Source organism: Bidens hawaiensis, unplaced genomic scaffold, assembly GCF_021521415.1.
Source record: "Bidens hawaiensis isolate Kalapana, Puna unplaced genomic scaffold, B.hawaiensis_p1.1 tig00027297_1, whole genome shotgun sequence".
Classification (NCBI taxonomy): domain Eukaryota; kingdom Viridiplantae; phylum Streptophyta; class Magnoliopsida; order Asterales; family Asteraceae; genus Bidens; species Bidens hawaiensis.
This window is the reverse complement of record NW_027494405.1, coordinates 120,348-264,526: the sequence shown is the minus strand read 5'-3', so window position 1 is coordinate 264,526 and position 144,179 is coordinate 120,348. Positions and strand designations below refer to the sequence as shown.

At 37.7% G+C, this 144,179-nt stretch overlaps 3 protein-coding genes and 2 pseudogenes across 3 annotated transcripts; 2 read left to right on the top strand and 3 right to left on the bottom strand.

The window, feature by feature from the left end:
* Positions 1-29,885: 29,885 nt before the first annotated feature.
* LOC143575101 (dihydrodipicolinate reductase-like protein CRR1, chloroplastic) lies at positions 29,886-33,660 on the top strand. Its single transcript, XM_077059551.1, has 10 exons — positions 29,886-30,035; positions 30,164-30,286; positions 30,372-30,446; positions 30,971-31,036; positions 31,121-31,216; positions 31,310-31,426; positions 32,449-32,541; positions 32,631-32,732; positions 33,168-33,254; positions 33,368-33,660. The coding sequence occupies exons 1-10, from the start codon at positions 29,934-29,936 to the stop codon at positions 33,398-33,400; spliced, it is 894 nt and encodes a 297-aa protein (XP_076915666.1). The 5' UTR covers positions 29,886-29,933; the 3' UTR covers positions 33,401-33,660.
* A 12,174-nt stretch (positions 33,661-45,834) lies between these two features.
* On the top strand, positions 45,835-50,503 carry LOC143575099 (putative transcriptional regulator SLK2). Its single transcript, XM_077059549.1, has 9 exons — positions 45,835-47,033; positions 47,616-47,747; positions 47,831-47,879; positions 47,984-48,198; positions 48,293-48,361; positions 49,117-49,217; positions 49,337-49,430; positions 49,512-49,581; positions 49,671-50,503. Exons 1-9 carry the CDS (start codon positions 46,140-46,142, stop codon positions 50,417-50,419), a joined length of 2,373 nt encoding a protein of 790 aa, XP_076915664.1. The 5' UTR covers positions 45,835-46,139; the 3' UTR covers positions 50,420-50,503.
* A 1,072-nt stretch (positions 50,504-51,575) lies between these two features.
* Positions 51,576-95,195, bottom strand: LOC143575095 (F-box protein PP2-A13-like; annotated as a pseudogene).
* A 6,867-nt stretch (positions 95,196-102,062) lies between these two features.
* On the bottom strand, positions 102,063-105,863 carry LOC143575094 (IAA-amino acid hydrolase ILR1-like 3). The gene is made up of 4 exons (XM_077059547.1): positions 105,492-105,863; positions 105,273-105,398; positions 104,569-104,883; positions 102,063-102,600 (listed from the first exon to the last, which is right to left on the bottom strand). Exons 1-4 carry the CDS (start codon positions 105,861-105,863, stop codon positions 102,079-102,081), a joined length of 1,335 nt encoding a protein of 444 aa, XP_076915662.1. The 3' UTR covers positions 102,063-102,078.
* Positions 105,864-139,123: 33,260 nt separating this feature from the next.
* LOC143575093 (IAA-amino acid hydrolase ILR1-like 4) overlaps positions 139,124-144,179 on the bottom strand; it is a 13,450-nt pseudogene continuing 8,394 nt past the window's right edge.

Genomic DNA, 144,179 nt, shown 5'->3' with positions numbered 1-144,179 from the left:
AACGCCCAGCACAAGTCCATTCCTGACAATGTTGTTCATCTTCCGAAGATGAATGTGCCCCATTCTCCTATGCCACAACTCGGACTCTGATTCACTCGCTTTCGTCATAAGGCATGATTCTGCCGTGGCCATTTCAGTTGATCTCATATCCATAATATATGTATTTCTTTCACGTGGAGCCTTCATCACAATCCACTCGTCTAGTATCTGAAAACCAGGTTTCAACACGATCGCCTCATTCTTTGTAAAGTGAACGGTGTACTCCTTATCACAGATCTGCGACACACTCAGCAGATTGTGCTTCAATTCTTCTACAAAGTTAACCTTCTCCAAAGTCATCTTTCCGTTTGACACCGTTCCCATTCCAGTAATCTTGCCACCACTTTCACCGGCAAAGCTCACTCTCCCTCCTTGAACAGGTTTTAAATCGTGTAACAAGTATTTGTTACCCGTCATGTGCCGGGAACAGCCGCTATCTACAACCCAAAGATTGTTGGCAGCCCTGTTCAATTGTTCCTGCACAATAAAGCAAAAGATTAGAATTTAGGGATCCAAGACCAATTGGTCTTGGATCTATACATCCCAAACTTTGGCTTTCCAAAGTTAGTATCTCGGTAACTCCTGTAAGTCCCATTAGGATATCTCATTGAAGATTGATTGTGAGGCCTTCCAAACCGTTGTGAATTGAAAGAATTATAGCTTGTGGTTTGGTTATTAGCAGTGTAAAACTGAGATTTGTTTCTATGAAAAACTGAATTATTCACATTTTTGAATTTTAAGTGGTTTTCATTTTTAGCAGCATGATAATTACTATTAGGTTTATTCTCAGCTTTAGTAGGCCTTACACCTCTGAATCGCTGCTTCAGAGGGCAATTTGCAACAAGATGTCCTAATTTATTACATCTAAAACAACACCTATGCTCAACTTTTTTATCAACCGGTGTTTTAGATGTCGAGGCTATATTACTGCCCGTTCGTCTCACATATGGTGGGACGTACGGGTTTAGTGGAGTACTCTTTTTATTCATTTTATCTTTTTCTCCACTCTTGGGTAACACAACCTCCTCTTTTGCCTTACCAGACTCGGATGACTTATCCGAATCTGACGAGACTGGACTTTGATCAGAAATTTCAACACTTGAAACAGGCGAACTTGTTTCGCCTCTACTAACATTTGGTTCTTTAACAGTTACTTTAATCGGCATTGTCTGAGCAACCTCAAAGTCAACAGATTTCTGCACACTAGGGTTAAAAGTGTAATTGTGATTGTACGGTGGTGGAACCTCATGATAACCGATTCCTCCTCTCTTAGGAGAGGAACCTTGATCACTAACAAGGTGATCAAGAATAGCAGAAGAATTTCTGAACTGCTCCAGTTTTCGATTCAGTTCCACCACTTTCACCTGGTGGTCAGCAATCTGTTTTTCTCTCTCAGCAATTAGTTTGGTCTTTTCTTCCAAAACTTCATAACTTAAATCAATCACTTCAATTTTTTCAGCAAGTTTTGTTTTTAGACTTTTAACATCTTTTTCACAAGCTTTTATTTTAATTTTATAATTATTTTCTCTTGATTTAATAAAGTGATGATCTTCTTTTATGGTTTTAAATTCAGCATCCAACCTAACATACTGATCAGTTATGGTTGCTAGTTGCTCAGACAAGTTCTCACATTTTGAACAAGTTGGTTTAGAACATACCTCGGAGAGCTGGTCATTAACGTCTGCCATTAGAGCTTTTTCCTCTCCGGTAACCTTCTCACTTTCTTCTACCTTTGCCAAATTTGCCTGCTCAAAAGTCTCTTTAGAAAGCAGGTTCCAGTTGTATTCTCCATCTGCTCTAGACATCATGGCACTATAATCTTTTCTACCCTCACTTTGCTATGGAGACCTACCCTGACTTCGTTCCACACGCTCATTCCTGCATTCCTTCGCAAAGTGACCGTTTTGTTGACAATTGTAGCATCTCACCTTTGTCTTGTCAAATCCCGGCTTTCCACCGACAAACTTCCTACCGGTCTTATTCATAAACCTTTTCACCCTCCTCACAATCATGGCCATCTGCCATTGTAGATCCATTTCTTCCATATCGTCAGCATCAATCTGATTGTAATCTTCATCCAACATAGCTGGATCAACAATCTTCCCTTGGATGTAGTTCTCATAGGAAGCAATGAAAGAAGCATAGAGACCAAACTGCTCTTCAGCAGACTTGACACTCATAGGCATCTTGGAGTAGTTGTTGCTGGGAGAACTTGAAGAGCAACTACTCTTGCTTACCTGGGGTTGAGAACCACTCGATCCAGCTGCTACATAGCAAACATCCCCATTTGTGTTAACTGACACATGCCCCTCATGTGATGAGTTGGGGCCCGACTCTCCCTTTGTGTAGTAGGCAGCCGATTCAGTCTTCGATCCTGAGCTAGTGTTGACTATAGCTCCATACATACCTGGATCTTGAACCTGATCCATAGGTGTCTCTTTTCTGACCATGTTAAGCTCAAAGGTTCTGAGCTTGTTGACTGCCGTTTCAAGATCATATGTGGGAAAGTCCTTGTCTTCCCTCATCAGCACAGTGTACATCTCCCATTTTGGTGGGAGAGCATCTAGAAGCTTCTCAACTATTTCTTCTTCTCGGTAGGAAATGGAATAGTTGCTCAATTCAGTCATCAGATGGTAGTATCGAGTGATAATATCATCTAAAGATTCATTCTTCAAATACTTGAAGACTGAAAACTGGGTTTTGAGCAATTTTATTTTTGAAGCCCGGATTCCTACATTCCCTTCAAATCTGCTCTCAAGAGCTTCCCAAAGCTCTCTTGCTGATGTATACTTTCTGAACGTATGAAGGATCTCTTGTGGAAGAGCCATAGTAATAGCAGCATGAGCCTTGCTCTCAGCCTCATACATCTTTTTCTCTTCTTCTTCCATTTTACTATACTTCTTGATTTGGTCACGACCTTCATACTCCATAATTGGTGGAATATAACCATCCTGGATGCATACCCACATCTTCGCATCCTGGTATTTGACGTATTGTATGAACCGATCCTTCCATGCAACAAAATCGGTTCCCTTCAGCAATCTTGGGGCCTTGGTAGCTGACCCTGCTTCAACTTCCATCTTCACTAACTCAGAGATGTTGATCGACGACATCTTTTCCGAAAAGTAAGAGACCTGAAAAATTAAGAAATTTTTTTTTTTTTTTTTTTTTAAGTACCGAAGGCGAAGTTACGGATAACTTCGCTTGAAGTAGGCGAAGTTGTAGAGAACTTCGCTGAAGAACTTCGCTGACGAACACTGCTGATTAACTTCGCTGATTCTTAACTTCGCTTGAGGTAAGCGAACTTAAGAGGTAGGCGAAGTTGTAGAGAACTTCGCTTGAATTAGGCGAACTTGAGAGGGTAGGCGAAGTTGTGGATAACTTCGCTTAACCTTATATCTTCGCCGAAACCCTACGAACAGTGACGGCAACTTCGCCTGATGAACACGAAGTTTCTGCAGATCTGTAAATCGGATTTTAACGAGGTTTTTGACGGTGTAAAGGCTTGAACACGATGGTAGGAGGTAAGAAAGATCAATAACACAGAAAACACGTCCCGCGAATAGTCGAAACGGGACGATTTCTACACCCGCGTGAATATCCCGACCCACACAATCGAGCAAATGCTCTGATACCAATTGTAGGTTCCCTGGACGGATCACACGAGATATCGCGGTCTACTCAGGTGCGGAATCCCTGCGTAGATCGTTACGAGTGTAGAAAGCAAATCAAACAAACACGATACGATAAACGAACACGTTATATTGATAACCGAACACGTGATACGATATCACTAATACAGACTCTCGTCGACTCGATCGACTCAAATGACTTACTGATTAACTGAACTCACGAACAACTAACTCATTAACCTAAACCAATCCGTAACATCTAATATAAATACACAACAACTTCGCCTGATATGTTCAGGCGAAGTTGTCCATAACTTCGCTTGTTCAACAAGTTCGCCTAGGCGAACTTGTTAACAACTTCGCTTTACCCAAAAACATAAATAACATTACAGACTCGATTACAGACACTAGACTATGAACTACTGACATTCATGCACCAACAAAGTCTTCTCCGGTTTTCGGCCTCTGCCGTTTTAAAAATCAATAGTTATCTGCTTCTCGTAGTTCTCGACTCACAGTAGTTCTCGGCTTAATAGTGTTCTCGGCTAATTAGTGTTCTTGGTCAATAATTGGTCAACAGAGAGGGTTTTTGGTCAATTTTTGGTCAACAATTGAGTTTTTGGTTAATCTTTAGTCAACACTTGTGTTCTCGGTCAATCTTTATTCAATACCTGAGTTCTCGGTCAAGATTTGGTCAACACTTAGTTCTCCGTCAACGTATTCCATCATACTCTCAGCCCAGTCTACTGTGTTGGGCCCTTTGTATTGGACATGAAACTCTAATTGGACTTAATCTTACTTGGATTTAATTTAGAATGGCCCAGTTAACTAATGGTAGTAGTTCCATCAATTCGTCTCTTCACCAAGAACTTGATTCCATCATGGGCACTGCTACTCGCATACCCCGTTTGTTATCCCATGAAGGGTTCAGCGAGTGGAAATTTCGTTTTGAACATTATACTAAGATGAAAGACTCAAAAATCTGGAAAAGTATTGTAAGGGGACCTCAACGGATCACTTATCAAAGAGCTGGTTCTGATAAGGTTCTTGTGAAACCAGTCGTTCAATATGATGATGATGATTTTGCTAAAGTTGAAGAAGATGAGAAAGCCCTGTCTACTCTAACCATGGCACTCTCACCTGAGATTGCCCTTCAATTTAGAGAACTTTAATCTGCCAAAGAGCTATGGGCTGCACTGATAGAAGTTTATGAGGGAAATGAGGATATGAAAAGAAGTAGCCAAGATTTGTTGCGACAAAAGTTTAATATGTTCAATCATGTTCTGGGAGAGACATTGGAATCTCAACTTCAGAGGTTTATATCCCTTGTAACTGAAATGAGAACTGTTGGGATCTTTCTACAAACCTCAGAAATTAACAACAAGTTAGTAAACTCTCTGTCGAAAAATTGGGACATGAATGTTGCAGTTATCAAAAAGACCAAAGATCTTAACAGAATGAGCATGACTGAAATGATTGCCACCATTAAAGCCTGCGATATGGATGATAAACAACGGGCAATAAATCATGCTAGTTCTTATAGTTCTGCTGGGTATAACGTTGCTTCTAACAGTGCTCTCATGTCTCAAGATAGTTTTTCACTGTTCAGGCCCACTCAACAACCACCACAGGGAAACTTCCAGATGTTTTCATCCACCCTCGGTCAATCATCATCATCCAATTCACCTAATCCAGCTCCAGTATTTTTTACCAAATCTGGTCAGTCTACCAATGACTCTGGTAAAACCACTCCCAGTCTAAATTCCAGCCAGATTCCCACTATATCGAAAGAAACTCAAGAGAATATCGCTCTAATGGCGGGATTTATGAATTGTTATCATGCTTTTCTGGCCGGAGACCTGGTTCAACCGGTGGTTATTGTTGAACTAGATCAGATTCATCCTGATGATGTTGAAGAAATGGACATCCCGTGGCAAATTGTCATGGCAGTTTTTCGTGCGAAGAAGTTACTAAGAGGACGGGTGGAAATAATTAGAACATGCCTAGTAACCAAATTAATAAAGAGACCCTCAGATGCTACAATTGTCACGAGCCGGGTCATTTTGCTCGTAAATGCACTAATCCAGCTAAGGATGGAAATACAGAAAGGGCATTGGTTCCAGTTGGGAATGCTCGGGGTGAAGTTGGAGCCAGTTCTGGAAATAGTGAAGAGGTATGGTTGCTCAAACGTTCTCGTGGGAAGGTCAGATGGCTGCGCTTAACATTGGAAATCAAACTGCAAATTTCGCAATAGTTGAAGACTCTGTAGAGGAAAACACTGCCGAGGAAAAGGTCAAGGAGCTCTAGTTTGCATACATGGCGTTCACTTCTCCGGATTCATCTGAGGTACGTTTTCAACCATGTTCTTTAAATTGTTGTGAGAAAATAGAAATGTATAAACTCCATAATGACAGTTTAAGTAGAGATATGAAAAGAATAAAATCCAAAAATTTTAAACTCAAGAAAAAACGAAAAGGGTTTTGTAGATAAAATAGAAGCTCAAAACAAGGATATTAAAAAACTTAAGTCTGATCTTAGTATAAAAGGCCGTCATTATCTAGATGCTTAACAAGAAATCGCTGAGTTGACTGCTAAACTGGAAGCTTCTAAGTTAGAAATCTTAAATCTAACTAGCAAGTTTGAAAGTGCTGAACTTGATTTTAAAAAATTCGATGGTTCCAGTAAAGTAGTTGATTCAATGATTGAGAATCAATTATGGTGGAAAGAAAATGAAGGTCAGGGCGTAGGATATAGTCAGGTTCCCCCACCATTTAATCACAATTATGTTCCTACTCCTGTCACCAAAGAACATGAAGAAAAGATAAAGGGTATGAAGTATGGTAAACAAGACAAAGGTGATGGAACCAGCTCTGTTGATGCTGGTTCGTCTATTTTAAATATGAACGATTCTAATGTATCTACTTCATGTGCAGTAAGAATAATTGTGAAGGAATGGACTGATGAGGATGACGACCCGTGTTTTGATTTTGATATTAATGTTGTTTCTGATATTTCTTTAGAACTTCCTGTTTTGAATTCTGTTATTCCGACTGTTTGTGTGGGCTCTGTTTTAAAGAGCAAGGATTCTTGTGTGGTTGATTCGGTTGAGACTTTAAACTCTAATAATGTGGTTCCCAACAAAACCAAAATTTCAAAAACATCAGAAAAATATGTTGCACCAAAGTTTGTTAAGGAGGGATGCTCTAATGACAAACAAGGTGATAAGTTTAAAAAGGGGAATATGAATTCTCGCAAATCTAAGCAGACTGGTCCACACAACCAGTCCAGACAAGGAGCTGCACAGAATGAGTTTTTCATAAAACGTCAAACATGTTTTAACTTTGGCACTCCTGGTCATATTACCAGAAACTGTCCACATCGTCCGTACATTCCCTACTACGGATTTTATCAAAGGAATATGCCATATTTGCCTCGTAATGCGTACAGACAAGGATTCAGGCATTATCCAGCTAGCTCCTTTGACGATGATTGGAATCAAAACAAATCTGGCAAGTTTAGTCCTCATCAGACCAAACCTAACAGGTCCAAAAGAATGGTCAGAAAAGATGTCTCAAATTCAAATTCTAGTATAAATACTAAGACTAAGTCCAAACAGGAGAAAAGGGCGGATTCGTCTCCTCCCACGTCCAAATCACCGGAGGTTACGACAACCATTCGTACATATAACTCCAAGTCACACAGACATAGATGGTTGCCTAAATCTCTGGCAAAAGATTCAACAAAATCTATCTTTGATGATCAAAAGGATATGTCATGGCAATCTGTGACAACTATAGACAAATCAGGGTTACCCAGTGTGAATATGGACTGGGTACCAAAGACTAACTTATCCCGCGTTTCGTGCAGGGACAGCTATGGAGGAATATCATCAGACCTTGGTATGTTGATAGTGGTTGTTCCAAGTACATGACAGGAGACATTACCCAGTTACACAACATTCAAACATTTAATGGTGGGTACGTGTCTTTTGAGGGAGGAGAAAAAGGAAAGATCACTCAAAAGGGTACTGTAAGTAACGGTGTCTTAAAATTCGAGAATGTTAATTTTGTTCCATAATTGAAGCATAGTTTTTTAAGTGTGTCACAGATTTGTGACAAAGATTTTTCAACTCATTTCACTAAAAAGGAGTGCTTAATTCTGAAACCTGGTATTATCATACCAGAAGACTGGATTCTTGTCAGATCACAACGAAAAGATAATGCTTATGTGATTGACATGAACAAAAATGTTCCTGACGAAATAACTTGCATGGTTTCAAAAGTGTCAGAACATAATGCAATGCTTTGGCATCGTCGACTTGGTCATGCTAATACTAAAAACCTGAATCGTCTTGCTAAAAACAATCTAGTGCGTGGTTTACCAATCAAGGATTTTGTGACTATTGAAAAATGTGTGGCTTGCGCTTTGGGAAAACATCATCGAAAATCTCATAAGCCTAAGTTAATTAATACCATTTCGTCAGTTTTTCAGTTACTTCATATGGACCTCTTTGGGCCGGTTCATGTCTTAAGTTTGTCTCGTAGCTCTTATTAGCTTGTTATTACTGATGACTACTCACGTTTTACATGAGTATTTTTCTTGTCAAATAAGAGTAAAACTGCAGATCTGATCAAGAAGTTTATGGTGTTAATGGAAAATCAACTGAACCTAAAGCTAAAGGAATCTGTTGTGATAATGGAACGGAATTCAAGAATGCAGTTCTGAATCATTTTTGCACAGAAAAGGTGGTGCTTCTTCAGTACAGTGCTCCGCAGACGCCTCAACAAAATGGTGTCGCTGAAAGAAGAAACAGAACTCTAATCGAAGCAGCAAGAACGATGTTATGTGACTCTAAACTGCCACTGTTTTTCTGGGCTGAAGCCATTAATACGGCCTGTTATGTTCAGAACCGGGTGATAATCAACAAGTCAAAGGTGAAGACTCCGTATGAGATTGTTTATGGTCATCAACCCACTGTCGCACATTTCAGAGCTTTCGGGTGTCTGTGCACGTTGCTAAATCTAGAAACCACCCCAAAGTTTGGGGCCGCAACAGATGAGTGTTACTTCGTTGGATATGCGGGAAATACAGCTTACAGGGTTTACAACAAGTCCACCAAACAGATTATAGAGTCTTATGAGGTTCGTTCGCTGGAAGAAAATGAGATTGATGCTCGTGTTGGTCCCGATTGGTTATTCGATTACAATGAATTTTTCAAACCATTCAATGTATTCCCAGTTATCAACACAGAATCTCAAGATGGTCCCACAGTGGAAATTACAGAAGACAGTCCTCAGTCAATGTCTCACATTTCTCTGTTACTGGATGATGAGGTTACTGAGCTGACTAATGCTTCGACCAAAACCGATAATCAGCCTAAACAATCTTCAGAGGCCGACTGTTCACCAATCTCGTCTGAGAATACTACAAATGTTGAGGGGGAGAGTTCCGTTCGTCAGATATTCGGGAGCACACTGTTTCCCGACGCCATTCCAGATGAATACGTTGCAGGCACCTGGTACTCTCACAGTACAGTAACATCTGGCTAGAAAAATCCCCTTACTAATTCCGGGGAGAACGTAACAAATCTTCAACCTAACAATGATGTTTCTGATCATTCAGTTCCTTCAAGAATCCAAAAGAATCACCCGATTGAAAACATCATAGTTCCCATTGAAGCGGGTGTGTCCACTAGGAGTCAGACCGGACACACAAACAGTTGTATGTTTTCCTATTTCATATCTCAAATCGAACCATAGAATGTTGAGATGGCCCTTCAAGAACCTAGTTGGGTCGATGCTATGCATGAAGAACTGAATCAGTTTGATAAGTTGAAGGTATGGAGATTGGTTAAACTGCCGGAAGGAAAGAAAGCTCTTGATACAAGATGGGTTTTTAGAAACAAGCAAGATGACACTGGGGTTATTGTTCGTAATAAGGCACGACTGGTAGTTCGCGGGTTTCATCAGGTTGAAGGATTAGATTACACAGAAGTCTATGCCCCAGTAGCTAGACTTGAGGCAATTAGAATTTTTCTGGCATATGCATCGTATATGGGGTTCACGGTATATCAGATGGATGTTAAAACAACATTTTTGTATGGTGAGGTTAAAGAGGAGATTTATGTTGATCAGCCACATGGTTTTGTTGATTCCAAGAAATCAGATCACGTCTACAGACTATACAAGGCTTTGTACGGGTTACATAAAGCTCCCCGAGCGTGGTATGCTACGTTGACCAAGCATCTTCTTGATCATGGGTACAAGCGTGGAACCATCGATCAAACCTTGTTCCAGAAAACCGTTGGAAAAGATTTGATTCTCGTCAAGATTTATGTTGATGACATTATTTTTGGTTCCACCAATGCTGATTTGTGCAAAGAATTTGAAAGTGTTATGAAGAAAAGATTTGAGATGAGCTCGTTGGGTGAAATGACAACATTTCTGGGATTACAGGTTCGCCAAAGTCGGACAGGAATTTTGTTGCATCAAGGAAAGTATGTTGAAGATATGTTGGCTAAGTTTGAGCTTCAAGACTCCAAGAGTGCTAATACTCCAATGGCAGAAAGACCGTTATTGTCATCTGATCCTGAATGAAGTCCCGTAGATCAAACATACTATTGATCGATGATCGGGTCTCTGATGTATCTCACAGCTAGCCGTTCTGACATAATGTTTGCAGTCTGCCAATGTGCTCGCTTCCAGGCTAATCCTAAACTTTCTCATTTAATTGCTGTTAAACGTATTTTTAGATATCTGAAGGGAAAACTGAAGTTAGGTTTTTGGTATCCCAAACAATCAGAATTTGATCTTTATGCTTTTGCTGACAGAAATTATGGTGGAGATGGCATTGACAGGAAATCCACGTCAGCCGGTTGCCAGTTTCTCGGAGACCGCCTCATCTCATGGAAGTGTAAGAAACAACAAACAGTGTCCACCTCAACAGCCGAAGCAGAGTATGTTTCCGCATCCTCTTGCTGCTCTCAGGTTATCTGGATGCAAAACCGTTGCTGGATTACGGTTTGGAATTTCTTGACACTCCTATTTTCTGTGATAATGATGCGGCCATTGCCATTGTGAAAAACTCAGTCCAACATTCAAAAACCAAGCACATCGATATCAAAATTCATTTTATTCATGACTGTTTTGATCGGAAGTTGATTCATCTTGAACAAGTCCACACCGATAACAACGTGGCGGACTTATTACAAAACCGGTTGGAACAGCAAAATTTAATGTGCTTGTGAGTTTTCTTAAAATGCTTCGTTTCGAGGATTGAGTCTTTTTGGGGATAAATTTGTACAGTTTAGTTTATTTTTGCACAAATTTAGGGGGAGAAAAATCAAAAAGACAAAAATAGTGTGTGTGCTGTTTTTATATTAAAAAAAATTATATAATATAGAATTTTGAGTTTTTTTTCAAGATTCATTCTCGCTTAAAATTATGTCTGTTGCTCAAGTTTGAAGGACGTATACTTGTATATGGTTGGTTCGGTGTTCTACTTGTAGTTTCACAGGATAGCCATTTACCTAATGACTGAAAGCACCCGGGGCGATTATGATGTGTTTTAGTGTTTTGTTTTCTTTCACTTAAAATTATGTCGGTAACTCTGAGTTGGAAGGACATGTGTTTTCATGCATGTTTGGTCCGGTTAACCACTTGTGGTTATAATGGATAGCCATTTACCTGAAGTCTTAAAGTGACCGGGGTGACTGAATTCTTAACACGTATGTTTTACTTAACTCCCTGGGAAATGATGTTACTATTCAGTTAACAGCTTGTTAGAAGCATCAAAATATTTTAAAATGAAAATTGATCCAACCTTTGGAAATTGATAGATAAATTGTTTCTGTGTGCCTAACGGGTGAAGTTATTAAGCTTAAAAGGCTCTAGAACAGTCATTGATATTGTATGGTAGCTTTCCATGATGCGTAAAAGTTGAAGTGATATAAACTAAAATTGCTGAACTTAATGTGGAGAATCATTTTGAAGACAGGTGCATGTCTCCAGGTACATCTCTCCGAATGATAGGCAGAAAAGCAATTACCCAGTCATACACGAGCCCGTTAGTGTCTTGATCACCAAAAATATTGTGTTTTTATTTAAAAAACAATCAGCAAAAGTGTTATTCATGAGTTATTTACCTATTATTAAATTATTTTTCATAAAGGCTTAAAGGGACAAACTAGAACTACAGAGATAGGGGCACACAAGTAAGTCCTGTCATGTCTCGAATGAAAGGCTTGTCAGTTTACTGGCACTAAGTCCAACGTTCAACCTTAAAACTAAGCCTGCTTTGTATAAAATTCTTTTGATCAAGCACTAGAGGGTTGGAGTCAAATTAGGGTGATATGGGGAAAGTCAAATACGCTTTGAGAAGAGATAGGAGGCACCACAGGTCCATGAGTGATGTCCATCTAAGCTTTATGCTGAACTGAACCTTAATCATGTCACTGATGCAATGAAAATCATGCTAAGAATGTTATACCTGTTGTCAACCTGTTTCTTTATGTCATAATAACGCTGAACATAAATCCTTGTGACAGCCTAGTAAACGATATGATTCCATGTTCGGATCTTTTCATAAAAAGGGAGGCAGTTTTACTAAGAACTGAAATTTGATCTCGGCGTTAAAACTAAAGGGAGTTGTCTTACTTGTTGTGTGGATTTACCTTTCTTGTTTTATTTTATTTAATTTTATTTAATTTTATCAGTTTTTATTTTTTTGTTTTGCCTAATCTAATTTTTTTCTTTCTCTCGAAATTACTCTCCTCGAAACGTTTTTGTAAGTTAAGTTTTCCGAATTTTGGGCTTTGAAAGTTTTGGGTCATTTTAGTTGGGTCTTGACCCTTGTTAGGCTGTCTTTAACGTTTGGCATATTTTGAGCCCATCAAAGGCATTTCGGCTTGCCTGACTTTGGTATAAATATTTTTAAGGGTTTCCTTTCTCTTCACTTTTATTACTTTACCAATTACAAACCCTCTAATTATCTTTCCCGAGATCCTCTTTCTAATCTTCCTTGCCGAGATCAAAATCCTCTTCACTAATCAAAGTTTCAAGTTTTTTTGTGACTAGCAGATACTGGACTAGGTTACATGAGATTTACATGTCACTGAAGCTTACCTTGGTGTTGCCATAAACTATTTTTATGGATAGTTTGATGAATCGTCCATTGGTGTTATGAGTAATTAGGGCTTTGGTGGATATTTGGGTTGAATTAAGGGTTTTCGGTCGAATATTTGAGTGTTGTTGCAGGTTTAATGGAAGATGTATAGGGATATCGATGGTTGAAGATGATGGCACGTTTCCTAATACGGGAACTCAAGAGTTTTCTGTCCCAGATGTCAAGGGTTATCGGTTGACTTTCGTTGACCGAGAAATCGTTACAGAATTCTCTGGTCTCGGTCAAAATTCTTAACCTTGTTGATCGAAATCTCAGGTGTTGACCGAGAACACCATCTTGACCGAGATCTTCCTTGTTGGGCCTTACTTTCATTGATTGGGCCCAATCTTACACTTGGGTCTAATACTCTCTAATCGGGCCCAAATCTTTTCTGTTGTGATCATGGGTCATTTAATATCTCTTTTGGTTTTTAATTAGAAATTTTGGGCCATAAACTGATCTGGGTCCAAAGAAAATTCTTATAAAATTGTTAAACTCTATCAAGCCAATCTATTTGATATCTAACTTGATACGTTTGGTGCAGATATGGCTGATCAAAACCCGTTAAAGTTTGTGGAAACTCATAACATAGCTGGCCACTTGTATGATCCACCAATGGCTCACAAGGAATTCAAGTCGATGATAGTCGGACTCAATACCTGCAGGATATCTCATGCTCTTCGGGAGAACCCTGTCATTTGCAAGAAGATGGTTACTGATTTCTGGAACAATGCAAAGATCAATTCACAAGGGGCAGATGGAGTTATTTCAATCGACTCCAAAATTCAGATGAAGCCAGTTGTTGTTACTGAAGCCATCATCAGAGAGGTGCGTTTATTTGGGGATCAACCTGACTACCCAACAGAGTACTCTACTGTTGAGGTTACTAAAGTTCTTACAAAAATGGGTTATGAAGGCACCTATCCTCCTGCAATCAAGAAATTATTTCACCCATACTGGAGATATTTATTGCACACGTTCTTTACTTGTATCTCAGGAAGAAAGGGGGGATCAGATGAGATCAGTCACACCCAGATGTCTGCCGTTGCTGCTCTGATCATGGATTGGAATTACAATTACAATTACTCTAAATTTGTTTTCAATGAAATGATGAGCAACCTGAAGGCAAAGAAGAAAGAAATGTTCCTGATGTATCCGACGTTCCTACAGATGATATTTGACTCTCATTACACCGACCTGGTTAAATCTGTTGAAACCTTGGACATGAAGTCTATGGGACCCAACTCCTTTGGGTTGATGAAGCAATCAAGAAAAGAAGCCAAAGTGGTTTATCGGGGATTACACACTTTGTAAAATTCGGACGATTTGCGGAGACAGACGCTGAGCCTATTTTGGCTCAGGTTGCTGATGAGCATGTGACACCAGCTCAACTGCGTGTTGCTACTTTCGAATTTCCGATGATGAAGATGATGACTTACCACCGTCAGTCAGATACCCTTCCAAGTACTGAAAATTTAAGTGCTTTGGAAGCCGTGAAAGCTTTATTACAGTCAACTACTCTGAAACCTCATCAGTCTGTTAATGAAGTTAATGAAGGAGACATAACTGAAGATCCAACTGCAGACCTCGGTCCTCGTAAATGTAGAAAGAAAGATCCGAGGCCTGGAGTGCTGATAAATGAGTCTGAAACAACCACTACACCAACAACAAATGAAACAACCAACCCAGTTCAACTTTCCACTCAACCTGAGACACCTGCTCCAGAAACACAAGCTGAAAAAGATATACCTGCTAATGAGCCATCATTCCATGATTCATTGACTAGTGATTTTGGTGATGATTTTGATTTTGATATTGAGGCAGATGCTCCTCACACCGACACTACAGATAGTCCTTCCGGTTCATCTGGCCCAAACACTCAGGGTCAGTCAAGCACCAGTACGTCAGACAAAGTAGCCCAGATTCTGGCAATGCAGGAAACTTATCTTCATAATAAAGGTAAAGGTGTGGTTCTTGAAGATGCTCCTATTGATGTTCATGCATTACAACGTCGGATTTTTGAACTCGAACAAGATTCGGTAGTCAAAGATGTTCTTATTCAGGAATTGGAGGCGGGTAATTCTGATAAAGACTCCAAGATTAAAGAACTACAGTCCAACATGGGAGAGTTAATTGCACTATATCTTGACCTCCAACAAAAGCTCTTTCAAAAGTTTGGAGATGAATTTAAAGGCAGTGACGATGTAGCCTCTAAAGTATCCAATGTGAGTCGAGGTGGTAGTTCTACTGTTCGGCCTGTTGTAAACATCGATAACTCGGAACCCCTGCAACAATATTTAGATGCTCCTCCTGTCTCCAAAGAAAAGTCTGACAGAATTAAGAAGAATCTCCTTGAAAAGGGAAAGAAAAAGCTGCTGGTAATGAAAACTCAAATTAGAATGTAGAATCGTCGGATCATCCAGACAGGTTTGTTATTGAATTTCAAAAGGGTTTTAATAGTAAGTATGGTGATCGATCAGGAGTTTTATCGTGGGGCTTTGATGCGGATAAAAACATGTGGTGGGTGAAGAGAAAGTCGAGAGTCACTGAATACTATAAGAAGATGAAAGATTTTGGTTCTTGGACTAAAATGGATTTAATTGATTTAATCAATTCTCCATTCACCAATCCAACTAATGATAAAAGAGGTATAGACTTCTGGGAATTTCTGAGAAGACAAGTTGATCGAGGCTTTCCGAACATGAAGACTGCCGAATCCTTCCTAAAGAAGGCAACATGGGTTCAAGATCCGAGGACTGGAAAAACTATGGTTAACGTCATGTGGCCTGCAACAAACAAAGCCACTCACATTCTTGTTCCTGACCAGATTCCAGATGGCACCTTGGATAATATGAAATTTTGGATACATGATAGCGTGTCTGCCACTGTCGTTATTAAGCTATAGAAACGAAAGGGTCAGTACCGATTTGTTGAACCAAGAGACCTATTAAAGCTGCGATAAAGAGACATCCACACACTTAGTACTTTTCAGATAGTTGCTGATCCAATTTTTGAAGCGGCTGCTAAAGAATTCACAAGTATGGTAGCCACTATTATTCGTTGCAAGTTTTGGGCAGGTGCTTTGAAGGATGCTGATGTTGACTACATGGAGCAAGATTAAAGATAAAGCTACAAACCAAGGGGGAGATTGTTGGGTCAAGGTTTTGTGGTTTGTACTTAATATTGTAATTTTGGGCTTTGGGTTTGGGTTGTATGTGAGCCGAGAACACTTATGTGTTCTCGGTGGGCTTTTGGTGGTTGGGCAGGCCATAGTTGGTTGTTATCCCTATATATAGAGACGTGATGTATAGGGTTAAAAGTTGTTCATTCCTAGTATTGTTATCAAGTATTGTAAGTGCTTAAGCACCCAACGTATTCAATAATATACGTGTGTTTTGAAGCAATTCCGTGTTACTTTCACTGTTACTATTTGTGTTCTTGAATCACCGAGTGTTGGTATTCCTCACCAATACTCGTTTAGTTGATATCATATTGTAGTGATCCATATTCGGGACTTACACCTGCGAATGGAAAGCTCGCACCAAAATGGGAAGGTCCTTACTTGATTGAGTCAGAAGTAGGAAAGGGGGCATATAGATTGTCTACTTTGGATGGTGACTTATTACCAAGGGCTTGGAACGCTATCCACCTCAAAAAATATTTTATGTAAGACTTTTATCCCGAAGATAATTGCTATCCTGAGAAATTTAACAGTGATGTTAAACAACTAAGGTATGTATTCAAATCTACATTTTTATTCAATTTCAATATTATTATTCTATTATCATGTTACTGACTTAAGCATCGGAGGGGTGTTAGCAAGGCTAACACCCACCCCTCACCTAGATTTGAGTGTTTTGTAGCCTGAAGACATGTGGAATCCCCACATGAAATGAAGTTGGTTTGGGCCTTGTCGCCAGTCTATTTGGGCCTTGTCGCCAGTGTATTTGGGCCTTGTCGCCAGTCTATTTGGGCCTTGTCGCCGGTTTCTTTGGGCCTTGTCGCCAGCTTCTAAGGGCCTTGCTGCCAGTTAAGGTATTATTCAATGCCTTCTAAGGTTTAAGGGGTTTTCACCTCTTCTTAAGATCGCCTGTAGCGCACGTTTATTCGGCCGTAGTTCGAGAGATGAGGCCATCACATGAAATATAGTGACTTGTTACCTTGTTATCCTCAGCTATTGGTTTGAATCTCAAGTTTATGGTAGACGTACCATTTCCTAAGGTTTAAGGGGTTTTCACCTCTTCTACAGGCCTTGTCGCCAATTTATTCCTAAGGTTTAAGGGGTTTTCACCTCTTCTAAGGGCCTTGTAGCCAGTTTATTTGGGCCTTGTCGCCAGTTTATATGGGCCTTGTCGCCAGTTTGATTGGGCCTTGTCGCCAGAATTTCTGAAATTATTTTCAGGATAATCTTAATATTGCAGGTCTATCAATGTATCCTTATGATTGGAGGAGCATCTTGAAAAGTAATCTTATTACTAGGATGAAATGGTCTATACATTATCAGATTTGGTTGCTATATGGTTCTGGTATGATTTCATATTTGTCAATATCTTATATTTCATATTATTTCTCTTATTTATAAGATTAACTTTATGACTCGGTATTGGTTTATTAACTTAAACTTAAACTGTTATATATTCGAATTTTTCTCTAAAAATTTAATAACACAAACAGGGAAAACAATACCAATATAAGTCATAAAAGGATGTTATACTAACATCATAATGCAGGAGAAGATGATTCAGGTTTCGCTCAAAACAGAGCCCATCCACCCGAACCATCATATTGTTTAAAAAACAGGAAATAAAGTTAGTTTAGGCTTCGTCCTGAACCAGGATCCCTCCACCCAAACTACTATCCTAAGCATGTTATATTATCCTTACACAACCAAAATAAAAATTGTTCACACAATCAGCAGAAACACATCAAAACAACCTGAATAGCAGGTTTATGCCTTGTCACCTTCATCATGATCACCCTACTTCTTCTCCGACTCCGTCACCTCACCAGCCTTAGTTTTCTTCATCTCCTCACTAGCACCAGTCTCCTTAATCACATCAGAGGTACCTACCGCATCAGCTTTTTCAATCTTCTCACCCCTCAGCATCTTCAGCTTCTTCCTCCAAACTGCAGAATTCCAGGAATCCATCACATAGCCCTTCGCTTGCACCTCCTCTGACATCTTGAGCATTGACTCCAAGATACTGGTGGCTGCAGACTTCTTGGCCTCTTCAATGAACTCAGTCTTTTCCAACTCAAATGAAGACCTGAGATCCACAATCTCTTTGTCCTTCTTTTTGAGAATCTTGTTCTTTATGTCAGCAGCATGTAGAAGATCGGAAATCTTGACCCCAGCCTCTTTCAGAGCCAATTCAGCGTCTTGGGATCTCTGGTGGTAACCTTCGGTTTTCTGTTATCCCCAAATTAACATAAGTTTCTCTGCAGATTACTATTTTCAGGATAAACAAAGATACTTACTGTTCCAAGAAAGTTGGCGAGAGCTTGCAACTTCTCTACAGCATCAGTAGTGCTCATCTCAACAAGGGGCTCGGTTTCAGCTGAAGTGGTGGCCTTCATTTTCTTCTGGGCAGCGCTCTTCTGACGAGTTGTTGGAACCCTTACTTTCGGAGAGAGTGTCTTGGAGTGTTCCTGTTTCACCACGGTCCTATCCTCGATGAGATCGTCCAAGTCAACTAAGCTGAAGGAAGACTTTGACTTTGGCATCTCTACACAACGATTTATCAAGTTATTCTCAAGAAAGTCAAATCCTAAGTATTTTATGAAATACCTAAGATACTTGCCAGAAGACATACTTTCGAGAGACTTCACAGCGGTCACGCGTGTTTCCCCTGTTTCTTCTTCTAACCAGAATTCCTTATCTTCTGCCGGAGTTTTGAACAACGCCTTGAGCCTTCGATTCGTATCCTTCCTGTACCTTATCAAATCCTCAAACGCAACTGCAAAAAATAAACTGTATTAATATAAATCATTTGCAAAACGAAATTCTATCCTAAGGATTTTCTACCCTTGTGAACCCATTTAACAGGCAAGCTCATTCCATCGGGAATAGAGTCACGACGAACGAAAAAGATTTTTTTCTTCTAATCGGGGTCACTACCGGACACCTTGGGAACCATATAAAGGCGGCTGGATTTGGATTGAAGGAAGTAGCGGAAAGATCCGTGTGTACGGAGGTTATAGGTCGCGGCTATCTCAGGCACACCTATAGACAACTCATGGGTTCTATTCAATCAATCTACTGTGGCCAAGACTCTCCACACCATTGGCATGATTTGGGAGTAGGAGAACCCGGTGACATCAAAGAATTCCTTAATAAGCAGAGAAAATGGATATGAAAGGCCGATCGAAAAGGGGTAATGGGAAAAGCAAACCCAGGTTTTAGAAGAGAAGTCAGCTTGACTTTAGGGTCATATGGTCCAATAATGGCTTCAGCGGGTAACAAGCCTGAGTCTTTCAGAAGCCTAATGTCAAGATCTTTAAAAAGACACTGGTCTTCATTAGTGGCAGGGATGTGAGCTTGGTCAATGAAATCTTCCGAGGTTACGAAGGAGTAAGTATTGGGCGACCAAGGGGTTCTTTTCCTCATTATCGTCCGAATTAGAAGAAAAGTTTTAGAAAAATAAGAAGACAAGAGACAGAGACTAACCTGGATAACAGAGCGAAGAAGAGAGTATAATGAATTAAAAAATTAACTAAAGGTTAATTATAATCCACAAAGACGGTTATAATTTCTCCTTAATCCGCGTGCACGTCCTTTCAAACATTTGTTTTTGAAATTTAAAATTTGTACAGCTGTCACGCGCTATAAAAATTGGGGGCAATTGTTGGGTGTAGAATTTTCATCCTCAGGATTGATTACGATTCAAGGATTCCGAGCTATCCTGCCAACGCTGATATTCCGAGGATGATATTTGACTAATTCAATTGTCCTATATTATTTTTATTTGTTTTGTAGATAAGACCACGTGATTAATGTGACTATAAGAACGTGGGGTTGCAACGGATATTATTTGAACTTCGTCAACTTGAACGTGGGCAAGCAACGGATCATGGAAGAATTAGTCTAGGGTTTTCGGATTATTCAAAACTTTTGTTGTAACTTTTTCTTATTTAAACGAGCTGATAGATACAACTAAGAACACACTCACCTCACTACTTAGCTACTAGCAATAACTGTAACACTTAGCATTCGATTTTCTACCAGCTCCACCACTTGTAATCACCCTTTTACTATTAATAAAGGTGACTGTGATAGTTTTCACCGTCCGGGGGTTTTTTGTGCCGGAGATTATCATAATCAAGGGCTTTTTCCCTCGTAATCAAATTGTTGTGTTCACTCATTTTACCATCAAGCAATCTACCTCACATACTAATTTGATCAAAAGTTACTTTGTTGATTTTTGACCGAAACAAATCTGTTGAGAGTAGCTATTCTTTCCGTCAACCTCTGGACATCCTTAGCATTCACAGGAGACTTCAAGTTATTGATGGCTTCTATTTACTCGGGGTTTGCGTCTTTTCCTCTTTTGGTCACCATGTACCCTAAGAACTTCCCATCTTTGACACAAAAATGGCACTTTGAAGGATTCAGCCTCATGTTGTACTGATCCAGGATGTTGAAAGCTTCTTCAAGATCTTTGAGGTGATCCTCAGCTTTCTTTGACTTCACCACCATGTCATCTATGTGGACTTCCATGGTTTTTCCTAACTGATCCTTGAACATCATGTTAACCAATATTTGATATGTTTCCCCTGCATTTCTTAGTCTGAATGGCATAGCAATATAGCAATATATGCCGGTAGGAGTCATGAATAATGTATCCTCTTGATCAGATGGTTCCATCTGAATTTGTTGAAACCCAGAGGAAACATCCATAAAGGTGAGCATCTCATGTCCTGCCGTTGCACCACCATGGAGTCTATATGTGGCAACGGGAAAGGATCCTTAGGGCATGCCTTGTTTGAATCAGTAAAATCGACACGCACCCTCCAATTTCCATTCTTTTTAGAAACAACAACCACATTAGCTAACCATCGAGGATACATAACCTCTCTGATCATACCGGCCTTAAGAAATTTTCCAACTTCTTCTTGTATGATCGCGTTCCTCTCAGGAGAGAATTTCCTCCGCTTCTGATGGACGGGTTTAACAGATAAATCAAGGCCTAACTTGTGAGTAATCACCTCCTTAGAAATACATGTCATGTCTGAATGTTTGAAGGCAAACGTGGACTTTCTTCGTTTTAGGAAGGATATTATATCCTCCTCGATCTCACTAGGGATACTGGATCCTAGGAACATGATATGTGCTGCGCGTGCGGTTAAATATGAAAGAGATGGATGATTTGCTTTTGCACAAGATCGTGTTTTAAATTTATAAAATTGATTTCTACGAAGACTAAACACACACAAAATAGGTAAGTGTACCTATCGTATATGTAGAATAGTATTGGTAAGAACCAAGTATCTATCCGTGGACACAAATGTTTCTAATGGTAAATCGTTGTTTTACTTTAATCGGAGGTTTTAATCATTTTGGGGTTAATTTTTAAACTTTTTATAAAAGATAAATACTTATATATAATATATAGGTGACCAAGACAAGAGATTCTAAACGAGTTGTTCAATTATGCGAATGTTACTATCTAAGATCAAGAATCCACTCCATTTTAAATCCAACGTCCAGTGTAGGACACCGGTGACGGAGCCTTACAATGAAGTACCAAAGTTCTAACAATATACTCAATAAAACTACATAACTAATACACTAATATATATACAAAATACCCGACCATCAAATTAGTATTTGATATTAGATGAATGGATGTGAATATGTATTACAACGTTGAATAAAATAAATTTTTTATACAATAAAATAAGAGAAAGAAAATTAGATGGTAAATTTTCATTAATCTCTAAATATTTCTTCATATACAACATTTGTAGTTTCCATATTCGTTAAATATTAGAAGATTGACTTCATCTCTAGTTTTAGTCTAGAAAGTGCAACATAAATCTCTAAAATCTTTTCTTCTATATAATGTTTAAAATTTATTTAATTAACTTTTTTTTACTAATAACACACGATTGTTACTAGAAATATAAATCATTTACTTTATTTTAAAGTCTTCTTACACTTCTCACAAAACAATTGTTTTTTATTTGAACCCTTATATATATATTACTATATATAATAGATATAAGAGAGAGAAAATGAAGATGTTCAAAATGTAAGAGTTTTACAATAAATTGTGCATAATGAACAAGTGGTTATGCATAAAATCTTAAACACCAAAAGCTTGAAAACTTATCCCGCCCTAATCCCACTTCTGCTCTACTAGATCTTCACAAATTTCAAACGCGTTCAAATTTTGAATTCAAAAAAAAAACAAACACTCTGCAGAGAGAGAGAGAGTAGTGACAGATAGAGAGAGATGTGTAGATTATCATTCATACATCGATGTAGGGCAATGTTTGTTCAAATTTGAGGGTTTTTTTTAATCAAATTGAATTACTACAGCTTTTGAGATCAGGGAGCTTGTGTTTTTAGATGAAGAGAAGTTTAAGGATTCTGTTCACATGTATCAATTTGAGAATTTTCTTTCTGTATATACTTATATATGTTATATACTACAAATTTACATATTTCATACTTGAAATTTTGGTCTGCGTTTGCTTTCTCGTTAAGATTGGAGCGATAGTCAGGTTTTTTCTTCAACATTCGTTACTTTGAGGAGATGGTGACAAATGAATAGTGGGATGAGGTGGAAACGTATTTTAAGTTATGAAACTTCTGAAGGTGGTTTTACAGAGTTTGCATATTAGAGAGCTTATGAGGCTGAAGATGAGTTTGCGACTGAGGGGCAGCACGGGTCATCACAGGTTAGTACTATCTTTCCTGTATTATTTAAATGTTTGCTTTTAAATGGATTGATTTGGATGTTAAAACAGTTGCAATGCATCAACAAAATGTTTTGCTATCATTTGTTTGTCATTAGCACATATACATGTGAATCTGATTCTTATATGTTATTGTTTTATGCTACAGTTCTTGAAAACATTCTTCTTGTTTCTATGATATTTAGGTGCGCCACATCTCACGTGTATATATCACGCCATCCTTGTTAATTGGTATAGTGTTTGCATACATCTGAAAGTCACTTTATGCAAGAAACTATATATATACTGTGGTTATATACGTTTCATGATCATACTCCACACACTAATTTTTATAAATGATGTAAAGAATCCGCATGAAATCGTGTTTCAAGTCAACTTAAAATGATCTTATATGTGCTAGATAATAAAGTTGGTCTTGTGGTGGCTTGAAGATGGTAATCTGTTGGAAAACGGACTTTTGGATCAAGAAGACAGTAATGTGATCTAGTGTAGTGCTGAATCCATGTTTCTTATATGAAATTTAAATACCATTGATCAACTTTAGAAGCACAACCAAATACTTTAATTTGTAAGTTCTCTTTTAAACTGAATTCTGCATATTTACCATATGGCCAAAACCATTTGACCCGTATACAATTTCATCAATTATGTTGATTCGAACCTGAATTTTAACATGAAATACAAATAGGTGTTAGAGTTAGAACTTTATCAATTTTTTTGTTTTATTATCTAACTCGTCAAAAGGTTTAAAAAAAGAAGCTAAGCTAAAATAAGGAACATATGAGTGATTCGTAAATGAAGGAACAAAATTAAATATAGATGAACGAACTAACTGTGCTAAAACAAGTTAAAAGTAATGTGAAGAACAATCTGTTGAACGAGACTAAATGGTTATTAAAACTAGCCTAAGTTTTAACGGGCCAAAAAATGTTTCTTCCTTACGATCATTATAGTTTGAAATAAATGTGATTGACATGTTTGTATGTGTTCTTGTTAACAAACTTACAATGCACGTGAATCATTTAAAAATGGCTAGAGATAATAATATGGTGCTTGATGAAGACAATATTCTAGCAGCATGGACAGAAAAATAGCATGCCATCTCTGGGAATAATCAATGTATGATAATAAATTAATTATTGGTTAACAAAAGGATTTAGTCTCAATTTTAGGCTCAAACTCATTATTTTGGGCCTACTATTTCTACCAAAAAATTTCAAGCGCACATGATAAAATCGAAACCAAACGGGTTTTAAAGTCTCAAAATCTGGGTTTTTGGTTCAGTTTGCGCCCAAAACTTACCAAAAAAACTGACCAAACCTCAATGAAAAATCGAAACCAAAAAGCGAATAAATATAAACCGAACCAAAAGAAAGCAAAAGAAAAAATTTGGTGTTTTGGTTTTCTTGAGTAAAACTTTTATTCTTTTAGTAATAACAAGTTCAATAAATGATAATCATGACCTATATTTAACTCTGCTGACAATCACATTCCTTTCATACGTTATGGATTAGTTATAAATCTTTGGTTTGTTTATTTGTTTCAGCAATTGAAGATCTTGCCATCAAATACAATTCTAAGGAACATGATTTAGCTCTTGTTTCCACAAGAAGCAGAGGCAAGAAAGGTGCCAGTTTGTGTTTCCACCACCTCAGAATCCTAACTGTTCATCTCAGGCTGTGCACCGTGAGGTAACTAATAATATTGTTTTCGAAATTTCAATATAGTTGAAGGAATGGAATTCCATTTTTCATGATGACTGATTTTTAGCTTTTCTTTATTAGCTTTTGCTCGAGATTGGTTTGCTAAAAGCTCAAGTTGAACTGAGCATATATAAACTTATTTAGTAAGCAAGCTAGTGCTCGAGCTTCGGTTATCGAGTTCGAGCTGTCTTGCGAGCCTAAACGAGTCTGCTATCTGTTACATTGATACTATATGTATAATAATTTATTTTATGTATAAATAAATGTTAAATGAGCCAGATCACCTTAAATAAAATGGCCAGGTCTGACCCAACTCTGTCTTGAACCGAACCAAATTGAACTTTATTAAAAATTGGCTCATTTTGACGTGAAGCCGTCTTGACTAAACACGTTCTGATTCGTAACCAAATTTACATGTTTTAAAATGACCAATAAAAACAAGGGCTTTTAATCAATTGTGTTATAAACCATCTTATAAACCAAAATTGACATTTTGTTTATCAGGTACAACTTATAAACTGGATGGATTTTAATTTATATACTGTAGATATAATCCTTTAGTAATAAGGGTAAAATAGTTGATGAAATTTCCAAACAATTCGTTGAAAGAACGAAAGTGTCACAACAATTTAACATAAACGATGATTTCTGGTTGGGTTCAGACAGTTCAGTATGACTAATGGTTATGAGCAGGTTCATATCAGAACCGGTAGGTTATATTTTAAGGAAAAATTTTATTAGAAACAAAATTGTCATTATTTTAAAATGAAAAAGAATCTGAATTTTTAAACATCTAATAGCATTCGGGTTGTTGAAGTTGCTTATGCGTTATCTTTTTTAAAATGGAAAAAATATGAAATTTCTAAAATGTCAGCGGTGTGTTTTCGAAAGCTTACATGTACACACAAAAGGTTAATTCTCCATCTAAAACCTCATACTTGCTTCGTGTTATTTTTTACCCTTGAAAATTTTGATATTTATTTTGGGATTCAGCCCAATTTGTATTTGCATAAGTAGTGTTTTTGAATTAAGGAATCTATGCTTATAGGGTGTGTGTTCTTGAAAGTCACTTCACATTGTTTTGTTTGTTTACAACTTTAGATAGTTTAAAATTGGGTTTCTATAATCGTTTGTATTTTGTGCAAATTTACATTGTTTAATTCACATTATCTGCAACAGCTACGCTCATTGTTCACTTGACTCGGTTTTGAATTGTACCGACAAAGATACTGAAGAATCAACATTTGAGCCAAGGGTAATCAGAAAGTGGCAGCCTTATATTCAACCAAAAGAAGGCTTAGGATTTGTATTATGAAGAGTTGGATAACCAAGGGTATTGTGGGAATTTGGGTATTTTCTATAAACTAAGATGCTTCTGGTTATTTTTGGGCATTAGTCAAGGTTGACTTTTTGGTCATGGTTGATGTTTTAAGGGTAAATCTTGTTACATGGACAAAATTGACTTTTTTAATCAGAGTTGACATTTTGACTATTGGTGTCAATGATGAATTCTGGCTGGTCATGTTTCTGCAACATTTTTATAGTTGGAGTAAATCAATTTTTTTAAGCTTAATTAAATTAATGGAAGTGTTTAAAGATCATAGACTGAGTTGAGATCTTATATGCAATTTTTTGCATTTTTAATTTGTATTCAAGTAAAACTGTTTAAGTGGAGACCCAAACCAGTTGATTATTTTCACCTGCACAAGCTAAATTTGTCACTTGGACTCTTAAAAATTACCATGGTTGACCAAATTGGCTATTTAATTGAGCTGATGCACTAGCTATAAAACACAACTCGAACTAACCATATAAAAGTAAATTGGTTGAAAATGGCAAGTTATTATTCTTGCGAGTGGCGGTACCATACTTGCACCGTATCAAACCAATTCAACAATATATATTATTTTTCGAATAAGAATTATCAGAAGTACTTATACAATATATCACTAGACGCTAGCTAAATTAACATAAACGAGTACCACATTGTAACTTGTCGTCGCCGCAGCATCACGCGGGTTCCCTACTAGAGTGTGTGTGTGTGTGTGTGTGTAAGCAAAACACCAGAGATCAAAAGTTTAAAACGGTGCTACTCTACAAAAATTGAAAAAGTGCTTTAAAACATAAAAAATATTATCTTAAATACAAAAAACAGATTCACTTTTTCAAAGTAAAAAAACATCCCAAACAACATGAAACCATTATACGTTTTGGATAACAACGACCATCGGATATTTTGTCATATTCACATATATTTTTCCTGAAAATGTATTTATCTAGATTTGATGCACAGGAACACGTACTACTGCATGACCGACGATGAAAATTACTGTTGTTGGATGGTTGTACAAAACTTCTAACAATTAAACATTTGTGTTTTTTATGTGAAATAAACCAATTTTAATATAAAACATAGAATAGTAAGATTATATAAAAATTAGTTTCTATGTTTTTTAGCATGTTATTATTATTATTATTATGATATTTTTTGGAATATAATAGAAGTTATAATTATAGTTGGAAAGTGAAATAATTTAAAAATTATGAATGATTTTCAAGAATTAAAGTGTTAACTATAGTTTATAATTTAAATTAAAAATAAGATAAAATACAAAATTTAAAGTATTCACTTTTTAACATGAAATTATTTAGACTTTAATTTTGTATAAGTCATTAAATTGTAAAAAAACAATGGAATGTTATACTAACAATTTAAAACAAATATTGTAAAAGGATATCACTAAGAAACATTCTTTTTGTTAAAGTTAAAAATTACATGGAAAAAAACATGTTAGAATTCTGGTGTTTTGATATGATATAAGGATAAAAACATTCTTATTCGGTCTTTATGGAAAGTTTTAAATTATTTATTTTAATAGAATAATTAGGAATTAAATATGAAAATATAGGCGTGTCACTTGATAAAATATTAGGCTAATTAAAGGATATTTGGTTAAACCATCATTTTTATTTATTATAATAGTAGATTTTATTCAAAGGGTGTAATATAAATAATCGGATGGGTCAATGGTGACTCAATGAAAACAAAAGTTCAAATCCAAATATGATTTGAACAATTATTTTATATAAAAAAACACATCTAGTTATTGAGAACATAAATAGTATATTTGTAGTAACTAGGGTTGTTCAAAATGTTCGTCACTCGCTCAAAAAATGCTTGTTCGATTTGGAGCTGATCGGATTAGTTCGGTTTGAAAACAAGCTAAGCACGAGCAAAGCTTCGCTCGTTTTGGTTCGATTTGTTTTGATCGAATTATTTTTTAGTTTAAAATTTACATATATAATATGTATTTATATAGAAATATACAAAGTTTTAAAGATTATTTTATTTCTCACTTTTGTGTTAACTTCAAGTTTAATTATATACATTAGCCGTTTGTTCAATACTTCCACAATTCCACTTTTTCACAAACTTTCCTGTCATTCTATCTTTCAGTACTTCGATTACACCTTTGAAAAACTAATTATTGGTTCTCGTCACACTTAATACACATATTGTTAGGAGAAAATATCCATCAGGTATCTTCATTGAACTTATTGTGCATGTTTTCTTGCTAACATTGGATTTTAGACTTGAAAAAATTACAATTTTTGTCCTTATGAATTACATAGATTATGGAATGGGTCATTTTTCAAAATAGTTTCACTCTTTGTCCTTTATTTGGATGTTTGCCATGGTTTTTGTCCTTTAAGCTAACTCCCATTAAGTTATCCCGTTAAACAGACCCGTGCATAAAACGTGATGGGTATAATTGTCTTTTCCCCTGCCCCTTCTCTTTCATCCTCCTTTTCACCTGTTGAACTTCACACTCTTATAAATAATTTAACATGTCTCCCCAACAAAGTCACAAATCTTGAAACCCAAATGCAAACTCAACAATAATCAAATCAAACCCAAACCCACTTCCAAAATCAAACCTCACTTGTTTCCTAGCTGCTACATAGTCAAAGGGCGCCACGTTGACCAGCACTGCTGAACCACCTTCAACCCTCTGCTTTGATGTCTTCTTCTCGTCAGCGGTCTTTACAAACTTCTGGAAGCTCGATGAAAGGTCTGAAAGCGACATGTTTCCATCTTTTTCTTCATCGGAACAAGAATCGGAATTCAACAACTTCACATTCCAACAATTCTTCACCATTGAACTGGTCAACTCTCTAGTCAAAGAACAAGAAAACCCTAGATCACGTCGTCTTCTCCGCCATTCGCCGCCGTTCCTTCTACCGGAAACCACCACCGGCCCCACAAAGACCATCATCACCACCACCGCCATCGCCGTTCCTTAATCGAGTTTCTATAAGCAAGTAGCCTCCACCTCCGTAATTTCGCTACGCAAATCGGCGTTAGATCTGGAGAAATCGACGTCGTCCACTGGCTCCACCACCTGAATGACGTCTCCAGAAGCGACTTCGTACCTTACCAGATCTGAGCCACGGCGACCGTTTACTCGGTCGATTCATGCCAATTATCTTGATGTTTGCATATATGTTACCAATGGCTATATTGGTGGCTGTTAGTGGCATGTAGTGGTGATGGTTTGGTGGTGGCTTAGGGTTAAATAGTGAAAGAAGAAGGGGGTTTTAACTTTTAATGAAAGATAAAAGACCGTGGTTGAAGTGGTGGTGGTGGTGTAAGCGGCGGTTGCTGGTGGTGGCAATGGTGTTCGGAGTGATGGTGGTGTGGAGTTAGGGTTGAAGATTGTATTATTGGAGTGATGGTTGTGGTAGGTTGGGGTTGTAAATTGTCTGTTGAAGATCATGAGAGGGGACCAAAATCTCTAAAATTGATTTCACTTTTTATTAATAATAATTATAATAAAATAATAATAAGGGTTGGAAATTACCTTTTTGCCCTCACATGTTTGGCACATGCCAATATTTAACTGGATCATTGGATGGTCGTTAGTGTAAAGGACAAAAATCGAGTGAAACATGCAAATAAAGGATAAAGAGTGAAACGCATTTTCAAAAAAGGACCCATTCCATAATTTCATGTATTCAAAAGGACAAAATTTGTAATTTTTTCTTTAGACTTTGTAGAGTTGGAACTCTACATATTTTTGTTGTAAGTCTTGAATTAATGACATCTTGGGGTTTTACAAATTTAAAATTGAAAACTTTGTACGAAATCAAGCCAAACCAAACAACTCGATTTAAAACCAAACCAAGTTCAAACATAAACATAATGCTCGTTTCTTTAAATTCAAGTTGTTGGGTTCAGTTCAATTTCAAACCAAACCAAGTATGAGCATGTCTACGTTCGGTTCAACTCGATTCGTAAATAGCCCTAGACTAGTAACTACAAATTAAATATGTAAATGTGATTATTTGTAAACGCACAAGTCGATTTTAAAAAAGTAACGAAAACACCTCCTAACAAATATTCAACAATAAAACGTACAAAACTAAACTAGACAAGCCTCATATTTGGAAAGCTTATCTTCCAGGAGTAACAACAATGGCTGCCCTCAGAATCCAAATCCATCACACAACCCACAAAAAAACATATACTCCCTTCATCTCATGTTCAATTCAGCAGCCTCCTCAAAACAACATAAAGGTAACAGCATTAGTGAGATATAACTCTTAACAACATTTCCACCATCTATTATTTAATGAAGCACCATTAAATAACTGTGGACTGCTGAAATCCTGAATGAAAGATTTGTGTGATGATGACATTAACAGGTGGTGATCAATGGAGCAGCCAAGGAGATTGGAATGGCGGCGGTGTTAGCAGTCACCAAGTCCAGAGGCATGGAAGTTGCCGGAGCTGTTGATTCACATCTTGTTGGACAAGATATTGGAAAGGTCTGTCTGTGTGTTTATTTTATTGTTTGTGTGGATTGGTACATGAAATGCATAATAATTTATTTGGTGTTTGTTTTGTTTTAAGGTTTGTGGCATGGAAGAAGCTCTAGAGATACCCATAATCAATGATCTGACGATGGTACTAGGTTCCATATCTCAGGTCAATGATGAATATACTTACAAGAGTCAGTCAAACTTACTACTTTCACAATTCAGAATTCACATTCGAAGATTATCTGTGTAATCTTCCAATTAACTCCATGAATTCTACCAACCAGACTATTTCTTTATTTTTTGATACCTACACTAATTGCTTTAAACATGACAAGTATTGACATGGGTTGGTTTTGGGCTTAAACCGAACCAAAAACTGAAAATGTGCTTTTGGTGTTTTTGAAAACTATTCGTTCCAGTTTTTTGGTTCGGGTTCGGTTTTTTGGTTTTAACATTTGGGCTTGAAATTTTTAACCGAAAATAAAAACGAAAATCCATACATTTGTCTCGGCTTTTCAGTTTTAATTACATGCAAAATTGAACCAAACCAAAAAATTGGTTTTTACGAAAATATAAAACAAACTGCAGATTTTTGTTTGGGTTCAGTTTTTTGAATTTTTCGGCTACGGATAGATTTTTTAGGTTTCATGCACACCATTACTGACAGACGAATTTGTAACTCTTTGACAGTCAAAAGCAACATCAGTTGTAGTCGATTTCACAGACCCGTCTACCGTTTATGACAATGTCAAACAGGTTTGTGGACTTGTTCTATCCTCGAATGATTTTATACAAACTATTAATTGTTGTGATGTTTTATTGTTGTTTTGAGGTTAACAGGCAACAGCATTTGGTATGAATAGTGTGGTTTATGTCCCACGAATTAAGCCCGAAACCATTGCAGCATTATCCGGCTTCTGTGAGAAAGCGAGCATGGTGAGCACAGGGTGAGAGGTTGCGTTTCAATTGCCAATAAAAATAAATTTAACTTTTAAGTGGAAATAAATAAATGTGGCATTTGCGTTTCAGGGTTGTTTGGTTGCACCGACGTTGTCAATAGGGTCGATATTGCTCCAGCAAGCTGCAATTTCGGCTTCTTTTCACTATAATAATGTCGAGATAGTTGAATCTAAAGCTAACACAGGAGTAAGTTAATAATATATTTAACGGGTCAAACAGTCAAGTTTTGTATGTGTCAAAACGGGTTGGTTGACCTGAAATATAATATTCAAGCATAAAATGGTTTGGGGTTTTTGTGCGTTAGAAATGATGTATATCGCCTATCGACCAGTTTGACCAGTTTTTCTTTAATGTAAGGTTTCATTATGATGTATTTGACCCGTTAAAAATAAAGACATAACCCCAAACTGTTTGATCCGTTAAAGTACAGACATAGCCCAAACTGTTTGACCCGTTAAAGTAAAGACATAGCCCAAACTGTTTGACCCGTTAAAAAAAAGACATAACCACAAAATGTTTGACCCGTTAAAATAAAAACATAACCCCAAACTGATTGACCCGTTAAAATAAAGGCATAATCGCCAACTTTTATACCAGTTATAAATAAAGACATAACCCAGACCAGTTTGACCTGTTTTCTTTAATGTAAATTCTGCTATATGTGTTTTGACTCGTTAAAAATAAAGAGAACCCCAAATTGTATGACCCGTTTTCTTTAATGTAAAGGACTATTATACGTTTTAACCCATTAAAAAAAGACATAACCCAAACTGTATGACCCGTTTTCTTTATTATAATTTTTATTAAATGTGTTTGACCCATCAATAATAAAGACATAACCCTGGACTGTTTGACCTGTTTTCTGTAATGAAATTTTTATTTTTATAATGTGTTCGACCTGTTAGAAATAAAGACATAACCGAACTGTTTTACTGGTTTTCTTTAATGTAAATTTCTATTATTCACGTTTGACCCGTTAAAAACTAAGACACAACCCCAAGGCCCAAACTGTTTGATCCATTTTCTGCAATGTAGATTTTTATATTAGACGTGTTTGACCCGTTAAAAATAGCGACATAAGCCCAACCTGTTTGATCCTTTTTCTTTATTGTAAATTTTTATTACACGTGCTTGACCAGTTATACGTGAATTATAAAAGTACAACTCTAATTAAGCTGTTTAAAACTGACATAACTGACAATGAACAGGCATTCCCGTCACAAGATTCTGTGCAAATCGCCAACAATCTCTCTAACCTCGGGCAGCTTTACAACAGAGACGATCTTGATACAAATTCTCCGGTAAAGTCCAGTTTGAACAATCAGTTATATGTTGAATGATAAACATATCAAAATTAAGTAACGTATCATTTTTGCCATTTTGGTATCAGGCGAGAGGGCAACGACTAGGAGAAGACGGGATTCGTGTCCATAGTTTAGTTCTTCCCGGGCTTGTGTCTAGTACATCGGTCCATTTTTCGGGACCGGGAGAGGTATGTTTCTTTAATGCATGTGCTTTTCTGAATGACCACAAGCTAAGTGGGTTGGATAATGGGTAAATTTAATATCAAAATAAGCCGGGCCCATTGGTTTAACGGTTTCCTAACATTCGCATAAAAGTTACATATTTAGTCTATAACAGTTTAATTATTCAACGTCGTCAATTATAAGGTTGTATGCATTAAAAATACATTTTAAGCGATCTTTAGGCTTTAGTCTATTATTTTAGACTTTTTTGCCTTACCTGTTCGACTCGATAGAGATTGAAGAGAATGTTGAAACTGACACTAACACTACGCTTTTGGTCTATTGTATATAATTCTTATACATGTTTAAATCGTTAGAGATAAAGAGAAGGTTGAAGTGACCCTGACACAACACATTTACTTTTTCTAGAATATAACGCATACGTTTGTTGATTATAATAGGTGTATTCTATCAAACATGATATCACGAATGTTGAGTGTCTCATGCCTGGACTTATTCTAGCGATAAGAAAAGTTGTACGTCTAAAGGTACTTTTAAGAATAAGCAGAGAAATATATAACCATCAATCAGCTTTCAAGTTTCAAAGTCTAATTTAATTACAAATGTTTTTTTTTTTCACATTGGTTTTGTTATCTTGCAGAATCTCGTTTATGGGTTAGAGAAGTTCTTGTAGTAAAGTTTTCTCATTGAGGCGAAGATGATAGCGATCTATTTCACCTTTGGATTACCGGATATGTTTAAATGATTCGAGAGTTCTTTTTACCTAAATTGACAATACGACCTATATGTGTAACTCTTCACACAAATTAACCAACATGAAACTAGGGATGCTAAACCATTCCTGTTCATGGGTTGGATGGTCGAACTGACACGAGCTTGAACAAAACACGTGTACATGTGAGCTAACAAGCACACGATCCGTTTAATTGAAAAGTTATAATTGTTTTGAATATTTATACTTTAAATTTATAAATTTACAACCAAAATGACAGATATAAATATAACTCGAATTCTTTATAACTTTTAAATTAAAAGTATAAATATTAAGGGAATATAAATTTTGACAGAGATATATTTTTCTATAAGGTTGTAAGAATAAATGTGTAAAGGGGTCAACGTGTTAGGTAAAGTGTATTCATGGGTTCAACTTGCAATTGATTGAAACTCAGTAAGACTAACTCAACCTCATGAATTGCATGTGACGGTCATGTTGTCTCAAGAATTGATACCGAAGATGAAACTCGTTATTAGCGAGAAAGGATCTAACATAATTTTTTTAAAACTAATCTTTAAACAAAGGAATTGGTGTGGTCCGGGCTAATATGACCTTTACACAATTAATCCTTTAACATGTGCTGAGCTCGAGTTTACGCTCGGGTTGTTAACGACTTTTCAAGCTTGAGAACGATTGTTAAGTATTATTGATTTCATTTGTATATCAATAACTATTTTATTTGTATAATATTAATTATTTATAATGCATTTTTAATTATATATATAATACTATTTAGTTAATTTAAATACAATATAAATTTGTTTTGTGATTGTGAATATATATTTATTATATGCAATAATAGTTATATATTTGTATAAATAACAGGCTTGCTTTGACTTGCTACTTTAGCTAAAGTTTTGTATGTAAACCTCGTGTTCAGCTTATTTCTTAAATTTTATAGGCTCGTTTGATCGAGTTGATCTCAAATAATTTATGGGTGTATTAACTTTTGTTTACACCCAATCTAAATAAGATAAAAGAAAAGGTAATAGCCTTGGTGGTAACAATAATACAATGATAAGATAGCCTACGATAAAGTTATCTATGATCGTAGACGTATGGATCGCTTTTTACCATTGAGTTATCCCGAGTAGCTAGTCGGATTTTATTCTTTGATTATTGAAACAAAATAAAAAGACAAAAAAAGACAATGATAATAATAGTAACTATACAGATACTAATAGTTAATAGCAATAAATTAATTAGTACTAATAATATAAATGACAATAATTATACTACTACTACTAATAATAATAATAATAATAATAATAATAATTAAAAAACTAACAGAACAAGTAAAAAGTTGAAACCAAGCTATATTCTAAATACCATGTGCGGTAGATCATTCAATATCCTTCTTAAAAGCAGTCTACTTGTTAAACATATAATAAAAAAATTGTTTATTTTAAATCACACGAAAACCACATGTTTTCATCGTATAAGTATATATCTAAATGTTGTTTTTTAGCGTACATGTAATTTAATTCACACGAAATCCACATGCAGATATTTAGTGTTTAAATATTCAGTTCAAAAAAACATTCAATTTATTTACATTTTGATACGATTCACAGTGTTTAAATAAACTATTTTAAATAAACTATTTTTAATTCATGGTGTTCAATCATTGGAGGTATGCCAAAAGAATCTTACATCATCTTTAATCTCAAAACAGAGGAATGGGACTCTCTCCGCAACAATCTTCGTTCTTACCACCACCACCATCACCACTAGCACCACCGTCATCACCAAATTTCAATCTTTTTTTCTTAACAAACTTACGACCAAAAATAATTATTTTGACAAGAAAACGCATCACAAATTTTAATTCTTATAAATTTAATCTCTTTAGAATCTAATTATTTTGACGAGCTTCAATCTCAAATGCAATTTAGTTTGCTTTAGAAAATTTCAATTCGTTTTCATTTTTTTACATAATTACATGAAACAAACATTTTAGTGCTTAAAGATAAGAGAAAGCACCTATCTATTAGTGTTGTATACTTTAATTTAATATAATTAGTTGCTTTAAACCAGCACGTCACGATCGACATTGATTCGTACCAAATTATAAACTGGGGGGGGGGGGGGGGGTTGTGAAACTTCATGAAACTTGAGGGCTATCAAATTAAAAAGTTAAATTTATGGGTTTTAAAGCTTAACCCTGGTTTTCTTCCCTTTGAATTGGTATTTACCTTCTTCAACTCCTCTCATTGTGTTCATGAGTTAATTTTGTTTTCAGTTAACCACTTGATAACAAAAAAAACCCTGGAATTCTACTAATTTATACACCAAACAGTTAAAGACCAAAACCAATTTGAAAACACGCACACAAACTAAAATTTGAGATGATTAAATTAGACCTTGTGTGATAACTATGTAACTATTTTGATACGGGTTTCAAAACTATGTTTTTAAAATAAAAGTATAATTGAAGAAACACTAAGTGACCCCGGGCAGATTACGGATAATCTGGGGGTTAAGTAGATGTTTCCCACGAGGGTTAGGTCCGGCAAAGATGGTTATTCTTCTGATGACCTGCAAAACAGACACCGTGAGCTCGTCACTGAGAAGGGGGGTACCTTCTTGTGACCACCCTCCGGCGTGAGAATCAGACTAGATTGCTCTGAATATAAGTGTATATTAAGAGAAATAGCTAGAGCAGATAAGATATAAGATAGTATATGATACCGTTCCAAGGTGTTGGAGTATTTATAGCCGAAGGTAGGTGTCCAAGCAGGTACAGCCAGCTGTATAATATTCCTTTTCTACCAACTGTGGGCTACGCACGTGCCATGCTAGTGGTTGGTGGGTAGGCAGCGGCTGATAGCGACATGGCCGGCTGTGTACTATTCATTTTCCACCAACTGCAGGCTATATACGTGCCACGACAGGATTGGTGAGTAGGCAGCGGCTGATAGTGACATTAAGTACTAGAGCGTGCTCCTCGTCGTACTGTTGTCAGTGAGCTGTCGCTGCTTTGGTCAGATCTTTTGTCCATACCTTGGCAGGTATAGTACAAAAGATCCTCCAGTAGCGTACGGACTGGCTCATTTGGGCGGGAGTAGTCCCGGCTTTGGGCGGGAGTATTCCCGGCTTTGGGCGGGAGTATTCCCGGCTTGCTCATTCCTTCTTCAGGTGACATTACTGAATTATTTGAGAGTTAGTGCCTTGTGCGTGTAGCCTTGCTATTAGTGCGGGTAGCCTTCCCTGATGGCTAGTATCCGCAGCTGCGGGAACAGGCGGGGTACGTCACCATTGGGAGGCTTTTCCTACGGGAACAGCTTGCGTACTGCGCGTAAGGTCGTCATCTCTCTGAGCGTGGTGGGTCCTGCGGATCCAGTTGGTCTTTGCGCAGACGTCCCTCTTTAAGGTGAGTCTTGCGGGTCCAACTGCGCAGACGTCCCTCTTCGAGGTGAGTCTTGCGGGTCCAACCGGGCTCTGCTGGGACCTACCTCTTCAAGTCCCCCCAGTCCAATGTTCTTCTCATGAATTGTTAATAAGTGAGGTGAACTTTTGGACTTAAGCAAGGGGTTTTGAAAAGGGTTTAGTTTTAAGGTTCTCCGCGGGGATTCTTCCCGCGGGTTTCCTAATGTCACGTGCAGAAATTCCCGACTTTTCTGCTTGATCTTTGGGTATGATGCGGATAGGTGTGTAACCTCCTCGCAAGTCAGGAGCGTTGAGTTTCACTTGTGTAGATTCTCCACGAGGTTTTGGTAGTTTTAGACATAGTGATCAATTATGTTAAACAACCAATTCCATCTTGGAGCTTCAAACAATCTAGTTCTCAACGTTCCCGCTATGCGGGGATGTTATTTCCCTTTCCGCAAGTATGGCCCAGAAGATCCTTCTTGGTTTCAATTCCCTGCGAGTGCTAAGTATGTGAAGGGTTTCGCCTTGACACTGTACCCGCACTCGTCTTATAGTTACTTTACTTCCAAGGTATTCTTGGCTTCAATTCCCTGCAGGTGCTAAGTATGTGAAGGGTTTTGCCTTGACACTGTACCCGCACCTGTCTTATAGTTACTTGGTTGCCAAGGTATTCTTGGCTTCAATTCCCTGCAGGTGCTAAGTATGTGAAGGGTTTTGCCTTGACACTGTACCCACACCTGTCTTACGGTTTCTTGGTTACCAAGGTAAGGGGGTATAGTCCCGCTTACTTTTGAATCTTTTTGACTTGCGTTATAAACGTTATATGACTTGCTCATGCATATTTTAGTTTAACTTAACAATTTTCCAAGTGTTTTGAATAAGTTAACCTGTCGATGCGCGGTTGTCAATAGGTTAATGTTCAGTTTCCTCTATCATGGTTGTGCGGGTAGGACCGTCACTTTCATTTAGTGGGATGACCGAACTTCACCTATAACTGACCTGCGTGAAGGTTTTCCTTATCTTTTCCTTATAAATTTTTACCGTTTTTGTGTTTATGCGGGTTTTGCCGCCGTCCACACACAACGACTTACTTCTTTCCATATTTATGCGGTGAATACCGGCATATCCGTCCGGAAAGTTCATAAGTATAAATGTAAGACCATCAGCGTCAATGTGATAAGGAGAATCATTTCCATTAGAAGTGGCTCTGGGCCTTTTCTTTACAAGTTTGGAATTGATCTACATGTAACATTTGCGTAATTGAGCTCCGTTCCATGTTCTTGGGACGGGAGTGCCATCGAGCCTTTCGAGCCGGTATGCGCCCTTTCCCAAAACTTCTTTGATAATGTATGGACCTTCCCAGACCGGGGCCAGCTTTCCTGGGCGCTCTTGGTTCGAAGCCTCGTTGTTACGCAATATGTAGTCTCCTACATTGAAGTTGCAGAGTTTTACCCGCGTGTTGTAGTACTTTTGCATTTGTCGCTTGTAATTCTCTTCACGCGCTGCGGCTAAGTCTATATGTTCTTCGGTTAGCATAAGGTCTAACCGTCTTTCTGCATTATTGTCTTCTGGTTGAATCATGACCCTTGGTGAGGGTAGACCAATTTCGACCGGGATCATGGCTTCAGTGCCATAAGTGAGGCTGAACGGGGTTTCTCCCGTACTTGCCTTTTTCATCGTTCTGTTTGCCCAAAGGACGTGTGGAACTTCGTCCACCCAGCCGGATCTGTGTTCCAAGAGTCTTTTCTTTATGCCGTCGACGATGCTCTTATTTGCTCTTTCCACCTCACCATTGCCCTGTGGGTGCGCCACTGAGGTAAAGGTGTGGGTGATTTGAAGTTCTTTCAGCCACTGTTGTAGCTTCTTGTCAGCAAAGTTGGTGCCGTTATCGCTCACCAAATTCTGTGGAAGTCCGAAACGACAAATAATAAATTCCCAAATAAATTTTTTGATATGTTTTGCGGTTGTTTGGGCTAAGGGTTTTGCTTCTATCCACTTGGTGAAGTAGTCGATGGCTACCACTAGAAACTGAACGTTCCCTGCTGCTGTGGGAAATGGGCCTGTCACATCGATGGCCCATTTCTGAAATGGCCATGAGGAGGTGACTGGAACAAGTTCATTCTTCGGGCGATGCGTGTTAGGTGCGTGGAGTTGGCAAGATCTACACTTTCTGATGTACGCCAGCACATCCGTATGCATCCCCGGCCAAAAGTATCCTGCGTTGTTTAGCTTAGCTACGACAGCGCGTGGACCTGCGTGTACTCCACAGATACCCTCGTGTACTTCCCTTAGGAGGTAGTCAGCATCTTGGTTGTCCACGCATCTTAGGAGTGGGCCAAGAAAGTTACGTCTGTAAAGGATGTCATCGATGAGTTGATAGTTCAGTGCTTTACAGCGTAGTTTTCTTGCCTGTGTTTTTTACTCTGGTAGTATACCCGCCGCAAGGTAATTTATTATTGGTGTCATCCACGTTCCTGTGCCGGTTTGGATGACACAGACTTCCTTGTGTGGGACTGATGGTGCTCCAAGGAGTTCAATGCGGATGTCCTTTCCCAAGTGGGTGAAGGCCAATGACGCAAGCTTGCTTAACGCATCCGCAGATTTGTTTTCGCTACGCTTGACGTGTATGACTTTACAATCGTTAAAATCGCGCATAAGGGTTTTTGCTTGTGCGAGGTACAGGGCCATTGTGTCGTTCACGGCCGTGTACGTCCCGTTTATCTGGTTGGCTACTAACATGGAATCCACGTGGGCTTCCAAGTTTTTCACTCCCATCTTACGCGCAATTCTCAGCCCGGCCAAGAATGCTTCATACTCCGCTTCGTTATTTGTACTTGGAAAATCCAGTCGAATAGCGTAAGTGTATTCTTGGCCTGCTGGGTTGGTTAGTTTCAACCCTGCGCCTGAGCCCTCGTTGCTGGCTGCTCCATCAGTGTAGAGTCGCCAGACATCATCGATGTCCTGTGCTGGAAAGGGTTGAGCCTCCTCCTGGCACTCTTTCTCCCGCGAAGCGGGGACTTCTGCAATAAAGTCGGCCAAGACCTGGCCTTTTATGGCTGGCCTCGGCTTGTACTTTATCGCGTATTCTCCCAATTCTATTGCCCATTTGGCTAGGCGTCCCGACAATTCGGGTTTGCCTAGAACGTTTGCGAGTTTGAAGTTGGTGAGAATGGTGATTGGGTGACCTTGGAAGTATCGTCTTAGCCTGCGTGAAGCCTGTACAAGTGCTAAGACTAATTTTTCCAGGGTAGAGTACCGGGTTTCTACGTCTGTTAGGACACGGCTAACATAGTAGATTGGCATCTGGATGCCTTTTCGCTCGACTAGCAGGACGGCCCCGGTTGCTCTATCTGTGGCGGAGAGATATAGGATTAATTCCTCCCCCGCTTCTGGTGCTGTGAGCGTTGGGAGTTCGATCAAGCGTGACCGAATTTCCTGAAAAGCTGCTTCCACTTCTGTTGTCCAGCGGAAGTGCGTTTTCTTTAAACAGTTTCTCAGCGTTGACACGAATGGGAACGACCTATCCGCATGGTTTGCCAAAAAGCGGTTAAGTGCGACTAGGCGTCCATTCAGTGTCTGAGCTTGCTTGATGTTAGTAGGTGATTCCATTTTGATAATGGCTTCGACCTTTTCAGGGTTCGCTCTGAAGCCATCTTTAGTAACAATGACTCCTAAGAACTTCCCTTCTTCCATCCCAAAGGAACACTTGCTCGGGTTGAGCTTCATGTTTATCTTTCTGAGCGTGTTAAAAGTTTCTTCGATGTCTTTCAACATCGTTTCTGGGTCAGGGCTTTTGATGACCATGTCATCCATCTAGACTTCCAAGTTCCTCCCAATTTGGGCATGAAACTCTTTGTCCATCAGGCGTTGGTATGTGGACCCGGCATTCTTAAGTCCGAATGGCATCATTTGATAACAAAATGTGCCATCGGGCGTCCAAAATGCGGTTTTGTCCTGATCGTCAACGGCCATGTGGATTTGATGGTACCCCTTATATGCATCAAGAAAGCATTTAAGGCGAAACGGTGCTAACGAATCTACCTTAAGATCAATTTCGGGTAACGGGTAACAATCTTTGGGGCATGCTTTGTTCAAGTCTTTGAAATCTATGCACATGCGCTATTGTTTGTTAGACTTCGGTACCATGACGAGATTTGCAACCCATGTTTGATATCTGCTAACGCGTACGATGCCCGCGTCAAGGAGTTCCTTGACTTGGGTTCTACACGCGTTAGCTTGTTCCGCCTCCATTACTCTGCGCTTTTGTATGACTGGCGTAAAAGCCGGGTCACACTTGAGCTTATGCTCTGCCTTACTTCGAGGTATACCAGTCATGTCAGCTGGTTTCCATGCGAAGATGTCAGCATTTTTCTGTAGTAAGCGTTTGAGTAAGGTGCGCGTAGGATCAGTGACTGTTGGGCCAATGGTAACAGCCTGGTCAGGGTATTTGCCATTGAAGGCCCATTCTTCTGGTTCGGTGATGGTTGGTTTAGCCATCTTTGGTTTGGGTTTTGATGAGACAGTTGCGATGCATACCTGGGGAATACCGGTGATCATCGCTACACCCTCAGCTGTTGGCCATCCCATCATGCCGTGGACTGAAGATACCACGGCGTTGAATCTTGCCATCCCGTCTCTCCCGAAGAGAATGTCGTATGTGTGGTGTGGCTTCCTCATTACGACAAAGTCCACGTCTTCTGTGCGGGAGTGTTTCCCGTCTGTGAGAATGACGGGGAAAGATAGGATACCCAGGGGGGTGTTTGTGCTGCCGTCGAACCCTTCTATCGAGGCGTAGACCGTTTCCAGGCGTTCCTTGTCTTCGTCGTCTAGCTTGTCGAAGAACTGCCTGTACATAACCGTTGACGAGGCGCCGTTGTCAACAAGAGTGCGGGAAGTGATGTAGTGTCCCAGCTGGCTTTTGATGACGATAGGGCCTTCTTTGCTGGGTCCTCCTGGCACTCGCGGGAAGCGCACCTCAGCTTCCTTCCACGCGCATGGTTCTGTCGTTCGTCTTTTTCTCCCTCTGACATTACTATGAACCATGTGGATGCTGATGTCGACGGGCTTTCGTCCGTTGCCTTTGTATCGGTTATCATTCCTCCCCCCATTCTTGATTGATGCCACAAGGTGTGTAAGTTTTCCATCCTTAACGAATGTTTCAACAATATCCCTCAAGGATATACACTCCTCAGTGGTGTGACCCTTTGTCCCGTGGAAGTCACAGGATTTGCTCTGATCCGCGTTATGTCGCTGCCGGACCGTTGGAGCTTTTGGCCATGAGAGTTTTTCGGTGGCAAATATCTCCGTGACGCTTTTGGTGAGTGGCGTCCACCGGGGGTGTCGGCTTGATGGGTGCGTGTTATCCCTTCCGCCTACTAGAGGGCGAGAGCTGGATGAGGTGTCAAAGTTTACCCTTGACTGCAAAATGCCTAGCTTCCTCTTTTTTGTTTTGCCGGGCGGTCCGGACGTTGTTTTCCCTAGTCCCCTGCGTGTAGAGGTTTGTACTCTAGGGGAGATCCCTACCCAGTTGCTTCTCCGTTTCGGCAAAGCGCTTGGCCGCCGTCATGATGGCATCCCATGTGGATGGCATGCCGTCTTTACCCGTCAACGTGTGGATAAGCTCTGGGTATTCGGCGCCCTGGATGAAAGCGGCGGCGAACAAGATCTTCGCTTATGGTGCCCAGACTCAGCTTTTTCGAGTTAAAGCGAGTGATGAAGTCTAATAAAGATTCATCCTCCTCTCTAAAGCAGTTGAGGATCGTCCACTGCTCTTCAGTATATTTCCTCTGTTGACTGAAGTGTTGGCTGAACTTGTGTTGGAAGTCCGCCCAATCGTAGATGTGGTGGACCGGTAGACGGTCAAACCACGCTCTAGCCGCTCCAACCAGCGTCATCTGGAACATATAACACCACGTGGGTTCCGTCTAGTTGCTGACGGTTGCCCCCGCTATGAATCTGTTCAAGTGATCGTCTGGGTCGGATATACCATCATAAGTGCCGATGTTGGGCATCTGCTTGGCACTCTTCGGGGCGATTGCTTCCGCAATGTCCCTTGCAAACTTGGACGTTCCCGCATTTGCAGCAGTTGGTCTAAAGGTTTTGGAGAAGTCACTTGGGTTTCCCCCCGCGTTCCTTTTTTTGAAGGTTTCTCCAAAATTCCTTCTCGGTTGGAAGTCCGTTTCGTTACGCTTCCCTTTCGCCCTATGACGAGGGTTTGCGTCACTGTCGGATTCCTCCCGATCATCGTCTGAGGACTCGCACTCATTGCTCATGTTGAGCTGCTGTCGAGTGCTTCCGAATTCGTCAGCCTGTTGGATGGAACGTAAGCGTTCGTCCAGCTCAGCTTGGAATTCCTTCTGACGTGCTTTCGCCCACGCTTTAACTTGATCAAGTGTTTGGCGGGGGAGCCTCGTCTGTTGTCTTTCCGCCTGGGTATCAATGAATCCCAGGGGATGATTGTTTACTGCACTTGCCCCGGCTTGGGTAACCGGGGTAGTGTTCGTAAAATTTGTGTACTCTCCGGTGTTCCCCCCAGTAGCTGGGGTTGTGGTTACCGGGGTTTCTTGGTCACTCGCTGGCCTTGGCACCGGAGTAACCTTAACCATCTTTCCAGAAGTTTTGAAAAAACTGAAAAAGAATTAGTTCTAGCTTTTATGCACGGATGGCGCCAATGAAGAAACACTAAGTGACCCCGGGCAGATTACGGATAATCTGGGGGTTAAGTAGATGTTTCCCACGAGGGTTAGGTCCGGCAAAGATGGTTATTCTTCTGATGACCTGCAAAACAGACACCGTGAGCTCGTCACTGAGAAGGGGGGGGGGGGGTACCTCCTTGTGACCACCCTCCGGCGTGAGAATCAGACTAGATTGCTCTGAATATAAGTGTATATTAAGAGAAATAGCTAGAGCAGATAAGATATAAGATAGTATATGATACCGTTCCAAGGTGTTGGAGTATTTATAGCCGAAGGTAGGTGTCCAAGCAGGTACAACCAGCTGTATAATATTCCTTTTCTACCAACTGTGGGCTACGCACGTGCCATGCTAGTGGTTGGTGGGTAGGCAGCGGCTGATAGCGACATGGCCGGCTGTGTACTATTCCTTTTCCACCAACTGCAGGCTATATACGTGCCACGACAGGGGTTGGTGAGTAGGCAGCGGCTGATAGTGACATTAAGTACTAGAGCGTGCTCCTCGTCGTACTGTTGTTAGTGAGCTGTCACTGCTTTGGTCAGATCTTTTGTCCATACCTTGGCAGGTATAGTACAAAAGATCCTCCAGTAGCGTACGGACTGGCTCATTTGGGCGGGAGTAGTCCCGGCTTTGGGCGGGAGTATTCCCGGCTTTGGGCGGGAGTATTCCCGGCTTGCTCATTCCTTCTTCAGGTGACATTACTGAATTATTTGAGAGTTAGTGCCTTGTGCGTGTAGCCTTCCATGATGGCTAGTATCCGCAGCTGCGGGAACAGGCGGGGTACGTCACTATTGGGAGGCTTTTCCTACGGGAACAGCTTGCGTACTGCGCGTAAGGTCGTCATCTCTCTGAGCGTGGTGGGTCATGCGGATCCAGTTAGTCTTTGCGCAGACGTCCCTCTTTAAGGTGAGTCTTGCGGGTCCAATTGCGCAGACGTCCCTCTTCGAGATGAGTCTTGCGGGTCCAACTGGGCTCTGCTGGGACCTACCTCTTCAATAATTTGTAACTCATTTTGCATTTCTTATAATAAATAAATTGACAGGCTTAATTCAAAACCACTTTGATTGGTTTCGATTGCTATTAGGTGTAACATTTAGTAGGTAAAAAAACAAAACTTTCTTTTTTCAATAGCAAAAATTAACAGAAAAGAAAATATAGTGGGAGTGTTAATGTAAATAAGTGTTAAAAGCAAAGTCAAAAGGCCGACTTCTGACTGACTCGGTTCACCACCCATCACCTTTATCTTTGTCGTGGGCCCCGAGTCGAACTCAGCTGACTCAGTCCCACCGAGTTGAACTCACACCAGATAATTCCTCTCAAGACCTACCCAGTCACAGAACCATCCATCAACCTCACCAGATGTCGCCACGTGTCCCCAATGCACCTGATCACCGCCCGATCACTAGATCACACGCGTCCCAACATAAACCGGCTACACCCGGTCACCTAAGCCTCTCCACCGGTTCTTCCGGTCACTCCGGTTCCCGCTAGATACATAAACTCAACTCCGATCGATTGTTTGTTTGTCGAGCTCCGTGCTGATTCATCATTATTGTTATTACTACTACCAGATATTATTATCATTATTGTTATTATTATTTGTAAGCAATGTTTATTACTATCTAATTCTGTAGCTTAATTATTAATTCAACTTAATTATTATTATCATTATTATTGTTTGTTTTTTTAACTATTTGATCAAAATGCTTAAACTGTGTGCATAAAGCAGATCTTTGTTTGTTTGTTTGTTTCCTTTTGAAAATTTGAATTTGGGTTTGATTCTGATGCGTATTCAACTATTAATTATAAGTAATTATTTTTCTACAGATTTGATCTGTTTTCATGTTTCTTCATTAATGTGATGAAGTTGTTCTTCATTTTTATACTTTGTGAGTTTTAGTTGTTAATTTACTGGTAATTAATTTGGTGTTTGTGCTATAATAATTTCATTTGTTAGCTGCTAAATTACAAAGTGGGTTTTGGTTTTCTCAACCAAATTAGGTTTTATGTGGTAATTAATTGCTGCTCTGAACTTTCGAAATCTTCTATGATTTCATGTTAAAGTATTCATCTTTTAATAAATGTTTTCATTGGTTGATCTGTTTGTTGTTGATTGTTCCTGAATGTTGTTGATGTAAAACTATAGTTTCTGGTGTAATTTGAATTTGAATTTGAGTTTTATCTGTTAATTTAGTGGTTTTCTTCGCAATTTATGCTCTTTTAGGAGGTAATTTTGTGGAAATTTGGTGTTTATGCTTCAATTTTTGCTGCTAAATTACAAATTAGGTTATCTGTGGTAACTTTTGCTCTGATCTTTGAATTGTTTCAATGATATTGTGTTTTAAGTATTGATCTATTTGTTGTTGATTGTTTCTGATTTCAGGTCTTGTATGAACAACTGCTGCTGATTATTTTTTCTCAGCTTCTGGTGTAATTTGTTTAGGGTTACAAATTTGCCTATATTGGGGGCATATTCTGTATTCAGTAGATCCGGTCAAAAATATTGGGATAACCGGAAGCACTGGCGCTGGATAATTACTTAGATTCAAGCCAGCAAGCGGCCCTATCGCGAATGGGCCCGTCGCGGGCTGGTGTGGGGTTGGTACATTCTTCACCGAGCTCGGGTATTTTCTTTCAAGGAGATACGAATATGCAATCTCAAGGGTTAGGTAATTCACATTTGGGCTCGTTTGGGAACTCTGCAAATCCGTTTAATGGAAACATGCGGTCAAACATGGTGCCTGTGTCTGGTGATATAACGAATAGTATTGGAGGAAGTTCGCTGGTTACGGATGCTAACTCAGGACTTACAGGTGGCGGTGGTGCTGGTCCGCGGTTGCAAAGAAGTGCGAGTGCGAATAACGAGTCTTATATGCGGTTACCTGCATCGCCTTTATCATTTTCTTCGAATAATATTAGCATTTCAGGGTCGTCTGTTATAGACGGGCCGGCAACAATGCAACCGGGCTCAAGTCAAGATCAAGTGGGCCTGGGTCAAGGAGCTGGTGCACGGGTTGGACAAGTTGGTCAAGTTTCACTACCGAATGGTTCACGAGTGCTTGGATCGTTCATTCAAGATGATGATAACGTATCACACATGCAAAAGAAACCTCGATTGGATATTAAGCAGGAAGATATTATGCAACAACAGGTCCTGCAACAGTTATTGCAAAGACAAGATTCTATGCAGTTGCAAAGCTCAAATCCACAGTTGCAAACATTGATTCAGCAGCAGAGAATAAGGCAACAGCAACAACAGTTGTTGCAGTCTTTACCACCGGTTCAACGCGCACATTTGCTTCAACAACAACAACAGCAGCAACAGCAGCAGCAGCAGTTGCAGTTGAGGCAACAGTTACAACAACAAAGCTTGCAACCTGCAAATGCAATGAAACGACCTTATGATGGTGGCGTATGCTCACGAAGATTGATGCAATATTTGTATCATCAAAGGCAACGACCCGCTGTGAGTTTGATTCTCAAGTGTTTTATTTCTTGTAAACGAATCGAATGAACGCGAACAGTTCTTGTTTGTGTTTGTTCGTTTAACTACCAAACAAATGAAGAGACACGAACAGTTAAATGAATGGGGTTTTCTTGTTTGTCAACGTTTGTTAAGAAAATGAATGTGCTAATGTTCGCCCCTTAACAGTATAAGTGAAGGGTTTGCGAACATAAACGAACGGACATAACTACGCTAAAAGTGATTAAATTTAATGGGTTTAACAATGCATTGGGCCTCAAAAGTTTAAATGAATATATTAACAAATGTAAATGACCGAACTTTAGCAAACGTAAACTAGGGAACTTAAGCGCATGCTCATGAACATAAATTAACGAATAAGACATGTGTTCATGTTCGTTCGTTTAACTAAATGAACAAAATTTTTTGTTTATGTTTGTTCGTTTATTAAACTAAATTTCAACCGAACAGTTCACAAACAGTTCATTAAACGTTCAGTTTAAGTCCAGGCCCATTCGTTTCTTAATTTAATAAATGCATGAATCTGTTTGAAGTTCGAACCATGTTATGTTTATATATTTACAGGATAACAGTATTTCCTACTGGAGAAAATTCGTTGCAGAGTATTATTCACCACGTGCAAAAAAAAGGTGGTGTTTGTCTTTATATGATAATGTAGGCCATCATTCATTGGGCGTTTTTCCACAGGCAGCTATGGTATGTTATCTATTTTCTAAAACAATGGCACGTGTCACTTTTTTGTTCGATTGCTTCGTGTATTGATAACATACTTTTTCCAGGATGCATGGCAGTGCGATATTTGTGGGTCAAAATCTGGAAGAGGCTTTGGTATGTAATTCTGGTTATGTTTCATCTTTATGTCACATTTGGGTACTATTTGTAATTTTGGTTAGGTTTTGATGGTATATGTATGTATGTATATGTTTTAACAGAGGCGACGTTTGAAGTATTACCAAGACTTAATGAAATCAAATTCGGAAGTGGTGTTATCGATGAGCTTTTGTTCTTGGATTTGCCTCGTGAATATAGATTTCCTTCTGGAATAATGGTATTGGAGTATGGACAAGCAGTTCAAGAAAGTATATACGAGCAGCTTCGTGTGGTTCGTGAGGGTCAACTCAAAGTTATTTTCACCCCCGATTTAAAGGTATTATACCCAAATGATATTTTTATTGAATATAAAAGAAACAACAATGTAATATAAATGTTTTTTTTAACTTAATTGAATCTATCTTTTTCAGATATTAACCTGGGAATTCTGTGCACGACGCCATGAAGAGCTGCTTCTACGTAGATTAGTTGCCCCTCAGGTACAAAAGCACCGTTCTTTACAAAGAACATGATACTTGAATAAATCCATTTTAAGTCTGGCAAAGTGATTGGGTCGGGCTAGTTAACAGGAACGAGATCTAGTCAAAATGGGCATACATCTTCTTGTAAACTTCACTAATTGATATTCATCCAACCCAAAGCTAGAATTGCATATGTCCCCTCCGTTATTGAAGTTTAAAATAGTGACAAAAATACCCTTTCAATATTAAAACCCCTTTCAAAATTAAAATTTGGCCTTTTGTTTTTCATTTTCATGATCATCACTCGTATTTCTTTTGATTGTTACTTCAAAAGATCGTGATAAAGAAGAGTAGATTATACATAGATGAAAAAAAATAATGAAAAAATGCAAAAAAAAAAAACAAAAAAAAAACAAAACACTTAATAAAAATGAAAAGAAAATAAAAAATAACTCGTTAGTGAAACTTAAAAAAAAACCCAACAAATGCCAAATTGTTATTTTTGTGAAAAAGACAAAAAAAGCTAGTTAAAATTGGGTAAAATATGAAAATTTGGGAAATTTTGAAGTTTAGTAAAAATAAGGGTAAAATGGTTATTCTATAACTTATATTTTCTATATGCAATTTTGGTTTTGGGTTGGATAAATATGTAATTAATGAAGTTTACAAAGGGATATTTCAATTGTTTTTAAAAATATAAATTTGGTTTCGGTTATAGACTCAAATGGGTTCTATTAATTAATTTTTGTTCGTTTATTTTGTTTGTTTTAAAGGTGAATCAGTTGTTACAAGTAGCACAAAAATGCCAATCTACAATAGCAGAAAGTGGCTCTGATGGGGTTTCTCAGCAAGATTTGCAGACAAATAGTAATATGTGAGTTTAAAGCTTATTTATTTATTTTGTATCAGAGTGTGCATAATGGATGAGAAGAGTAATGGACCAAGTTTTTATCCAAAACACATTTTGTGACTGGTTGTTTGGGTGTGTGACAGGGTTGTGACAGCTGGGCGACAGCTGGCTAGGAGCTTAGAGTTACAATCATTGAATGATTTGGGCTTTTCTAAAAGATATGTTAGATGCTTACAGGTACACTTTCTTCATTCTTGCTATTTTGTTTTCTTCCCTTTTTCGGGTCAAATCTTTATTTGCAGACTGAATTTATGCTAGATATCAGAAGTCGTCAATAGCATGAAAGACTTGATGGATTTCTGCCGAGACACTAAATCTGGCCCTATTGGTAATAATAATTTAACCAATTATTATTTTTATTATTAATATGGTAGTATAGAGCATTTGTATTCTGAACTATGTTGTTATCTTTTACAGAGGGATTGAAAGATTTCCCTCGACAAACAAACCCGGGCAAATCACAAATGGAACAAATATCTAGTATTCCTGGTCAGCCAGCAGACCGAAACGGGCTGAGTAAGTTAGTCTCACTGAATCCAGGTGTCAACAATAGTCAACAAATGGGTAACCGAGGAGCTCCACTAAGCGGTTCACCTCAAGCAGCACTCGCAATGTCAAACTACCAAAACATGCTTGTGAGGAAACCCTCAAACTCCCAACAAGAAGCTTCTTCTTCGTTCAATAGCCCGACCCAAAACGGATACCCGTTTCAGGGTTCTGCCGGTATGACGGCAATTGACGGCTTCCAACAAAGACCCATGTTCCAGGTACAACCGAACCACCAGCAGTCACCGTCTCACAGTGGTGGTCATATGCAACAACACATGATTCAGCTACTGCTTCAAGATATGAGTAATGGTGGGCCCAAGCCGTCGGTTTCCGGGCAGAGTGCCGTCAGCGGGAGTATGGGAAGGGACGGTTTGAGATATGGGATTTCAACAGGGACGTCACTGCGGCCGCCAGCTGTGCCAACCAGGAGTAATAGCTTTAAAGGTGCTTCACGGAGCGACTCGTCGGCTGTTGATAATCAGAAGGCGGTGACAGGTGAAATGGCGCCGCATTTGTGCGATGATATGGTTCAGGATATAGCAAGTGAGTTTACGGGGAATGGTTTTTTTGAAAATGATGAATTGGAGGAGGGAATGGGTTTTGATTGGAAGGCGTAAAGTATTAAAACTATGTACAGTTGTATTGAATTGTCTTTTATATACTCCACCTTCTTCATCTTTAAACATACCATTTGGTTAGCCTCCTATGTGTGTTAAGAGACTGACTACGTTTTAGGTGGGTGGTTCATGAGCTATTATTCTTTCCTGCTACTAATAGTAATATATACTTTTATGTTGTATGTTTAAACAGTACAAAATTGTGACTGGCTTCAATCCCGGTTGTGGGTTTACCAGTTTTCTTATACCTTCTTTGTCATGTTTCAGTTATGAACAAGTCTTAAAAGCACAAAATGTGTAAATCCAATGCCCGTATCTGTAATTGATAAGCTCTATAAATGCATATAAGGGTTGGAGTACAGGTACTAAAAACCCGGGTATTAAAAAAAGCGAACCTGGAACCGGACCCGATAAAAATACCCGGAACGGTTTTTTTAGTACCCGAACCTGTACCCAACCCTACTCGTAGGGTACGTACAGGGTATGCATTTAAGTATCAAAACACGTACCCGGACCCGATTTGTACCTGGTAATACCCGAAAACTCGAACTGGTTCCAAACCCGGACCGGATTTTACAAATACCCGGAACCGGGGTTTTTAAATACCCGATTTATACTCGATATTACTCGAAAATACCAGAAAAATAATCCTAAAAGGTGCAACCCCTTAAAAAATTCAAAATATATCCGAAAAAATACCAAAAGAAAAGCCAGAAAAACCCATAAATAGGGTTTTTTTCAACACCTGGTTTTAGAATACCCGGTTCTATACCTGACCCGAACCCGATACATAGGGTATAGTTTTTAGAAACAATACCCGGACCCAAACCCGACCCCGACCCGAGTATTGCCAATACGCGATTTTTCAATATCCGGTCATACCCGAACCCTGGTACTTGAAAAGCCCTATTTGTGCACCTCTAGTCTATAACTCTATATATTGCAATATAATTTAAAATAAGCCCTTGTTCTTCCCAAATCCCAACAACATATACAGTCCTTTAGGCCTAGTGTCCAGCTTCAAAGCCCACTAGCCCAGAAACTCCTAGCCCAATAACAATATTCTTATAATCCAACATACAAGCCCAAGTCCATATACAATAACCAAATTAATATTTAACGCACAATATAAGAACATACCAAAGTTAGTAAATTGAATTTATTTCAACAATAAAAATGAATAATTGTCAACATAATATTGGTTTTACGCCTACAAGCATACATGAGCCTTCGAACCCACACGCGTCCCAAAACAAGTCTTATGGCCCAATATCACTAGGACATATGAGTACAGAATCTAAGGACAATCCTCCTTTTTGATGGTTACAATCGATCTGGGTCATTGAGAAGTTGATCTTGGTAGGTTCATATGAGTGTTCAACGAGAAAGTCTCCCACATGATAACATATCCATTTGCCTTGCTCGTCAACAAAGTATTTTGACATCGCACTTTGACCATTTGATATTGAAAATTTGAATCGGACTGGACTCATGGTCCAACCATGGACATCGTGATTGCTGGATGGACTATGTCGAGACTGTCTTCCCAACGCTTTTCCAAGATGCAGACGGAAAAAATAGACTATAGTGCCCTACTGGGAAATCGAAATCAACATCTCCTTCAACTTCCAGCCACCATACTCTTTGAAGATATGCAATCGTGTGAAATCTACAATATGAAACTAAGTTGTAAATCTTAACTTCATAAAGATGGTTATGGCCTGAAATATAAGAAAAATATGAACAAATTATTTGGATTGTTCTTTAACCAATAAATGTGTAGGTAAGATAGCCTACATATATGTAGGTAAATTGTACAAAACTAAAATTATATGAAAAATTAGTTAGTTTTTTATTTTCATAATCTACATATGGTATGTAAACAATATAAAGTTTAAAATATATGAAGTGCTGATAAAAAAAACTAATCGTTTTAGGTTTTCTATTTTCTCTGTATTTTTTTTCTTTGTTATTTCGTATGTAGAATACGACGCTATCAGAGACGTAACATGTGTAGTTTAGGAGAAAATATATGCATTGGTATAATTAAACATCATATATATATATATATATATATATATATATATATATATATATATATATATATATATATATATATATATAGGGTAGAGTTAATGTAAAAAACAATATTTTTGTGAGAAAAAAGAATAAGAATAGCTCTAGACCTTTGGATCTATGATCTAGTGGTTGAAATTGGTAGTTTCTAAATAATTGTATTGTTTCATATTTACATTGTATAGTGTCATATTTAGGTGGTTTATTTTATTTTAAAGCTCTTCTCACACTTCTCACAAAACACTTGTTTTTTATTTGAACTCTTTTCTATATATATATATATATATATATATATATATATATATATATATATATATAGGGGTGGGTTATAATAAAAAGAAATAGTTTCCTAGGAAGACTAACAATAAATCATAGCTATTGGATCATATCAATCAATGGTTGAGATTTAAAACTACCAAAAACCGTCATAATTTCATAGAATTACTCTTTCACCATTATAACCGACATAGTTTCCTAGAATTATTTTTTCACCATAGGTATTAATACCAAATGTCAAAATTCTATTGGTTCTTACCATTCCTAGGAAAAAACTTCTTTTTATTTGAACCCTTATATATATATATATATATATATATATATATATATATAGGGGAGGGTTATCCTAAAAATAAATAGTTTTCTAGGAAGACTAGAAATAAATCATAGCCATTGGATCATGTTAATCAATGGTTGAGATTTAAAATTATCAATAACCGACATAGTTTCCTAGAATTATTCTTTCACCATCATTTGTAATGCCAAATGTTAAAAATTTGTTGGTTCTTACAATTCCTAGGAAACTCCTTATTCTTATTTGAACCCTTTTCACACACACACACACACACATATATATATATATAGGGAAAGTATAGAAAGTAAAACTTGGTTGAGTTAAGAAAACCCCGCAAACTCAGGTATGTGGTTCTTAGACATGCCACGTGTTCATTTTTGTTATTCAAATTCAATAATTGTAAAGGGTAAATTTGTATTTTCATATCAAGTTGTTCTCTCTCCTAAAACCTTACATGGACCCATTTTATGCTTTATTCATTTCTTTCAACCAGATCTCTTCATCAATCATAATTTTTTATCTCTCTCTCTCTCTCCTTATTTTGAGGATCATCAATTAACCTCATATACACCTCATATACATATGAGCATCTTCATCGGATCTGTTTGGTTTTGTTCTGGCCAAATTTTTAAATCTACATCTTCACCGACGAAGATCTGGAGAATGTATGATGACGATCAGATCTAACATTGGGAGCCTTGATCTGCTAATTTGGAGAAATGTATGGTGACTGCTAGCTGCAGGTTCTATCGAATCCCGTTTTTCGGCGAAGCAAGCAAGAAGTGTAAACCCATTTTCCTGCGAAGTAAGTTGACCCTTTTTCCGGCAAAGCAAGCAGAGTTGATGTCAAAAAGAAAGTAGTCACCTTTTTTTCGACCAAGTGTTTGAAGGTTTCTTCTGGTCAAGTATTTGAAGTTTTGTTTCGGTCAAGTGTTTGAAGCCTTTTTGTTTTGGGAAAGTGTCTTTTTTATATTTGTTTACATAAGGGAAACGAAAAAGATAAAATGTACTTGGGGTTCTAATTTCGATATTCAAATGTATTTTGATTTGTTCCATGCTTCAATTTAATTTTGGTAGTTTAATTTTGATATTCAAATAAAAATAGTTTTTGTTTTTAATTTGTTTAGTAACATGTGATGGAATTTTCATGTTAAAGTACGTTATACATAGACTTTGATGAAGGAATGTTGGTGTTTAAGTTCTGATAAATTGTTATGACTTTCTGATTTTACCAAATATTAAAAATTATTCATTTAAATATTAATATTCCGATACAAAAAAACATATGTTTTTGCATATTAAAACATACGTTTATAGACAAGCGTAACATATGTTTTTGCATATTGAAACATACGTTTTTTGCATGTTAAAAACATACGTTATAGACAAAAGTAACATATGTTTTGCATATTAAAACATACGTTTATAGACAAGCGTAACATATGTTTTAAAAATGTACGTATATGTTTTAAAAAAACTGGATAATAATATTTCCAGTTTAAACTATGAACACCACCTCACTTCACTGTCTTGTTTTCCAGTAAAAAATAAGATGAAGATTTATTACAAAATTCAAAATTTCTTTAAGAATTGCAACAAAAACAAAAAAAGTTTGAATCTTTTTAAGGACCAACAATAAATAGAATAATGAATCTATTTTTCTAATCTAAAATAACAAATTTCAAAAAATATAAAATAAGATTCAATCCAAACAAAATTTTCAAGAATATATTAAAAAATAAAAATACTAAAATGACCAGATCTGAACTCCTGAACTCTTTCAACATAGTACAAAAAAAAAAACTTAAAACGACGATATTTTTAGCAGCTTTCATCCATAAATTCTTGTTTAGATCTGAAACTTTTGTAGAGGAAAATCACTGGATTAAGTGGTAAACGATCGGTCGCCGCTACGTGGTGGTGGCCAAAGATGAAGACCAACAATGTTATAAAGAGTTTCTAGTACATCACGATCTTTCACGGATTCATAAAAAGTTTCTGATACACCAATATCTTAACCGCCGCCATCACCTTGCGCCGGAAACAGGTGTCGAGGGTTCACGAAAGATGCTTTTTTGGGTTGCTGGACCATGTTGGTTGTTGATAATTTGAAGAACAAGAAGAAAGTGGTTTGGTTTGAAGAACAAGAAGATGGTTGGAAGAAGTGGAGAGAGGAATGTGGTTGGAAAATTTAATGTTTGTAAGATCTAGATCCAAACATCAACATTCAAAAAATGGTGATGTTGGAAGGTGTTGGGTGATGTAGACATAAAGTAAGGATATATGAATTTACAAACTTACCCTTCATGTACTTTTCATTAAAATAATAGAAACTAAATTTAGCTTTTATTTGAATTAATCTCAGCCCTTTATTTGATTAGATCAATAGCTAAGGTAGAGTTTATATGGTTTTCTCAACTGGAGTGAGTTTTTATTTTAATCTTTTCCTATATTTATATATATATGTTATATTAGCATATGGATAATTACGCAACATACACACAATAATTACAAAATGTATTTCAATGGTAATCGACTATTTTTTTAAGTTATTTTTCTAAAAAATATGACATTTTAATATGTTAAAAAGTAAGAAATTTTTCATTATATAACATGCATGTTTTTTTAAATAATAATGAAATACAATATTTTGTTATCGATAAATATGAGCCACACGTTTTGCATATTTTGTTATCAACAAAACGAACCACATATTTTGGTACTCGTGAGTAATGTGGAGCCAATTTTATTTTTAGGTAAGCTTTCAATGTTAGTTTTGTTGCTTGTATCATACAACCTTTCGAGTAGTGATGAGTAGTGGCTGATTCAGAAAATTTAGTCAGTGGGTGTAAAAAAAGTTCAACCTAGAACTCGTCAATTCAAACTAAAAACAAGTCAAACCAAAATGGGTCGTGTCAAACCGAAACAGGTTGAGTAAAAAATTTACATTAAACAAACTACGTATAGAAATGTAAACAATAAATTTCATTAATGATAAACAAAATACATATTACAATTGACCTCTACGTGATTTCATCTGTTGAAAACGGTCAATTAAAACTTCATTCGTAACACTTAAAAATGCTTATTTTTCAACACTACAAATTACACAAGCATTCAAAAATCTTCACCAATTCGATTACGTAAATTTGTCTTTATAATCTTCATTGCCGAAAAACATCTCTCAATCGTTACGGTTGCAATAGGAAAAACTAATGTTAGCTTTAATAATCGATAAATCAAATGAAAAGAGATATGTTTCCTTGTTTCCACCAAAACTCTAGCAAAACCCGTAATACCTTTCAGATTAGCAAATCTTTCATCTTTTCGCACACTATCAATGTACAAACCAAGTTGAGATGAAAGAACAATTTTGTCCCAATTATCAAAATCATATGGATAAAACTTACACAATCTCATTAATTTTGATGCATCAAACTTGGAAAATGAATCATACAGATCGAAAGCCAACATGTTTTGAAGTAATTCGTGTTAATCTCATTAAAGCAATCACTAAATTCTTGAATTTTCATATCGACAACACTGTTGAAACAATCAGAAATTATAATAATGTTGATTAGTGATTGTGTACCTTTGTCTTTTGGGTCTATAACTAGTGTCATCGATAACATGTGAAGCCGCCATCACCATAATCTGTTTGCCTCCTACTAATTTCAAAATTTCAATTAAAGTGGTTGAGCAATTAATTAATATGGGTTTAATTGTTATTGTTAATAACTAATTAAAATTGGGCTTAAAAATTTTGGCTTAAAATTTAAAAAGTTAAGTTCGAGGCATTAAAAAAATGATGGATGGGTCACCAAATTTTTTTTCGATGGGTCACTTGGGTCTTTGGACCTAATATATTACAAGTTTATAAAGAAAACTATGGACTTGAGTAGGTGCAAACGCTCCCTCTAGCCAAACACTAGATCCGCCCCTGGTGACAAGACTTGGAATTTTATATGTAGGAAGGACATACACATAAGAAGGTAATTTGTTTGATTTCAGGTGTTATGTATGTTTGATCGAAACACATCACACATGACACATAAAATCAGTAGAAGATATGACACTGTGGTTTGATCCTATTGTCTTTAAGATATCATAGGATGGGAGAGAGGGGTTTCAGTCAGTAAGGAGATATAATAGGATGGTTCGAAAGCAAAGGCATGCATAGTATATAATGCACGGATCAAGCGACACAAACATTAATTTTTGTATACATATTTTTAACGCGAACCTTTTTGAGATTTTTATATCCCATTAAAACCTAAGATGTGACTGTTGGGTTTTCTACTTTTGCCATTTTCTGACTTGGTCATTTTGTGGTGTTCAGTTGTGTTTTCTGATTCTTAACTTGAGAGTTAATTTTTTTTTGGAATGGAAACTTCTTTTGCGTTTCAAACTTGAAGAGCCCCGTTCCTTTATTTTGGTCAAACTATGTTGTCTTAACTGGGCTTCAGAGTTTGGCTTGGACGTTCTCCCGGAAAACCATACCATCGGCTGTCACTTGACAGTCGTTGTGTCACCACAAGTGCAGAACTCTTTGGCGTAACACACAATGAGACGAAAACTCAGGTGGGTTTGGGATTTGAGTTGACAACCTTGCAATGCTTAGCTCAAATCATTCATTGCTATAATCCACAAAAATGACGCATGTGATAGTTGAGAATTTGGATCTCCACCGGATAACCCAAGCTCCCAACCACGAGGCCACAATTGGGTTGGGGGGATTAACTTGAGAGTTAAATGCTTAGATTTTCATAATTTCATGTTTGATTGCTAATGGCTTTACTAAATTAAGTTTTGATTGAAATTTGGATGTTTAAAGTATTTTCATGGTATCATATTTTCATTAACTTTTTATCGTGTATTATATGGCATTGTATTTTAATTTTCACGGCGTTGTATATTTATTTTTGTAAGCTGACCTGAACCTAAAATTCAGACCCCATTTAAAAAAAATCCAAGAGTCTGTCAGTGTTCGCAGCTACATAGTTTAGCTGATGTAGAGCGTTGGTGACCAAGCTAATAATAATCACATATACCATGCCAAAAGAAAAACCTGGATTGAAGAGTGTTTATGTGAGTCCAATATTATAACACCCCGTAACCGCAGCGGAAACATAACGGGGTGCAACAGACACGTCTGATATCAACAGCATTACTTATAAAGAAAACACTACTACATTAATTTACACCATATTAAATTGTTCTGAGTTTAGTTACCGTCTAGGCGTTAGCACATAAGTTTTACCAACAGTACATTAACATATTTAATACAAAAAGATCATTAAGCTTCCACAAAAAAAAGCACGCATCGTCAAGCATGTAGCAATTATTCCAGTTTGGGGGTATCTAGAAAGCATGTAAAGAAAACGGGTCAACTACGAATAGTTGGTGAGTTTCACTAATTTAAATAAACAGTGACAAATCATTATAATAATCATATATTAGCGATGTAATTATGCTGAGCCCACGAGTGAAACCTCCGACTATCCACATACAACCCCGTGGCATACTCCGCCCACGAACCTGCCCCAAACCGCTATGCCTAACATTACATAGCAAAATAAATAACAACAAAATAGACATGTGCAACTGGCTGGGAAACATCAGCAAATCCATGCCGGACCAGTTGGGTTTGTCAGACCAATAGTACTATTCACACTCTACCGGCTTTTAGCTAATCACTCGTGTTGCGGGGCCTTACAATGTTAGCAACTCAGACAATCACCATCTTAGTACAATTCCGTACGATTCCCGTACAATAAAATATATATAAATACACGCAAATCCATGCGTTCAGTATGTACTTAAACATTTTAATAGTAACATGCTTTCCGCCCCGAGAAAATATTTAAAAACAATTCAGAAAAAAGGGGCTCGTGAAACTCACCTTATCGCAAGCAAGTAGGTAACACAGTATGCAAGCTACTAGTCCGGATCTGTAATACGATCCCTAAGTTCGTTACTATACAATCACTATTAATATAACTTTAACCGTGTTAACCGGTACATCTGGGGACACTGTTAACCCAGTACTGTACTCGTTCCGGGGGCAATGTTAACCCAGAAACACTTCTCCGGACTCAGATTGTGATATCGTTTAGAGTTCAATAGTCAAAATTACTATTAGTTCGTTTTCCCCGTTTTGCGTGCCTAGCACGGTTATCCGTTTTTACGTTTCAAAAACGAGTTTGGTCACACACGACCCGAAAATAGTTGTTGACTGATAATTTAATTAAGTTGTGAAATTAGAGCTCGGTTTAGACGCCCCGATTGGCCGCGGGACCCGTTTCCGTCTTTAGTGTACCGGAAACTGTTAAATCGGATAAAATTACCCAAATCATCCGAATTATTTTCGGATGATTTATTTTTACCTGTTTAACTCAGTTACATGAAAATAGTTCATTTTTTAGGGTTTTTATACACCAGTCAGCTCGTTTAGGCGAACTTTACCGGTTTACGCGTTTTAAACTTTAAAAGTTTGTTTTTTTTCTATTTTTTTTAGCAAAAATAATTATCCGTTTAATCTCGGATCTTGAAATTTTGCACAAATCACTTTTTGACAGTGGGGAATTTTATAAAAATATTTCCAGAATTAATTTTTATATTTAAAATTTATTTATCTATTTTTAAACACCATTTAAACACTAGATATGTCGTAAATACCAAACGACCTTAGTAAAATCCCAAATTTTTCCTGGATGACCCCTGCCATCCACATAGTCCCCTGTAATTTTTCCAGAACCAAAATCTCTTTTTACATGCCATTTTCACTAAAACCGAGCTAGAAAACCCTAGAACTCGTTTAACCGAAAAACCTACTTAGACTTCTCCAACTGACCTTAAATTTTGTGTGTGACTTTTACATGTTATAAAAAGCTTATTTTGAATTTTCCAGAATTTATCATGATATTTAAATATTTTTCACCATTTTTAGCCAAAACCGAGCATTAAATTCACCAAATATTCATCCTTTGTCCAAAAATTACCAAATTTTCACAGAACTCATATTTTCATGTGTAGATCATCTCTGTGAAATTTCGTATCCTAACTCTAAATTTACCACAATCTGTCCAAATCACATACACTATATAAAAAAAAACCGAACTACCTTGTGTTTTTAGCTTCAAATCGCAAAGATCTTGCTTTCCAGCCTTTGTTAACAACTAGATACAACACCTACAAGCAAAATAACACCACACCAAGCAAGTTACACCCACAATCAAGCCATTTCTTTCATGGGTTCGGTTATGATTTAAAAACAAAGATTTAAACCGTAAAATTTCGTTTTTAGTTCGTTTGAACTCATTCTTAGACCAAGATCATTTGTATATCATAAATACATCCCTTGGTCAAGCAAGATCGGTTTATAGCTCGGGTTTTCACCCCTTTTGAATATAAAACCTCATCTTTGCATTATAAACTCAAAATATGGAACTAAAACTAAGGTTTAGCCATCACAATATGCATTTACCTTGTGTTTTTCTTGCTACAAATCTGGGTTTTTTGAGTGATCATGTGGAGAGAGTAGAAGGATGTTGAAATGCTTGTTAAAAAAAAAATATAAGTGGCAAGGGGTTATACCCCTGCCGATCGGAAGGGACGGGGAGGTGGGGTGGGACCCACCTTTCCATTTCTAGCCATTCATTTGGATTTTGGAAATCCGGATAACGTTTTGGATAATCTGGTTCAGTTCGTTTTTCGGTTAAATGTTTAATTCAGCTTAAAACGAGGCTAAAACGGTTGTTTTCGGCTTAAAAATGAAATTTATATAAAACCGATTTAAAACTTTAAAAAAACTTAAACCATGACATTTATTAACTTAAAACATCATATTATTAATAATTGCGTATCTTTTTCGGCTTGATCGATCGTCTCTTGCTCGGTTTGGTATTAAAGGTTTCGTTTAACGTACCGACGTACCATTAAATCGAAAATTCTTTTTCTTTGCTTTAATTCACTTATCCCGAAGCTTTAATACTTCGTAAACATCACTAAATATCATATATCTCGTCTATAATGTAATCCTTGATTCGTTCGGGCTTCAATAACCGTTAATCGGTTAATCGTATTTCCAATACGATTAACTGTATAATCGAGTATAATCCGTACTGTGAATCATACATACTCGTATAAACGCATTATAATTCATATATTCATTATTAAATAACACATAAATAGTATATACCGGTTAGGGTATACCTGATTTTGCCGGAATCGTTACAAATATCTTCGATCTTGTATTCTGGTTTATCTTCATTCCTTTTCATGAAACCAACATGCATATTCTACCCTTTCTCTTCTCACACCACACTTCCTGCTTAAAAACACACTCCATTAATAATTAACATCTTCGGCATATTTAAAACGAAAAACATTTCAAATATATAAACTTAACAAACACCTTGGTACCATCGGGCATACAAACAGGACAACACAACATTCCATATATATCTTTCTTACACAAACACCTGATCAGACGTAAACCATTAACATTTTCTTCACAAGAACCTCTTAGTTTTCGGACAGCCTCGATTGCCACAAGAAATCAGCAGATGAAGCTCTATAAAATGTGCGATTCACACGGGCTAAGTTGCAGATCTCCGGTGGGTCAAATTGATCAAGAATCATGGCTAAACAGTTCTCCGGTAAGTCTCCAAGACTTGGTGGTTTGCCACTCGTTGGAGCTTCATTGTTAGTGTCCGGAAAGTTGCATGAGATATTCCAAATCCCATATGAAAAATAAGTAAGATTATGTTTAGATGGATGACTTCTTATACTAGGCAAATGACTTGAATATTTTTTTTATTGCTTTATTTTATTAATCTAATTCTAATTAGACAGGATTTGTTAGACCAGGGTTGGGTCTTAAGACCCAACCTAATACCCTGCTAGGCTTGATTTTTTTAAAGAAAAATGTATATATATTTTTATCAGAGATAATATGTATATTTAATGTTTAAACTCAATTATTAATTCTCAAAGACGACCATGTGTTAGTCACACATCTTTTAAAACATTGTTTATGACAAACTGAAAATTTTTCTTACTTTTTCAGACACTCATCACGACTTGACTCAAATTTTCGGGACGAAAATTCTTTAACATGGGAATGATGTGACAATCGTCAATTTCAGGTTAACTCCGTTAACGCAACTCCGTCAATTCAAACTTTAGATTATTGAATCTAAAGGCAAACCTCATTACATTTAAACTAGGGTTTAAATGACGCTTAACACTTACTACATGTGTAGTAGTCTTTCGGGATTTGCACCGAAACGCAAACGATTGATGAATAAACGAAAAACACTAAAACACTAATTATGTGATAATTATGTGTTAGGATTATGTGTTATGTGATAATATTATTGTCATGTTAATTTAATGTGCAAGTTATGATAGAATGTTCTAGAAAAAGTAATACTTAATGTTAACTTAATGTGCAAGTTATGATAGAAGGTTCTAGAAAAAGTAATACTTAGGAGTTGAGGGGCCAAAGTGTAACATATTCCTTTATAAATACATGGTAAACCTAAACCCTAACCTCATACCTATTCCCCTACAAAAATTGGCAGCCATCCCCTCCCTTTATTTCCTTGAGATCGATTAATATACACACACACACAATCAAGATCTTTCAAGTTTGATTGAAGATTAAGGTGCTAGGAAGGTATACACAACTATTCTATGTATCCTCTATGTTTAATTGTTAGTTTTATTGGGTTAATTGTAAACCTTTATGGCTGATTTCTTGGTATTATGATATTCATGTGATTCTTGATTTAATTGATGATGATTGATAACTAGTTTGATAGTATTGCATGTTAATTGTTGTGTCCTTGATTGTGAGTTCAAATAAAACCCTAATCTTGTATGTATGGTGTGATTGATATGCATGGATAGTAGTTATAGTGTCTAGAGGGTTATATGGATGCATGATAGTTCATAGATTGTTATTATGATGAGTTTTGATGTGAACAGATTCTGGACAGAACGTATATACGATGTTTAACTGACTGTAACGAACTGTAAACGTGAAAATTGATTGAGATTGTGGGTACTGCAGTAAACTAGGTTGAGTCTAGTTTCTGTGAAGTATAAATTCGTAATTTTTGGATAAGTGGAAGTATACTTTTATGATTTTACAAAAACGTGATGCAAAGCTGAGCTGTTAGACCTGCTGTTAGGTTATGTTGTAAATGTTATATCTCATGAACTACGAGACCAATTGGGTTGGTTCCACTTCTGGAGGTTGACTCACTGAGTTAGGAACCAAACCCAAGTGGTCTTGCATTTATTGGATTTTTCGTTTAACGGGAATTGTAAATAACATTCTGTTGCGCATGAATCTGACTGATATGAGTTTGCTGTAATGTTTTGGTCATTATAAGAAAAATATGTGGAATAAAAATAAGATGAAATATGTTCTGTAAACCTAAGATATGTATGCTTCTGTGGTGATTTTTGGTGAATTAATTGAGACGTTATGATCGGTGAGCTAGTGCAATCTTTCAAGTAGAAATTCTGTCATAACGAAACTAGCTGCTGAGTTGTATAGGAATGCATGAAATATGATAGTTTTTATAAAATTGTTGTATTTTGACCAAAATACCCTTGCAGGGAATAGTTGTTAGTTGATTGCCATGAATTGACCAAATTGCCCTTATGGGGAATAATGGTTAGTTAGTCTTTGTTTGTTGACCAAAATGCCCTTACGGGAATAATTGCTAGTGATATACATTATTAGTACGTGACACGAAAGTAATTGCTCACTCATGTATCGTATCACAATTTTACTTGTTTAAGTCACACACGATTCACAAACGAAACACGAAACATGTTACGTGCATAGATATTATGTGCCGAGTCTAGAGACTCGTTAAACATTCCGATACTTAGAAAATCTCTTTGTTATTTTAGAACGCTAGAGAGTTTTCTACGACGCGCATCACTCGGTGATCTAGATCGGATATTCTTCGCAAACAGTGAGTTCACTTACCCCACTCTTAAACTGTTTTCAAACGTTTTTCACTTGGGGGAGATAACATACTCCGATAAACATATTTTCTGAGATAAACGCATATGAAAGATTTTGTTATAAATTATATATCACTTGTAAAGGCTAAGCGGCATACATAACATTTGAAGTCCCACACATCGGACCGGTTAATATTTGGAATAGCGAGTCACTTTTGGGTAGTACTACTGGGTTTGACAAACCCCACCCGACGCTAAGCTCAACTGGAGGTTGAGTGGGTGTAAATTTTGGCTAACACTTACCATGGTCTGGAGGACCTGGTGACGGGCACTTGATAAACAGTCAGCTTCGGTCGCGAACCACTTAGCGATACTTGTTGTATAGATTAGCTACCTATCGATATATAATTTGACATAACACTATCTGGTAATGCAAAACACTTAAACGCTGTAACGTGGTTACACACTTAAACGCTGTAACGTGGTTGCACACTTAAACGCTGTAACGTGGTTACACACTCAAACGTCGTAACGGGGTTACGCAACATTTAAACGTCGTAACGAGGTTACGCAAAACGCTAAACGATTTATCTTATTTTACTTGTGAACTCACCAACCTTGTGTTGACACTTTTAGTATGTTATTCTCAGGTAGCCGAGGCGGGCGCGCGGTTTAGGAGCATGCATTAATGAAAACACTTTTATTCTGCAAACTTAATTTTAACAGTTACATTTGGTTTTAAGTCGTCCTGCGTGACGCAACTTTTGAATTAAGGTTTTACGCTTCCGCACTTACTTTCATTTAAACGTTTTTCCTTGGTTTGATTATAACTAATGATTCCGATCCTGCCAGTTCACACCCTCTGACGGTAAAACTCCGTTAGTGGATTTTGAGGGTGTGACAGATTGGTATCAGAGCCATTGGTTATAGCGAACTAGAAGCTGCATGCATACTAGACTATAACCGCGACGACCCATTAGTTATAATGATACGCACTGCATAGGTTTGTGTAGTCTTTGTTGTCTTATCTCTTTACCTCTTTCACTCAGACGCGCGCATACACGGCATACCTGTAGAGATGTCGACGCCATCCTCATCATCGTCCGATCTGATGACTCATGCTCACGGGAAGGAACCGCAATTACCTACCGCATTGCCACCCCGAGTAGTCCCGGAACTCGAAACACCCGCACCAAAGAGGTACCGCCTATCCGGAGGCATTTACGAAAACGACGTTAGTTGGGATTGGTACCCTAACATGATCAGACGTATGGTCTATCGCGAACAAGTTCCCCCGTTACCTCACCCGAACCACCCTGCTTATCCCAACACCCTACCACCCATAACCGAACCTGTGGAGCGAGTTCTCGCAGCTGTCGTTTCTTGTTGGGAGCGTGATGTGGGTTACATGCGCTACACGAGAGAAAATGTTTCCAGACTGTTTAAAGACGGAACCGAGACTCAGGAGGAGATTGCCCGCATGGCAGCGGCAATGAAAGAAATGCAAGAGACTAGTGAGCAACAAACGAAGGTTATGATGAAGATGCAAGCCGAGATGATAGACTTGCAAGAGCAACTCCAAGAAGCAAGGACCCGAACCGAGATAGCACTCGAGCGTTGCGATGACCTACAAATGCAACTTGCTCAGAACGCAGCCGAACCCGAGGCAGAGTCTGAGGCCGAGCCTGAGGCAGATCCTGAAGAAGATCCTGAAGAGGAACCTGAGGAGGACCCCGAGGAAGATCCCGAGGAGGAGCCTGAAGAAGAACCGGCTGAGGAGGAGGCACACTCAGAGGTGTCCTCAGACGATGTGCAAATGTGCAAATTCTTGGATTGGAACTAGCTAACGCTATGAACTGAGAGGAGTTCAAAGACTTGATGCGAGAAGAGTATTGTCCGAGGGAGGAGATTTCAAAGTTGGAGTCGGAATTTTGGTCATTGAAGATGGTGGGTTCGGAAATCGAAGCCTACACTACCCGTTCTCACGAGTTAGCGGTGATGTGTCCACGGATGGTAGATCCGCCGAGTAAGAGGATTGAAATGTACATTGATGGGTTAGCACCGCAGATTCAGGGCATGGTGACGTCTTCCAGACCAGCCGCGATACAACAAGCGATCCGGTTAGCTCACAAACTGACGGATCAAGCAGTGGCCCAAGGTGCGTTACCACCTAGGGGTTCAACCACTAAGGCCCGTGACAACCCGAGTAATGACAACAACAGCAACAGCAACCCGAGCAGCGGAAAGAGGAAGTTTGACAACACCAGATCCTCATCCTCGAACCTCCCACCGCAACAACACTACCGTAAGCCCGAATTCACTCGGAGCTTTAACAATCAAAGTCACAACAACAATAACAACGGTAGCGGGCAGGGTTCGAGCGGATATGCTGGGAGATATCCAAAGTGCAATAGGTGCAACTATCATCATGTTGGTCAGTGTGACCGTGTCAAGTGTCAAAGATGCGGAAAGATAGGTCACCAAGCGAAGGAATGTAGAGTTGACCTTGCGGCGAAGGGTGCTCCTAAGCCACCGATGACGACTAAGGGATGTTTTGAATGTGGACAGGAAGGTCATTTCCGGAAAGATTGCCCCAAGCTGAAACAGAATGACAATAATAGGGGTAATGGAAGTGGCAGTAACGGTGGAGGAAATGGCAAAGGAAGAGCGTTTGTGATTGGATCAGGTCAAGCCCGCAGAGATCCGCATGTGGTGTCTGGTAAGTTCCCTGTAAACGATTGTTTTGCTTCTGTTTTGTTTGACACTGGAGCTGATAGGAGTTTTGTGTCAAAGGCCTTTAGCCAACTTTTAAACCTTACTCCAACCCCGTTAGACGCTAAGTTTCCTGTTGAATTAGCTAACGGTAAAACTGTAGTAACAACTCATATACTTGCGGGATGTAAGTTGAAACTGTCAGGTCATGTCTTTGACATCGACCTTATTCCTTTTACGCTTAGTAGTTTCGATGTCGTTGTCGGCATGGACTGGTTATCCGAGAACCGAGCGGAGATTATATACCATGATAAGATAGTCCATATTACCACCCCTTCTGGCGAGATCATTCCGGTCCGAGGCGAGAGAAGCGGCATGACCACCAGCGTCATTACCCTTATGAAGGCACAGAAGTATTTACGAAAGGGTCATCCGGCAGTTTTGGCGCAGATTGTTGAGAAACCCGCGGAGGAGAAACGAATTGAAGACATACCGGTTGTGCGAGACTTTCCGGAAGTTTTCCCGGAGGATTTACCTGGACTCCCTCCTATTCGTCAAGTCGAATTTCAGATCGAGTTGACACCCGGTGCAGCACCCATAGCACGAGCCCCGTATCGGCTCGCACCGGCGGAACTTCAGGAGTTGTCCACCCAGTTGCAAGATTTGTTGGATAAAGGTTTTATCCGACCTAGCTCATCGCCATGGGGAGCCCCTGTCTTGTTTGTCCGAAAGAAAGACGGGACTTTCCGAATGTGCATCGACTACCGGGAATTGAACAAGGTGACGGTCAAGAACCGTTATCCTTTACCCCGAATTGATGATTTGTTTGACCAGCTTCAGGGATCGAGTTACTACTCGAAGATCGATCTACGATCCGGTTACCACCAGCTGAGAGTGCGCGAAGATGATATTTCAAAGACGGCTTACAGAACACGGTATGGTCACTACGAGTTTTCAGTTATGCCTTTTGGCCTAACCAACGCACCAGCCGTATTTATGGATCTCATGAATCGAGTATGCAAGGCGTACCTCGACAAGTTCGTGATTGTTTTCATCGATGATATTCTCGTCTATTCCAAGAACGAGACTGACCACGAAGAGCACTTAAGGATAATTCTGGAACTACTGAAGAAGGAACAACTGTATGCTAAACTCTCGAAATGTGAATTTTGGCTTCGCGAGGTTCACTTTTTAGGACATGTGATCAACGAGAATGGTATCCATGTCGATCCCGGTAAGGTAGAGGCCATCAAAAACTGGGAAGCACCTAAGACTCCGACTGAGGTGCGGCAATTCCTAGGACTGGCCGGCTACTATCGGCGTTTCATCGAGGGATTTTCAAAGATTGCTCAACCCCTCACCGCTTTGACTCACAAGGGCACTAAGTACAACTGGGGTGACGCGCAAGAAACTGCTTTTCAACTGTTGAAAACCAAGCTTTGTAGCGCCCCTATTTTAGCCCTCCCCGAGGGAACGGAAAATTTTGAGGTACACTGTGACGCATCTATACAAGGTCTCGGTTGTGTGCTGATGCAACTCGAGAAGGTTATAGCCTACGCCTCTAGACAACTACGGGTTCACGAGAAGAACTACACGACCCACGATTTGGAACTCGGAGCTGTAGTGTTTGCTCTAAAGATATGGAGGCATTACTTGTACGGTACCAAGTTTACCATTTACACCGACCACAAGAGCCTCCAACATATCTACGATCAGAAAGAGCTGAACATGCGACAGCGTCGTTGGGTCGAGCTGCTTAAAGATTATGATTGTGCCATCAAGTACCACCCTGGCAAGGCCAATGTGGTGGCCGACGCCCTCAGCAGGAAAGAAACAGATAAACCCAGACGAGTGAGAGCATTGCAACTCACGATTCATGCCAGCTTACCCGATCAGATTCGCGATGCGCAACTGGAAGCTTTGAAAGATGATAATCTTCCATCGGAACTCATGCGGGGCATGAGCAAGCAACTTGAAACCAGATCGGACGGGGTCCGATATTTTGAGAACCGGATTTGGGTTCCACGATACGGAGAGTTGAGAACTCTAGTGATGGACGAAGCTCACAAGTCCCGATATTCTATCCACCCTGGCTCAGATAAAATGTATCATGATTTAAAGGAACTTTACTGGTGGCCGAACATGAAAACCGACATTGCCACCTACGTGAGCAAATGCTTGACTTGTGCCAGAGCCAAGATAGAATACCAGAAACCATCTGGTCTACTGCAACAACCGGAACTCCCAATGTGGAAATGGGAACAAATCTCAATGGACTTTATTACGGGTTTGCCTAAGACACCGACGGGATGCGATACCATCTGGGTGATCGTTGACCGGTTGACTAAATCGGCACACTTCCTAACAATTAAGGAAACGGACAAAATGGAAAGACTGGCTCATGTATACATGAAAGAAGTGGTGTCTAGACACGGAGTGCCTGTCTCGATCATTTCCGATCGAGATTCTCGTTTCACCTCGCACTTTTGGAAGTCGCTGGAAAGCGCACTGGGCACCCGTCTCGATATGAGTACAGCATACCATCCTCAGACGGATGGGCAAAGTGAACGGACTATTCAGACCCAGGAGGACATGTTGCGTGCATGCGTGTTGGATTTCGGAAAAAGTTGGGAACCCCACTTACCTTTGGTAGAGTTTTCGTATAATAACAGCTACCACGCAAGTATTAACGCAGCACCGTTTGAAGCACTAGACGGACGGAAGTGTCGATCACCGCTCTGCTGGGCAGAGGTGGGTGACAGCCAAATCACTGGTCCAGAACTGGTACTCGAAACTTCAGAAAAGATTGTTCAAATCCGAAACCGCATGGCAGCAGCACGTGATCGCCAAATGAGTTACGCTGACAAGCGCCGAAAACCTCTCGAATTTCAAGTAAACGATCGAGTGTTACTCAAAGTCTCACCTTGGAAAGGTGTGGTTCGCTTTGGAAAACGAAACAAACTCAACCCACGATATGTTGGTCCTTATCGGATAACGGAACGCGTTGGTCCAGTGGCGTACCGACTGGACTTACCAGCAGAACTCAGTAGTGTACACAATGTTTTTCACATGCCTATCCGATGAAACTCAAGTAGTCCCTTTGGAGGAACTACAAGTTGATGAACAGTTACGCTTCGTTGAAGAACCAGTTGAGGTTTTGGATTGGGAAACCAAAACGCTCAAGCACAGCAAAATTCCAATTGTTAAAGTTCATTGGAACTCGAGACGTGGACCGGAGTTCACGTGGGAACGCGAGAATCAAATGATGAAAAAGTATCCTCACCTTTTTGAAGGGCTGACCAAACATAGAAAACCGCGAAACCCGGCAAACCGTCAGAAATCACCGGAGGTATGAATTAAATTTCGGGACGAAATTTCTTTCTACTAGGGGATGATATGACAAACTGAAAATTTTTCTTACTTTTTCAGACACTCATCACGACTTGACTCAAATTTTCGGGACGAAAATTCTTTAACATGGGAATGATGTGACAATCGTCAATTTCAGGTTAACTCCGTTAACGCAACTCCGTCAATTCAAACTTTAGATTATTGAATCTAAAGGCAAACCTCATTACATTTAAACTAGGGTTTAAATGACGCTTAACACTTACTACATGTGTAGTAGTCTTTCGGGATTTGCACCGAAACGCAAACGATTGATGAATAAACGAAAAACACTAAAACACTAATTATGTGATAATTATGTGTTAGGATTATGTGTTATGTGATAATATTATTGTCATGTTAATTTAATGTGCAAGTTATGATAGAATGTTCTAGAAAAAGTAATACTTAATGTTAACTTAATGTGCAAGTTATGATAGAAGGTTCTAGAAAAAGTAATACTTAGGAGTTGAGGGGCCAAAGTGTAACATATTCCTTTATAAATACATGGTAAACCTAAACCCTAACCTCATACCTATTCCCCTACAAAAATTGGCAGCCATCCCCTCCCTTTATTTCCTTGAGATCGATTAATATACACACACACACAATCAAGATCTTTCAAGTTTGATTGAAGATTAAGGTGCTAGGAAGGTATACACAACTATTCTATGTATCCTCTATGTTTAATTGTTAGTTTTATTGGGTTAATTGTAAACCTTTATGGCTGATTTCTTGGTATTATGATATTCATGTGATTCTTGATTTAATTGATGATGATTGATAACTAGTTTGATAGTATTGCATGTTAATTGTTGTGTCCTTGATTGTGAGTTCAAATAAAACCCTAATCTTGTATGTATGGTGTGATTGATATGCATGGATAGTAGTTATAGTGTCTAGAGGGTTATATGGATGCATGATAGTTCATAGATTGTTATTATGATGAGTTTTGATGTGAACAGATTCTGGACAGAACGTATATACGATGTTTAACTGACTGTAACGAACTGTAAACGTGAAAATTGATTGAGATTGTGGGTACTGCAGTAAACTAGGTTGAGTCTAGTTTCTGTGAAGTATAAATTCGTAATTTTTGGATAAGTGGAAGTATACTTTTATGATTTTACAAAAACGTGATGCAAAGCTGAGCTGTTAGACCTGCTGTTAGGTTATGTTGTAAATGTTATATCTCATGAACTACGAGACCAATTGGGTTGGTTCCACTTCTGGAGGTTGACTCACTGAGTTAGGAACCAAACCCAAGTGGTCTTGCATTTATTGGATTTTTCGTTTAACGGGAATTGTAAATAACATTCTGTTGCGCATGAATCTGACTGATATGAGTTTGCTGTAATGTTTTGGTCATTATAAGAAAAATATGTGGAATAAAAATAAGATGAAATATGTTCTGTAAACCTAAGATATGTATGCTTCTGTGGTGATTTTTGGTGAATTAATTGAGACGTTATGATCGGTGAGCTAGTGCAATCTTTCAAGTAGAAATTCTGTCATAACGAAACTAGCTGCTGAGTTGTATAGGAATGCATGAAATATGATAGTTTTTATAAAATTGTTGTATTTTGACCAAAATACCCTTGCAGGGAATAGTTGTTAGTTGATTGCCATGAATTGACCAAATTGCCCTTATGGGGAATAATGGTTAGTTAGTCTTTGTTTGTTGACCAAAATGCCCTTACGGGAATAATTGCTAGTGATATACATTATTAGTACGTGACACGAAAGTAATTGCTCACTCATGTATCGTATCACAATTTTACTTGTTTAAGTCACACACGATTCACAAACGAAACACGAAACATGTTACGTGCATAGATATTATGTGCCGAGTCTAGAGACTCGTTAAACATTCCGATACTTAGAAAATCTCTTTGTTATTTTAGAACGCTAGAGAGTTTTCTACGACGCGCATCACTCGGTGATCTAGATCGGATATTCTTCGCAAACAGTGAGTTCACTTACCCCACTCTTAAACTGTTTTCAAACGTTTTTCACTTGGGGGAGATAACATACTCCGATAAACATATTTTCTGAGATAAACGCATATGAAAGATTTTGTTATAAATTATATATCACTTGTAAAGGCTAAGCGGCATACATAACATTTGAAGTCCCACACATCGGACCGGTTAATATTTGGAATAGCGAGTCACTTTTGGGTAGTACTACTGGGTTTGACAAACCCCACCCGACGCTAAGCTCAACTGGAGGTTGAGTGGGTGTAAATTTTGGCTAACACTTACCATGGTCTGGAGGACCTGGTGACGGGCACTTGATAAACAGTCAGCTTCGGTCGCGAACCACTTAGCGATACTTGTTGTATAGATTAGCTACCTATCGATATATAATTTGACATAACACTATCTGGTAATGCAAAACACTTAAACGCTGTAACGTGGTTACACACTTAAACGCTGTAACGTGGTTACACACTTAAACGCTGTAACGTGGTTACACACTCAAACGTCGTAACGGGGTTACGCAACATTTAAACGTCGTAACGAGGTTACGCAAAACGCTAAACGATTTATCTTATTTTACTTGTGAACTCACCAACCTTGTGTTGACACTTTTAGTATGTTATTCTCAGGTAGCCGAGGCGGGCGCGCGGTTTAGGAGCATGCATTAATGAAAACACTTTTATTCTGCAAACTTAATTTTAACAGTTACATTTGGTTTTAAGTCGTCCTGCGTGACGCAACTTTTGAATTAAGGTTTTACGCTTCCGCACTTACTTTCATTTAAACGTTTTTCCTTGGTTTGATTATAACTAATGATTCCGATCCTGCCAGTTCACACCCTCTGACGGTAAAACTCCGTTAGTGGATTTTGAGGGTGTGACATTGTTCAAGATAAAAGTTTGTGAAGAATTAGAATTAGGATTGAAAAACTCTATGAGATTGTATTTTTTTGCTAGACTTGCTTGTTATTGCCTTTCAGTATTTATGTTTATATGTTATTTTTAGATGTTATAACTAGTACTATCTTTTACTCCCTCATGCCATGTTTTTTTAGCTGTATGTTTTGAATCATCGCTAGTTTCGGCCATTACATCAGCTCTTACCAAGACATGTTACCTAATCATTTGTCCCAATCATATGTCTTACCATGTGCTCGTGCTTCAAGCATGTTATTATTGTGGTAACTCGAGCACAACCGCAATACTCAGAAAAGCGTAACTTGTTTCGATCTTGCAATACCTTACCCCACATCCCTTGTCCACTTAAAGTTTATTCGTTTTTTGGCATCAATACTTAGTGCCTTCATACTCATCTAACATGTCGTTTTAAAAAATCAATGTATACTTTTCTACATTTATTTATTTTATGAACACCTTATACTTATAATTTCAAATCCTCGATTATTTTAAATAATTAATTAATATATTTAATTAAGTTGATTTTCTTCAAAAGGACTTTAAGTCATCATCATTATTATCATTATTATTATAATTACTACTACTACTATTATTTTAATATTTTTTCAAAGTTAAATGATATGTTTAAATAAAGTAAAATCTTTTGCTTTAACCAAGTCCTAATTGTTGGAATGCCGTATGCCCGAGACACATAATTAGGTTAATGTGGCTAGTCGTGTTTGATCCAAGTCGGGTCATACCCAATAACGAGTTAGACACACACCAATTATGTATTTGTTGAGATAAGATCTATAAGACAAATACAGAACACGACACATTCAGAAAATCGGGTTTCTGAATATTTACTTGAAAGTGTTAAATAAATTAATTGGTTAATTTATTTATTCAAATAATTATTATTGGAATGATTATTTAACTATGTGTTCTTTTATAAAATGGTTTATAAAAGATGGGGTGTTTATATATTTTATAAAGTATAAAATAATAATAATAAAAAAAAAAAAAAAAAAAATATATATTTGGGGCCGGTTTTGGGTGGGCCCCACACCCCAATGTATTGGTCAAATCTTGTCATGTATTTGGTATAGATTGAGTATGATTTACTTAACCAAATACCTAACATCATGGATGGATGTCTATGATGATAAAAAGGATAATGATCATAAAGACTTTCAAGTAACCAAAAAACATCACCACTCTTTCTTTTTCTTTTCTTGTAATCGGCCAAAGAAAGGAAGAGGCTCGGGTCTCGGGTTTTTGGTGTTCAAGCTCCCTAACATAGCTCGGTGTGTGTTGGAGGCTCGGGGTATATTCCATTTGAGGATTTTCTTTTGAAAGTCTAGCATCAACATCATCATCTTCTTCAACATCAACTACAATCTTAAAGGGTTAAGAATGTAAGTGTTTATAGCTTTGATAGTTTAGCTTTTCCGTATCATTTGATCCTTGCTTCGGGTTTCTAATAAATAGATTATTGGTAATCTTAATACTTGAATGAACTAGGTTGTTCATGAACATATCTTATATAAACTTGTAAGATATACATATATATAAACATATGGATAGATATGTTTAGTTTGTAAATATCACGCTTCCGCCTTAATTGTGACTAGTTAAATGGTTAACTAAGTGTTAATTATCCATAGAAACCCAACAAATGGCATCAAGAGCCGGGATACGGGAAACTAAGCTTCGGGTTCTCGGTTTTATATTTTTTCCCCTTGAAAGATTTTATACAAAAATTAACATGCATGATTTTTTTTTGTATTTAATCTTGTTATTGTTTTGGCTTTGTTCAAAAAAAAAAAAAAAAAAAAATTGAAACCGAGTAAATGGGCCGAAGCCCAATTCGGGTGAATTTGGGCCGAAGCCACTTTAACATGGTTATTGGGCTAACCGGAAATTAAAGGGAAAAGCTATATGGGCCGAAGCCCATTTTTGGTTAAATGGGCCGAGCCCATGAGTTTTTTAATTGGGCCGAAGCCCATGTGTTTTGCACATGTGGGCCGAAGCCCATAATCTAGTTATTGGGTCAAGCCCAAATGGGTTGGGCTAGGCCCGATAAAGTCAAGGGGTTTTGGAACGGGTTCCTAAAACATAACGGGTTATGTTTGTTAAAACTAGACCGAGCCGTAGACCAAAGTGGATGTTTGTTTGTGGTTGATGTTGTGATTGTTGTTAATTATTCAAAGTTTCGGTTTGTAATAATTAATTAGGGGCTATTTTGTAATTATTTATTCATATGGGTATGTAATAAATAGGTTATTTGTAATATCTTTATTTTATAAAAAAAATGTATTAGGACATTTGATTTTGTAAAATTAAAGAAGATTGCAAAATTGGAAATTTGGGCCTAATTGGGCCGGGTATGGTGATAATGGGTCTCACAAGCCCATTAAAGGGATTCAAGCCCAAAAGGACCTAAGCCCACCAATTAAGCCCAAATGGAAGCTTATGGAAGCTAAGGCCCAAGTTCAAGCCCAATGGATCACAACGGGGTTGAAGAAGATGCTCGAAGCATTTGGATGCGGGATCGAGTGGGAGCTACAACATCCATGTGTCATGTGTCCCTTAGGATCGGACCTAAGACACACACTTGTTTCGGCTAACAAGTGTGGTCTAACTTAGTGGCTCGTGTCTAGTATAATTGTGTATGCTTGTTAATTAATTGATTGTTTGATTGTGTGGTTGTTAGATATTAGGATATCAACTTCGTCACATAGAATTAATTAACAAAGCATAAAACGGGTTCTAATAATTATCGGTAATTACGTGACACATAGTTTAATAAAATGGATTTATTAACTAGCCGTCTCACGCCCATAATAAAATGGCTTTATTATAAATTAGAATTTTGAAAATGGTTTCAAAATATCATGTTACTAAATGCATGTTAGAACATGATTTAAAGTTTTACAACTAGAATTATTAAAACTAAAAATCCCTTTTAAAATTAAGGATAATAAGTTAAACACCATCCTTTTGTATAACGCTTAACATATTAGTAAGCTCTTAGTGGGAAAAAGGTCACCTAACCGCGTAAGAGTAAATTAATATGTTAAGGTAATATTGGCATATAAATGGGAAAAAGGTCACCTAACCGTTTGTATGTTAATATTACAAGTTGATACAAGTAGGACGACTTAAATTAGAACCATGTGAAGAGGGTCACCCAAACATGGGGTCTAATAGGTGTTGATGGGATAAACATGCCGACACGAAATATGATTTCGAACCGGTCCCATAAACTCTAGAAGTTGCAAAAGGGTTTGCAATTGTTGTGAATAACTACCTTGATAAATCGACAATGGGAAAAAGGTCACCTAACCGGAGTCGGGTTTATCGTTGGATTCTAGATTTTAATTATTAATTATATTTGGTATATATATAAAAGGGTATTAATAATTAAAAAGGTAAAACACTAAAATGAACTTAATTAAAATTCTGCAGATGGCCGCACACGTCGACGACAACATAATCCCTAACGTCCAAAATGTCTCTCTCCGATCTATTCTCGCTAAAGACCGCCTTAACCACAATAACTTTTCGGATTGGTTCCGAAATTTAAGGATTGTTCTAAAACAAGAAAAATTATATCATGTTTTGGAAACACCTATCCCCAAAGAACCGGAAGAGGGTAGTGAGGTCGAATATATGAATTGGGTCAAACTTACGGAAGATTCCATTCAAGTGTCATGCCTCATGTTGGTGACTATGGTTCCCGAAATCCAAAAGGATTTCGAAAACCATAATGCATACGACATGATTACTCAACTTAAGGAAATGTTCCTTAAGCAATCAAGAGTTGAAAGGTTCGAAACAGTTCGAGCCTTGCATGCATGTAGAATGGATGATAATCAACCAGTTTCAACTTATGTACTTAAGATGAAAAGTTACATTGATCGCCTCGCCAAGCTCAATTGTCCCATATCAAAAGAGTTAGCAACGGATTTGATCCTTAACTCTTTGTCGAAAAGGTTCGACACTTTCGTGTTAAATTATAACATGAACGGCTGGGACAAAACCATTGGAGAACTTCACTCAATGCTTAAGACAGCCGAGGCGAGCATGGGTAAAAGGGTTTTACCCATGTTTGCGATCAATGAAGGCAGATCCAAGAATCGATCTCAACCCAATCCTAAGGCTAAGGTAGCAAAAAGAAAGGGTCCACATCTGCATCTTAAGGGTAAGGGCAAATCACCGGTTATGGCAAAGAAACAAAAGGTTATGGAACCGAAGGGTCATAAGGATGATCCTTGTTTTGGTTGTGGGGAGACCGGACACTGGAAACGCAATTGTCCGGTCTACCTAAAAGAGCTAAAAGACAAGAGGAATGTGGCGCATACCTCGGGTAATGTCTTTATGATTAATGTTGAGCTAAATCTTATTTCTTCTAACACATGGGTATTGGATACCGGATGTGGAACTCATATTTGCAATTGGTTGCAGGGGTTCAAAAGGAATGAAGACTTAAAGAAGGGCGAAGTGAATCTTTTCATGGGCAACGGTGCAAGGGTGCACGTGGTCGCTAGAGGAGACTTCACTTTATCGCTTCCAAGTGGTTTGGAAGTTGTTTTGAAAAATGTTTTGTATGCTCCTAGTTTGACTAGGAACATTATTTCTGTGCACCTTCTTAGACAATGTAACTTTGACTTTAAATTTGTAAGATCAGAAATGCATGTCTCATCTAATGGTATCTTTTATTTTAAAGCTGTACCAAACAACGGTATTTATGAATTGGTTCATGATAATACCTCAAATAGCTCATTATATCAAACTTCTACTAAAAGACTCAAAAAGGATTTGAGTGATTCCTACATTTGGCATTGTCGCCTTGGACACATAAACAAGAATCGTATAAATACTCTCCAAAAGAAAGGTCTTTTGAAAACAAACGAGTTAGGTTCGTTTGATGAGTGTGAATCTTGTATTCAAGGCAAGATGACCAAAGAGCCTTTCAAAGGTACAAATGAAAGGGCTAAGGATTTGTTAGGTATCATACATACGGATGTATGCGGACCTTTCAAGCCAGCTAGTAGGAATAGTGAAAGGTACTTCATTACCTTTACCGACGATTTTAGTCGATATGGGTATGTGTATCTAATGAAACACAAACATGAAGCCTTTGAAATATTCAAGGAATTTCAAAATGAAGTACAAAATCAGCTCGACCGAACAATCAAGGTACTCCGCTCCGATAGAGGAGGCGAGTACCTAAGTGATGCTTTTCAAAGTCATCTTAGAGATTGTGGAATTATTTCACAGCTCACTCCTCCTGGAACTCCTCAACATAACGGAGTATCCGAGAGGAGGAATCGAACACTGTTGGACATGGTTCGATCAATGATGGCACGAAGCTCACTACCGCCGTCATTTTGGGGATATGCGCTACTTACAGCGGCTCGTATTTTGAATATGGCCCCGACCAAAAAGGTGGATCGAATACCCTATGAAGTGTGGCATGGAAAGGTTCCATCTTTTTCATATTTAAGGGTATGGGGATGCATAGTTTATGTTAAACGTGACACCCCAAATAAGCTTGAGGCTCGATCCATCAGGTGTATCTTCATAGGATACCCAAAGGATGATATAGGATATATATTCTATGATCCTAGTGAACAAAAAGTGTTTGTTTCACGCAAAGGATACTTCTTAGAAACTAGGTTCCTTATGGAAGGACCTAGTGAAAAGAAAGTGGAACTTGAAGAGGTTCAAGAATCACTTGATGATACACAGTTGGTCGATACTAGCTTTCAACACGAGGATGTTGAAGATGATCAAATGGTTGATCATACACACGTTGTTCGCAGATCTAATAGGATTAGTCGACCTCCCAAGAAATATGGATTTCTTGTGGATGATTGTTACTTGGTCGATTCGGATGAACCGATCTCCTACAAAGATGCTATGTCACAACCTGATTGTGACAAGTGGCTTGAAGCCATGAGCGCCGAGATGCAATCCATGCACGATAACCAAGTTTGGGAATTGGTTGATCGTCCACTTAACTCCAAACTGGTTGGATGTAAGTGGGTCTTCAAAAGGAAAACCGATATGCATGGAAATTTAGATACTTACAAAGCACGACTTGTAGCAAAAGGTTTCACGCAAACTCAAGGGATTGATTATGATGAAACCTTCTCGCCGGTCGCGATGCTTAAGTCGATCAGGATATTATTTGCCATTGCAGCTCATTTTGATTATGAGATATGGCAAATGGATGTCAAGACCGCTTTTCTAAATGGATATCTTGAGGAAGATGTCCATATGGTTCAGCCTGAAGGTTTTGTCGATCCATCTAATCCTGATAAAGTTTGTAAGTTAAAGAAATCAATCTACGGGTTGAAACAAGCATCACGGATGTGGAATCATCGTTTTAATGAAGAAATCAAAGCGTTTGGTTTCGTCCAAAACGGTGATGAGGCGTGTGTGTATAAATGGGCTAGTGGGAGTATAATCATTTTCCTTATTTTGTATGTCGATGATATACTTTTATTTGGAAATGATATACCAAGTATGGAAAACATTAAAGCGTGGTTAAGTAGTCGTTTCTCAATTAAGGATCTTGGAGAAGCGACATATATCTTGGGAATAAAGGTCTATAGGGATAGACAAAGAAAATTGATCGGACTCAATCAAAGTGCGTACATTGATAAAATCCTGAAAAGGTTCAGGATGGAAAACTCTAAGAAAGGTTTGGTACCTATTCCAAGAGGAACCGTGTTAAGCTCATCCCAAAGTCCTAGCTCTAAGGAAGAGCAAGATAGGATGAAGCATGTTCCTTATGCTTCGGCAATAGGATCTATTATGTATGCAATGATGTGCACCAGACCGGACGTCTCATATGCTTTAAGCATTACGAGTAGATACCAACACAACCCAGGTGACAGTCATTGGATGGCTGTCAAGAATATATTAAAATACCTTAGAAGGACTAAGGATATGTTTTTAATATATGGGTCTGGTGAGGAGGAACTCGTCGTAAAGGGTTACGTGGATGCGAGTTTCCAAACTGACCGAGATGATTCTCGGTCACAGTCGGGATATGTCTTCATCTTAAATGGAGGCGCTGTCTCTTGGAAGAGTTCGAAGCAGGATGTTGTCGCGTTATCCACTACAGAATCTGAGTACATCGCCGCTTCAATGGCAGCCCAAGAGGCTGCATGGATGAAAAAGTTCATCATGGATCTAGGGATTATCTCTACCATTCAGGAGCCCCTAGAGATATTCTGTGACAATGAGGGTGCTATTGCACAGATCAAGGAGCCTCGTGCTCATCAGAAAACGAGGCACATTGAGCGCAGATTCAACTACATAAGGGATGAAGTTGAAAAGAGAAAGATATGTATTCATAAAGTTCATACCGATCAAAATATTGCGGACCCACTCACGAAGCTCCTCGATAGGCCAAAGCATGAGGGTCATGTTTGTGCATTAGGACTTCGGTATTCTAGTGAGTGGATTTAATCTGTGTTTAGTGTTTGTATAAGAACGAATGTAATGGGTATCTCATGTGATTAATTATGTTTTAATTATTAAATGAGTTATGTTCTATATTTGCATGTTTAATCCATGAATGACTTATGTTGTTCTAAACGTCCGTAGTCGATCATGCTTGTGGGAACAAGTATGAAGGTAAGACTATTATGAACCCGGATTGGTTGATATTCATGTGATGAATATAAGGCATAGGTTTGCCACCAAGGTTCATAGATATTTGTGGGATACAAATGTTGGACATGATCCGCTCTCAAGGATCACTGCATGGAGTTAGTGCAACTGATCATAAGTAATCCTTGAGTAAAGGCGAGTATCATTGTGTCCTTTGACCTGAGATGCATATTAGATCTGGTTTTTCATCAAGTCTGATAACTTGACTCTCTTCTTTGTTTTTCGGTAACACGATGACGTTTAAGAAAGAGCTCAGATATCATATGAGATGTCAACAAGGATGTATGCAGTCAAGATGGGATTTGTTTCTCTTATGTGTTGAGAGTTTAGATGTCTAAGGCCTGTTAAGTTAAATCATTGAGAGAATGATTACTCTGTGTCTCTTCGATTTGACAGGACATCTAGTAACAAAAGGATGTAGTGATAAGACTTACCTATATCATATCAAGTATGGACTTGAAGGGGATGATGTTATTGAATGGCACTTAGTCAAACACACTAGAGATGGTGACCTGTTGTTAGGCGGTATTCACCATTAACATTAACTTCTTATGAGTCACGTGCAAGTGGGAGATTGTTGGAATACCATATGCCCGAGACACATAATTATGTTAATGTGGCTAGCCGTGTTTGATCCAAGACGGGTCATACCCAATAACGAGTTAGACACACACCAATTATGTATTTGTTAAGATAAGATCTATAGGACAAATACAGAACACGACTCATTCAGAAAATCGGGTTTATGAATATTTACTTGAAAGTGTTAAATAAATTCATTGGTTAATTTATTTATTCAAATAATTATTATTGGAATGATTATTTAATTATATGTTCTTTTATAAAATGGTTTATAAAAGATGGGGTGTTTATATATTTTATAATGTATAAAATAAATAAAAAAAAAAAATATATATATATTGGGGCCGGTTTTAGGGTGGGCCCCACACCCCATGTCTTGGTCAAATCTTGAGTATGGGTTACTTAAACCAAAATACCTAACATCATGGGATTTTGAATGATGATAAGAAATGATGATCAAGATACATTTTTGATATATATATATTTCAAGTAATCATAATCAAGACTTTCAAGTAACATCAACTATAACAACAACTCTTTCTTTCTTTCTTTTGGGGTTCGGCCGAAATCAAGAAGAAAGGTTGAGTCTCGGTTTTTCGTGTTCAAGCTCCCTAACATAGCTCGGTGTGTGTTGGAGGCTCGGGGTATATTCTGTTTGAGGATTTTCCCTTTGAAAGTCTAGCATCGACATCATCATCTTCTTCAACATTAACTACACTCTTAAAAGGTTAAGAATGTAAGTGTTTATGGCTTTGATAGTTTAGTTTTTCCGTATTACTTGATCCTTGCCTCGGGTTTCTAACATATAGATTATTGGTAATCTTATATCATGAATAAACTAGGTTATTCATGAACATATATTATATAGTTTTGTAATATATACATATATAAACACATGTGTACATAAGTTTAGTTTGTTAATATCTCGCTTCCGCCTTAATTGTGACTAGTTAAATGGTTAACTAAATTTATAAATTCCATAGAAACCCAACAGATTTTGGGATCATGACTCAAGACGGAGAATGCATTTAATTATTGTGATACTGCATCCGCATATGAATTGTATTTTCATTATTAATTATATCAAATTTTGTGTTTGCTCACTCAACACTTATGTCGATAAAATCATATTTTTACGCATGTTGCAAGTAACTTTATTAGATGTTTGAATTTTGAAGCTCATAGAAATTATGCCTCAAGTTATCAACAAAATAAAGACCATTTTTTTAAATTTATATATTTGTTTTATATTTGTTATTGGATATTTGTAAAGTGTACTTCGATTTTATTCCAATAAAATAATTAGATTTTGACATGTATTTAATAGTGTCTTATGAGCTATTGAGTGATCAGTTGCCCACCGACATATTCCGCCGTAGGTTGGGTGTGATAACCAAGTTGTTCTAAAGTTTTTCTTAAGTTTTTAGTACTCTTTTTTCAAAACGTTGAGTTAGATCCATGGCTCAAAACTATATAGAGGGGAATTCGATGTCTAGGCCACCTTTGCTAAAATGAAAGTTTTTGTTATTGTAAACAAATATTTGAAACTTTTGTTAAAGCCAAAAATATAGATCTTGGTAAATCATTGAAAATAAAGATCTTGTTCCAACTATGCTTGATGACAATTCCAAGTTGAATGTTCCTAAACCAAAAGAGAGTTAGGCAAGTGAAGACAAGAAGATAATTTCAAAGAATTTTGAAGCTAAATCAATTCTTTATAATGATATGCCTAAAAATGAATATGTAATAGTTTTTTGTGCAAAACTGCTAATGTCACACCCTCAAAATCCACTAACGGAGTTTTACCGTCAGAGGGTGTGAACTGGCAGGATCGGATTCATTAGTTATAACTAAACCAAAGAAAAACGTTTAAATGAAAGTAAATGCGGAAGCGTAAAACCTTAATTCAAAAGTTGCGTCACGCAGGACGACTTAAAACCAAATGTAACTGTTAAAATTAAGTTTGCAGAATAAAAGTGTTTTCATTAATGCATGCTCCTAAACCGCGCGCCCGCCTCGGCTACCTGAGAATAACATACTAAAAGGGGTCAACACGAGGTTGGTGAGTTCACAAGTTATATAAGATAAATCGTTTAGCGTTTGAGTTCAGCGTTTTCGTTAAGTGTTTTGCGTAACCACGTTACGGCGTTTAAAAGTTTTGCGTAACCACGTTACGGCGTTTAAGGGTGTAACCACGTTACAGCGTTTAAGTGTTTTGCGTAACCACGTTACGGCGTTTAAGTGTGTAACCACGTTACAGCGTTTAAGTGTTACCAGATAATGTTATGTCAAATTATATATCGATAGGTAGCTAATCTATACAACAAGTATTACTAAGTGGTTCGAGACCGAAGCTGACTGTTTATCAAGTGCCCGTCACCAGGTCAACCCAGACCATGGTAAGTGTTAGCCAAAATTACACCCACTCAACCTCCAGTTGAGCTTAGCGTCGGGTGGGGTTTGTCAAACCCAGTAGTACTACTCAACAGTGACTCGCTATTCCAAATATTAACCGGTTCGATGCGTGGGACTTCAAGGGTTACGTGCCGCTTAGCCTCTACAAGTGATATATATAATTTATAACAAAATCTTAAATATTTGTTTATCTCAAAAATGCGTTTATCGGAGTATGTTATCTCCCCCAAGTGAAAAACGTTTGAAAACAGTTCAAAGAGCGGGGTAAGTGAACTCACTGTTTGCGAAGAATATTCCAAATTAGATCACCGAGTGATGCGCGTCGTAGAAAACTCTCTAGCGTTCTAAAATAACAAAGAGATTTTCTAAGTATCGGAACGTTTAACGAGTCTCTAGACTCGGCACATAATACCTATGCACGTATCATGTTTCGTGTTTCGTTTGTGAACCGTGTGTGATTTAAACAAGTACAATTGTGATACGATACACGAGTGAGCAATTACTTTCGTGTCATGTATTAATAACGTACTTACAAGCAATTATTCCCGTAAGGGTATTTTGGTCAAAATACAACAATTATATAAAAACTATCATATTTCATGCATTCCTACACAACTCAGCAGCTAGTTTCATTGTGACAGAATTTCTACTTGAAAGATTGTACTATTTCACCTATCATATCATCTCAATTAATTCACCAAAAATCACCACTGAAACATACATGTCTTAGGTTTCCAGAACATATTTTATATTATTTTTATTCCATATAGATTTCTCATAATGATCAAAACACTACAGTAAACTCATATCAGTCAGATTCATGCACAACAGAATGTTATTTGCAATTCCCGGTAAACGAAAAATCCAATAAATGCAAGACCACTTGGGTTTGGTTCCTAACTCAGTGAGTCAACTTCCAGAAGTGGAACCAACCCAATTGGCCTCGTAGTTCATGAGATATAGAATTTACAATATAACCTAACAGCAGGTCTAACAGCTCAGCTTTGTATCACGTTTTTGTAAAATCATAAAAGTATACTTCCACTTATCCAAAAATTACGAATTTATACTTTATAGAAACTAGACTCAACCTAGTTTACTGCAGTACCCACAATCTCAATCAATTTTCACGTTTACACTTCGTTACAGTCAGTTAAACATCGTATATACATTCTGTCCAGAATCTGTTCACATCAAAACTCAACATAATCACAACCGATGAACTATCATGCATCCATATAACCCTCTAGACACTATAACTACTATCCATGCATATCAATCACACCATACATACAAGATTAGGGTTTGTGATCTAATCCAAATCAAAGACAACAATGAATCATGCAACAACATCAATCTAGTTATCAATCTATTATGCAACTAACAAGAATCATATTGATCACATACATACATATAATCGGCCTACTTAGGGTTTACATACAACCCATTAAACATCAAAATTACACAACAAGGAGGTAAGGGATGATCAAGTATACCTTCCTAGCACCTAGTTCTTGGATTAATCTCTTGATTGATGTGTGTGTGTGTGATCTTTGTGGACGGCAGCCGTGGAGAGGGAACAAGAGACTTCCGATCGGAAGTTGTAGGGTTAGGGAAAATAGTTAGGGTTTAGTGTTTAAGTTATATTTATAAATAATCAAGTTACATTCTAGTCCCTCTTCTTTCCAAGTGTTGTTTTTCTAGAACATTCCATCATACTTGGACAATAAGTTAACATGACCATAGTATTATCACATAGCACATAATCCTAACACATAATAATCATATAATTATTGTTTTTACGTTTGTCGTTTATTTATCAATCGTTTGCGTCAACTCGTTTGCGTTTCGGTGCAAATCCCGAAAGACTACCCATGTAGTGAGTGTTAAGCGTCATTTAAACCCTAGTTTAAATGTAATGAAGTGTGCGTTATAGATTCAACGATCTTAAAGTTTGAATTGACGGAGTTGAGTTAACGGAGTTAACCTGGAATTGACGATTGTCACATCATTCCCTTGTTAAAGAATTTTCGTCCCGAAAATTTGAGTCAAGTCGTGATGAGAGTCTGAAAGAGTAAGAAGAAAAATTTCAGTTTGTCATATCATCCCCTAGTAAAAAGAAATTTCGTCCCGAAATTTAATTCATACCTCCGGTGATGTTTAACGGTTTGCCGGGTTTCGCGGTTTTCGGTGTTTGGTTAGCCCTTCAAAAAGGTGAGGATACTTTTTCATCATTTGATCCTCGCGTTCCCACGTGAACTCCGGTCCACGTCTCGAGTTCCAACGAACCTTAACGATTGGAATTTTGCTGTGTTTGAGTGTTTTGGTTTCCCAATCCAAAACTTCGACTGGTTCCTCAATGAACCGTAACTGTTCATCAACTTGCAGTTCCTCCAAAGGGACTACTTGGGTTTCATCAGATAGGCATTTCTTCAAATTTGATACGTGGAATACATCGTGTACGCCACTGAGTTCTGTTGGTAGGTCCAGTCGGTACGCCACCAGACCAATGCGCTCAGTTATCCGGTACGGACCAACATACCGTGGGTTGAGTTTGTTTCGCTTACCAAAGCGAACCACACCTTTCCAAGGTGAGACTTTGAGTAACACTCGATCGTTTACTTGAAATTCGAGAGGTTTTCGGCGCTTGTCGGCGTAACTCTTTTGGCGATCCCGTGCTGCTGCCATGCGATTTCGGATTTGAACAATCTTTTCCGAGGTTTCGAGTACCAGTTCTGGACCAGTGATTTGGCTGTCACCCACCTCCGCCCAGCAGAGTGGTGATCGACACTTCCGTCCGTACAGCGCTTCAAACGGCGCTGCCTTAATACTTGCGTGGTAGCTGTTATTATACGAAAACTCTACCAAGGGTAAGTGGGGTTCCCAACTTTTTCCGAAATCTAAAACGCATGCACGCAACATATCCTCCAGGGTCTGAATAGTCCGTTCACTTTGCCCATCCGTCTGAGGATGGTATGCTGTACTCATATCGAGACGTGTGCCCAGTGCGCTTTGCAGCGACTTCCAAAAGTGTGAGGTAAAACGAGAATCTCGATCGGAAATGATCGAGACAGGCACTCCGTGTCTAGACACCACTTCTTTCATGTATACTCGAGTCAGTCTTTCCATTTTGTCCGTTTCCTTAATCGCTAGGAAATGTGCCGATTTAGTCAACCGGTCAACGATCACCCAGATGGTATCGCATCCCGTCGGTGTCTTAGGCAAACCCGTAATAAAATCCATTGAGATGTGCTCCCATTTCCACATGGGGAGTTCCGGTTGTTGCAGTAGACCAGATGGTTTCTGGTATTCAATCTTGACTCTGGCACAAGTCAAGCATTTGCTCACGTAGGTGGCAATGTCGGCTTTCATGTTCGGCCACCAGTAAAGTTCCTTTAAATCATGATACATTTTATCTGAGCCAGGGTGGATAGAATATCGGGACTTGTGAGCTTCGTCCATCACTAGAGTTCTCAACTCTCCGTATCGTGGAACCCAAATCCGGTTCTCAAAATATCGGACCCCGTCCGATCTGGTTTCAAGTTGCTCGCTCATGCCCCGCATGAGTTCCGATGGAAGATTATCATCTTTCAAAGCTTCCAGTTGCGCATCGCGAATCTGATCGGGTAAGCTGGCATGAATCGTGAGTTGCAATGCTCTCACCCGTCTGGGTTTATCCGTTTCTTTTCTGCTGAGGGCGCCGGCCACCACATTGGCCTTGCCAGGGTGGTACTTGATGGCACAATCATAATCTTTAAGCAGCTCGACCCAACGACGCTGTCGCATGTTCAGCTCCTTCTGATCGTAGATATGTTGGAGACTCTTGTGGTCGGTGTAAATGGTAAACTTGGTACCGTACAAGTAATGCCTCCATATCTTAAGAGCAAACACTACAGCTCCGAGTTCCAAATCGTGGGTCGTGTAGTTCTTCTCGTGAACCCGTAGTTGTCTAGAGGCGTAGGCTATAACCTTCTCGAGTTGCATCAGCACACAACCGAGACCTTGTATAGATGCGTCACAGTATACCTCAAAATTTTTTGTTCCCTCGGGGAGGGCTAAAATAGGGGCGCTACAAAGCTTGGTTTTCAACAGTTGGAAAGCGGATTCTTGCGCGTCACCCCAGTTGTACTTAGTGCCCTTGTGAGTCAAAGCGGTGAGGGGTTGAGCAATCTTTGAAAATCCCTCGATGAAACGCCGATAGTAGCCGGCCAGTCCTAGGAATTGTCGCACTTCAGTCGGAGTCTTAGGTGCTTCCCAGTTTTTGATGGCCTCTACCTTACCGGGATCGACATGGATACCATTCTCGTTGATCACATGTCCTAAAAAGTGAACCTCGCGAAGCCAAAATTCACATTTCGAGAGTTTAGCATACAGTTGTTCCTTCTTCAGCAGTTCCAGAATTATCCTTAAGTGCTCTTCGTGGTCAGTCTCGTTCTTGGAGTAGACGAGAATATCATCAATGAAAACAATCATGAACTTGTCGAGGTACGCCTTGCATACTCGATTCATGAGATCCATAAATACGGCTGGTGCGTTGGTTAGGCCAAAAGGCATAACCGAAAACTCGTAGTGACCATACCGTGTTCTGAAAGCCGTCTTTGAAATATCTTCTTCGCGCACTCTCAGCTGGTGATAACCGGATCGTAGATCGATCTTCGAGTAGTAACTCGATCCCTGAAGCTGGTCAAACAAATCATCAATTCGGGGTAAAGGATAACGGTTCTTGACCGTCACTTTGTTCAATTCCCGGTAGTCGATGCACATTCGGAAAGTCCCGTCTTTCTTTCGAACAAACAAGACAGGGGCTCCCCATGGCGATGAGCTAGGTCGGATAAAACCTTTATCCAACAAATCTTGCAACTGGGTGGACAACTCCTGAAGTTCCGCCGGTGCGAGCCGATACGGGGCTCGTGCTATGGGTGCTGCACCGGGTGTCAACTCGATTTGGAATTCGACTTGACGAATAGGAGGGAGTCCGGGCAAATCCTCCGGGAAAACTTCCGGAAAGTCTCGCACAACCGGTATGTCTTCAATTCGTTTCTCCTCCGCGGGTTTCTCAACAATCTGCGCCAAAATTGCCGGATGACCCTTTCGTAAATACTTCTGTGCCTTCATAAGGGTAATGACGCTGGTGGTCATGCCGCCTCTCTCGCCTCGGACCGAAATGATCTCGCCAGAAGGGGTGGTAATATGGACGATCTTATCATAGCATATAATCTCCGCTCGGTTCTCGGATAACCAGTCCATGCCGACAACGACATCGAAACTACTAAGCGTAAAAGGAATAAGGTCGATGTCAAAAACATGACCTGACAGTTTCAACTTACATCCCGCAAGTATATGAGTTGTTACTACAGTTTTACCATTAGCTAATTCAACAGGAAACTTAGCGTCTAACGGGGTTGGAGTAAGGTCTAAAAGTTGGCTAAAGGCTTTCGACACAAAACTCCTATCAGCTCCAGTGTCAAACAAAATAGAAGCAAAATAATCGTTTACAGGGAACTTACCGGACACCACATGCGGATCATTGCGGGCTTGACCCGATCCAATCACAAACGCTCTTCCTTTGCCATTTCCTCCACCGTTACTGCCACTTCCATTGCCCCCATTGTTGTCATTATGTTTCAGCTTGGGGCAATCCTTCCGGAAATGACCTTCCTGTCCACATTCAAAACATCCCTTAGTCATCGGTTGCTTAGGAGCACCCTTTGCCGCAAGGTCTCCTCTACATTCTTTCGCTTGGTGACCTATCTTTCCGCATCTTTGACACTTGACACGGTCACACTGGCCAACATGATGATAGTTGCACCTGTTGCACTTTGGATACTTCCCAGCATATCCGCTCGAAACCTGCCCGCTACCGTTGTTGTTGGAGTTGTTGTTGTTGTGATTCTGAGTGTTAAAGCTCCGGGTGAACTCGGGTTTACGGTTGTGTTGTTGCGGTGGGAGGTTCGAGGATGAAGATCTGGTGTTGTCGAACTTTCTCTTCCCGCTGTTCGGGTTGCTGTTGTTGTTACTGTTGCTGACGTGGTCATTACTCGGGCTGTCACGGGCTTTAACAGTCGAACCCCTCGGTGGTAACGCACCCTGGGTCACAGCCTGATCCGTCAGTTTGTGAGCCAAACGGATCGCTTGTTGGATCGTGGCTGGTCTGGAAGACGTCACCATACCCTGAATCTGTGGTGCTAACCCATCAATGTACATCTCTATTCTCTTGCTCGGCGGATCCACCATCCGCGGACACATCACAGCCAACTCGTGCGAACGAGTAGTGTAGGCTTCAATCTCCGAACCTACCATCTTTAGTGACCAAAATTCTGATTCTAACTTCGAAATTTCTTCCCTCGGACAGTACTCCTCTCGCATCATGCTTTTGAACTCCTCCCAGTTCATCGCGTTAGCCAGTTCCAATCCAAGGATCTGGACGTTCGAATTCCACCAAGTGAGGGCGGAATCCTCAAGTGTCCCAGCAGCGAATTTGACCCTACTGGCAGGGGGACAGTTACACATCTCAAAAGCCGACTCGGCCTTCTCAGCCCAACGCAGGAAGCCTATAGCTCCCTCAGTGCCCTTAAACGTACTGGGCTTGCAGTCTAAGTAGTTCTTGAAGGTACATGTTCCATTTGGACCCCCAGTTTGATTCTGAACATGTGCGGCTAAAGCGGCCGCCACATGGTCATTCAGCAGAGTTTGGAGTTCAGCTGCAGTCATGCTGATGTTACCACGTCCGTGTCCAGCGTTTCTTCCAGCCATCTAGGTATTATCATCCCGAGATGTCGTCGCCTGAGGACACATCCGAGTGTGCCTCTGGCTCAGCCGGTTCTTCCTCCGGTTCCTCTTCGGGTTCCTCCTCGGGATCTTCCTCAGGTTTCTCCTCAGGCTCCTCTTCGGGATCTTCTTCATCATAACCTTCATTTGTTGATCACTAGCCCCTTGCATATCTTTCGTTGCCGCTGCCATGCGGGCAATCTCCTCCTGAGTCTCGGTTCCATCTTTAAACAGTCTGGCAACATTTTCTCTCGTGTAGCGCATGTAACCCACATCACGCTCCAAACAAGAAACGATAGCTGCGAGAACTCGCTCTACAGGTTCGGTTATAAGTGGTAGGGTGTTAGGGTAAGCAGGGTGGTTCGGGTGAGGCAATGGGGGAACTTGTTCACGGTAGACCATACGTCTGATCATGTTGGGGTACCACTCCCAGCTAACGTCGTTGTCATACTAGCCTCCGGATAGGCGGTACCTCTTCGGTGTAGGAGCTTCGAGTTCCGGGACTACACGGGGTGGCGAGGCAGTAGGTAACTGCGGTTCCTTCCCGTGAGCATGCGTCATCGAATCGGATGATGATGAGGGTGGCGTCGACATTTCTACAGGTAAGCCGTGTATATGCGCGCGTATGAGTGAAGGAGATAAGGAAATAAGATTTCAAGACTACACAAACCTATGCAGTGCGTATCATTATAACTAATGGGTCGTCGCGGTTATAGTCTAGTATGCATGCAGTTTCTAGTTCGCTATAACCAATGGCTCTGATACCAATCTGTCACACCCTCAAAATCCACTAACGGAGTTTTACCGTCAGAGGGTGTGAACTGGCAGGATCGGATTCATTAGTTATAACTAAACCAAAGAAAAACGTTTAAATGAAAGTAAATGCGGAAGCGTAAAACCTTAATTCAAAAGTTGCGTCACGCAGGACGACTTAAAACCAAATGTAACTGTTAAAATTAAGTTTGCAGAATAAAAGTGTTTTCATTAATGCATGCTCCTAAACCGCGCGCCCGCCTCGGCTACCTGAGAATAACATACTAAAAGGGGTCAACACGAGGTTGGTGAGTTCACAAGTTATATAAGATAAATCGTTTAGCGTTTGAGTTCAGCGTTTTCGTTAAGTGTTTTGCGTAACCACGTTACGGCGTTTAAAAGTTTTGCGTAACCACGTTACGGCGTTTAAGGGTGTAACCACGTTACAGCGTTTAAGTGTTTTGCGTAACCACGTTACGGCGTTTAAGTGTGTAACCACGTTACAGCGTTTAAGTGTTACCAGATAATGTTATGTCAAATTATATATCGATAGGTAGCTAATCTATACAACAAGTATTACTAAGTGGTTCGAGACCGAAGCTGACTGTTTATCAAGTGCCCGTCACCAGGTCAACCCAGACCATGGTAAGTGTTAGCCAAAATTACACCCACTCAACCTCCAGTTGAGCTTAGCGTCGGGTGGGGTTTGTCAAACCCAGTAGTACTACTCAACAGTGACTCGCTATTCCAAATATTAACCGGTTCGATGCGTGGGACTTCAAGGGTTACGTGCCGCTTAGCCTCTACAAGTGATATATATAATTTATAACAAAATCTTAAATATTTGTTTATCTCAAAAATGCGTTTATCGGAGTATGTTATCTCCCCCAAGTGAAAAACGTTTGAAAACAGTTCAAAGAGCGGGGTAAGTGAACTCACTGTTTGCGAAGAATATTCCAAATTAGATCACCGAGTGATGCGCGTCGTAGAAAACTCTCTAGCGTTCTAAAATAACAAAGAGATTTTCTAAGTATCGGAACGTTTAACGAGTCTCTAGACTCGGCACATAATACCTATGCACGTATCATGTTTCGTGTTTCGTTTGTGAACCGTGTGTGATTTAAACAAGTACAATTGTGATACGATACACGAGTGAGCAATTACTTTCGTGTCATGTATTAATAACGTACTTACAAGCAATTATTCCCGTAAGGGTATTTTGGTCAAAATACAACAATTATATAAAAACTATCATATTTCATGCATTCCTACACAACTCAGCAGCTAGTTTCATTGTGACAGAATTTCTACTTGAAAGATTGTACTATTTCACCGATCATATCATCTCAATTAATTCACCAAAAATCACCACTGAAACATACATGTCTTAGGTTTCCAGAACATATTTTATATTATTTTTATTCCATATAGATTTCTCATAATGATCAAAACACTACAGTAAACTCATATCAGTCAGATTCATGCACAACAGAATGTTATTTGCAATTCCCGGTAAACGAAAAATCCAATAAATGCAAGACCACTTGGGTTTGGTTCCTAACTCAGTGAGTCAACTTCCAGAAGTGGAACCAACCCAATTGGCCTCGTAGTTCATGAGATATAGAATTTACAATATAACCTAACAGCAGGTCTAACAGCTCAGCTTTGTATCACGTTTTTGTAAAATCATAAAAGTATACTTCCACTTATCCAAAAATTACGAATTTATACTTTATAGAAACTAGACTCAACCTAGTTTACTGCAGTACCCACAATCTCAATCAATTTTCACGTTTACACTTCGTTACAGTCAGTTAAACATCGTATATACATTCTGTCCAGAATCTGTTCACATCAAAACTCAACATAATCACAACCGATGAACTATCATGCATCCATATAACCCTCTAGACACTATAACTACTATCCATGCATATCAATCACACCATACATACAAGATTAGGGTTTGTGATCTAATCCAAATCAAAGACAACAATGAATCATGCAACAACATCAATCTAGTTATCAATCTATTATGCAACTAACAAGAATCATATTGATCACATACATACATATAATCGGCCTACTTAGGGTTTACATACAACCCATTAAACATCAAAATTACACAACAAGGAGGTAAGGGATGATCAAGTATACCTTCCTAGCACCTAGTTCTTGGATTAATCTCTTGATTGATGTGTGTGTGTGTGATCTTTGTGGACGGCAGCCGTGGAGAGGGAACAAGAGACTTCCGATCGGAAGTTGTAGGGTTAGGGAAAATAGTTAGGGTTTAGTGTTTAAGTTATATTTATAAATAATCAAGTTACATTCTAGTCCCTCTTCTTTCCAAGTGTTGTTTTTCTAGAACATTCCATCATACTTGGACAATAAGTTAACATGACCATAGTATTATCACATAGCACATAATCCTAACACATAATAATCATATAATTATTGTTTTTACGTTTGTCGTTTATTTATCAATCGTTTGCGTCAACTCGTTTGCGTTTCGGTGCAAATCCCGAAAGACTACCCATGTAGTGAGTGTTAAGCGTCATTTAAACCCTAGTTTAAATGTAATGAAGTGTGCGTTATAGATTCAACGATCTTAAAGTTTGAATTGACGGAGTTGAGTTAACGGAGTTAACCTGGAATTGACGATTGTCACAGCTAATGAGGTTTGGAAAACTCTTGTCATACCTCACCAAAGTAACCCTCATGTAATGGACAACAAAATTAAATTACTTGTACAACAATATGAGTAATTCAATGCTGGTGAACATAAAAATATTGATGAGAGTTATGCTACATTTAGTATCATACTATCATTGTTACTAGTAGTCTTAAATCTCTTTGTACAACTTACACTAACAAGAATTATGTTAGGAAATTTTTGATGGTATTGCATCCAAGATGGAGAGCTAAGGTGACGACTATTGAAGAATCATAAGATTTGAATCTTATTTAAGTGGATGTGTTAATCGGGAATCTTAAAGCACATGAATTAATCATGGAAAAAGATTACAACATCTCAAACCTAATGAGAAACCAAATTCCATAACACTTAAAGCTAAACATTTAAAAGCTCTAAGGGAAGATGATGAAAACTCGTCCAAAAGTTGCAATGTAGATGTGTGCGTATGATATGGTGGTTAAAGAACTCAAGAAGTTCTTTTTATGAAAAGGTATATTGGTTTTTAATGATCCTCAACTATTTCCTTTTGGTTACTGCTGGTCCCAACTAATGAATTGGCTACTAATGGTCCCAACTTTTAAAATATTTGTTTCTAACGGTCTGCGACTAACAGAATCCTAATTTGGTTAATTTCAGGTCGCCGGAAAAATGGTTTTGGCCGGAAAACTCAATTTTTTTCCCGAAAATTCAACATTTTCGTCCCAAACATCTTGGTAACTTCGTATCGGACCTTTAGGAACCTTTTTCTAGTTAAAGCCCCAATTATTGAGGTTATCGGAAACCTTAGAACCATCTTCGGAATCGGTTTATGGTGCTCAAGTGGTGGTAGTTGGCTAGCGGTGAGTCAATTGGCGGTGGTTGCGGTGTTCAGGTGGTGTTTTCTGGTAACAAATTTGAATTTTCCGGCCAAAAACGTTTTTTGACGACCTGAAACTAACGGCGTTAAGATTTTGTTAGTCACGGACCATTAGGAACAAATACTTTAAAAGTTGGGACCATCAGTAGCCAATTCATTAGTTGGGACCATCAGTGACCAAAAGACAATAGTTGGGACCATTAAAAACCAATATACCTTAAGAAAAGGGAGATTTGTCAAGCAACCTAAAGATGACAACAAACCTAAATACAAGAAGACATCTAATAACAAGAAGTGCTTTAGATGTGGGGATCGGAATCAATTTATTAATGATTGTCTAAAACCTCCAACTAAAGATGACAAAGCCAAAGCCATTGTTAGTTGTTCTTGTGATAAAGCCATTGTTAGTTGTTCTTGTGATAGTGATGAAGATGAACCAAAGTTAACAATGAAACATGTGCAATGGTCATTGGAGATAATGAGGTAATGCACGATTCTACTAACTATAGTGATAGTGATGCATGTGATTATTATGTTGATATGAAAGTCCAATATGATGGCTTATGTGATCGCAGTTTTAAAGTTATCAATAAAAACAACGTATTAAAAGAAAACTTTAAACAACTACAAAGTGATCTTGTAGAGTATAGCTTTTCGAAAACTAAGATGGCCATCATTAATAAAAAGAATGTTGAACTTAAAGCTTTTGTTGATGCTGAACTTGGCAAGTGAGGATTCATCATTTTGTTAATGATTTGAGAAGGGAACATACTACCTTGGCATAGTGTTGTTTTGTATTGGGTTGAGAACACTGTCTAGATATAGAGTTAAATTAGTATTAGGTGAAGACTCATTATCTTGAGATAGTAAAGAATTGCAAAGCTAGTACTTGATGTGTTTGATGAAGAAGGTGATCACTTTCTTTGAGGAATGAGATGTTTATATTTGTCTTGAATGGACAAGGAAATGAAATGGATCATTACCATTCATTTGTCTTGTTTGATTTACCTATGAAATGTAATGATTGTTATTTTATGTTGTCTGATAGCCATAAAAAGTGCAGGAATGAAAAAGAAATGAGAAAAATACTTCTATATCAAAAAAACAAATTACCAAAATAAAACAAAAATGCAATGACAATGGTGGTGGTGGCGGTGGCGACGGTGATGGTAGTCAGGCAATGACCATGATGGTGATGGCGGTGATGGTTAAACGACGACGAAGATGGTGATGGTGGTGTGACAGTAGCGGCGGCGGTGGTGGCGGAAATGATGACAACGATTGTGGTGGCAGTGGTCAAGTGGTGGTGGTGGCAACAATTGTGACATCCGTCAATTTCCGAACCCGAAAACCATACGCGTTAAAATTTTTGGATTTTTATTTGTGCTCGTTTACGTTAATTATATAGTAGTATTGTTCGTTCATTTCAGACTCGTTTAATCCGTAAAATAGTTTATTTTATGCCATCAATGCATCTACTCAAAGTCCAAGGGTCATTAATATTAGAAACCAAAGTTTCTGAATTATTCCTAGCATATTCCATTATAAACTTGGAATAGTATTCAAGTTTTCCTAGCTATTTTCATTAATTTATTAACTGATGAATTAATGTGTTCTCCAATCTCATCTAATCTAATCTAATCTAACTAATATAATAAAGCAACTCAATTTTTTCCACATGTCATGAATCTAGTCTCTCCACAAAGGATTCCATGCCATCACATTTCCATTTAAATAATTTCCACATATTCACAATTAATTTTAATCAACAAAATTCTAAATGGGATAAAGATGTATGGAATGCCAAATCACAAATTGGTTCTTAAAGTTGGTGTCCCAATTATGCTACTAAGGAATATTAATCATAAAAAAGGATTGTGCAACGGTACACGCCTATAAGTTGTTAGTCTCAGTAGGCGTGTAACTGAAGCTAAAGTTGTTTTTGGTACTAATATCGGATATCAAACCTTAATTAGTCACATTAGTCTGTCTCCATTGCATTAGCAAGATGACCATAGCGGTTGCATTGGGTTCAAAGTCGGCACGAGGATTGGGTCGGATGATGATAGTTACAAGTAGAGCATAACGGGAAATGTCCGGTATAAGATTTCTTGTTAGGAGCATTTTGGTTGGAGGGTTGAGGGTTGGTTTGGTTAGTAGCATAGTTTTGGTAGTTGGATTTACGTTTGTGGTGAGAAGAATTGTCATTGCGCGGAGTGGGTGTGGGTTTGGGTTAGGCCTTAGCATCGGTTGAGGATTTGGTTTTGGAGTTTTCAGAGGTAGGGTTCCATCTCTAATAGGGTCATCGGGAAGTGAGGCAACAAAAGCAATAGCTTCCTTGAATTCTTTCCAAGGCATACTCGTAGCAATCCCAAGCATAGCAACAGCAATTTCCTTAGTGATCTTAGCAGTCAAACGGCGATCACGAGCAGCCGACGGACAACATTGATTACGAAGATGATTTCCTGGGGAAGACATTCTACAAGGACCAAAAATGAAATTTTTATGAGATGATGGGTAAGTTGTGTGAATAAGTTGATGTGAGATAATAGAGAAGTGTACTTAAATAAAATTGTGCTAGTGATGACTCGAGGACGAGTCGGGATTTAAAGTAATGTGAACAATTTGGGAGATATTTAATTTAATAAATAATGTTTATAAAAATTTCAAAAGTAAAATGTTATTGGGTTGGGCTTTCCATGGGCTTCCCATGGTAGCTTAAGATCCCAAATAAAATAACAAAACATATCAAATGAGTTGACTTTCTATGAGCTTTCCATGACAATTTGAATGACCCTGCTAAATAAAGTAACATAAATTTTGTGAATTGGGCTCCCATGAGCGTTTCATGGCAATTTATCGGCCCAATTAAATAACGGGTAACAAACAATTGAGTTGGTCAGCCCATGAGCGTTACATGGCGTTTTAACCGACCTAACTAAATATCGAATTAACGAATCAAATATAAGTAGTTGGTGTATCTTGGGAACCACCCCGACGATACTTTCCAACAAAAAATCAAATTGAAAACGGGTTGAGAAATGGATAGTTGGAGTGCCCATGGATTTACATGGATTTTTCACCCATCTAAGCATTTAAAATAATTAAAAATTAAATTTTGGAAGTTTTACCGAATTTAGCCACGAACCACCGTGAATTCGGTTTTTATAAAAAGAGTGCAACTGTTTAGACGGTTATGATTAACCACTTAGGGGTCCGGTCGTATGAACATCTCATTCTGCTTTGGCCTAGAGGCTCGAGTACTGTGGTCAGGTTATCCTCCAGGTAAGTAATAGCGTTTTACCTTTGGTTCTTGGAACCGTTTTGCCAAGGCCCAACTCATAGTTTCTCACACCCCTTACGGTTACTTACCGAACATGTCACATTCCCATGCTCTAAGGAGAGGGAGTAAAAACAAAACACGGGAATTCTTAAGGAATTTCCCAAAATAAAAGGCAATCTACTAAAAATAAGAAGATTTAAAAATATTTTGAAGGTGAAGCGTAACCTCAGAATTCGTGTGTGTGTGCATAATAGATAATAATAAATATAAATTAAATAATTAACCTATATAAGTTGTAAACAATTAAATAAACACATAAGGCAGTTCAGATAAGCACGTATAGGGTCCTATGCATATGACTAGGATAATTTCTAACGACCTATCTTATAACCTTCGACTTTGATACCAATCTGTCACACCCCAACCTAAGGCGGAAATGCCGGGGCGTGATCTGATTGCTCACAGCTCGAAGATACTATCATAAGTAAAATGTGACAATATCTATTAAGTTAATTATTTCCAAATACAGTGCACAAATATTCAAAATACAAACCAATAATATAATATATTTAATCCAATCAGGATTTGAATAATATTTGTCTCCATTAAAATCCTTAGGTCTTTCTAAGTGTCCATACTTCAACTTCAATTCAATGGCAACCTGTATATGCGTAGAAAACAGAGTTTGTCAACAACACATGTTGAGTGAGTGTATCACCAGTTTTTGCAATAAAATAATATCAGTATAATAAATAAAATAAATAAGCAAAACTTAATAAAGCGGAAAGTAAATCAAACTGTAAGCAAATAAGGTGTTAATTAACCATTGCCAAGCGAATCGGCCGTTGGTAATCAACCATGAGCAAATAATAATAAGACGTTGTCAAGAGAATCGGGCGCGGGTAAATAGTAATGAGAATCCTATACAAGGGAATATGTTGGACCTCTCCGAATGCGAATGTGCACATAAACAAATAAACACATAACATGTATATTTGATCAATCACACACAATTATACGTTTGCTAATTATATATATATATATATATATATATATATATATATATATAAAATATGAAATACGCATATGTCCCCAAAACGTTAGAAAACTTAGTAAAATAGGAGAATGACAAAACTCACTTTGATGGAAGGAAAGTGATTAATAAATATGATAAACGAACTACGATTTAAATGAGTCATCCACGAATGCGTCGAACGAGATAACAATCAGAACCTGAAACATTGAGATATAATAATATAAGTAAAAAAAAACTTAATGCCACTGGAATCGATCCAAACGGACGTTTAGAACTCCGGTTATGTTAAATTAAAGATTTAAGCGAGTCGGTACTGACCAGAATCCAAACAGCGATTCGGAAGTCGGGTTTTGGTTAGTAGCCTTAAAATTTCGTTACGAGAATGAAAGTCTTCTGGACCGAACGTTGAATCCGACTAGAAGTATGAGAAAACGTAAAGTCAAACTTGTTGACTGTTTTGCCCTTTAACGGGTTTTAAGAGAATTGACCAGTCAACACCCTTCAACCACCGAAATTGATTGAAGGTTATTGACTAGGGAACATATATGAACAATTTCTATGTTTACAACTTACCCGAAAAATGAAAGAATAAACCACAACGAAGAGTCAAAGGTCCATCTATAAGCAAAGTTAAACATACAAACTTGTATCTTCAACAAATAAGCAAAAACCGAATAATTTGATGAGGATCAGAGGCATGTGACGGCTGGGATTAGTGAATTAGGGTTAAGGGAAAGTTTATGGCAAGAGAAATAAGGGTTGTTAATATAGGAAACACTAAAACGAACTAATTATGGTTATTTACTCGTTTAAGCACCCGAATAAGCATTTAAGGACCGAATCAATGAAATAATATGTAAATATCGTGCTTGATCAAGGGGTTATGTATATGGACATGTAGTTTAGTTATACTCCTTTTCTTGGACCTTAATTTATTCGATTTATGCCAAAAATAAGCGATTCATATGCCAAAAATGAATTAGGAAAGGAAATCGAGACATGGATCTGTGCATGTAACCCACTGCGCTACGCGGCCACACCCTGGTGGTCCCATCGCACGGCGCTCCGGGATGGGGAGAGGGAACTTTGGTTTTTGACGATTTTAGTCCTTGTGGTTTGATATTTAGACAATTAACGAACTTTTTATGCTTAAAATGAGAAATGAACTATTTAAGAAAGTATAAGGGCATAAAATGAATATTAGAAACTTAAATACTTGGTAAATATTTGATTTTAAACTAATAAGAAAGATCTAAAATGTTCTCGGCCAGGTTAAACGTAAACGAATACGAGTTTGGAAAATCCGAGATGTTATATGCTTGTGTAAGTTATATGTTTTTTTTTTTGTGTAAGTTATATGATTATTGCACAAAAAAAAGTAAGGATATTTTATTTGTTTTTTTTGTAGGTATGCTTTATATGCGTGAGAAAAATGTTTTTATATAAATTAAAAAAACACAAGTGTAGGTTATCTGTAGATTATACAAAAATGTAAGTGTAAATTATTCAATATTACAAATGTAATGTATGAAGAAATTATAGTTATATAGGATGAAATAATGAGAGATAATTTCTGTAATTTTTTTTTGTTTGTTATGATTTGATTAATTATGTTAATTATAGAGAATTATTATGGTTTAATTAATTATATAAATTAATTGGAAGAGAAAATATATATTTGATGTTATTTTTATACGTCTTTTCATTTAGTTTAAAAAGTTTAAGATTTAAACTAAATGAGTGGTTTAGATTGATTTCTCGTATTAAGACGACTTCTCGATAAAACCATCCCTTATATATATAAATATTCTTAGTTTTTTTTAATCTATATTATGTATTCTTTTATAACACTAAAACCTAAACATTTAAGATTACCCTAGATAAATCACTTTTTCATCCTTTAATATACTTTTGGCTCGGTTTATTTTCTTATGGCACCTTCTTTTGTAACTACTAAAATCTTTACAACGAAAATGAAAAAAAAAATAAAAGAAAAAAGGGTTCTTGCCTTTTTGTTTGTTATTTCTAAGAAGTTGGTCTATTTTTCCATGCTGATCAAATTGGTTTTCCCTACCTTTCTATATAGTCTAAAATAATAATCCACTTGCAAAGTCTATACTTTCTCAAACAAAACAAATCTTAAAACCAGTATGGAATCCATATAAAAATTCCACAGGACAAAATAATGACCAATCAATAAAAAGTTGACGTATATCTAGTCTTTAAGAAACCAAGCACCAAACTACTTCTAGTCCAATGTTCTACTCTAATGGTATTTTGATGATGGGATAAGGCTTAGTGACTATAAGGTTTTAGGTTCGAATCTCACAAGAGCACGTTTTTCTCAAATATTGAGTTTCCTTCTGGTGGTGGATATGATCGTGTGGTACCACTGGTGGCCCGATGATACTCTAGTGGTCTGTGAGTGATCCAAATTAGTCGTTAAAAAAAAACCCCAAACGCTCGAATCAACTCATTTATGATCGAGCCGATTTGAAAATTGGAATAATCATTTTTTATTTTACTACATGGATAGAGCCCGTGTAATACACGGGTGGTTAAAAAATAAAACAAAATGGAATGTTATGAATTTATAACAATTAAGAAAAAGAAGAGACTAACATTAATTCATCCTAGTTGAGTTGGTAAGCCACAAGCATTTTAAAAGCAAGGTAGTGAGTTCGATTCTCACCAAAAACATATTTTCATTTTATCATTCATGAAGAAGAAATTGTAAAAACAGAAACTTATACACTAATTGAATGACATGTTGATTTATTGTATTGTTTTAATAATATAAGGTTGAATGACATATGGATTTATTGTATTGCATTAATAATATAGGTAGATACTGAATAATCATATGTAAGAGAAACAATTGTCTATACTATTAAGCCACAACTTACATAATCTTCTTAAAATCTCTATATTGATCTTCATTTTGAATCTTAGAACTAGCTAAACGCTTAAAACTCATCGTGGCCAAGCACAAAACCATCACCATAAACATTCAAATATGTAACCGCAACCGCAGCATGAAAAACCGCTCCAACCTTAAGAGCCTCTTCGTCGATAACAAAATGCGGCGAGTGTAAATGCTCGGGCACATGAGACATGTTCCTCGTCCCAATCATAAATGCGGTCGCAGACATTTTCAGAGTAAAAAAACTGAAATCCTCGGCACCCATTGTCACCGGAACCAACTGCACTTTCGGTTTTCCAAATATTATCTCTGCCACTGTCTTCGCATGTTCATACATCCCTTCATCGTTTACCGTCACCGGGTATGGTATGCGCGTCTCCTCCATGAAGTCAATATCCGCTTGGCACCGTTGAACGGCCGCCTGAGCCTCAATTATTTGTTTGATTCTTGCTTTGGTGTCGAGTAGACCTTGAGAAGACAAACTCCGATACGTACCTCGGATGGTAACACTCTCTGGAATCACATTATCCGCTTCGCCTCCGATGATTTGTCCGATAGTCACCACCTACAAGTCAACCGTAGGAACACATATACAAACAACAACAACCAAACTCAGTAAAATTCTACTTATAATAAAGCAATTGGTACGGTTTGGGAAATGTGGGACTAGGGGTGTAAACGAGTAAATCCGCTTGTGAGCTACTCGAGATCGGCTGACTAAAAGCTCTAACCGAGCCGAGCTTAGGCAAGCTTTAACCTAAACAAGCCTATTATTTTTATACTTTTTATTTATTTTCTTTAACACATATTAACTTAATATTTAAAAATATATATAGAATTAAAATAAAGATAGTTACAAGTATATAAAAATTAATTAATAAACTAAATAACCAAGCCGAGCTTTAGCTTTAGAAATAGAGCTCAAAACAAGCTCAAGCTGCTTATAAGTTAAACCAGCCGAGCTTGGCTCCTATACACCCCTAGTGGGATATACGTCCAAAAGGGTGCAAAGCCTGCTTACAAAAAGATCCCACAATTTAAAACAGATGAACTTTAATAACAAGGGTTAGATTCGAATAAGAAGTTTGATTTTCCTAAGAAGACTAGGAAGGAGAGTATTTTAGTTTAACACTTTAGTATCAAAACCCATATACTTTAATCTCAAAATCCACTTACATTAATTTTAAAAACACACTTACATAAAACCCAATTACATCTTCACTCATCTTCTACAACCACCACCACTCAACCGCCCACCGCCACCACAAACGCCACCCACCGCCACCACCTCGCCGGAAAAGTCCGGAAAAACACAATGGAAAACACTATGAAAAACACAATGTAAAAAACACAATGGGAAAAAACACTATGAAAAAAAACAATGATAAAAACACAATTATTTGACACAATGGAAAAAACACAATGGAAAGAAAAGACAATGAAAAAAACTATTGTATAACACAATTTTGTAAAACACAATTTGGTAAAACACAATTTGTAAAAAACCCACTATTTTTTATAATTTTTATATTACAATATGGTACTCAAATAAAAGATAAAAAGACACTCGTTATTATGGTGAATTTGTTTTTCAATAAAAACGTTGTAAAAAAGTTATGGATGTTTTAAAATGATGGGGGAATTTGGCATGTGCCTTGCAAGTGGAGAGAGAAAGTCAACAAATGTGTTATTCCTTTTATGCCCCCCTTTCTTTTACGCTTGATTTTCCCCTAAACTAATCTCAACCCTCCATGTTCAAAATCAATGGATAACATTACTTCTTATCATTCCTACAAAAACTATATTTTCTATTATAACCTAACCCTTAAAAACTAGGGCTGTCAATTTATGACACGAACCTGTTAACACAACACGACACGACACGGGTTTTAACAGGTTTGGGTTTGAGCTTAACAGGTTTCGTGTCTTAAACAGGTCGACCTGTTTAAAACATGTTTAAATTCGTGTCCTAACAGGTTAATGACCTGTTAACCTGTTAGTAACCTGTGTAGATTTTTATCTTAAAAAATAAATATATATACACTCCTAAAGTTTTAAACCTAAAGTCATATTTACAAACGACAATTCATTAATGCCCGCCAGAACCCGATATTATGTTTTTTTTATGGATGTTATGCTTTGCTTATATGGTTTTTTGTTTCAAGTATGCTATGGATTTGTCGTTTTTTGTTTCAAGTATGTTATGGATTTATGGTTTTTTGTTTCAAATATGTTATGGATTATCTATTAATTAAGACTTTTATGCTCATTTTGAATATTTTGGTTTCGTTACACATATATTATTCATTGTGTCTTTAATCAGGTCCTTTGACAGGTCTTAACAGGTTAACCTGTTACTAAACAGGTTCGTGTTTGGAAAAAATGATACGATTAACTATCGTGTCGTGTTCGTGTTTAGCACAACAGGTCATCGTGTCTTATCGTGTCGTGTCCGACATGTTGTGACAGCCCTATTAAAAACAATATAGAATTGAAATACTCTAGCTACAAATTCAAAAGACGAAAAGATTACTCTGGATTCGAGTGGATCGGTATCTCTAGATACAATCTGTTGCAGAGCAATAACCGTCATTGAGGCCGCAACAATGGGATCATTAGATAGATGTGGGGCTGCCGCATGTCCACCGGTACCTTTAATGGTGGCTGAAAACCTTCCGGCACCCGCTAGCATCGGACCGGGCCGTGAAGCTACAAAACCCACAGGATAAAATGGTAGAACATGGATGCCAAAGGCTGCTTTGATGTTGTCAAGTGCACAATGTTTTAACATATGGTAAGCTCCAGCGAGACCCTCCTCGGCTGGCTGGAATATCAACTTTACGGTGCCCTGTTAAGAGTTAAAAACATAAGGGTTAATGATTTATTAAGGTGATTTTTTTACCAAATAAATGCTACACACAGTACGGATTAAAACCTTACCTCATATTCTATACCCTACCCAAAAAAAAGAAAAGAAAGCTAAAATTAAATAAATTTATTTATCTTTTAAAAGTTTATAGGTTACAAAAGAAAATTCAACCTATGTAAAATGAAAAAAAGAAAAAAAAGAAGATAAATTTAAATGTATAGATAGAATTAGTTATCAAAGTTTGATGAAACTCCCAACACACAATCCCACACCAAGTAAATACCTATTTTTAAAAGTCATCTACAAACAATAATGTTTTTCCTAAAGTTGACTTTGTTCATTAGGTTATAGTACAATAATTTAATTACCTTCAGATCATGTCTCTTATCTTGGAGCAACTTAGCCGCTCCGAGTAACATCGCTACATGAGCATCATGACCGCAAGCGTGCATCTTTCCGTCTATCTTGCTTTTATGTTCCCAATCCACTAATTCCTGATTTTTCAATTATAATAAATAAACCGTCATGGGGTTAGTGGCATGTGACAGGTACAAGAAATTTGTCCTTTAAAAAATAAAAAAATAAACCTGAATCGGAAGAGCATCCATTTCAGCTCGGAGAGCAAACAACGGTTGCTCTCCGGAACCAATGGTGGCAACAACGCCTGTTTCCGCCACTGGCCACGTGTAGTCAACGCCAAGCTTGTCAAGCTCCGCCCTGATCAGTTCACTTGTCTTGAATTCTTGAAATCCAAGTTCAGGGTACTCGTGGATTTTTCGGCGGATATTCACCATCCAATTAAAAAACACCGGCGTGTTTGCAGCCTCCAAAAGCTGCTGACCAAGGGGACCAACGACCTCCGGGATCAAATGGGTCGTCGGATTTATAGCCCGTAACGATGAGAAGGCGATCGCGAAGTGTAAAATAACGGCGGTGACTGCGCGAAAAGGAGAACTCATCGTCAGGGAACGGCCGCTTGATGGTTGCAATGTCGCATTGACGAACGAACAAGGGAGACTGTTAAATTAATATATAACAGAAATGTTCATTCAGACCCCTAAAGTATATGAAATCTGTCCGTCAACGTATATTTCCTTTTTTTTTTTTAATTCTTTGGATGAAATTATTTTGTGTTGTTTGTGTTCTACTGATAAATATTTATTCCGGGTATAATATTTTGTTTAGCTTTCTAAAATTATTCTAGAAATGCCAACACAAGATTTAAATGGTACGAACCCAAAGGCATTTTAGTCAATTGGGTCATGTTTGGATCGATAAATGATCGGTGGAGTTACTCGTGTGTTTTATGCTAGGGAGAATGAGTTATACCTAGCGCTGTGTTCCCGAGTCTCATTAAAGGAAAGAAAGGAAAGGAAATGAAGAGAAAGAGGTAGAATGTTGTGTTCCCAAATTTCATTAAAGGAAGGAAAGGAAAAGAAACAAGAAAATGTGTGTTCCCGAATTTCATTAAAGGAAAGAAAAGAAAGGAAATGAAAAGAAAGATAAGACAAGTAAATGGTAAAATGGGTGGGTTTGTTTTCTTTCCAAATTGGAAAGAATTGAGTGAAAAGGAAAAGAAAGGAAAGGAGTTATGGAAGTGAAAATGAAAAGAAAGGCAAGAAAAGAATTCCTTTCCTTTCTCTCCTTAATTTAACTCGAGAACACAGCGTAAATGCATAACCTGCTAGTCTCTGACACTTCCACCCCTGTCTAAATCCTTTGCAAAATCAGCATCAACATACCCTTTAACCATTGCACAAGGATCATGTTCCTTACCAAAAATTAAAACCACAATTCTGGTAAACATTTAGGTACTTTAACAACTATTTTACTGCATCCTAGTGCAGCATACCAGGATTACATAGAAACCTGCTAACCAAACTGACACCATAGCCCAAGTCTGGCCTTGTACACACCATAAGGTACATAAGACTACCAACCGCACTAGAATAAGGTACGTACCTTTAACACATTCTCCTTCTCTGCAACTGTATCATGAGAATTTCTTTTAGACAATTTGAAATGACTGCCCATAGGAACTGTTACCTTCTTCTTGCTTTGATCCATGAAATATTGTCTAGAACTTTCTTCAAATAAGCAGTTTGAGATAACTTGATCAACTTAATATCTCTATCACTAGTTATCTCCACCCGAAGAATCTTCTAGCATCACCCAATTCTCTCATATCAAATTCTTGCATTAACAGTTCCCTAGCCTTTTTTATTTCAACTTTGTCTTTACATGCAATAAGCATATCATCAACACACAGAAGTAAATAAACATATGACCCTACCTCATACTCTTTAAATTAGACCCAATTATCATAGTTGCTTCGGTTAAAATCATGTGAAACCATATACTCATTAAATATCCTATACCACTACCTAGGAGATTGTTTTAAACCATAAAGTGATTTCTTTAACAAACACACCTTATTTTCTTGACCCTCCACCTCAAACCCAACTGGTTGTGACATGTAAATATCTTCGTCAAGATTACCATGTAGAAAGGTTGTCTTCACATCCAGTTGCTCCAGTTCTAAATCCTGAACTGCACACAATGACAATAATACCCTTATGGATGAATGCTTCACTACAGGTGAAAATATTTCATTGTAGTCTGCCCCAACCCTTTGGGTGAATCCTTTAGCCACCAATCTAGCTTTAAATCTCGGAGCTTCAACACCTTGAATCCATTCTTTCAACTTGTAGATCCATTTGCAGCCAACAAGCTTATGATCTGTTCGTTTATCTACCAATATCCAAGTACCATTCTTATGCAATGAATCCATCTCTTCTTTCATTGCCATTATCCACTTATCTTTCTGATAAGAATTTATAGCCTCTTTATACGATAAAGGCTCACAAATACTTTCAAATTCTACAACATTGAACACATATGCAAATACAACTTCATTGGTTCTGTACGTAAGAGGAGGTAATACTTGTCTTATAGTTCTATCTCTAGCAAAACTATAAGTAGTTTCATTGGTATTACTTTTAATAAAAGCATTTGTTGAAGCCTCTTCAAATTGTCGTTATGGTTCCTCATCCTCATCAGGAAATAACTCCACCCTAATTTGAACAGTCTGACCATTTTGCCCTTCAACCGTTTTACCCTCAAACAGGTTTCCCATAATGTCTTTGTACATCTCATCCTCTCTAAATATCACATCTCTACTGATTATAACCTTGGCACTTCCTCAAGTTTCCACAACCTATAGGATAGCCAAAAAATACACACTTTTGAGCTCTTGGTTCCAACTTCCCTTGACTAATATGAGCATGACCAACAAAACCAAGCACTTCTAAGTGATCACGCATAGGTTTATAGCCTGACCAAATTTCCATGGGTGTCTTCAGGTTGATGGCTGATGAGGGAGACCTATTCACCAAGTATATAAAAGTAGTCAATGCCTCAGCCCAACTGCTTTGGCATACCATAACTGATTAACATACACCTCATTTTATTGAGAAGGGTCCTGTTCATTCTTTCAACTAACTCGTTCTGTTGAGGAGTTCCTTTAACAATTAGATGCCTTGTAATACCTTGTTCTTTGCAAAACTCATCAAACAATTGATTGCAAAACTCTAAACCATTATCAGTTCTCAACCTTTTGATTTTCCTCTCACTATGTGTCTCCATCAGTTTCTTCCATTCCTTAAATTTCCCAAATGCCTCATATTTGGATTTTAAAACATATATCCACACCCTCCTCGAGTAATCATCAATTAGGGATAGGAAATATCTAGCACCACCTAGAGACAAGGTTCTAGATGCCCCCATGTGACATCTCGGATTTTTCGTGCTCGTATTCGTTTACGTTTAACCCAATTCGGGAACTTATCTCGGATCCTCATTATTAATAAAATTAAACAATTATAAGTATTTAAGATGGGTATTTTCATTTTGTACCATTTATGTTCTTAAAGTTGCCCATTCTTTGTTTAAACTTTAAAATAATCAAGAATTAATCATTTTAGGAAGTTCAGGGACTAAAGTTAACAAAAAACAAAAGATTTCGTCCCCACACCCGGGGCGCCGCATGGCCAGAAGTGGGTCTAGCCACCGCGCGCTGCCATGAGCCTACTGTACAGATCGTTTTGTTTATTATTGTTTCCTAGTTCGTTTTTGGTACAAAATCGCTTATTTTTAGACTATATGGAGTGAATTAAGCCCCAAGATAAGTAATATAGCCTAGTACATGTCCATATTCATTACCCCTTGCTCAAGAACTAATTTTACTGCATATAATATTGATTTGATCATTAAAACTTATTTGATTTCTTAAACAAGTAAAATAACCATATTTGGTTCGTTTTTGTGTATTCTATATAAACAAGGCATATTCTACCTGCCATAAACTTCCCTAAACCCTAAATAATCATTCCCAGCCGTCACTTGCCTCTGTTCATCATATTCTTCTTTGGTTTTGTCATAATACTCGAATAAACAAGCTTTGGTGTTTGACTTTCAAGCATTCTCAACCTTTGACTTCCGTTTTTCATCGATTCAAGTATTATCCGGGTAAGTTATCTTCTGTAAAGTTATTCATATATATTCCCTAGTCAATAAAATTCAATAAATTTCTGTGATTGAAGGGTGTTGACTGGTCAATTCGTTTAAAACACGTTCAAGGGCATAATAGTTAACAAGTTTGACTACTCGTTTTCTCATGCTTCTGGTCAGAACCGACGTTCGGTCCAGAAGACTTTTATTTTTGTAACGAGATTTTAAGGCTACTGACCAAAACCCAAATTTTGACTCGCTTTTTGGATTCTGGTCAGTACCGACTCGCTTAAACGTTTAATCTATCATAACCGGAGTTCTAGACGTCCCGTTTTGAACGATTCCAGCGGAAAAGAGTTTGATTTTTCTCATATTTACTTATCTCAGATTTTCAGGTTTATTTGATTTACATTGTTTGACGCGTTAAAGGACGATTCATTTATTTGTTTATCATTTACTCATATTCTTGTTCACTCGCTTACGCAATCAAGTGAGTTTGATCATTCCCCTTTATTTTACTGTTTTTAAAACGTTTTGGGGACATATGCGTATCTATTCATATTTTATATCATATATATATACACAAACTCGCAAACATAATTATTGTGTGTATATCAATTAAATGCTATTTGCTATTTGCTTATGTGTTTACATTCTATCATGTTTCTAAGAGATCCATTTGAAGTCTAGCATGTCAGTATGATCATACGCCGTCTTAGTAACCAAATCCCGATTCACTTGACGATGATAAATCGACAATCACTTTTGTATACTAGTCATAGTAGCCAATGCCCGATTCGCTTTGTAATGGCCAATTGACACACATTGTTTGTTTATGGTTTGATTGATTATTACTCACATATGTTTGTTTGCGCATTTAACATTCGTCACATATTATATATATACTATTATTATTCATGAAAAATTGGTGATCATCTCACTTAACATATGTTGTTGACAAACTCTATTCCTTTTTCTACGCATATGCAGGTTATCGTGTGACTTGAAGTTTGACGTGAAGGACATCTAGAAAAGACCATAGGGAACTTAATGAAGACTATCTTTATTTCAATCTTGATTGGATTATTTGTTTTAAATTATTTGTTTGTGTTATGAATATTTGTGCAGTGTAATTTGAAATAATTAATTTAATAGATATTGTCATATTTATTTTATGATAGTATCTTTGAGCTGTGAACAATCGGATCACGCCCCGACATTTCCGCCTTAGGTTGGGGTGTGACACCTCAAAGATTAGAATGGATATAATCAAGTATGTTTCTGGTTGGATTTAACCATTGAACTTCACTCTTTGAGCTTTGCCCAATACACAGTTTTCACAGAAACTTATATAACATCTTTTGACATCCAAGAACACCATTTTTATTTAATTCATTCAAACCTTCCACACTAATATGGCCCATCCTCATGTGCTATAACATAGCCTTGGACTTATTCTTATCCATGGCAACATGCACCGATCCAAAAGTGGCATTTCCATCCAGGAAATATATGTTGTCCCCCCTCCTTGAACCTGATAACATACTCATAGAACCCTTTCCAACCTTGACTTTACCATATTTCAAACTCACATGATACCCAATAATTTGAAAAGAACCAAGTGAAATCAGATTTCTCTTTAATTCAGGAATGTACCTTACATTGCTAATATCAATATTAGAACCATTATCGAATTTGAAAGAAATTGCTCCAACCCCTACAATTTTACAAGGCTTATCATCTCCCAAATTTACCGATCCCTGTTCCACCATTTTTAATACAACAACGTATTGGTCCTGAATATGCAGGACCTTTGGGAATTCTTCAAGCTCTAGCAGATGGTACCAAATTACTTTTCAAAGAGAATCTTCTTCCATCTAGAGGAGATAGATTTAGTGTTGGACAATCCATAGCGGTCATATGAATTTTATTAAGTTATTTAGTAATTCCTTTTGGTTATCACCTTGTTCTAGCCGATCTCAGTATTGGTGTTTTTTATGGATTGCTATTTCAAGTATTGCTCTTGTCGGCCTTCTTATGTTAGGATATGGCTCAAATAATAATTATTCTTTTTTAGGTGGTCCGTAGTATACTTTCTTTGGTGTCATGTGATAGGAACAACCAGAATCCATGACCCATTTATCATTTAAATTAGACTTAGTAACAACATATACATCTGCACTTTCATACCAATCTGATGAATTATCATGTGATGACTTATCATGATTCTTAAACTCTTCATGACCTCCTCTTTCTTTTTCCACTAAGGGAAATCTCTTTTAAAATGCTTATCAGAATTACAAACATAGCAACTATTATTAACCTTTGATTTAGATTTTGATCCCACTCCTTTGTTCTTGACAGTTCTTTGCTTAGATCTCCTCTGACATATAAACCATCAGAAACATTATCCCTAACTTCACCCCTTTTCTTCAATTCCTTAGAATTCAATGCAGTAAGTACTTCTTTTATTGCCAAAGGTTCTCTTCCATACATCAACGTATCAACAAAATGTTCGTATGAAGATGGAAGAGAAGTTAAGAAAATAATGCCCTGATCCTCCTCTTCTAACTCAACCTATATGTTCTCTAAATATAATACTAATTTTATAAATTCATCTGTATGATCCTCAAGGGACTTACCAGATGCCATTTGAAAAGTGTATAGATGTTTCTTGAGTTATAGCCGATAAGCAAGACACTTGGTCATGTACAGAGACTCGAGTTTTGCCCAAACACCAGTCACCGTGATTTCTTTAGAGACTTCACGAAGAACCCCATCACCAAGACTCAATATAATGGCACTATGAGCCTTCTCCAATATGTCCTTCTTCTCTCTCTTTGTTAGCGTATCCGGCAGGTTTGATTCTCCCAGCAATGCATCGGAGATGCCATGGTGAACCAATAATTCCCGCATCTTAACCCTCCACAGATTGAAATTATTCTTCCCGTTGAATTTATCCAAATCAAACTTCACATTCACCATTATTGATAATGAAATAATTGAATTGAATGGTATCTTTGAATCAAGGAATCGAACCGAAGCTCTGATACCAATTGTTAAACAAAATTGAGGAATTAATGAATCGTATTAACACCATATATGGAAAAAACAATCTCATAGAAATCTATCGAAACGAACACGAGATCCAGAATTGATTTAGGGTTCTTATTAACGAAACAGAAACAAAACTCTATACAAGGTTATAGAGCAAATGTAAAAGAAACGAGATTGAATTAGAACTCGTTATTCAAGTTATGAGCCCTAATTCCCAATTATAATGAAACATCTAACATGTTAACAAACAACTATCTAGTTGTCAAATATAGCCCTCCAAGCTCTTCCTCCTTTGCACTTCTGGAACAAACTTAAAAAACAACTTTCACAAATTACCAATAAGTCCCTGAACTATGTTAACAACAGTTAAAAATTTTAACCATTCTACCTGATCAATCTATGATTTCCACAATTCCTAACAACATTGTATCTCAGGTATATGCCACCGCATAGTTGAAGACGAAAACACTAAACTTTAGGGAAGTGGTCGTATGCAAGTGCATCGCGAGATAACTTTTGATCATGTAAAGCAACATAACATTTAATGAGTATCGTGAGTGTAGGTTATAAAGCATCATGAGTGTGCTAGGTCTTCAAATCTTGGCACAGAATGACACACATGATACCCTAGATGTCAAACAACATATAGACCTAGTACATTGAAATTTTGGTAATCAATTAATGGCAGTCCTGTGAACATGATTTTATGAAGAATGAGTATTAAAACACGATGAAGATAAATGAAACCCACCAAGTGATTCAATTTAATCTAACAAATTAAAGCCCCTAATCAAAGTAGTGTTTGTGCTAAAAATATCATAGCCTCTTTCTATTTATAGTCTAAACAATTTCGGACTAATTACAATAAGCTCCTCGAGATTAACTAACTATCAAAAGCGTCTAAAACATAATTAATAAAAAAAAGACTAATATTGACTAACGATGACGGAATAATAATAATGACTAACCAATTTAGACCGCCGCAACTTGAACTTCACAACTTCAATATTTTATTAAGCATCTCGACTTGTCTTTCATGATGACACTAAGGCTGAGGGGTGTGGAGCGCTAGAAAGGGCGCAAGAGGCCAGACGATCGCGCCCCGGGGCGCGAGCACCACACCACCGAGGCGCGAGAGGGGCGCGAGAGGGGCGCGAGAGCGGAAAAAGAGGCAGGCGCCAGGGGGTTCGCGGGACAGGTTGAGCGCTAGGGTGCTTGGGGTTTTGTGAATATAGCCGTTTGAAAGATAAATGAGCCGTTGGCTCTTAATATTTAAAAAAAAAAAAAATTTCTACTACTATATATTACCCATTTTATACAACACTTTAACACAACTTCAAAAAACACCAAACTTACCCATTTCTTTATACAACACTTCCTATATATTACTCATTTCTTTCAAACTTTTTTAAAAAAAACCTTTACAAAATCCTATATAATACCCCTAAATCAACCCATTTTTACCATATCAAACACAACTTCAATCTCCAAACAACCCATCGTCCCATTTTTTTTTTTAAAAATAATGTCGTCGTACTCGTCTGATTCCGACTCCTCCGAAGAGGATGATTTGCTTCTTCATGTAGGGGGAGTTTTGACCGCAGCCGTGGTAAATCTCTTGCAAAATCAAGCCCATCAACCCCGACTCCCGAGGGTTAGAGCACCACCTCGTGATCGTGATCGATCGGGTGCTAACGATACTTTGATGAGGCATTATTTTAGCCCTCAACCGGTATACGCGGAGTCGGATTTTCGAACTCGTTTTCGAATGAGCAGGCAATTGTTCACGCGTATAGCGAGTGATTTAGAGGCACGGTATCCCTTTTTCCAACAAAGGGAGGATGCTAGGGGTCTTCCCGGTTTTACCCCTCTTCAAAAATGCACGGCTGCTATCCGTCAACTAGCGTACGGCATCTCGTCGGACGCTTTGGATGAGTATTTACAGATGTCGAAAAGGGTTGCACGTGAATCCCTTCATTTTTTCTGCCAAGGTAAAAAACATTAATTTTACTTTTTATTAAATATTTATTACATTTTTTAATATATATTGTACGTAGGAGTCATATCGACTTACGCTCGGAGATATCTGCGTAAACCTACAACGTATGACATCCAACGCATATATGAGGTGCACGCAGAAAAACATGGTTTTCCTGGGATGCTAGGTAGCATCGATTGTACGCATGTTGGATGGGCTATGTGTCCAACGGCCTGGCGAGGTCAGTTCCACCGTGGTGATCATGAAGGGCCGACCCTCATACTTGAGGCGGCGGTGTCACAGGATCTTTGGTTTTGGCATGCTTTTTTTGGTGTTGCTGGGTCAAATAACGACCTTAATGTTATCGATCAGTCACATTTGATCAACGACCTTATCGACGGGGTTGAACCACCTCAATCTTTTGTTGCAAATGAAGAACTCTTCAAGTACGGGTACTATCTGGTCGATGGTATTTACAACGAATGGGCTGTGTTAGTTCAAGCTTTTACAGATCCAGTCGCCGACAAACGGAAGTATTTTACGAAGAAGCAAGAGTCTGCTAGAAAAGATATTGAAAGAGCTTTTGGAGCTATAAAAAAACAATATTATGTTCTGGCGAACCCGATACGTTATTGGACTCGGGAGAGGATAATGGACGTCGTCTACACGTGTCTTATTCTACACAACATGACGTTAGAAGACGAGGGCAAAGCTATATGCCAAAACTGCCAAGGTGACATTCCGCCACAACCGTCCACAATCAGTGATCAACAAAAACTTCATAACATAGCAAATATCAAGAGCCGTGAGATACACGGGGATCTTCGACATGAGTTGGTTGAACATTTGTGGGCGAGGCGACCAGAGGATCTTGTATTAGATTAGTTTTATTATTAAATATTATTGTTTGTTTAATTTTTAGTATGTTTTTTTTATTATATGAATTTTCAAAAAAATGTGTGTTTTTTTAAATAATTTCTTGTTTTTTTAATAATACGTTTTTTTAATACATTTATAAAAAAATAAAAAAATAAACCGCTCGCGCCCCCTCTCGCGCCCCTCCACACCATAGCCCGGGGCGCTATCACCACTACCAACACCCATCTTATCAAGTTTCTCTCTCTGCCACACGTCACAATATTATTGGCTGGCGCCCCCACTCGCGCCCCCTCTCGCGCCCCCCACACCCCTCAGCCTAACCGACAACCTATGCTGGGCCAATGTAGACTTTCTTGAGATGACATCCAAGTTTGACTTTCTCGGTTGTCTTTGACTTCTTGGCGGTGATGACTTGATAGCGATGACACGTTGAAATATATATTAAGATAACATTTGGCTGCACTGATTTAGACCCTACAATCTTCCCCTTAGAATATAGTTATTATGTCTAGTATCGTCATCAGACCCTTGTCAACGTCATGAATCATCTTTAGGCCAACATTTAAACAAACAATAACAACACTTCTCTGACCATATCCCACTTGTAGTATTCATCGAATTTATATAGTAGAGACAAACTATTCCATCTCGTATCTTGAGTGAATAAAAAGACGTATGAGGATGATTCCTAGCATGCTGTCTTCTACAAACTTTGAGGAAACATGTGATTTGGTCAAGTGACTTTCTCAATATAGATCATCGACCATAATTGTAAGAAACAGTCAAGGAATCTGCACATGATCAAAGACACAAACTTCAAATTTCAAGTTAGAAATTTTCAACATTACACACAAACCAGTGTTCATTTGTGCACACAATCAAAGTGTATCTCACCCGTTTTTAAGACACACATCATAATATAGAATTCCTAGAAAACAACACATCAACAAAATAGACGAAAGGAAATCAAAAATATTTTTGGATTTTCTAAATAAAATACAAGCTTTAAGAACAAACAGACAAACCCATCCATCTTTTAGCCATGAAAGCCACAAAGTTCACATAGAGTTAAAGGATGAGATCATATTTCTCAAAAGTTTACCAACATTGTCCAACTGTTAGTTAGAATCTCATCGGTTCAGGCGATTGTCAGTTTTTGATGTCCCACTAAACTCAAACACAATCTTTAATAGGAACATCATTTTATTTCTTAGAAATGTAATAGATATAAAAATATTATGCAAAGATAGAACACACAATATGAAAATAGAAAACATATTTTAGTCAATTAAGCAACAAGAAGTCGTCCCTACTACATATTTTCAATCCTTTTGTCATGGATAATAAAGTTTATATTATAGTTTTAATAAAAAAAAGTAAATAAGACAAACAACCAAACATTAAATAAATACAAAGTGGAGTAGCAACATACAGGTCTTCACCATCATGAAACAAAAGATTGTGCATAATAAACGTAAAGTAGAGGAGCAATTAAAGTATCTAGGTCTTCGCCATTGCAAAACAGAGGATAGATACGCTTGGTTTGGACAACATTGACCTCTCTTTCTTTCTAAGCATCACATATCAATGTCTTAGCCACCGCGAAACAAATGACACGGAGCTTTCTCTCAGAGATAAATAGTTTGAGAGAAACTTATACATTTTAAAATTGAACTTTATATTGATGATTGAAGGCATGTGTATTCGGAATACTTGCAAGTTACTAATCAAGAAGGAAAATATTTCATGCTATAAAACATGTATGTTGTAACATTCGTTAAATTTTGGATTTTAAAAACCCGGCCTATTTAATTTTTTTTCTTCTTTTTTTGATCTATTGCTATTAAATCAAATTAATAAATTTGATATCGATCATTTCATGACGTTTGAATTAGTTTCGGTTATTCTATAGAATTGTATTTGTTTAATTATTCCTTTTATTTAGTTATTGTTAAACATCTAAGATATACAAGATTAAAACACCCTAACTAAACTTTAAACTTGTTTTATGCCCAACTCTATAGACCAGGGGCCAAACTGCAAATATTATTCAAAAAAAAGTTAGCCTTCTTCTTCCCCTCCTAGCATCACGACCGACACCCCCTTTCCTCACATGATAACTCGTCTTTTTCGCCATGAATCACGAAATTGGTGGAACTAATTGATTTCTCCACTAAAATACGATTCCACCGACAGTTCTATTGAAAGAAACGATCTTAATTTGACAGCGAATTCGTGTTAAGCAAGCCACGGCTGACCTAGGCCTTAAAGCACTATATAAACTCGATTAAAACTCAATTAAACGATACCACACATTTATCTTAGCCTCACGACACAAAACCCTAACACAGTTGCAACATACAAAGCCGTTCAGACCAGTTTTAATATTGAGTTAGAGCCGCAGGCTATATCACGCTGTTCACCTTCAATTCGTTAGCATAAACGGTAATTGATATATGCATTAACTTCGCTTTTCGCCGTCTATCAAAAACCCCAAACCAATTTTAACGGACATGGATCAAATCAACCTAATTTATAAACTAGGGTTTATGATATTCGGCTATGTATGTTTATATTTAATTGTTTTGGTATTCTAACTGAGTTAGACACTTGCCTTGACGGCAGGTGCAGTTTCTTTAAAACTTTGAATCGGCCTGGAGGCGCGGGTTCGAGTCCCTCTAGGCCCTGTTTTTCCATTTTGATTTTTTTTAGCTTTTTAAATCATATTTTGTTACTTATATGCATTTATAATATTAATTATACATTATTTTTAACGAAACCGAACCCAAGCTATTATTTTACGTTCTTTTCCCGACATCTATTCGTCATACAAATACATATATACATAGTAATACATAGATATATTTTTTATATAAATTGAATACCAACACATATATATTTTTTCATCGTATATTAAAATAAACCGAACTATTTTAAGAGGTTTAAAACGAATTTTCTTTTTATTTTTTTCGTTAAGGTACATATATATTTATTCATGTTTTATATAATCAATAATAAATATGTATATATTGTTTATAAATAATTAATATTTGTTTATTTATTGATAATGACTATTTATTTACAAATACATATATAGATAAATAAATATTATACCCAATGTTCTTCATCAATATATGTATATATATAGATACATATTATACGATGTGTAATTATTCTATAATAATCATAGTAAAACCTTAATAATAATAATAATAATAACAATAACAACAACAACGATGGTAATAATAATATTAAATAATAAATAACAAGTATAATAATGAGTTTAAACCCGAAAAGACTATAAATTAGTTAACCCGATTAATAACCTCAATTCGTTAATCTCAACTTTGCTAAAAACCCCATCAAACCCTAATTACGTTATATGTCTTGTTAATATTGATTTATATTATATGTAACAAACTATGAACCTTTGTCGGCAAATCTCGAGGAGCTCGACCATTTCCACTTTAATTGTTTATTTCCGTTTCATCTTCACTAATCAACTCGTTAAAGGTAAGTAATTCACATCCCCCTTTTTACCGTTTTACATTTTGGGGGCGTTATGCGTTAAATCATTTTTCACTACAATTCCACTATCTGCGTTATATGATATTGCTCAATTAGTTATACGTGCAAATGTGACTATGTGTTTATTTTTATGTTTTGGTGGTTGGTATCTCATCCTCATCCTCATTAGTATGATCATACGCCGTCGGAGTAGCTCGTTATCCATGAGATTCAAGTGAAAAGACAACTTTTATATTATTGTTATGTTATTGTTATGCTAGTTGTAGTATCTCATATTATCGCAAGAAATTGTCATTTTTATATTATATGTATTCAAAAACCGTGATTACTTGCTCAACTTTATGTTGACAAACTATATATTTTCACGCATGGCTCAGGTAGCTATATTAGATGAAGCAAGAGATTAAAGAGTAGATTGGACTTTAGGTTGCATGAGTAATAAAGCCGGATTTTGTTCTTATTTATTTAAGTTGTAATGTTTATTTAATTCAAGACAATGTTTGTGTTTTTGTGTACTTAAATTATATGAAATTAATAATTTAGATAGTGACACGTGTATTTACTTTAGTGTCTTTTGAGCTATGATACAATTATGTCGCGCCCCGGCATATTCCGCCTTAGGTTGGGGTGTGACATATGTTTCCCATCTTAGATATAAAAAGGATTACAAAATTGATAGGTTGCCAATAAACATATATCTTTTCAATAATGAGTTGAGTCTATCAACACATTACATAAGAAACCTAATCAATTCATATTTAAAGCCTTCTCATGTGAAAACACAATCTAGAAATGTACCTATCATTGCTCATAGAAACATGAAAATCATTAAATCAACTATTTAAATATTTTGCAATAAGCTCCACATAACCACACAATGGCTATTTACACTAAACAACAATTTCAACTACCTTTTGCTGTACTTGATGTATTGTTCAAAATTTGAACGTCTGCTAGATTGGGATAAGGATAAAGGCGATCTACGTTAAGTTCCTAACATGTTTATTTGTATAATTATTATTATAAGGGGGAGGAACTTGCGTGTAACCAAGTGATCCCTCCTTATGTTTTGAAGACTTTAAGGAGCTTAGAGCATGATCCAAGACAATATTAGAGTTTCTAAATTTCTCAAGTTTTCTATTTAACTATACTACTTTTACTTGGAAATAAGCTATTTCCTTATCCTTTGATGAGATAATCTTAGTCTTTTCTACTTGGACTTTTTCACCAAGTGCTGATTTTAGTCCTCTAATGTCTTTTTCATAACTTTTAATTGTTTTGGCATATTTATTCTCTTTCTCTCTTATGTAATGGTTATCTTTTTTTATATAATTCATTGTTCTGATTGGTCAGTTGATTCACCCGTTTAGTTAAATTTTGACATTTTAAACATGACTATTCATTACTTACTTCAGATAGTAGATCACTCAATTCCGCTGTGTAAGCTTGATCAATTCCATTAAAAGAGCTACCGTCTTCCTTGTCAAAGTCCAACTAAGCTACATGAGCTTGTTCGTCAATTTCTTTAACTTTTAAATTCCAATTATACATCCCATTCTGCTGAGATACCATAGCCTTTACTTCATTACGTCCATCATATTGATTACCCAATTGGTTTGAACATTTCTTAACTCTTTCATTTGTGCATTCACGAGTGAAATGCCCGTTTCTTTGACAGTTGTAGCACCGTACTTTAGATTTGTCAAAACCTGGGCTCTGTCCCACAAACTTCCTACCAGTCTTCTTCATAAATCTCTTCACTCTTCGGACTATCTTAGCCATTTGCCATTGTAAATCCATTTCTTCCAAGTCATCTGCATCTATCTAATCATAATCTTCATCTAAAGTTGTTGGATCTATAGTCTTTCCTTTAATGTAGTTCTTATAAGATGCTATGAAAGATGCATATAAGGAAAATTGTTGCTCAGCCGATTTAACACTCATTAGCATTGATGAGTAATTCACACTCTGTGGACTACCCGATGAGTCACTTGAACTAGCTTGAATCTTAGTTAGAGTAGACCCTCCAGCCACAAAACAAATATCACCATCCGAATTCATCACTACTATTGGACTTCCACTCTCACCGACATCACTACCAGTGTAGTATGCTGTAGATCCAGAGTTAGAACATGAAGACACTTTTGCCCCATACATTGAAGGATCCTAAACTTGATCAGATACTGTTCCCATTCTCTTCATGTTCATCTCATACCCTCTAAGTCTATTAACTACGTCTTCCAACTCACACTTCTTAAAATCCTTAGCATCTTTGATCATCACAGTGAACATTTCTAATTTTGGTGAAAGTTTATCTAGAAGTTTTTCCATGATCTCTATTTCTTCCAGCTTGATGGAAAAATTGTTAAGCTCAGTCATGAGGTGGTAGTAACGTGTGATAATGTCATCTAATGACTCATTTTTCATGTACTTGAGCACATAAAACTGAGTTTTGAGCAACTTAGTCTTTGAGTTCCTTATTTAATTGAAACATTTCCCTCATATCTATTCTCCAAAGCATCCTACATATCTCTTGCGGTTTTATATTTTTTAAACGTGTGAAGAATTTCTGGAGGCAATGCCATGGTTGTGGCAGTTAAGGCTATATTTTCTGCTTCGTCCATTTTCTTTTCGTCTTCTTCCATCATACTGTATTTTTTGATTTGCTCTCTTCCCTCAAAAGTGGCAATGAGCTGTATGTAACTATCTTCAATATTGATTGAATATTTCTTTCCATTGAACGAAATCAGTTCCTCTTAATAGTTTTGGAGCTTTAGTTATGGAACCTGATTCTACTTCCATTATAACCAGATCTGATAAGTTAATTGAAGTCATTTTTTTTTCTTTTTGGTGATGGTTGAAAAGTTTAAAATTCAAACAGTGTTTAACTTCACCTAAGTCTCAGTGTAAGCGAAGTTAGATCAAATTTGCCTAAACAAAAGTTTGGTAAACTTCGCTTGGCCAAACGTTAGGGACAACTTCGCCTAGTTCTAACCTCGCCTGTTGAACTTCGCTCGTTATAACTTTTTCTGAACTAAGGAAACCCTAGCTATAACTGTAACTTCTCGGATTTTTCGTATTTGTATTCGTTTAAGTTTAAATCGATTCGGGAACGTAATTTGGATCTTCCGAACTATTTAAAACTTGTATTTGTTGGTATTTAACATAGTTTAACTTATTTTATAATTTCATAACTTTCAATTATGCCAAATAGCCCTTAGAAACCTTTAAAATCGTTTAAAACGGCTAAAAATCGCATTTTCGGGAACTACAGGAACTAGTTTTTCCAATTCTTTCCTATTTTCGATTAAATTAACAAAACTTAAACTCCAATAAATGTTATAGCTGGTCCAATTTCGTTTTCTTGGTGTCGAAGCCAAATTTTGTTAGTTATTGTACTAGATTTTCTCATTAAATAGCTTATTTTGTTTCCTAATTTGTATTTAGCATCCAAATCGCTTATTTTTTTGCATAAATCAAGTAAATTAAAGTCCAAGAAAAAGATTATAACTAAAATACAAGTCCATATTCTTAAATTACTGATAAATCATGAAATCTTTGATTTATTACATCGATATTCTCATTAAAATCGTATTTTGTTACTTAAACGAGTAAATCTTCCAAATATGGTTCGTTATTGCTATTCCTATATAAACAAGACTCATAATCTCTGCCACAAACTTTACCTAAATCTTAAGAAGCATTCTCAGCCGTCACCCTTCTCAATGCCTCATAAAATCCTTCGGTTTTTGCATTATTGTTGAAGATACAAGCTTGTTCGTTTGACTTTGCTTACGTGTGAACCTTTGACTCATCGTTTCTGTTGATTCTTTCACTTTCCAGGTAAGTTGAAAACATAGAAATCATTCATATACATTCCCTAGTCAATAAACTTCAATCAATTTCGATGATTGAAGGGTGTTGACATGTCAAATCGTTTAAAACTTGTAAAATCTTAAAACAAACATAACTTGAGTTCTAATCGTCCGTTTAGAGTGATTCCAGCGGCAACGAATTCCTTTTTACTTATAATATCATATCCTAAAATATCAGATTTTGAATTGGTTATATCATTTGACATGTAGTGGACGACTCGCTTATTCGTTAGCTTGCTTATTCATATTTATATTTGTTCGTCATTAATCTAAGGTGAGTTTATCATTCCCCTATTTTACTCAATTTTCTTAATATTTTGGGGACATATGCGTACGTATCCGTATTTGATACTATATATATATATATATTCAAACAAATGCATACGTGTTATTGTGAGTGATTTAATCAAACATACGTGCTACGTGCTTACTTGTGTTACCATTCAATCAATCGTATATTGGGATTACTATTCAATCAATCATATAGCGGGTATTCTTGCTGGTGACCAACGCCTGATTCACTTGGAAACGGTCTACATACTTGTTTATGGTTTGATTATACTTACCGCACTTGTCACGTTATGCTTATTTATATTATTGTGCCAAAACTGGTGATATTCTCACTCAACTTTATGTTGACAAGACTCTATTATCTACGCATGTGCTGGTTGCTTGTATTGAAGATTAAAGTTTGGACACGTAGACAAGACCTTAGGATATAATCAAGATAATCATTATTTGAATTTATATTCATTGTATTTAAATTGTTTGTTGTATTGAATAATGTGTGTATACTTTGAATAAAATAATTAATTAGATATTGTCACTTATATTCATGATAGTATCTTCAAGCTGTAAGCAATCGGATCACGCCCCGGCATTTCCGCCTTAGGTTTGGGTGTGACAATAACTTCGCTGTGACGAATGGAAAAATTTGTTTTTGATTTTTGGCTGTGTTTTTGAGTGTAGGGTTTTGTAGGGATGTTTAGTGGGTGATGATAGGCTATGAATTGAATTTTGAGTATTTTGTGAACGTAAAACTTGTGAAAAATTCGTTGTTCAAGTTATAATACTCGTGTGATTCTCCTGAACCACACAATTAAGAGCTTAATGCTCTAATACCAATTATAGGTCCCTAGAATGAATCGATACAGGAGATATCACAAACTCTAAGTGTTAGGCCCCTTTTGTGTATTTAGTCTTTTGTATTGTTTTCGTTTATGTAATTGGGCCGTTTAGCCACTTTTGTATATTTTTAGCTTTAGTTGTTTAATATTGTTTATTGTAAGCCCAAGGAAAATGGCCCAAGGAAAATAATGTAATGAAGCCCATTGGGCATATGAAATGAAATGCTTCTCATGCATGCTTCCCTATAAATAGGGAGCATGCCATGAGAAAGAACACCCTTTGCCAAAATTTCTAACACACACATACTTATTTTCTCTCGTCTCTCTTGTCTAAAATACCCAAAAAATAAACTCAAGATTCGAGATCTCTTAGGTTGCTTAGTGTGATTTCCGCTAGCACTAAGTTTGGTTGATCCAAGAACGTTGTTAGATCCACCCGTCTAGGGAACTACAATTGGTATCAGAGCTTCGGCTCAACAGTTGAGGGTTTTTGGATTACAACCTTGGGTTTTGATCTTGAGAAGAAGAAAAGAAGTGGTATTGACAATAAAATCCACAAAACAACAAAAACAAGAAAAATACAAAAAGATTCGGCCAAAAGTTTTGGGTTTAAAAGTGTTAAATTAGTGTTTACGGGTTTGAGAATTGTTAAAATTGAAAAGTTAAAATTTTCGCTTCTCATGGCATAAAAATCAGTGTACCAACTTTTGATCTAGTACTGACAAGTTAGGTGGAACAGATCCCAAGAAAGATTTCTTCTAGAAAACTGAACTTTTTCGCATCAGAAGGTTTTTCGCTTCGCGTGGATTTTCGCTTCGCGTAGTTTTTGGCTTCGCTCAAGAATTTCGCTTCGCATCACTGTTCATCAAAAGTTTTCGCTTCGCTTGAATCAAATTTTTTCGCTTCGCCTGAAACTGTTTCGCTTCGCTTGGCTCATCTTTTTCGCTTCGCCTAGAGACTGTTTCGCGCGAAAAATCTGTTTGTTAAGAATTTGTACTGTTTAAAGACTGTTAGTGTTTGAGACTGCTGAGACAATGGCTAGTACTGATTCAGAGCTGTTGAAGGGGTATTTGCTGTTAGAAAACCAAGTTATAACACCTCAAAAACCTCCAAAGCATATGACCTTAAATGGCAACTTTGCCGACTTCAAGTGGAGGTTTATGAACTATATCTTATTGACTGAAACTGACTTAATGAGATGTTTTGAAGAAAGTCCTCATATTCCCGTGACTTGTACTAATGCTGGGGAACAACTAAAAGCTCTTGAAAACTATGATCAAAATGATAGGGACCTGTTAGCACAAGACAATAAAGCATATCTCATTTTGACTGTTTGTCTTTCAAATGAGATCACTGAAACTTTACGTGAACACAGAAGTGCAAAGGGTTTGTGTGATGCACTTGTTGAGAAGATAGAGGGCAATGCTGAGATCAGGGAAAACAAAAAAGCCCTGTTGAAAGAAGAGTTTAATATGTTCAATCATCGTCAGGGTGAAGCTGTACTGGACCTGGTGAAGAGGTTTGAAAAGCTCATGGTCAGAGTCAGAGCTGCAAGTGTCAACATCACCAACTCTGAGGTCAATCACAAGTTGATGAATTCGTTGCCTTATAGTTGGAGTACAAACACAATCACAATCAAGAGAACCACCAATCTGAATGCTATGACAAACAATGATTTGATTTCCACCATCAAATCATTTGAAATGGATGAACAGATGAGAATGAACAATCATCTGAGTTCTCTGAATCAAGCTGGGGTAGGTACTGCATCTTCAATGCCAACTGCCTTCATCAGCAAAACCCAACAGAATGTGTATCCTGTGACCACCCCTAAGTACTCCCCAAGTGTGCCATCACAACCCACAACATTCATCTCAACCAGCAAAAAATCAGCTTCATCTAATTCAAGTTCGTTTCAAAAGGCAGTCGACAGTGCGGTTGCCCAAGCTTTAAAAGATCAAGGGATTTCCTCATCCTCAAAACCTCAACCAAGCAAACCTTCAAGCTACTGTGAAGCTCTTCTATTGCTGAATAATTTAAATATCTCAATAGTTCAGGCTTTTCTGTCGAGCCATGAAGAGTTGTTGCAAGGAAATCTATTGCCTCCACAATTTGAGATTGGGGACATGCGAGATATCAACCAAAAGGATCTCGACAAGATGGATATCAAGTACCAAATGGCAATGGCCGTGCAAAGAGCTACAAACTTCATGAAGATGTATGGGAAAGACAGCTTCAAGTATTCAGACAGGAAGAGGATCAGTTTCGATAAGTCAAAGCTACGATGTTACAACTGTGGTGAGATGGGTCACTTTTCTCGAGAATGCACGAATCCATCAAAGCCAGCAAATGATATTCGTGTGACGGAGGTGACTGAGGAAGAAAACAGTAAAGCTGCTGGAAAGAAGCATGAGGTGCAGAAGCCAAGTAACTCAGCTCCAAGAATTGGTAATCATCCACACAAGGGCAATTCAAGCTCAAACATAAGGGCCCTTGTCTCCCAAACGGAGGTCCAAACTGGTATGGATTGGGATGATCAATTTCAAGAGCTGCAGAATCCTCTCAACATGGCTGGCATGGCTTTCACAACAAACAATGAAGCTTCTTCGTCTGCTATTGCAAGTTCTGATGCGTCACCCTCTGATGAGGTAAATAAAAATCTTTGCTCTCAAGCTTGCGTGAATAAAGTTACATATTATAGATATCTTCAGGACGAAGTTTTGAAAGAAAATGCAAAACTTCGTCAATTAAATGCTGAATATGTAAAGGCTGACAAGATCTACGTTGAAAAGATCAAAACTCATCATGATGATGTAGCAAATCTTAAACTTAGAATTTTTCAAAAAGAGCATAATGTTATCTATTATAAAAATATAATAAATGATTTAAAAGATGAAATTGAAAAGTTAAAACTTGAAGTTTCTGACAAAAAGGAAAAAGAAAAGCAAGTTGAAAGATTTGAAGTATCATCTGAGAAATTAGATGATCTTATTGGAGCCCAGAGAAGTACAAAAGTTAAAGCGGGGCTAGGGTATGGTTACACTGTCGTACCACCACCATTCAATGATAACTACACCAGTTTTCCCCACTTTAGCTATAATACTTCGCCTGAGGAAGAAATGTCATACGGGGTTGGTAGAATACCAAAACCTGTGAAATTTGTTCCTGCTGCCTCTCAAACTGCTGCTCCAGTCCCATCATCTGATAAATCTGACATCAATGTGTCTTGTGGAGCAGGTGATGTAATCAATGGTGATTGTGGGAAGGTTAACCAGGGTTGTTAGCCAAATGAAGAGTTAGAACCCCGTTTTGAGTCTTGTGTGGGTCTAACAAAATCAATTAATAATCCTCTTTGTAATAAAGTTTGTGAATCAATGTTAGGAAGTCTTATGACAGGATCAAAGGCAGTATTTTGTGAAACTTTAAGTGATGAAAGTTGTAAAAATGTTTGTAATGAAAGTGAATGTTCTTCGTCTGATTCTGAATGTGAAACTGTTTTTGATGAAACAATTGAGGCTTAGGTTGACGAACAGACTGGTCATAATTGCTTATCAACTGATCATCCTGTTGAGAATTTAAGAATACAAGAATCAATTTGTGAAAATGATAAACCAAGCACTTCCTGTAAATATGTGCTACCTAAGAAAGCTTCATTTTCTCAAAATACCAATAATAACAACAGTTCTCAATCTTATGATCAGTTTGACAGTTCCTATTATTATTCTCAACAGAAACCTAGGCATTCTAATTATTTTGCGACTCATTGTTCAAATGTTTATAATTATCATACTGATACAGGTTACAGATTTGTTAACACAACCACATCACCTTATCCCACATATCTCAATGATCAAGATATCTATAATTGCATCAAAAGAAAATGTTGCTTTGTTTGTGGTAATCCGTCTCATCTTGCAAGACACTGTAAGAACTGGCACAAGCAACAAAGAGATTCAAGATGTGCGTTTGGTCAGGCATTTCCTAAGGTTGATCACAAACCTAAGAAAATGACTCAGCAAACTCACTCATCTGCCAGTGAGACATATTTAAAATTTGAAAAATTGAAAAAACCAAGAAAACCATTTTGGCTAACCCAAAGAGAACGAAAAAGGTTAGCAAAGGTCCGGAAGCTGAAAAGCCAAAGAACCCTTCAAATGTTTTCAACAAGAAACACACCGAGGACTTTGTCGTTAAGTCAAACCAAAATAAAGGCAATCCAGAAAACATTTTCAAAACCGAGGAAATGTTAACTCAAGTTCCTCGAGGGATTGTACTTCCGATTCTGATTCTCCAAAAGATTATATTTTTAAGAATCATAAAATCAAATTGGGTGATTTTCTGTTTAATTTTCCCGAGACAAGTACGTCTCGGGGCCCTTCTACTAACTAGTTGCTCATGTGTGTAGGGTCAGCCTGAAAGGCCTGTCAATAGTATTTGGTACTTGGACAGTGGCTGCACCCGACATATGACAAGAGATGAGTCCATGTTGTTTGACATCAAACCCATTGACGGTGGACATGTTTCCTTTGCTGGTGACATAAGAGGAGAAATCACGAAACAAGGCAAAGTCTCCAATGGTACATTGACCTTTGATGAAGTCAATCTTGTGGAACAGCTCAACCACAACCTGCTCAGTGTCTCACAAATCTGTGATAAGAAATTTTCTACTCTTTTTACTGAAAATGAATGTCTTATTCTTAAACCAGGTTTTAAAGTCCCTAAGGAGTGGATTATGTTGCGTACTCCGAGGCACAATGATGCTTATATTCTGGACATGAGAAGTAATTATACAATGCGCACTACTTCGTGTTTAATGTCCAAGGCCTCGGAGAACGATTCATCTTTGTGGCATCGACGTTTAGGTCATGTCAACTTTAAGAACTTGAACAAGTTGGTTAAAGGTGACCATGTGAGGGGTTTGCCTGTAAAATCTTTTCATTGTGCAGAAAAATGTTTATCTTGTTCTAAATGCAATCAGCACAAACTCTCTCACAGACCCAAAACTGTCAATTCCATAAACTCCACCCTTCAACTGTTACATATGGATCTTTTTGGTCCAATTCAACCATTGGCAATAGGTCGAAAAGCCTATTGTCTGGTTATTACTGATGACTTCTCGCGTTTCAGTTGGACTTTTCTGCTAGGGCATAAGGATGAGACTTCTCAGTTTCTGCTCAGGTTTATTGTGTTGGTTGAGAATCAAACAGACAAAAGAGTCAAGTGCATCAGAAGTGACAACGGAACAAAATTCTGCAACAAAATCATCAATGCTTTCTGCCACAACAAAGGGATTCTTCGTCAATTCAACGCACCTTACACTCCCGAACAAAATGGGGTGGCTGAACGACGAAATCGTACATTGGTTGAGGCTGCTCGAACAATGTTGTCATACTCAAAACTACCATTGGTTTTCTGGGGTGAAGCCATCAATGCAGCCTGCTTTACCCAGAATCGTGTGCTTCTGAATAAAAGATTGAACAAGACTCCGTATGAAGTCTTCTATGGAACGAAGCCAAGGGTAAATTTCTTCAGAACGTTTGGATGTCCCTGTACCATACTCCAAACCAATGCTGGAACAACCTCCAAGTTTGCTGAAAAGGCGGATGAGTGCTATTTTGTTGGTTACTCTACTGACAAAAGTGCTTATCGGGTGTACAACAAGAAAACAAGACTGATCTCGGTGTCTTTCAACATTGATTGGCAAGAATTGAACCCTACTGATGCACAAAATGGTCCAGACTGGATGTTTGATTATGAAAGTTTGTTCAGGCAGTTTCGTGGGATGTATGTGCCACCAGCAATACCAACGGTTTCCCCTGTTGTCTCTACACCAGCTCAGGCAGAAGCTAATCAGTCTGTTTTGATGCATGCCGTAGTGAGAGGTCTGACAGATGTTCATATTGCTGCACCCACACCAGTTCTTATTGCACCTGCCACAGTCAATCAACAAATTAAGGTCAATACAGTGCAACCTTCTGCAGCTTCTACTGAGATGCCCACTTTCGAAGATGCGTCTGATTCAGATATAGACTCATATGTGTCTGCCGACAATGTGGAAGAACAAGTTGAAAATTCTCAGACTGATCATGTGGTAGATCCTCCCATTGCAGATCCAAGTGTAGTTGAATAGGTTCCTACACCTCCCTCTGATGAAGAAATTCATGGATCTGCTGAGGAGACTGTTCAAGCAGATGTGCAGAATGATCCTGTTCAGAATGGAGCTTCTGGCAGCACCGACTCCACAACAGTTCCAGCCATTGTTGTTCCTTTCTATGACAACCTATGGGAGGTTCCCATTGCACAAGAACATATGGTTGATCAACATGAAGATCCCTCCGGTTCTCAACCAAGTGCTCCTGTCAATGTGAATGCTATCTTTCATCCCATAGAGAACTTGACCATTCAGCTTGAGGCAACACCAGTCGAGCATGTCGAGTAAATTCCACAGTTACCGATCCATCGTCAACATCTGACTGAGAATATCATTGGAGATCCGTCCGCTGGCATTCAAACACGCAGTACTTCAGGTAACATTAACAGATGTCTTTTTGCTTGATTTATTTCACAGGTTGAGCCCTAGGACTACAAAGTTGCTTTGAAGGAAAACTCTTGGGTGGAAGCCATGCAAGAAGAGCTGTTACAGTTAAAGAAGCTGAATGTTTGGAGGCTAGTGAAGAAGCCAGAACATAAGAAGCCGATTGGAACGAAATGGGTGTTCCGAAATAAGAAAGATGACAGGGGGTAATCATTAGAAACAAAGCCCGGCTTGTTGTGCAAGGCTTTTGGCAACGTGAAGGTCTTGATTACGATGAAGTCTATGCACCGGTAGCCAGATAGAAGCAATTCATATCTTTCTGGCATACGCCTCATACATGAACTTCAAAGTGTGTCAAATGTACGTGAGAAGTGCTTTCTTGTACGGGAAAGTAAAAGAAGAAATCTACGTCAATCAACCTCCAGGTTTTGAAGATCCAAGTCATCTTGATTACGTTTACCGACTTGACAAAGCACTTTATGGTCTTCACCAAGCACCTCGTGCATGGTATGCCACACTGGCCGATCATTTAGTGAAGAACGGATACAAGAGAGGAATCATCGATCAAACTCCCTTTGTCAAGAAGGTCAAAGGTGATCTGATTCTTGTTCAAGTGTTTGTTCATGACATTATTTTCGGGTCCACGAATGAGAATCCATGCAAGGAATTTTCTGAGATTATCCAGAAGCGATTTGAGATGAGTTCCTTAGGGGAGATGACTTTCTTCCTGGGCTTACAAGTCGAGCAAAAGAAGGACGGGACTTTGATTCACCAAGAAAAGTACGTTCATGACATTGTTCAGAAATTTGGATTCAAGGACTCAACAGCTTTCATAACACCAATCGCTACGCGACCTATTCTCACTCTTGATCCATCGGGAAAACCAGTCGATCAACACCTTTATAGATCAATGATTGGTTCCCTAATGTATCTCACTGCAAGCAGACCGGACATCATGTTCCCTGTTTGTCAGTGTGCCAGATATCAGTCTGACCCAAGAGAATCCCATATGACAGCTGTCAAGCGTATTTTCAGATACTTAAAGGGTAGACCACGTTTAGGTCTTTGGTATCCAAAGGAGTCCCCCTTGGAACTTCATGCTTTCACTGACAGTGATTATGGGGGATGCAATTTGGATAGAAAATCAACATCTGGTGGATGTCAATTCTTGGGAGATCGTTTGATCTCATGGCAGTGCAAGAAGCAAGTTACTGTATCCACTTCAACAGCAGAAGCCGAGTACATTGCCGCATCCAGTTGCTGCTCTCAAGTGATATGGATCCAGCATTAGCTGCTGGATTACGGTTTGAATTTCTATGGAACCACGATCAAATGTGATAATGAGGCGGCCGTTGCAATCGTTAAAAACCCGGTCCAGCACTCAAATACTAAGCACATCGACATCCGAATACACTTTATTCGTGATTGTTTTGATCGTAAGCTTGTCGATATAAAAAGGGTCCATTATGACTATAACTTTGCAGATCTCTTTACCAAAGCTTTCAGTCGTGCCCGATTTTTATTTCTCGTTGAATCATTGGGCATGATTTCTTTTGAGTAAATCTTTTGTTTTAAAATTGTAAATATTTTTCAAATATGTCACAATTTTAGAGGGAGAAAATGAGTTAATGTTAACTCATCAAAAAGATTTTTAAATTACTTCAAGAAAAAAAAACGAGTCACTTGACTTAACAAAAAGATTTTATTTTTTTTTAATATTAATTTCATCTTTACTCCTATTTAAGTAAATTAAGAAAATCCAAATAGAAGTATATCGTTTAGAGGGAGCTCCTGTTTAGAGGGAGTCGGATATTTAAAATTTTCATTTAAAAGAATTTGATCCAACCTTATGGAAAGTGATAGTACATTGGTATGTAATGATTCTAGCACGTTAAAAGAGTAGAACAAAAGGCTACAAAGTTATTCATCGATGTATAGATAGGCTTGACAAACAAGTAAGTGTTGAGTGATATAAACCTAAACTCTTGCCGATACTAGTAGCTATACGTTTATGAAGTGGTTGCATGATTCCGTTAAAGTCATATTGATGAAGGATGAAATGTAATTACACATGTCATACCCAAGCCTCTCTTTAATTGATCATAGTCGTCTTATGAAATATGTGTCAATTTTTAATTTTTATTGAGTCAAGAAAAACTTCAAGGAAAAGCAAAAGAAAGAAAGAAAAAGAGTCAGAAAAAGAAAATAAAATAAAAAAATCAAGAAAAAGAGTCAAAAGAGTCAATCTTAGGGATTTTAACTTCTGCTTTATTTCTTCATTTATTTTGATTCAAGCATTGGACTTTCTCTGATTGTAGTCATACAAGATCTGATAGTTAAGGCCCTGAATCTTCTGCTTTATTTTAATCTTGCTAGATAGTGTCAAGTGTGCAAAGCACCAAGTATTAAGTGTACAATGTACAAAGTGTCAAGTATGTTAATAAGGGTACTATGATCTACTAAGAAAGGTTTAAGTCAAGTTGAGGTGATATGTCAACACAAACTAGTCTCGAGATATGATGGAATCAGTAACATGTCTAAATAAGTGGGGACCACATGAGTATCGTGCTTAACTGAACATTAAATGCATCACGTTAACACCAAAACACTTGTCAAGTTAAAACATGTGGACAATATCTGCAGTTGATGATGAATTTGTGTCACAATAATTTCAAAATATAAACACAATCTAGGGCTTTGTAAACCAATATGATTCCACGTCGAGATTGTTCTTTGCAAATATCTCAAAGAAAAGAACTTATGTAGATTAATTCAATTTTAACTTTAACTGTAAATATTTTATTTTTATTTTTATTTTAATGTCTTTTAATTCGATTTTTGATTTTTTCTTTGTTTTTAAAATCAAATTTTACTTTATTTACTTTGTTTTGTTACAAAGAGATCATTAATGCAAACGTTAACTGTCACGGACAGATAAAAGAAAAATCTGAAATATAATCAAGTGCTTGGATTCGGTGGGTAAATATTTTTCGGGTTTGAAAATGCAAATATTTTAAAAGACCGAGGACCGAGAGTGTATTTTCGGTGATTACTCGCGATGTTTTGACCTTATCGCGAGATAGGCTGACCCTATATATATAGGTCATCAAAAACTCTTTCACTATTCACCAGCACATTTTACAAATTCACTCTCTCTCTCTTCTCTCTCATCTTTTAACTCTCAAACCCTAACCTTTATTCAAAATCATCACCAATCCGGCCTGATAATCACATTTGATGATGAATCCAGACCCAACTCCACCAGTATAATTTCATAAAGACCATGGATCATCCATTTTTTTCTTTGTTTTTGGGCTCTCGTGGATCGAGACGGTGGTTCTTATGAACCGTCGGCTTGATCTAAGATAGATCTTCATGATTTGTGTTCCATATCATGCCAAGAATCTGTTATCAAGATCTTAGATATATGTTTATCATCATAACTTGTTAGTTTTAGGTTTGATATTGTAAAGTTTGTAGATCTAGGTTTGTTCAAAGGTACTGGGGTTCAATTGACCAAGTAAATCAAAAGGATGTCGTCCCAAACTCTCTAGAAATCTAATTTGGGTCTTGGCGACCATGTTGAAAGGATCAGATATCAAAAATAAGGCTAACGAACATTTTTGCATGAAAAGGGGTTTCGCTTCGCATGGTCATGAGAAGCGAAATGCGTTATGTTTCGCTTCGCCTGGTCATGCGAAGCGAAATGCCTTCTGGTTCGCTTCGCCTGGTCATGCGAAGCGAAACTCTTATATGTTTCGCTTCGCCTGGTCATGCGAAGCGAAATGCCTTCTGTTTCGCTTCGCCTGGTCATGTGAAGCGAAGTGATCTTTGTTTCGCTTCGCGTCTCATGCGAAGCGAAATAAGCTTCATGCGAAATTCTTGTACTTAGCAAAATTTTCAGAAAACTGGACTTCATGCTTCTAGACTGTTAGGACATTTATGAACTGTGTTACACTTAGACTGTTTTTGGACTTAATACTTGTACATATTGGACTAAGTGACTTATAAATAAACTAAAATCAACTTATTAACTTATTAAAACTTAAATGTACATAATTAATCAATTATAAGAAATTAATTAAGTTAAGTATTATGTAAATACTTAAGGCATATGTATATAATTTAATTTGTTTTGTTTTGATTTTATTATATTATAATGATGATTCTCATGATCTCGTGGTCTGTTTTCAGGGACATAATCTGTTTTGTGCTCTCGGGTTGCCAAAGACAAAGGACGACAAAGTATTCACTTCAATGGTCAAGGGGCTCAGGCAATCACCCTTTGCACATGCTATCACAGTCAACCTAGCTGTTTATTACAAGTGGGTTCTAGATTTCTGGGCTTTTGCAAGTGTTGCTGATGATGATCTATCGTTTAAGACCAAGGTTGCTAGGAAGGAACTGACAATAACTGAAGCAGATATAAGACGGGCATTAAAGATCAAAGACGAACCGACTTATACTTATGAGAAAGGTGACAGGGCTAAGTTGGAAGACTTTGTGAGAAGTATGGGGTACGACACAGAATGGAGGAGTCTGGAAAAGAAGCATCTCCCACCATACTGGAGATTTCTTTTTCACATTGTGACTCACTGCTTTGCTGACATTCGTGGAGGTTATGACAGCATGAGGGTTGATTGGGTTTGCATTATGTTTGCATTGACAAGACGGGAGGAGTTCAATTATTCAAGGAGGGTATTCCTATGCATGATAGCCAACATAAAGACTAAATCCACATGGCTCATGTATCCGAGATTTATACAGATGCTTCTGGATGACTTGATCCCAGATGTTCCAAGGCCGGGGTCCAAGAAAGCCAAGGACAAGAAGTCACTGCCGGAGCCCTATCACGTTAATGAGATCAAGACATCGATTTTTGGTGTGTTGTTGAGCACCAAGGGCAGGGGCATCAGTATGTTGGACCAAGACCAGGTCCTAAATTTGGGTTGTTCGAGGAAACAGAGCCTGCTGGGGATGAGGCGTCTGTTGAGAGTGAAGAGGTTGATGAGCCAGAAGTTGAGGCTGAAGAAGCAGATTCATCTGATAATCCAGCTGAGGGCAGAACAAAGACCAAGCATGATCTGAAACGAAAGGAGAAGGATGTTGAAGAGGAGGAAGAAGAAGAGCAACCTCTCATGAAGCGTATCAGGAGACATGGAGACTCCCAGAAGTCCTCCAAGCTCGTCGTCAAGCTTCCCTCAAAAGGTAAACCCTCCTTCACCTCTGACCCACTCGTAGTTACCAAGGAAACCATAGCCCAAGTACTTCAAGACTTAGATGTAGCTAAAATACAAATTCCAACCTATAGGAAGCCAAAAACCAGAAAGAAAGTCAAGGCCAAGCCAACCAAAACCCTACTTCATGATTCACCCGACTCATCACCCGAAGCCCTAGAAATTGACCAACCTGTATCCACATTCCTACCAAGAATACTAGACTCTCCACCTCAATCACAGCTACAACCCACCCAATCCGAACCCGAGCCATCACAAACAACAACACCTCTCAAACAACCAACCCACACAACCATTCACCCACCTACCCAACCTGAACCATCACTAACCAGCACATCACCCGCAAAAACCACCTCAGAACCCACCTTCACTTCAATATTCCCATCCTCCATCTTTAGTTTCCCCATCCAATCCACATACGTATGGAGCCAAACCATTATCTCCTCACCACCAACAAAACAGCCTACACCAACCACCACCACAATCTCACCACCACCCACCCAATCCATTATCCTACCCGTCCAAGCAACCACATCACCCATCATGTCTATCACTCCTCCAACCACCATCCTTACACCTAAACCGATTGCCAGAGGGAAGTCCTTGACAACTCCAATATACGCCGATCCTATCCTTGATACGATCGTCGCACTGAAGGAATCGAACGCAAAAAGGGCAGAACGGGAGATTGGGCTTCTCAGGTTTATTAAGGAGATGAAAAAGAAGGAGGCTGACAATGAGAAAGAAAAGGCAGCGTTGAGAGAAAGGGTACATGTGTTGGAAGAGCAGAAGGAGCTGAATGATACGCTTGCTGAAAATCAACGGATGCTGATCAACACGCTGCATACTCGAGTTCAGAATCATTAGCTGCTTATGAGTCATGAGTCAACAAAGAATGCAGAACTAAGAGCAGAATAATCCAGACTCGCCGATAGAGTGGCAACACTTGAAAGAAACCTGCCATCTGCCACTATACTTGAGGCGAGGCTATTCAATAAGATTGATGATACGGTGACAGAGTGGGACGTATAGAAGAAGGCCACTCTCTCCAGAATTTCAACTCTTGAGAATCAATCAAGCTCATCTGATTCACTGGTTGCTGAGAACTCAAGGCTGAGATCGGAAATTGAAGCTCTTCAGACTAAACAGGCTGTACAAGAAAGTTTAAATGAACGCCAATTGAAGCTCATCGACGAATTACTCAGCAAGCATCAAGCCACTTTCAATGAATTTCATGGGTTGGAAGACCGGCTTGATACTATTTTCAGGAGTTGGAGGGGTCCGGTGAGACTTTGAGGATTGAGGGATCTCAACCAACCGCAGGACAGAGCGCATCCTTGCGAGGAGTACAGGGTATAGGTTCCAGAGATGAGGCGACTGTTGGTCGTATTGTACAACAGGGCGGCCAAGCTGAGGGTGGAAATGAAGGTGGTGGTGAAGAAGGGGAGAAAGAAGATGAAAATGATGATGAAGATAATGGTGACGAGGACGAGAACGTGCACGATAGATATGATGACGATGATGATGATGATGATGGAGATGGTGATGGTGGACACGGTGGAAATGGAGGTGCCGGGGCAGCAGGTGGTGGAGGTGGAGATAACACTCAATCACCTCCACACACTCAACAGGATGTTCAAGACCCTGCTGCTCACAACTCTGCTGGAAAAGTCAGGGAGCATGACTCACAGATCGGTGACATGTATAAAGAACTATTTCCAGAAGAAGGTACTGCAGTGGTAAATGCTTTTATTGATGCAGGTATGAGCTTTGAAGACTTTATAACAAGAACAGAGGAGGCAGTGTACGAAACTGATGACTACATCAACTATTCGCCGAATCCTAACACTCCACCAGCTCAAGCTTCAGAGGCTCCTGCAGTTGATCCCATCTCCAATCCAGCAGCCGACTTGACACACGAACCACCAAAGAAGAAGAGAAAGACGCACATTGTGTCAAGTCGTGCATGTGCCCTCGTGCTCAACTATCCTTATCATGACGATACGCTGATCATTTATGCGAAGTATGATAAGAGAAACCATGTTTGGGCCATTAGAAGATATAGCGGTGACCTCATCTATCTCGACCACCACCAGCTGAAGACTTTACCAGAGCTTGATCTCCATTACTTCAGTAAATCTATTGGACGTGCTGAGTACGACAGTACGTTAGAGGGTTGGGTCAAGACACATCTTCATCATCAGTCGAAGGAAGGCTACAAGGATTTCGAAGTGAATAAGGGTCGTAAGTTCAAGAACCCAAAAGAAATTGACCCGACCACCGGAGAGCCAAGAACCATGTGGAGATACAAGGCGCCAAAAGACTGTCACACGATTTATCATGGCGAGCCTTATCTTCCCAACACTCTCCGAGACTTCATTGGTTGGGAGTTCGACAATACACCAGGTGAAGCCGTCATCCACTGCCGTGATATGCACGAGATTCGAGTATTTGACGAGCATGAGCTTATGGGTCTACACATTGAGGATATGAAAAAGCTCTACAACTCACCACTAGGGACCGTCGAGGATTTGGGTCGTCAAAACACAGACCAGATAGTTGAAGCCTTCAACAAGTTCGTCCGAAGACTTGTTGAACTTCCACTAACCGAGGACGAATGCTTGGTCTACGACACCGACGGGTTCCAATACTAAAGACTAGAGGGAGATTGCTAGGCCCCTTTTGTGTATTTAGTCTTTTGTATTGTTTTCGTTTATGTAATTGGGCCGTTTAGCCACTTTTGTTTATTTTGGGCTTTAGTTGTTTGATCTTGTTTATTGTAAGCCATAGGGAAATGGCCTAAGGGAAATAATGCAATGAAGCCCATTGGGCATGTGAAATGAAATGCTTCTCATGCATGCTTCCCTATAAATAGGGAGCATGCCATGAGAAAGAACACCTTTTGCCAAACTTTCTAATACACACATACTTACTTTCTCTCGTCTCTCTCTCTCTCTAAAATACCCGAAAATAAACTCAAGATTCGAGACTTTTTAGGTTGCTTAGTGATTTCCGCTAGCACTAAGTTTGGTTGATCCAAGAACGTTGTTAGATCCACCCGTCTAGGGACCTACACTAAGGGTGCGGAATCCCCTTAGTGATTGATTACGAGTATTAATGCAAACTAGAACAAGAGACAACGATTAAACAAAACGATTGCTTGTATTGAATAATAACACTTTATCTTTCAATACATGACAATAGTACTTTACAAGTTTACAGCTGAAATGAACAGCTAGCATAAAACCCTAGGCTGAAGATATGTTTACATACTACATATATTCGCCTGTTACATAATAGGCGAAGTTATTGCAACTTCGCTTATCTCACAACTTCGCTCATTCCTAACCCGTCAAACACAAAACACAAACTATTGTTTATTACAGACAAGACGAACATTAAACCTCTAGACTACTGACACACCATAATGCACCAACATCTCTGAAGTAGTTAATCAAGCTCCATCTTATTTTTCATATTCATAAGCAAAAATTTTACAACTCATCATGTGTGGTAATTTCCACACCCTCTTCATAGGTTTTCAAGTAAGAAATCGCAACAGCAACATGAAATACCGCCCCCACCTTAAGAGCCTCTTCGTCAATAACAAAATTTGGTGAGTGTAAATTTTCTGGTACAGTATATGTGTCGTTGGCAGTCCCAATGAAAAACATGGTAACAGGCATTTTCTGTCCAAAAAAACTGAAATCCTCACCTCCCATTACTATAGGCATCAAGTGCACATTGGGTTTTCCTAATATGATTTCTGCCACCATCTTTGCATGTTCATACATCCCTTTATCATTTATCATTACCGGGTATGGAAGCGGCGTTTCCTCCCTAAAATCCAATTCAGCTTGGCATTTGTGAACACTGGCTTGCATCTCAATAACCTGAAATCATACGCTTATAGGTGTATGTATGCTTTATAAAATTTTGAAAAAAGTAATATGTTTTTAGATTAGTCTTGCTTTTGATTTCCCTTCCAACTTGATTTTTGATTTATAGTGTAATCACACTTGTGAAGTGTAAGGGGTGTTTGCGAAACCAAAATAAGCTAACTATAACTGGAATAACCAATCTAAAGGCAAACAACCATTGTGAAGCGTATAGGGTTCCGCTTTACATTTTTCAAACAGCTATTTTTCGGTTCGGTTTTGTTAACAACAAAATATCGAGCACAGTCGATTAGAACCCAATCACATAAATGGAGAACACAAAAAAATTCGATTTTAAGTCATTTATAAAAATTAATAAATGATATAGCAAAAAATGATTTATATCCAAATTTGTAACAATGAGTTAATTATAAATAAGTAAAAACTTAATCCTTAACGTTGCAGATCACCAAATTAATTATTTGGTGGCGTTTTTCCATCAAAGTTTTGAAGCCAAAAGATTAAGCGGAAAAGTTGAAACCGAACGAAATCCATAGTGACAGCCAACAACTAAAGAAAAAGGAGAAAAAAAAAAAGAAGAAACCGAAATAAAATGATTTTTAAATTATCCGACAAAAACAACCATGAGGACCGAAGTGTGACTTCTTATTAAATTTTTGTGTAAGAAAATAGAACACTAGATGTTTCATTTGAAATTCCGATTAAATTTAGGTCTAAGAAATAGCAAGTTCCCAAGGAGTACTACAATATATACTTAGGTCAACAAAACACACTAAAGGTAACATTTTTCATAATTCTAGCTGATCGACTTCATCTTGGGTTATCACCATTTCTCCATAAATCTAGTAATGTATTGGATGTTTGAAATTTCTCATATTTAATTACCTGCTTAATTCTTGCCTTTGTGTGATCAAGACCTTCCAAAGACAAACCTCGATATGTTCCTGAAATTGTAACAATCACATTATCCGCCATGCCTCCATGAAATTGTCCGACAGTGACAACCTACAAATAGCCGACGCAAAAAAGGACCTTAAAACAAAGACTGACCTATGTTTAACAAGCGTGTAGGTGTGTGTGTATATATATATACACACACACTTCTATAAAACAATTATAGAGACAGAGAACTGTTCTCCACATTTTTTTTATATATAGAGATAGAGAACTCAAAGTAGCTAGAACCAAACCCATTTTTTTTTTAATATATATAGATAGAGAGCTATTCTCTAAAACTTAAAAGGTGTTAAGTACAAACTCAGAATATTACTCTGGAATCGAGTGGATTGGTTTATCTAGATACTATCTGTTGAAGAGCAACAACCGCCATCGAACCAGCCACAACCGGATCTCTAGATAAATGTGGGTTTGCCGCATGTCCACCAGCGCCTTTAATGGTGGCTGTAAATCTTCCTGAACCTGCTAGCATCGTACCGGCCCGTGAAGCCACCATACCCACCTTTAATTGTGGCACTACATGGATGGCAAATGCGGCTTTGATGTTGTCAAGTGCACTATCTTTTAGCGTGTGGTAAGCACCAGCGAGACCCTCTTCGGCGGGCTGGAAAACTAGCTTTACGGTGCCCTTAAGTTCATGCCGCTTGGCTTGGAGCAACTTAGCGGCTCCTAGTAACATCGTTGTATGAGCATCATGACCGCAAGAGTGCATCTTTCCGTCGATCTTGCTTTTGTGTTCCCAATTGACTGATTCCTGATAAGAAACACCAATTTAGAGAAACCAAATACCTTAAAAAAATAAACATACATTCTCCTTTAAAGTTTAAACATGAAACACAAAATTTAGGAATAAAATAGAATTTGTGTTAAAATAAATCGATAGGACTTAGGTTGTGAAAGAGTTGGTTTTGAGACGATTTTGAACTATTACGAGACCAGAAACTGAAAATTTTGAAAATCGTTTTGTTTTGGTTTTTTCTGTCGTTGGATGTGGTTTGTTTTCGATTTTGCCATTTGAGTTTGAAATATTTGGCTAGGAAAAAAAATTGAAACTGGCATGGCCCAAAATAACGATTTTGTGTCTTAATCTTTTTTGTTAATTAATAATATTCATAATTATAGATTTAGGCTAAACTATTTTGGTTGTAGTATTTACTAAATTCTTATAAATTACTTAAAATAAAAAAAAATCAAATATAAAAATCTATAAATTCGGTTTGTTTTTTTTAGTTTTTAATACATAGAAAACCAAAATCAAAACCAAACGGCAAGTTGGAAAAAGTAGTTTATATGTTAAAATAAATAATTAAGGTAAAGAAATTAATATACATTAATATAATTGGTGGGACTCAACTTGTGTGTTGCAACGAGTAACTGCGAGAATTCAATTGATATCGGTTTTGTTCCCTATAATATTGGTACGGTACCAACACAAAACAAAAGAGAAAACAAAAAACTTATACAGTCGTCTTAGACTCTTAACCCCAAAAGAATTATAGAGCAATAGAGCAGGTTTATGACTGAGTTCGAAAACAACTTATTGACGTATTGGCTTTTTCAAAAAGTTAATAAGTTAAGCAATTATATATTTTTAAAACTGGAAAGTGTAATGTAAAATAGACAAAAGCGAACGTCTATTTTGGAAAAAACATAATGTTCACAGTTTATTTGCACACCATCTTATCGTGTTTATCAATAGTGATTATGATGTTCTATTTTGATACAGGGGGGGGGGGGGGGGTAATAATCTGCAACCACTGCATCAAAGTTTTATTTTGATTTTAATTTCTTTTAAATGATAATTGTGAAGGTGGTATCGTTGATCAGTGGTGAAGTTTCACTTAAATTTTCAGATATAGAAGATAAATTTTCACCAAGTATAAACATGTTTGGACGAAAATTGGTACATTTATATTACTAAACAAAAAAATAGAGGTTGGTCCAGTGTTGTTGATACCAAATTATCGACTACCAAAGTTAATAGACTGTATAATAGGACTCAATTTAACATGCATGAATAATCGTAGCATTTGAAACTCCAAAATCCAACTTTATGAAGAAAAAATAGTATACGGCAACAGCTTATACACAAAATCGTAGGACCCAATTTAAAAACACTGGAATAATAGTGAAGTAAATTGTAGTATATAAACACCAAACGTAAACTTTGGGAAAAAAACAAACAAAAGAAAAGGGTATATATAATTAAATAAATAATTAAGATAAAAATATGTACTTGGATTGGAAGAGCATCCATATCAACCCGTAGAGCAAAGAAAGGTTCTTTGCCAGAACCAATGGTGGCAACAATACCAGTCTCCGCAACCGGCCACGTGTACTCAATGCCAAGCTTGTCAAGCTCGGACCTGACTAGTTCACTTGTCTTATATTCTTCAAACCCTAGTTCTGGTTACTCGTGACTTTTTCGGCGAATGTTTACCATCCAGTGAAAGAAATGCGGGGAGTTTGCTGCCTCGAAAAGCTGCTCACCAAGGCGAGCGTAGACATCACGGTTCACATGGGTTGCGGGTTCGGATGCGTGTGATGATGAGAAGGCGAGGTCCAAGTGTAAGATTACTGTGACGATTGCAAGAGAGCTGAAATGAAAACGAGAATATCTCATATTTTTTTAAGTGGTAGTTCGGAGAATGAATTTTCAGTTTCTTTGCAAATGGAGTTAAATAAGCATTTATAATTTCACTTAGGTACCCTCAACTTCTATATAATTTCCAATGTATGTTAAATAATTAGGTAAAGTTCCCATAATCAACTCTATTTATGTCAATATTAAAGTCAATTATTTGAAATGGTCTATTATATACTATTAAACCCTTCCTTGTTTTAATAATATATTCAACCATAATAATATAAAACACACAAAGTGTCATTCTTGAAGTATTACTTGTTTGGGTTGTAACACTTGCATGGATTAATTAGGGGTTATATTATCTAAGTTACGATTATGATGTGTGTTGGTTCTGGAGTGAGCGAGTAACTATTAATGATCTCAACAAATGATAGATTGTCCGAAATAAGAGAGTAAGAGAATACACACATATAGATAGAGAGAATAGATTTAGATACAATGCATATTAAGTTAATACTTATTATGGAATAAAACTGCAATACAAAACAATTCAATATAACTTTTAACATTATTCGACAGAGTATATACGATGTATTGGATGAGTGGTCCTCCAGACACTTGGTTTGTCAATATCGAATGAATTTGGCTTAATGTGTGAATTTGTCGGTCACGTTGAGGATGACGAACGGATATATTTCATTGTTTTTTCCCGTAGTATAGTTCGGTCCTAATTGTCCATATGTTAGATTGACATAGAGGTTTCATACTTCAATTAAAAACCGTGAATCTGTCCAACATGATGATCAAGTTAGTGCCATGGTCATCTTTTAAACCGTATGGAACAATTTGGTTTGCGGTTTTAACCAAAAACTGGTCGTATAAAATCTGACCGGGCTTGACATATTTATTTAAAATATATTTAATTTATAGTAGGATTAAATAAATTAAACTAAATTAACTCTAAATAATTGGTGAATTGGTTATTACCCAATTCTTGTACTAGCTAGCCAAAATGACCTGTTGTTTTTAACCCTCCTAGCTCCTATAGCATTTGGAGTTTTGGAAAATAGTTAGCGCGCAGTTACTTCATTATGATTTATATATGCT

Coding starts and splice junctions, on each gene's coding strand:
- LOC143575099 (XM_077059549.1), top strand. CDS start 46,140: ATGGGCCCGTCGCGGGCTGGTGTGGGGTTGGTACATTCTTCACCGAGC. Junction 49,218..49,336: donor TTGCAGACAAATAGTAATAT/GTGAGTTTAAAG, acceptor GGTGTGTGACAG/GGTTGTGACAGCTGGGCGAC. Junction 49,582..49,670: donor CACTAAATCTGGCCCTATTG/GTAATAATAATT, acceptor TATCTTTTACAG/AGGGATTGAAAGATTTCCCT.
- LOC143575094 (XM_077059547.1), bottom strand. CDS start 105,863: ATGAGTTCTCCTTTTCGCGCAGTCACCGCCGTTATTTTACACTTCGCG. Junction 105,399..105,491: donor TGGATGCTCTTCCGATTCAG/GTTTATTTTTTT, acceptor TTGAAAAATCAG/GAATTAGTGGATTGGGAACA. Junction 104,884..105,272: donor ATAAGAGACATGATCTGAAG/GTAATTAAATTA, acceptor AACTCTTAACAG/GGCACCGTAAAGTTGATATT.
- LOC143575101 (XM_077059551.1), top strand. CDS start 29,934: ATGGCTGCCCTCAGAATCCAAATCCATCACACAACCCACAAAAAAACA. Junction 30,287..30,371: donor TTGGACAAGATATTGGAAAG/GTCTGTCTGTGT, acceptor TTTTGTTTTAAG/GTTTGTGGCATGGAAGAAGC. Junction 32,733..33,167: donor ATTTTTCGGGACCGGGAGAG/GTATGTTTCTTT, acceptor TGATTATAATAG/GTGTATTCTATCAAACATGA.